This window comes from Ctenocephalides felis, unplaced genomic scaffold (genome assembly GCF_003426905.1).
Source record: "Ctenocephalides felis isolate EL2017-DRISC unplaced genomic scaffold, ASM342690v1 CF-g0.4_SCAFFOLD_01492, whole genome shotgun sequence".
Taxonomy (NCBI): Eukaryota; Metazoa; Arthropoda; class Insecta; order Siphonaptera; family Pulicidae; genus Ctenocephalides; species Ctenocephalides felis.
The window spans coordinates 50,611,069-50,733,889 of NW_020537646.1; the positions used below are offsets into that span (position 1 = coordinate 50,611,069).

At 33.5% G+C, this 122,821-nt stretch overlaps 1 protein-coding gene and 1 non-coding gene across 2 annotated transcripts; one reads left to right on the forward strand and one right to left on the reverse strand.

Annotated features, from left to right (window-relative positions):
• The first annotated feature begins 55,565 nt into the window (after positions 1-55,565).
• On the forward strand, positions 55,566-55,638 carry Trnaa-cgc. Its single transcript has one exon. It is a non-coding gene; the product is annotated as a tRNA-Ala (tRNA).
• Positions 55,639-57,306: 1,668 nt separating this feature from the next.
• On the reverse strand, positions 57,307-109,061 carry LOC113371353. The gene is made up of 6 exons (XM_026611981.1): positions 108,624-109,061; positions 94,493-96,053; positions 84,248-87,078; positions 83,750-84,148; positions 82,903-83,151; positions 57,307-57,529 (listed from the first exon to the last, which is right to left on the reverse strand). Exons 1-6 carry the CDS (start codon positions 109,059-109,061, stop codon positions 57,398-57,400), a joined length of 5,610 nt encoding a protein of 1,869 aa, XP_026467766.1. The 3' UTR covers positions 57,307-57,397.
• Positions 109,062-122,821: the final 13,760 nt, after the last annotated feature.

Below are 122,821 nucleotides of genomic sequence, written 5' to 3' on the forward strand. Positions count from 1 at the left end.
TCTTGCATACTAGATTAACGTCTTTTCTCAATAAATATGATATTTTGTTTAAGACTCAGCATGGTTTCCGAAAGAACCATTCTACTTCCTACTCAATTTATGATTTAGTTCATAACATCATTCACTCCTTCGAAGAATCCACATATTGTACTGCAATATTTTGCGATCTGTCTAAAGCTTTTGATAGTATTTTTCATCAAAGACTTCTTGACAAATTAAAAAATTGTGGTATTCGCGGACGTCCGCTTAAACTATTTGAATCTTACCTGTCGAAACTAACACAAAGCGTTTACTTAAATAACGATCACGAGCAAATAATTTCGGATAAATTGACAAGTACATTGGGTGTGCCCCAAGGATCAATTTTAGGACCTCTCTTATTTCTCATTTATATTAATGATTTACCCCATTGTACAAATCTTCGTGATTTCATTCCTTTTACGACTGACACCAGCGTTATCATCAAGGCCAAATCTCTTAATGATTTACAACATAAATTAAGTGTGGTTATGTCAGAAATAACGAAATGGTTTTGTGAAAATAATCTAGTCCTCAATAATGATAAGACCCAAATTATATCTTTTTGAACTAAAAATCGTTTATCCAATAATATTACTTCTTTAACCATCAATAATTCAGCATATAATTTTTTGCAAGTATCAAAGTTTCTTGGTATCCATATTAATAATAATTTAAAGTGGTCTGATCATATCTCTATCTCACTATCACCAACTTTATCTAGAACACAATATTCTAACTGTCCCATGCATTTTTCTGCTGGTAACATTATCTTTCATCAAGGACAATTCGAAACTTTTTGATATGGCTTTGTCCTCTTCAAACTACAACACCAGACACAAACATATTAAAGCGCGCACATATAAATTAGCCAGCTCTTTCAATACGATCGACGGTCTCGGTATTCTGCTTATGAATAAACTTCCACTCAATATCCGAAACTTAGACAGCAAAAAATTTCATGCTTCCCTAGTTAAACTTTTTAAAGAATTAGCTTTTTATGACATTACAGAATTTTTTCAATTTGATTTCAGTAACTATTTTCTTGCATAATCCTTATCCTTTATCTATGAAGTCTGACCATTTGATCGCCTGTACAATCATGTTTTTTATTGCTATTTTATTCATTTGAATATTTTACGGTTTTAAATGAGTATAACTTTCAACCTTGTGCAAGAATTTTGAGCTTGACTGTTGGTCAAATAGACCTTAATATGATGAACTTGATGATGAACATTGTATTTAATGTTCGAATGCTATTTTTCAGCTCTTTGTTTCAGAAGCGAAATTTGTGCAGCTATTACGATTATTATAAAATTACTATCCGTTTAATATTAATTATGAATAAGCTTGACAAGAGCCTGAAATAATATCTATTATTATTGATTACGGCTTGCTTATGAATAAATAAATAAATAAATGAATAGTCACGATAAAAATTGTTCGGAGTGATTGTTGAAACCGCATCATTTAACGAGGACGTAGCTCAAGTGGTTGAGCGTTCGCTTAGCATGTGAGAGGTACCGGTACTGATACCCGGCGCTTCCAAATCTTACTATTTTTTGTCTTGGTGACGATAAAAGTTATTGTGAGTAGTTGTTGAGTATAATACACGTGAAACCTTTGCTTAGCATGTTAGAGGTACCGGGATCGATGCCCGGCGCTTCCAAATCTTACTTTTTTATGTCTTGGTGATGATAAAAATTATAGTGAGTCTCTCTCTCTCTCTCATTGTTAGTTATAAAACGCGTAGAATCTTTGTAGAGCGCTCGCTTTGCATGTGAGAGGTACCGGGATCGATACCCGGCGTTTTCAAATCTTACTATTTTATGTTTTGGTGGCGATAAAAATTGATGTGAGTGGTGAAAACCCGTGAAATCTTTGAATAAAACGATGTCAGTTGCTGGGTGCGTAGCTCAAGTGGTTGAGCGCCGGGATCGATACCCGGCGTTTCCAAATCTTGCTTTTTTATGTCTTGGTGACGATAAAAATTATTGTGAGTCATTGTTAAGAATAAAACCTGTGAAATCTTTGAATAAAATCAGGTCACTTGCTGGGTGGGTTGCTCAAATGGTTGAGCGCTCGCTTAGCATATTAGAGGTGCCGGTATTGATATCCTGCGCTTCCAAATCTTACTATTTTATATCTTGGTAACTTCCAAATCTTGCTTTTTTATGTCTTCGTAATGATAGTGTGAGTGATTGTTAAGTATAAAACCCATAGAATCTTTGAATAAAATAATGTCACTTGCCGGGGGCGTAGCTCAATTGGTAGAGCGGTCGCTTTGCATGTGAGAGGTACCGGGATCTATACCCGTCGCTTCCAAATCTTACTATTTTATGTTTTGGTGGCGACAAAAATTGATGTGAGTGGTTGTTGCTTAGCTTGTGAGAAGTACCGGGATCGATACCCGGCGCTTCCAAATCTTACTTTTTCATGGCTTGGTGATGTGCTTCCAAATCCTACTTTTTTATGTTTTGGTCACGATGCAAATTATTGTGAATCATTGCTAAGTATAAAACCCGTAGAATCTTTGAATAAAATGAGGTCACTTGCATGGTACCGGGGTCGATACCCGGCGCTTCAAATCTTGGTAACGATACAAATTGTTGTAAGTGGTTGTTGATTATAAAACACGTGAAACCTTTGAATAAAATGGCGTCACTGGCCGGGAGCGTTGCTCAAGTGATTGAGCGCACGATTAGCATGTGAGAGATACCGGAATCGATATCCGGCGCTTTCAAATCTTACTATTTTTTGTCTTGATGGCGATAAAAATTATTGTGACTGGTTGTTGAGTATAAAACACGCGGAACCTTTGCTTATTATGTGAGAGGTACCGGGATCGATACCCGGCGCTTCCAAATCTTACTTTTTTATGTCTTGGTGATGATAAAAATTATTGTGAGTGATTATTAAGTATAAAACCCGTAGAATATTTGAATAAAATGAGGTCACTTGCCGGGGTCGTAGCTCAAGTGGTTGAGCGCTCGCTTAGGACGTGAAAGGTACTGGGATAGATACATCGGCGATTCCAAATCTTACTATTTTTTGTCTTCGTGGCGATAAAAATTTTTGTGAGTGGTTGTTGAGTATAAAACACGTGAAACATTTGCTTAGCATGTGAGAGGTCTTTCTTTCTCTTTGTTAAGTATAAAACCCGTAGAATCTTTGAATAAAATAATATCAATTGCTGGGGGCGTGGTAGAGCGCTTGCTTTGCATGTGAGAGGTACCGGGATCTATACCCGGCGCTTCCATATCTTACTTTTTCATGTCTTGGTCACAATGAAAATTATTGTGAGTCATTGCTAAGTAAAAAACCCGTGGTATCTTTGAATAAAATGAGGTCACTTGCAGGGTACCGTGGTCGATACCTGGCGCTTTCAATTCTTACTATTTTGTATCTTGGTATCGATACAAATTGTTGTGGTTGTTAAAAATAAAACACGTGAAACCTTTGAATAAAATGGCGTTTTTTATATGTTTTATTGACTTCTATTTAATAATATACAGTCATCCCTTATAACTAACTAATAGAATAACTAACTTAATCTATTCTTACATTTTCAATAGTAATGAAAATAATAATAAATTCTAATTTCAATAATTTTAATTAGATTAAATAATTAGCTTAATTAAATTGATGAATTGACTTAGTTTAGGTGTCTATAAATATTTTTGGCACTCAAATAAATATTTGGTTACATCTTTATATATACTCATATTTTTCATAGCTAATATTATTGTCGTATTTGTTGGAAAAACTATATTTTTTTGTTCTAGGCGTTGGTGAAGCGTTTTTCTCCGTGTTGTATATTTCTTGCATCAAAAAACGATGTGATTTGTATTCTCAGGCCCTCCTTCTTCGCAGTCGCACCCTTCGAACCTCGATAATCCATCTCGTAGCCGAAATGCTCTATTGTGTGACCTATTCGCATTCTTATGACGGTACTGATGTGCATGCGGTTTACAGTTATCTTTTGAAACCACAGTTTCGAATGAATATCTGAATTTATTTTCTGATATATTTTCCCTTTTCTTTGACTAATGTTGTCGAATATGCTTTGCCATTTTTCTCTTTGTTCTTCCATGACTATTTTATTGATATCTGCTGATAGAAGGCTGCTTATTTCGGTTCCCAAATAATATCCCTCCTTGGCCAGCTCGTCCGCCTTTTCATTTTCGGTTATTCCTGCATATCCCTTTATCCACATAAATTTTAGGTCAAATCCTTACCTTATTAGACTCATAGTTTTATCTTTTATTTCATATACTATTTTATTTGCTTTTTCGTTAGTTCTTTTTATAGCTTCTAGAGCCGATTTACAGTCAGATAGAATAACACTCTTTGTAATTTTTTCTTCTTCTATTATATTTATTGCTATTTTGATTGCCGTCATCTCGGCAGGGAAACTAGAAGCACTTTCGGGCAATTTATATTTCTGTTCTATATTGAGTCGGGGTACATACACGGCACAACCAGCACCTTCTTTCTTTGATCCATCGGTAAAAATAAGTGTGTGATTTGGATGTGTTTTATTTATTTTTTGTTTGAATATAAAGTTCATTTTGTCTCTTTGTATCAAAGGATTGTCAGTAATTTTATCTAGTATTATATTGTTTTGGTTTACCCACCTACATTCGAAAGGATAGCGGAATTGGCAATTTAGATATTGCGCTATTAACTGTTTATATTTATTTATCCATAGGTAGCTACTAACTAAGATCGGGTTTTCTTTTCTGCTCCAATATGTATTTCCCTCACATAATTCCTTTAGATTATGCAATGTTTGTAACACTTTTTCGTCGTTTCTGCTTACCTTCGATATTAAATATCTTGTTGATATTATTTCGCACCTCGATTCTAGAGGTAATTCTCCGGACTCTGCTAGTAGTGTGTTTATTGGGGAAGATTTCAGCGCACGTAATGAAATTCGTATTGCTGAGTATTGAATTTTATTCAATTTATCTATATCCCGTTTATTGAGATTTTTACTCATAAAGCTGATGGTATCTAGGTGACACCTTACCAATGCTTTATATATGTTTTGACAAATTGCCGGATCCGCCCCCCATTTTATATTGCAAGTTGTCTTCAATATATTTATATCCTTCTCACATTTTCTGCATATGTTTAATATCTGGCTCTTAAATTTGATTTTTTTGTCATATGTTATTCCAAGAATTTTATGTTCATCCATAACAGGAAACTTGTGTTTTCCCAACTGAATATCACTAATATGATCATACTTCCTATGCCTACTAATTTGCATCACTACCGATTTTTCGTGTGCCAATTCTAATCCATTGTATTTTAGCCATTCTTCGAACTGTAATACACGTCTCTATTCACACACAGGTTCTTTCGCCACTTCCTTTAGGTCATATGTATATAGGTTGAAGAGTATAGGGCTTAATCCTGATCCTTGCGGGGGCCCTATGTTGGCTAGTCTGGGCCCGTATGGGCGCCCGTTATATCTGACGAAAGTCTCTCTGTTTCTTAATAACTCCATTATTAATGACACGAATTTAGGATTGATGTTCATTTCTCTCATTTTTGTTTCCATTATGTCATGGTTTACGTTGCCATAGGCTTTTTTAATGTCTATTGATAATAACATCATGTATCCGTTTTGGGAGTGCGTTATTTGTATTTTACTGAATAATGCACTGTGATAGTCCCTTGTTCCTTTTCCTTTCCTGAATCCAAATTGAAAATTAGATAGGTTATTATTTTTTTCGATGTACCATTCTAGTCTGTTTTTCATAATTCTTTCAAAGAGTTTTAATATATTATATTCTAAACATATAGGTCTATATGAGCTTACTAGTCTTGTGTCCCGTCCTTTTTTTAGAATTGGCACAATTATGCTCTCTTTCAGGCTTATCGGTATATAGGCTCGTCCGATAAAGTCATTAAATATTTTCACTAAGTATTCTTTCCATGTGTCATTCATTTTAAATAGCATTTCGTAGTGTATTTGGTCTTTTCCTGGTTTTTGTTTCTTCTAAGCATATTGGAGTAACCAAACTATCTATCTGACTTCTAGGATTTGTTTCTCTTGTTTTGTTAACTACAATTTCGGGGGTCATATACTTTAACAGTTTATCTCCAAATTCGTTGTTTATTGATGACTCTTGATTTGAACTCTCCACTTTTTTTATTAAACTTTCTCACAGTCTGCCAATTTTTTTTATAACCCATCTCGAAATTTATACTATTGGTGAATTTAATCCAAGAGTCTATTTTTTCAGTTTCAATTTGATTTTGGTCTGAGCATTAATTTTTACGTATTTTTCATAGTTTTTAAAATTCGCTGCTTTTTTATATTCTAAGAAAGCTTTTCTACAACGACTATTTCCTCGCATTCCTCATTTCACCATACACAAGGCTTGAAATGTTACCTATTATTTTGACTAGTTCTATGAATGCTTTCTTTGGCCGCTTGATTTATATATTGTATTAGCTTATCGATATCTGGAGTCTTCTCTTCATGAATCTTGTGTGTTATTGATTCCATGTATTTGTCCCAATTTGCTTTTTTCAAATTCCATTTTTTATGAGTTGTGTTGTTTTTTCTTATTTCTTGTGAATAATTTATTTTTAACTCTATGGGAAGATGATCCGACCCCAGAGATTCATCAGACACACTCCATTCGATGTCCATTGTCATACTGGGCGAGCATATGCTTAAGTCGACTGCTCCTATTCTTTTATATGGATTTTCTATCATTATGACTGTCATCATGAACAATTCAATAATTCCATTATGCAATTCTGTCAAATATTTAGGCATGCACATTGATTCGAAATTGTCATGGAGAACGCACATTGAATATAAAAAGAAACAAATCCAACTGAAAATAAAAGATTTTTACTGGCTTTTTGGGAGGAAATCTGAAATCTCTCTCGATAACAAGGTACTTTTGTATAAAACTATCATAGTGCCCATTTGGACTTATGGAATCGAACTATGGGGTTGCTCTTGCAAATCTAACATAAACATCATTCAAAGGTGCCAGAATAAAATTCTGCGTATCCTTACTAATGCGCCTTGGTATATTTCGAATTTTTGCCTACATAAGGATTTGAAAATCTCAACAGTCAACGAAATGATCAAGATTAGAAGTTCATCTTTTAACAACAAATTAATCCAGCATACAAATCCTACAATTCAAGCGATTCAGAGACCGATAAGAAGATTGAGCAAGAAATGGCCTTCCGATCTACCAAACTCCTAGCCCAATGTCTGCAGGCATCCTGACGTAGTACGCGGCATACATCATCACGTCATCGTTCATTTATGTTATTATTTTTGTATTACTGTTTTAATTTAATTTTTATTTCAACTTTTTTCATTTTATATTCAATGTATTGCATTTTGTGTTTTTTTTGTATTTTTTTTTTTTGCTCATATCAATTTTGTAAATAAGACATTAAAGTCTTGATTAACAAAAATAAATTGTAACAAAAAAAAAAAAAAAAAAAAAAAAATATGCTTGATCCGTCGTTTAGTATCATAAGCCCTTCTACATCAAAAATTTCATATAATATAGTGCCCTTTGCATCCTGATTTCTTGACCATGCTACGAGTATGTGTTGAGCGTTAAAATCTCCCATTATTATTTTTGGATTTTCAATTTGTTCGAAAATGTCTTTCACATTGTTTATATTGACATTTGGTGCACAATATATAAAAGCCAAATTATATGTTTTTCTACCAGTTATATTTATTAAGCAAACTTGAATATATGGGTCATTATTTACTAGTGTTCTTCTTGAGTATTTTATATTTTTTTCAATTAGAAAGGCGACCCCATCGTAATTATCGATTCTATTATCAGTCTCTAAATTGTAATTTCTAAATTTGTATTTAACATTGTTTTTCAACCAAGTTTCTGACAAAGCCGCAATGTTTATTTCGTTAATATACAAATAATTTTTATGCTTCCTCTATTTGCGTTCAATGACCTGCAATTGAGTTGTAACAATTTTATTTCACCCATTTTTATTTTTATATTTATTTATTATATAATATTCACATTGCTTTCAATTTTTTTTATCGCGTCTATTTCTTTTCCTTTGTATCCTTCTCCTTCATTTATCATTTCATCTATTATATTTATTATTCTTTCATCTGTTATTTTATATGTTTCATTCGCAGTTTTCTCACCCTTTTTGATGTTTTCTACAGATTGTGCGCCATTTACTTGATTTATATTTTCACTTTTTCCATTGCTTTCCGTTTTATTCTCTTCCCGTACTTCTTCTTTGCCATCCATCTTTTCGTTATTTTTGACTATATCTTTTTCACGTACTTCTTCCATTCTTTTGCTTTGTTTCTCTCTGTCAGTTTTATTTCTTTCAGTTCCTTTTTCCGTACTTTTGCTGTTACTTTTTGAATTGTATGTCATTTTTCCTTGACCAACTGTTCTCGGTATCCCAGTATTCTTTGCTATAAGTTCCGGAAACGCATTTTTATTTTCTTTGCTATTTAAATTAAATTTAGTCCCTTTAGTATGGCTTGTTGAATAAAATTTCGTATGCTTCTTTCTGTGATATACCTTTTATAGCGGCCAATGTTTTTATGTTTTTATTTTTTTCGTACTCCGAACATAATTTGCTAGTTGCATAGTGCTCCTTTTTGCAAAATATACAGTTTGGCGATTTTTTCGAATGCAGTCCCTGATTTTGTGCGGTCCTGTGCATCGACTACACCTAGCTTTGCCTTTGCACTAATTTTTTACGTGTCCATATCTCAAGCAATTATAGCACTGAATAACTCTTGGTACATGTAATTCTACCGGGCATTTAACATAGTGTAAAGATACTTTTTCAGGTAGCTTAGTGCCTCTGAAAGTCAATACTACGTTTTTCCCTGTTTGTTTATAATTATTAGTATTAGTACTTTTTGGCATTGTGCGCTCAAAACTTCTATGGGGCTTTCTATGCTTTCTAATAATTCCTTTTCAGTTATTTCTCTATCTACGTTTCTTATTAATCCTCTTATTGAAATGTTTTGTAAAGGGATGTATGTTTATAGGTTAATGTCTTTGAATATTTGATTATTTACTAAAGTTTGCCCAATAGTGACTCTTAAATACTATTTTTATTCGATTTTTTCCAATACTTTTAATTTCTTCTACTTCTTTACCTATTTCTGGAAATTTTCCATGTATTTTCTTACCTAATGCCATTTCGTGAATTTTTCCAATGTTTTTATCTATGCTTTCTGCATACACGGTGTATGGCTTATCTTCCTTTCTATATCTGATACCATTCAAAACTTGGAAAAAAAATCCTTATTTTTTGAATTATCACTTCTTTCACTTTTTCCGGGATTTGAATAATCATTTGTGCTTTCGCTAACTTTGCTATCTACTAGATTGGAGTTTCCTATCTTTCTTATAATAGGTTGTCAAATATCTCCCTTCCGCCTTTTTGTATTAAACCAAGAGCAAAAAAGCGGAGATATTTGACAACGTAATATCTACAATATTTTGATCTATGATTTTCTCAGATTCATTGTTCACATTTTTTTCTGTACCTTTTTTGCATACCTTATGATTTATTTGTCGCAAATCTTCGGAGGCGCTTCGTTTTTGTGACTTCGTATCATCACAATCCATCTTTTCATGTTTGGAGTTTAATTTACTATCTATCTTCATCTATGTTCATTTTCGATTCTATTTTTGGGCTGGCTTTTCTCTTTCCAGCCAGCCCCTTCTCCACCATACTTCCCGCTACTCATGCGAGAATAACATTCCTTTGCACTAATTAATCAAATTATAATATTCACTTCCAACACTTACAATTTTGACAGATCACTTTTTATTTCAATTATTCTACACGATGTTCACTGTTCGAGCGCTGACGGCCAAATCAAAGTGGCGTTACATGCCATGCATGAATAAAATGGAGATACTTGCCGGGGGCGTAGCTCAAGTGGTTAATCGCTAATGCGCCGGGATCGATATCCGGCGCATTCAAATCACACTATTTTTTGTCTTAGTGGCGATAAACATTATTGTGAGTGGTTGTTGAGTATAAAACACGTAAAACCTTTTCTTATCATGTGAGAGATACCGGGATCGATACCCGGCACTTCCAAATCTTACTTGTTTATGTCTTGCTGATGATAAAAATTATTATGAGTGATTGTTAACTATAAAACCCGTAGAATATCTGAATAAAATGAAGTCACTTGCAGGGTACCGGGGTCGATACATGGCGCTTCAAAATCTTATTATTTTATATCTTGGTAACGATTCAAATTGTTGTAAGTGGTTGTTGAAAATAAAACACGTGAAACCTTTGAATAAAATGGCGTCACTTGCCGGGGGCGTTGCTCAAGTGATTGAGCGCTCGATTAGCATGTGAGAGATACCTCTCTTACTTTTATATGTCTTGTTAACGATAAAAATTATTGTGAGTGATTGTTGAGTATAAAACCCGTGAAATCTTTGAATAAAATGGCGTCACTTGCTGGGGATCGATACCCGGCGCTTCCAAAGTATTTTTTTTTTGTCTTGGTGATAGTACACATTATTGTGAATTAATATTGAATATGAAACCAATGGAATCTATAAATACAATAGTTATAATTGCAGGGGACGTAGCTCTCTTCGCATGTGAGAGGTACAGGGATCAATACACGGCGCTCCAAACTCTTACCTTTTTATGTCTTGTTGACGACAAAAATTATTGTGAGTGATTGTTGAGTAAAATATACGTGGAATCAATAAAATGAGTTTACCTGCCACGCGCGTAGCTCAAGTGGTAAAGCGCTGGATTAATATGTGAGATGTACCGGGGTCCATACCCAGCGCTCCAAACTCTTACTTTTTTATGTTTTGTTGACGATAAGAATTATTGTAATTGTTGAGTATAAAATACGTAAAATCTTTGAATGAAAAGGGGTCACTTGTCGGGGGCGTAGCTCAATTGGTTGATCGCTCGCTTCACATGTGAGAGGAACATTGATCGATACCCGGCGCTTCCAACTCCTACTTTTTTATGTCTTGTTAACGACAAAAATTATTGAGTGATTGTCGAGTATACAATACATGAAATCTTTGAACGAATCTCTGCCGAGAGCGTAGCTCAGTTGGTAGAGCGGTCGACGCGCATGTGTGGGTACCGTGATTGATACCCGGCGCTCCAAACTCTTACTTTTTTATATCTTGTTGACGATAAAAATAATTGTTACTGATTGTTGAGTATAAAATTCGTAAAATCTTTGAATGAAATGGGGTCACTTATCGGGGGTGTAGCTCATTTGGTAGAGCCTGAGCTTCGCGTGTGAGTGATACCGGGATCGATAGCCGGCGTTTCCAACTCCTACTTCTTTATGTCTTTTTATGTCGTGGAATGTATGAATAAAATATTTATAAATGCAAGGGGCGTAGCTCCACTGGTAGAGCGCTCGCTTTGCATGCTAGAGGTGCCGGGATCAATAGCCGGCGCTTCCAACTTTTACTTTTTGATGTCTTGTTGATGATAAAGATTATTGTGAGTGATTGTTGAGTATAAAACCCGTGAAATCTTTGAATAAAATGGCGTCACTGGGGATCGATACCCGGCGCTTCCAACGTATTTTTTATGTCTTGGTGATGGTACAAATTATTGTAAATTAAAATTGTGTATGAAGCCAATGAAATCTATAAATAAAATTGGTGTAATTGCAGGGGGCGTATGATAAGTGGTAGGGTGCTCTCTTTGCATGCGAGTGGTACCGGGATCGATACCCGGCGCTTCTAAAACTTAATTTTTATGTCTTGATGATGATAAAAATTGTTGTGCGTGATTGTAGAGTATAAAAGACGTGATAATGATAAGGGCGTCACTTGCGGGGTTTGTAGCTCAAGTGGTAGGGCACTCTCTTTGCATGCGAGTGGTACCGGGATCGATACCCGGCGCTTCCAACGTTCCGTTTCCGTTTTATATGTCTTGATGATAATGAAAATTATTGTGAGTCATTGTTGAGTATAAAACCAGTAAAATTTTTGAATGAAGTGGGGTCACTTGCCGGGGACGTAACTCAGATGGTAGAGCGCTCGCTTAGCGTGAGGGAGTTAACAGGATCGATACCGGGCGCTGCAAATTCTTACTTTTTCATGTCTTGATTATTATAAAAATTGTTGAAAGTGATCATTGAGTATAAATCCTGTGAAATTTTTGTACGAAATGCAGGCAGCAATACCTGGCGCTTCTAAATCTTACTGTTTTATGTCTTGTTGACTATAAAATTTGTTAAGTATAAAACCCGTGGAATCTTTGAATAAAATGAGGTCAACCGCCGGGCGCGTAGCTCAAGTGCTAAAGCACTCGCTTAAGATGCAAGAGTTATCGGGATCGATACCCAGCGCTCCAAACTCTTGCCTTAAGACGATAAATATTATTGTGAGTGATTGTTGAGTATAAACAATTGCCGGATGCGTAGCTCAATTGGTAAGACGCTCGCCTCGCTTGTGGAGGTACTGGGATCGATATCCGGTGCTCCAAACTTTTTTATGTCTTGTTAACGATAAAAACTATTGTGACTTATTGCTTACGTATAAAATACGTAAAACCTTTGAATGAAATGGGCTCACTTATCGGGGGCGTAGCTCAATTGTTAAAGCGGTCGCTTCGCATGTGAGAGGTGCCGGGTTTGATACCTGACGCTTCCAACTCTTACTTTTTGATGTCTTATTGACGATAAAAATTATTGTGAATGATTATTGAGTATAAAATACGTGAAATCTTTGAATGAATTGGGGTCAATTGTCGGGGGCGTATCTCAATTGGTAGAGCGCTCGCTTCGCGTGTTACAATTACACACCCGACGCTTTCAACTCTTACTTCTATATGTCCTGTTAATGATGAAAATTATTGTGAGTGTTAGTTGAGTATAAAACCCGTGAATTCTTTGAATGAAATGGCGTAACTTGCTGGAGATCGATACCCGGCGATTTGAAATTATTTTTTTTATTTATAGTGGTTGTTGAGTATGAAATACGTGAAACATTTGAATAAAATGGTGTCACTTGCAGGGGACGTAGCTCAAGTGGCAGAGCGATAGATTGGCTAGTGTGATTTACCGGGATCGATTACCGGCGTTTCAAATCTTATTTTTTTATGTCTTGTTGACTATGAAAATTGTTGTGAGTGATTGTTGAGTATAAAACCCGTGGAAACTTTGAATCAAATAATTTTAACTGCAACGCGCGTAGCAACTGTAAACCGCTCGCTTAACATGTGAAATGTACCGCTGTCAATACCCAGCGCTCCAATCTCTTACTTTTTTATGTCTTGTTGACGATAAAAATTATGATTATTGAGTATAAAATACGTAAAATCTTTGAATAAAATGGGGTCACTTATCGAGGCGTAGCTCAATTGGCAGAGCGATCGCTTCGCATATGAGCAGTACCGGGATTCATACCCGGCGCTTCCAACTCCTATTTTTTTATGTCTTGTTGACGATAAAAATTATTGAGTGATTGTCGAGTATACAATACATAAAATCTTTAAATGATATGGGGTTACATGTGAGAAGTACCGAAATCGATACCCGGCGCTTCCAACTCTTACTTTTATGTCTTGTTGACGATAAAAATTGTTGGGAGTGATTGTCGAGTAAAAAACACGTGAAATCTTTGGATGGAATGGGGTCACTTGCGGGGGGCGTAACTGAAGTGGTACAGTGCTCGCTTTGCATGCAAGAGTTAACGGGATCGATACCCGTCGATTCCAAATATTACTTTTTTAAGTATTGTTGTCGGTAAAAATTATTCAGAAACAATAATTGAGTACGAAAACCAACTCTTATTTTTTATGTCTTGTTGACAATAAAACTTATTGAGTGCTTGTCGAGTATACAATACATAAAATCTATGAATGATATGTGTCCACTTGCCGGGGGCGTTGCTCAATTGGTAGAGCGCTCGCTTCGCATATGAGAATTACCGGCATCGATGCCCGGCGCTTCCAACTCTTACTTTTATATGTCATGATGACGATCAAAATTGTTGGGAGTAATTGTGGAGTATAAAATACGTGAAATCTTGAAATGAAATGGGGTCACTTGCCGGGTACGTAACTCAGATGGTAGATCGCTCGCTTAGCGTGAGAGAGTTACCGGGCGCTTCAAAATATTACTTTTTTATGTCTTGATTATTATAAAAATTGTTGAAAGTGATTGTTGAGTATAAAACCCATGAAATCTTTGAACAAAATGTGTTCAATTGCAGGGGGCTTAGCTCAAGTGGTAGAGCGTTCGCTTTGGTTGTGATAGGTATCGGCTAAAACCCGTGGAATCTTTGAATAAAATAAGGTCAAATGCCTGGCGCGTAGTTCAAGTGGTATAGCTTTCGCTTAACATGTGAGAGATACCGGGATCAATACCCAGCGCTCCAAACTCTTACTTTTGTATGTCTTATTGACGATAAAAATCATTGTGAGTGATTGTTGAATATAAAAAACGTGAAATCTTTGAATAAAATGGGGTCACTTGTAGGGGGCGTAGCTCAACTGGTAGAGCGCTTGCTTCGCATGTGAGAGGTATCGGAATCGATACTTGCCGATTCCAACTCCTGCTATTTTATGTCTGGTTTTTTTTTAATACGTTTTGAATTGACTTCTATTTAATAATATACAGTCATCCCTTATAACTAACTAATAAAATAACTAACTTATTCTATTCTTACATTTTCAATATAATTTTTAATAGATTAAATAACTAACTTAATTGAATTAATAAATTAACTTAGTTTAGGTGTCTATAAATATTTTTGGTACTCAAATAAATATTTAGTTACATCTCTTTATATGCTCATATTTTTCATTGCTCTATCTATATCTCGTTTCGTAAGATTTTTTCTCATAAAGCTGATAGTATCTAGATGACACCTTATCAATGCTTTATATATGTTTCGACAGATTGCCGGATGTGCTCCCCATTTCATATTGCAAATTGTCAATATATTTATACCCCATTTTCTACATAAGTTTAATATCTTGCTCTTAAATTTGATTTTTTGTCATATGTATGGCGCAAGTGAGCCATTTAATATTAATAAATTATATTTAGAAATGAAACCGTAAATCAATGTTGTAGACTCGAAGATAATGTGAGTTCATTGATAACTCAATTTACAACAAAACTGATATTATATAAATTTTTATGTCAATTTATTAGCCCTACAATTAATCGCTGACTAAAACCGCAAGAACCATTTTTACGATCGTGAAAGCAATCTAGCTCGATCAACTGACATCTGTCAAGAACATTTTCATTTCGCCAAATTACTCCCCTACAAAAGAAAATGAAGTATCCGTAACAAATAAATAAATTCATAATTTGAAAGAGTCTTTTTTGGTTTTAATCTTTGGAGGATCCATAGTTAACTCCAAGTGATGTGGTTTAAATTCTTGTGATGTGCTTGGTTGACTTTCATGTATTATGTGAAAAGCAGTTTTGCGAATACTTTGCATCACAAAATTATCATGATTCGTGTTGTGATTCCTGCAGTAAACTGAATAGCTATTTAATGACAATTTTTGTAGGTTCAGAGAAGTATTGCCATTTAATATAGTCTGTATTTTAACGTCCTTGCTCTGCTCTATCGAAATTTCTTTAGCAGTTAACTTTGAAGGCATTTGAATGGAATTGATCCTGGAAAAGGCATGAGCAACCACATTCTGTTCACCCTTCACATATATGATCAGTGGAAAACTGTGAAATGCATTCTAGCTGCCGTCGTTGACGATCTGACGCTTTCTATAATTTTTGTTGAAAAGCATGTGTGATTGGCTTGTGGTCTGTCTTGATTACAAAGTGCCTTCCTTCTAGCAGATATTCAAAATACTTTAAGGCCGCAAAGACGGCTAGTAGCTCGCGATCATAAGTTGAATATCGCTGTTCAGTAGATGTGAGCTTTCTGGAATAGAAACCCATAGGGTGCCATGCACCATTTTCTTCCTGCTCCAGTGTTGCTCCAATGGCTGTTGTAGATGCGTCGGTTACTAAGCAGATGTTTGTTGAAACAGCTGGATAGTGGAGTAATGCAGCGTTTGCAACTGCTTTCTTTATGTCATCAAAAGCTGTAAGAGATTCTGGGTTCCAAAAAATTGGAGTTTTGTGTTTTCTTTACTGCACTTCGTAAGTAATTGTTTAAGGGTGATTGTATACTTGCTGCCTTGGGTATTGACTTACAATAATAATTTGCCATGCCCAAAAATCTTCGGAGTTCAATAACTGTCGAAGGTTTTGGATAATTAATGATTTTCTCTACTCTGTCAGGTGAAGCAGAATATCCTGCTGCACTCAGCTTGTAACCGAGGAAGTTTACTTCATCTTTACCAAAAACGCATTTTTCTAAGTTAATTTTGAGTGAATACTCCTGTAGCCTCTCAAAAACCATTTGAAGATGATGACGGTGCTCATTCATGTCAGTGGACATTACCAGGATGTCGTCTATAAAAATAAAAACAAAATTAAAATCATGGAAGATGTGATTGATAAACCTCTTGAATGTCTGGGCAGCGTTTTTGAGACCAAATAGCATGCGTAGATACTCGAAGAGTCCTCATGGTGTGATAATTGCAGTCTTTTTGATATCCTCTTTATGCATTGGTACTTGTTGGTAGGCTTTTTCTAGGTCTATTGTAGAGAATACTGCTTTCTGATGAAGAGTATTAAACACATCTTGTATTAAGGGTGGAGGATACCTGTCGGGCAGCGTGTTTGCGTTCAGCCTCCTATAATCTCCACACAGTCTGAATGTGCCATTCTTTTTGGGAACCATGTGAATAGGGCTTGCCCTTGGACTGTTAGAAGGTCTCAAAATGCCCCTATTCAGGAGATCTTGTATCTCGGACCTGGCTGCAACAGCCTTCTCTCCGAAAATCTTCCTGAATCTGGTAGCTAATGGTGGACTTGTTGTGGTTATCCTGTGGGTAAAATGATATGATTTAATATTGGTGGTTACCTGCGGCTTTGTTATTGCAATGTATTGTGCCAGTAATTCCTTGAAAGGCTCTTCCGGGTTGACAGTGGAGATGTTGACTTGCTGTGCCTTGAGTACCTTTCCATCAGAGGTAAGGCCTGTGGTCAAATCAATCAATCTTCTGCCCTTCAGGACTATTAATAGATTGTAGTTGCTTAGGAAGTCGGCTCCTATAATGGCTGTGGCTACATCGGCAACAACAAACTGCCAGTTAAAGCTTCTGCATAGATCCAGCTCCAGAGTTTTCTTGTCATATGTGGAAATTCTGCTAGAATTTGCTGCAAATAAAAATATCTATAGATGTTGGGTCTATATATAATTTATATTTATAATTAAAAGAACTGAATAACGTGTATATAAGTTTAATTTATAATAACAAAACAAGTATAAAGCATCTCACTGATATAAAGTGTATTTAGGTTAGGTTTTATATCTTCACTCTTCCAAGAGTTTATGCACAAGAGGGTGAGATTGCATTTTGTTCACATCCCTCGAGCCCACGCAAGTGTTGCACGATGCGCCGTCGCCAACTTGACAGTTTGCGACGTTCTTCACACGCAACGTGTCTATGAAGTTGGTATTGGCGTTTCTGGTTGTTACTCTCACCGCTAGGTGTCAGGAGACGCCATATATCTCTTCCTTGGCATGACCATTGGCGAACTTATGGGCTGGTAAAATGGATAAAACTGATTCTGAATCTATAAGAAATTGGATTGCAGTCTTTCTGTCTGATATATGTAGGCGGAGCTCAGAGCAAACATAGTTTATTTCACCATCATTGCAAGGTTTAACGATTTGAGCAGGCAGGGCTTTTCACACTTTGTGGCTTTCTCACCATATCTGTAGTGATAGTAGCAAACTGCTCCACGAGGAGGTGTCCTGGACCTATGTCGAGAACCACTTTTTGGTCTTGACCGATTGTGTTTTGATTCCTGCTGATCATTATTTTGCCTTTCAGTGTTTAACATTGCCCTTAGTTCCTTGAGTTCCTGGATGCATGACATAAGCAGGGTTTCATGACGGTCCAGTCTCTGTTCCACTGAAGGCTTGTATGCTGTGGACATCACATATGATGTGGGCGCACAGTGATCGACCAAAATATCGGCTACTTCCGCCAGAGCTTCCGGACCAAGATGGCTGGAAACTATCAATTGGGGCCGAATGTGGTGTGGCAGGCGCTCTGACCACAATTTCATTATGATGTCTTCACTGACCTCTCCCTTGGCCAAATTCATCATCTCTTGTAGGAGCTGTGATGGTTTCTTTTTACCTAGAGATAAGTTTTTTAACAGTTTGTCAATCTGCTTACTTCTGGATTCGGACATTCTTCTTAATATAGTCTTCTTAATGTGTTCGTATTTGTCCGTCTTTGGAGGATTACGGAGAACATCTTGAATGAGTGTTTCAAAGTCTAGGGCTTTAAGAACTGCCATGTAGGGTAGAGCGGGGCTAGTTGAGCATAGGGGCAAGTTGATCAATCGAAATATCTCGAAAACTAATCACGGTCCGCTCAGGCATTATATGGCGGAAAGATAGAGGTTTGGGAGAAATAAACATCCCGCGATCGCTAGTGGCCGCTGGACAAATAAGTGAATCTCACGGGCGATATGTTTATTTTGAGACCAAAAAGTAAAAAAGTAATTCATCACTAGTTTTCGTCTGGTTTAGTCAAATGTTATTTATTTTTAATCAGGTAAATGTTATTCTTCCATATAATTATAATACTTTTAATATGCACAGAGATTCTGGGTATAACTCTCACGGTTTTTTTATAAACTCACTTTTATTTTGAAATTCCGAGTTGAGGTTAGTTGAGCATAGTTGCTAAACTTGTTCTGTCACTAAGACAATTACCATTAACTTCCAGAAATTAATTATTATTTTTAAGATTTAAGCTAAGTCTATGAGTAATAATATAAAAAAATAATGATTTTAAACAAAAATACTGAATATAATGGTAAAATAATTCCTAAGATACGATATTGTTTTGTTGATTCTACATTTCGTTAATTATTCAAAGCAAATTACTATATGTTTTGTTTTCTCTGTCAATAAAGACTATAAATATAGACCTGGTTATTAAAAACTTATTTTATTTTATCACTAATCGATATTGAACCTATGATTTTATTATACTTTCTTAGTGCTCAACTTGCCCCACCTATTGGGTACATTGAGCATACTTGACTTTTTGCTTTTAAACAGCTGTAGCTTTTAAATTTTACTTATTACTAAAAAATAGTATTAACACTTTTGTTAAGCGATAAACAACCAATCCATTAAGCCGTATAGTAATTTATTGAGACCCTTCAGCGAGGAGCTACATCCGTTTAAGTAAAAATTTGCTCAACTAGCCCCGCCCTACCCTACTTCATATCGTCGCTCCTGATCTTGGCAGACTGAAACTCAGATTCAATGACTAAGAACCATTGGTCTGGCAAATCTCCATTGAATGGAGTAAGACGTCGATTATTAAATGCTGCTATATTATATTGCTCAGCATAACTGTCATGATCAGAAACACGTGGACTGATCGTATTTAGGTTCGCCTCCTGATCCAGATCGATCAGAGATCTGTTGAGCCCTGTTTCATCATTGATGAACGTAGATCGAGTCGACATCTTTGAAAAAAAACGGTATAATTTACCTTTGTAAATTTCTTTGTAGCTGACACGTGTTTTTCTTTCTCCGTTCAACATCACCAATTATGGGTACTAGGACGTTGTGTATGTCTCTTGCTTAACGATTTCACTTCTCACGTCGTGGTCACCAGTTATGGCATATGTGAGCCATTCAATATTAATAAATTATATTTAGAAATGAAACCGTAAATCAATGTTGTAGACTCGATGACAGTGTGAGTTTATTGATAACTCAATTTACAACGAAACTGATATTATACAAATTTTGTTGTCAATTTATTAGCCCGACAATTGATCGCTGTCTAAAACCGCGAGAACCATTTTTACGATCGTAAAAACAATAATCTAGCTACAGCTTTCTAGATGCGACATTCGCATCAGCGTAGCTCCAAGTGTGCTGTGTAGTTTAGTCATCACATTGGCGTCAATCAACTGACATCTGTCAAGAACATTTTCATTCCGCCACATATGTTATTCCTAGTAGTTTATGTTCATCCATAACTGAAAACTTGTGTTTGCCCAACTGAATGGCACCAATATGATCATACTTCCTATGCCTACTAAATTGTATCACTACCGATTTTTCGTGTGCTAATTTCAGTCCATTGTATTTTAGCCATTCTTCCAACTGTGATACACCGTTGCTCATGTGTTCCCTACATTTCTCCCAATCCTTATCTATTACATAGAGACCTATATCGTCTGCATATTACAGTGCAGATACAGGTTCTTTCACCATTTCCTTAGGTCATATGTATATAGGTTGAAAAGTATGGGGCTTAATCCTGATCCTTGCGGGAGCCCTATGTTGGCTAATCTGGGCCCGTATAGGCGTTCGTTATATCTGATAAAAGTCTCTCTGTTTCTTAATAACTCTATTATTAATGACACGAATTTAGGTTTGTTGTTCATTTCTCTCATTTTTCTTTCCATTATGTCATGGTTCACGTTATCATAGGCTTTTTTAATGTCTATTGATAATAACATCATATCCGTTTTGGGAGTGTGTTATTTGTATTTTACTGAATGATACACAGTGATAGTCCCTTATTCATTTTCCTTTCCTGAATCCATATTGAAAATTAGGTATCAAGTTATTTTTTTTCGATGTACCATTCTAGTCTGTTTCTCATAATTCTTTCGAAGAGTTTTAATATATTAGATTCTAAACATATAGGTCTATATGAGCTTACTAGTCTTGTGTCACGCCCTTTTTTTAGAATTAGCACAATTACGCTCTCTTTCAGGCATCTCGGTATATAGGCTCGTTCAATAAATTCAATAAATATTTTCATTAAGTATTCTTTCCATGTGTCATTCATTTTAAATAGCATGTCTTGTTGATGACAAAAATTATTGAATGATTTTCGAGTATACAATACATAAAATTTTTGAATGATATGAGTTCACTCTGCCGGGTACGTACCTCAGTTGATAGAGCGGGCGCCTCGCATGTGGCGGTACCGGAATTGATACCCAAACTCTTATTTATGTCTTATTGACAATAAAATTTATTGTGACTGAATGCTGAGTATAAAACACGTATAATCTTTGAATGAAAAGGGGTCACTTGTCGGGTGTGTGCCACAATTGTTAGAGCGCTCGCTTTGCATATGTTTGGTACCAGGATCGATAGCCGGCGCTTCCAACTCTTACTTTTTCATGTTTCGTTGACGATAAAAATTGTTGAGTGATTGTCGAGTATACAATACATGAAATCTTTGAATGGTATGGGGTGTATTGGCGGGTGCTTAGCCTAATTCGCAGAGCGCTCGCCTCGCATGTGGAGGCAATGGGATCGATACCCGGCGCTCAAAACTTTTACTTTTTTGTCTTGTTGACGATAAAAACTATTGCGACTGGTTGTTGAGTATAAAATACATAAAATATTTTAATGATATGGGGTCACATGTGAGAGGTACCGGGATCGATACCCGTCACTTTCAACTCTGACTTTTATATGTCTTATTGGCGATAAGAATCATTGTGAGTTATTGTTGAATATAAAACCCGTGAAATCTTTGAATGAAATGGCATGAAATGAAATGGATAAAGAGTTAAATGTGAGTTATCTGATAGACATCGGATTCGACGTGTGTGTGTACCCGCGCAGTTTAGTGATATTTTTCCGTAGGAAATTGAAATAAAATAATGTGGTTGGTAGTAGGGTTTAGGTATGGGTTGGAGATCCGATGTTGGTAGATCCACGCTCCAGATCAATAGTAATAACTCGTCCCACTCGTTTCTGGTGCCTTGGGTCGAGTAGTAGGAGTAATGTTTGATTTACTGCTTTGATAATAGCTCTCTTCAGAATAGTGGGTCCTTTCTGTAAGGTATTTGCTGAAAGAGATAGACTTCTGGTTTCCAATTAAAATCCACTTGTAATATTATACACTGTGTTTATTTCTTCTAATTAACAGACATAATCTTCACTTATGATATTCTAGGACTACTCTCAAGACGTCATCGCTTGGCTAGACTCTTGCCTAAGACATCGCTGGCTAGACTCTTGCTTAAGACATCACTTGGCTAGACTCTTGCCTAAGACATCACTGGTTTACACAGATAATTTTGACTCTATATATTATGTATTGGACGTGACAATTTCCCGGAATGGCGTGCTTCCGTGTTCATGCAAAGATATTGGACTTTAATCAACATTGAACAATAAATTTATATTTTTATTAAAAACACGTACAATCATGTTATTACAGAACACGCCACCCCTAAAGAATATTGTTAGTCCTCTAACAATTAAAAAAAAAATTACAATTTATTTGGGGTTCCTCCTCTCTAAAACAATTTATCGTGCTCGATAAATGGAAAAATAGCAATCTATGGTAAAATTGATTATAGCAAAAGAAAAAAAAAATGAAAACTATTTGCAAAATATGAAAAAGTAAAAGTAAAAAATTTTGTAGTATATCTGCAATATAATAATTAGTTAACAATTCTGATGATAATATTCGTAAAATAATTAACATCTAACCTTTTTTTAAAAAATCTTACATTGTTGTAATATTTTGCTGCATATTGTGATTTTTAATAGTTCATTAAAATTATTTTGATTTAGTTTCAACAGTTTGTTTAATTTCAAAGGATGGATTTTGATAATACAGCAAAATATTATAAACAATAATTAGTTACACATTATTAGGTTATTCTTATTTGATACAGTATGCAATCCAATACCATATAAATTCGCTCAAGTTGCATAATTTGTGTAACTGCTTTTATCAATGCATACAACATTAAAATGATTATGTAGGCAAAATTTTGACCTATTTAATTTATATTGTTTACACATAATTAAACTTTTGAAAATGTATGTGATAAAAATAATTGTTTGATCCATTACTACTATCATTAATTGGTTTCGATATATAATGAAGTTTCTACTAAGATAGTAAAATAATAAAAAAACTTTTCTATTTGCATAAGGATGTTCGCAAGGTGCAAGATCTCTCTTTTTTCACAAATTTAATATTATCATAAATTGTTTAATTTTGTATGATAATTTATTAACTTTTCGTAGAGCAAGTTATAGTAATCGCAAAAAAATCGAAAATAAAAATTTTTATATATTTTTACGTTTCAGAGGTTTCTGAACATTTTGGCATACCTTAGAAAAAATTGATGTGTGTGTGTGTGTATGTGTGTGTATGTATGTGCGGATACAAATTTTCGTCGACGATTTCGGGAACACGGATCAACCGATTTGAATAATTAAAAAAACATTCGATTTGTATTGATAAGAAGACGTGCTGATTAGTTTTTGGCGAAGGCAGGTCTAGCCGTTCCGAAGATACGGGGCAAAAGGTGCCAGAAACGGTACCTCCGTTTTTAAGAGAACGAAGCGTCCGATTTTAATAATTCAAAAATCGTTTTACTTGTATTGACAAGATGTAGAATTGATCAAATTTTCATGAAGGCAGGTCTAGCGGTTTCGGAGATCTAATGAAAAAAGCAAAAAAAAAATGCCATTCGCCGGTTAAAAATGATCATTAGACATATGCACATCAAATTATCAGATATTTTATAGAGATTTTAACAATAAGTATAATTTTTTTTACATTTCTATGGGTTCCGCACCAATCCTTATGCGTTAGACGGCGGCGCGGCACTTGCGCGCTTTGACATTTCGTCTCTATGCAGTTCAAGCAGTGCGATTGCTTTGAAAAAAAGTTCAGAATTTCCAAAATATGTCAAAATGAAGAAAACATTTTTTTCAAAAATTTTTTTTGTTTTCAAAAAAAAAATTTTTCTAAAAAAAAAATTTTTTTTTCAAATAATTTTTTTTTTCAAAAAAATTTAATTTTTTGTCAAATTTATAGTTTCTCAAAAATCTCTTTTTTTCGAAGTAATTTTTTTTCAAAAATGTTAATCGTTTTTAAAAAAATAATAATTTTTGGTACGGGAAGTTCCAGCAATTTGCCTTAAGGCACGATGCCCTAATTGCCTTAAGACAGAATTCCACTTACAGTTTATTTGTTTCGAATTTCAAATAATGATCAAAATACTCTGCGTCAGATTCATTTCAATGTTTTGAATAGGATGTTTGAAAATCGCGCGATTATTTCTAACTGAACCTGTATGAGAATCTGTATCAATCTTCGAAAATTTAAAAAAATATCTTGCACATTGTTGCCATTCTGATGCATTACATCTAGATAGAAATGGAAAATAGTGATAATTCGTCTTGTAATCTAATAATTGTGTGTGGTCACATACTTCTACATTAATACATTCCTGGGCCCTCTTGATTCTATAACTTTTATTTTCAAATTCTATTTTTACATTCTATTTGTACTATAAAAAATAATAAATATTAATTTGATATTATTATATTTAGAATGTCAGTATTAATAAAAATGAGTGGCCATTCAATTTCAAATTAATTGATATAAATTATTATTATATATATTTTTTCTATATTTTATTTCCATGTGAATTATTGATACTATGCATCAAAATACTTTTGATATAAGTGAATAAATAATTAAGGTGATAGAAATTCTATTTGTGTTATTGGTCTTATTATATCTGCTTTGAACGCTCGAAATTTAAAGTTATTCATAATTATTATCAATAAAAATAAAAATACAACTATGGAAAAAAATATGTCAAATAAAACAAAATAAATTACAATAAAATTAAAAAGCAAAATTAAAATATCAAAGTCATGGAATTTCAATTGAATAAAAATATGACGCCAATTAATACTTTACAAAGTTTTTAAATAATAATAAAATGAAGTTTTTGTAAAATACATCAAGATTCATAAAATTAACGAAGTTAATACATCATAAGCAAAATTGTATTCCGTGCCTTGTTAAAATTTGAAACCGAATGTTACGTGATATTTCTTTACTCAAATTTCAAAATAGAAATATGATAAAGCTTTTTATACTACTGATGCAAATAATCGAAATTACACTTAGTATAAACAACTATGAAAATTCAATTAGAAAAAATATCGTTATTTTACGCAATTAATATAATAAATACAAATTTACTCAATTGCTTACTAATTTTCAAAATAAAATTTATAATAATTGTAGAGAAAATTTAGGAAATATGTTACGTTCAATATAACACCAACAAATTGAATTTAATTTAAAATGAAATCATTTCGTATCAATAATTCAAACATGGACTTTATCTATTTTCCTATTTTTTTTTTTAATTTATAATTCGAAATTCTATTTTATGGGGATAGTTACATTGCTATTATTGACATTAATTTAAATTTATCCCCTTCATTTCTGTAACATTTTGTGATATGAGCAGTTGATTAAATTTAATTATTATTGAAATTTGCATTTTCAAGTTCAATTATTTTCACACCAAAATTCGAAGTTCATTTTATGTGATATTCGATCACAAATTAAAATTTCATTCTTATGTAATAATTTTAAAATCATTTATATATATATATATATATATATATATATATATATATATATACATTAGTTGAAATTTATTCTCATGCAATATTTAATATTATCGATACAATCAACGAACGTGTTTTGGTCTTAAAAAATTAAAATAACGAAATAAATTTATTTGAAAGATTTTATTGACTAGTTCCCGCGGATTCATTAGTCTTTTATAAGTCATCAAAATTATGTCAAATATATTTAAGATCTCGCGGTTTTCACTAACCTTACGAGTCTCCATTCGGGCTTTTCCTACCCTGATTAATTATTTATTTGTCAGATACCTATTGTTTCTTTGAACAATTTCATATTAGGCGATCTGAAATGAAGGATTGGTGCTATCGCCTGACAAGTGGCACAATGGCTACACTAAATCCTTTAGGCATTTCGCCCTGATACTGGCATGTAAAGCCACATTAAAAATCGCGACGTTATGAAAGATCAACAGATGTAAATTTACTCTTGATAGGACACTCAAAGTCATTAACTAGAGCCACTAACTTTTCAATATTACTTTCTGACTCTTTTATATTATTACTTGATGACTTTTTTACTAATCTTTACAATTATTTTAAGTTGAAATATTTCTGTTATGAAATTCGGACCTGGCAATGCTCGTAATTGTTTTTGTTAAAAAATGCTTAGTTAACAATATTTACTTGAACTTAACCTTGATGGTTATGTGAAGTCAACAAAATAATAGTGGTGTGAACAATAATCGAACTCTCCATTGTTACAAAAACGTTACCCAAGTACAACCAAAATCCTAATACAAAAAAATATTCAAATTGACAAAATATTATTATTTATATTCTAATTGACACAAAAAAAATTTTTGACGACTATGATCTTCTGGTCTGGATGTGTAGTTGTTGTCAAAAGAAGGATTGGTTTTTCTTACTTGGGGAGTGAGCCTTAGTCAAGAAGTCTGCGTCAATCTGCGTAGATCTGTCTACGTAGTTTATCTCGGTAATGCTGCCACCTTTAATGCCTTTAGTTCCTCATGCTCGTCCTGGTCTTGCTGCTTGCTGGATACTCCATTTTACTTTAATGACTCTGCAGCCTCTGGGTGCGAAGAAAACTTGATCCAGACTTCACCAAGCACAATTCACAAAACTAACACTTCACTACAAGGTAATCCACCGCTTGACACCATGAAATGATATAATGGGGTTGGTAGTAGGGTTTAGGTATGGGTTGGAGGTCCGATGTTGGTAGATCCACGCTCCAGATCAATAGTAATAACTCGCCCAACCCGTTCCTGGTACCTTGGGTCGAGCAGTAGGAGTAACGTTTGATTTACTGGTTTGATAATAGCTCTCTTCAGAATAGTGGGTCCTTTCAGTAAGGTATTTGCTGAAAGAGATAGACTTCTGGTTTCCAATATAAAATCCACTTGTAATATTATACACTGTGTTTATTTCTTCTAATTAACAGACATAATCTTCACTTATGATATTCTAGGACTACTCTCAAGACATCATCGCTTGGCTAGACTCTTGCCTAAGACATCACTGGCTAGACTCTTGCCTAAAACATCACTTGGCTAGACTCTTGCCTAAGACATCACTGGTATACACAGATAATTTTGACTCTATATATTATGTATTGGACGTGACAATTTCCCGGAATGACGTGCCTCCGTGTTCATGTAAAGATCTTGGACTTTAATCAACATTGAACAATAAATTTATATTTTTATTAAAAACACGTACAATCATGTTATTACAGAACAAAATATTCATTCGAGCTTTCAGCAGCAAATGGAACACCGAATGTTATCTTTAAAGCTAAATTTTGGACTTAGCAAAATTCTATTATGGAATTTCGTGATAGCAGAGGTGTCGCGTCTTATTATTGGTGTGAATTTACTCGCTTATTTCAATCTCGCGATTGCTGTTAGAAAACATATTTTAGTTAAAACCCCAGCAGATTCAGCGGATCCACTTCGATTGAAAAATAGAATATTACCTTTCGTTAAAATGTTGACAGCTACACTATCCCCATATGACAAAATTTTAGAGAAATATTCAGACTTAACACGGCAGACAGTATTAGAGTTGTGCAAACTTGTTACTCAACATCATATTGAAACTACATCGGGACACCTATAGCATATAAACCACATCGCTTTGCACCAGATAAGTTAAAAGCTGCTAAATATAAGTTCGAAGCAATAATAAAAGCAGGGACAGCATTTCATTTATGACATTTGGTTTGCGCAAGGCAGCGCGTTCGTGGATGAAATATTGGATACATGAATGTTTGGACTTTGTTATGCATACTTCAATGATATATTGTTTGCGTAATAATCGCACGGACAGCATATACAACATTTACATATTGTATTCATGAAATTGCAAGAATTTGGCGTAGTTGTCCATCCATTAAAATGTGTCTTTGGGAAACCAAAAGTAAAGTTTTTAGGATATAAAGTCTCAGCCAACGGAACTAAACCTCTGGCAGACAAGATACTGGCTATACAAAATTACGAGAAATTTTTCTTAAGAAGATTGATTGCAACAGAAAGAAAATATTCGACATACGACAGAGAACTACGTGCAATTTTCGATGCCGTAAATTTTTTTAGACACATGGTAGAGGAAGGCAATTTGTGATATATACCGATCATAAACCTATCACTTACTCGTTTATAGAAAAAGACAGCCAGTGTACGCCGAGACAGTTCCGCTTCCTTGATTTTGTTAGTCTATTTTCGACATATATCGGGTCAAGATAACGTAGTAGCAGATGCATTATCCCGTATCGAGATAATTAACAAATGTGATCTAGATTTTAAGGCGATTGCAGATGAACAGCATAAGGATATCGACGTAGAACCACTAAGAATTACATCAGACCAGGGTAGACAGTTTGAATCATGTTTATTTGAGCAGATCAACCGGTTAATGGGGTACTTGCAGAGGGCTATGGTATAGCGCTGCATGTGAGAGGTACTAGAATCGATACCCGGCGCTTCCAACTCTTACTTTTTATGTCTTATTGACGATAAAAATTGTTGTGAGTGATTGTTGAGTATAAGACCCGTAAAATCTTTGAATGAAATGGCGTTCCGTGCAGGGGATCGATACCTTACTATTATATGTCTTGTTGACGATAAAAATTATTGTGAGTAATTGTTTAGTATAAAGCCCGTAAAATCTTTGAATGTAACGGCGTCATTTGCTGGGTATCGATTTCCGGGTCTTCCAATTTTTTTATTTATAGTGGTTGTTGACTATGAAATAGTGAAACATTTGAATAAAATGGCGTTACTTGCCGGGGCGTATCTCAAGCGGTAGAACGCTCGATTGGCGTGTGAGAATTATCGTTTGCAAATCTTACTTTTCAATGTCTTGATTATTATAAAAATTGTTGTAAATGATTGTTCAGTATAAAACCCGTGAAATCTTTGAACAAAATGGGCTCACTTGCAGGGGGCGTAGCTCAAGTGGTAGAGCGGTCGCTTTGCTTGTGATTGGTCTTGTTGACTATAAAAATTGTTGAGTATAAAACCCGTGGAATCTTTGAATAAAATAAGGTCAACTGCCGGGCTTGCAGTCCAAGTAGCGCACGCATAACATGTGAGAGGTACCGGGATCAATACCCAGTGCTCCAAACTTTTACTTTTTAATGTTTTGTTGACGATAAAAATTATTGTGATTGATTTTTGAGTATAAAATACGTGAAATCTTTGAATAAAACTTCGGTACCTCTCAGACGCTAAGCGAGAGCCTTACCACTTGAGCTACACCCTCTGGAAGCGATCCCATTTCGTTCAAAGTTTTCACGGGTTTCATACTCAACAATAACTTACAACAATTTTTATCGTCAACAAGACATGAAAAAGTAAGATTCCGGTACCTCTCGCATGCAAAGCGAGCGCTCTACCACTTGAGCTACGCTCCCTGCAATAACACATTTTATTTATGGATTCCACGTACTTCATACTTAACACTGTGTCACAATTATTTTTACTCAACAATCACTTACAATCATTTTTATCGTCAACAAGACATATAAAAGAAAGGTATCGACCCCCAACAAGTGACGCCAATTCATTCGAAGAAATCACAGGTTTTATACGCAACAATCACTCACAACAATTTTTATCGTCAACAAGACATAAAAAAAGAGTTAAAGAATTCGCATCTACATGACAACCTAACATCACTGTTTTTCCCAGGATGTATCACATTTTTTCGGATACAAAATCTCAAGTCTATATTTAGGGATAGTGCATATAATAAATTATTAGCTGATTTTTCATCCATCACCAAACCATCAGGCTTGTGTCAAGAAAGCAAACACAAAACATTTCATTATATCAGAACAACTCCAAGACCTCTAGTTTCTTCTTGATCACGGCGCCTCAAGCCAGAATTACTTCACGTAGCTAAAGAAGAATGAATATGGTAAAATTAGACATTGCAAGACCCTACGATAGTTCTTGGTCTGCACCTCTACATCTGACACAAAAAAGGATTCGACAAGGCGTCCATGCGGAGATTATCGGCTTCGCAACCCGCGCACAATTCCAGACAAATATCCTGCACGCCATATTGCAGATTACGCGCATAACTTAGCTGGATGTACTATATTTTCAGTGATCGATTTAGTTAAAGCATTTTAACAGATTCCAGTCCATCCTGATGATATCGCAAAAACTGCAATAATAACATCATTTGGGCAGTTTGAGAACTATATCGTCCGCATATTACAGTGCAGATACAGGTTCTTTCACCATTTCCTTAGGTCATATGTATATAGGTTGAAAAGTATGGGGCTTAATCCTGATCCTTGCGGGAGCCCTATGTTGGCCAATCTGAGCCCGTGTAGGCGCTCGTTATATCTGATAAAAGTCTCTCTGTTTCTTAATAACTCTATTATTAATGACACAAATTTAGGATTGTTGTTCATTTCTCTCATTTTTCCTTCCATTATGTCATGGTTCACGTTATCATAGGCTTTTTTAATGTCTATTGATAATAACATCATATCCGTTTTGGGAGTGTGTTATTTGTATTTTACTGAATAATACACAGTGATAGTCCCTTATTCCTTTTCCTTTCCTGAATCCATATTGAAAATTAGGTATCAAGTTATTTTTTTTCGATGTACCATTCTAGTCTGTTTCTCATAATTCTTTCAAAGAGTTTTAATATATTAGATTCTAAACATATAGGTCTATATGAGCTTACTAGTCTTGTGTCACGCCCTTTTTTTAGAATTAGCACAATTATGCTCTCTTTCAGGCATCTCGGTATATAGGCTCGTTCAATAAATTCAATAAATATTTTCATTAAGTATTTTTTCCATGTGTCATTCATTTTAAATAGCATGTCTTGTTGATGACAAAAATTATTGAATGATTGTCGAGTATACAATACATAAAATTTTTGAATGATATGGGTTCATCTGCCGGGTGCGTACCTCAGTTGATAGAGCGGGCGCCTCGCATGTGGCGGTACCGGAATCGACACCCAAACTCTTATTTATGTCTTCTTGACAATAAAATTTATTGTGACTGAATGCTGAGTATAAAACACGTATAACCTTTGAATGAAAAAGGGTCACTTGTCGGGTGTGTGCCACAATTGTTAGAGCGCTCGCTTTGCATATGTTTGGTACCAGGATCGATAGCCGGCGCTTCCAACTCTTACTTTTTCATGTTTTGTTGACGATAAAAATTATTGAGTGATTGTCGAGTATACAATACATAAATCTTTGAATGGTATGGGGTGTATTGGCGGGTGCTTAGCTTAATTCGCAGAGCGCTCGCCTCGCATGTGGAGGCAATGGGATCGATACCCGGCGCTCAAAACTTTTACTTTTTTGTCTTGTTGACGATAAAAACTATTGCGACTGATTGTTGAGTATAAAATACATAAAATATTTTAATGATATGGGGTCACATGTGAGAGGTACCGAGATCGATACCCGTCACTTTCAACTCTGACTTTTATATGTCTTGTTGGCGATAAGAATCATTGTGAGTTATTGTTGAATATAAAACCCGTGAAATCTTTGAATGAAATGGAATGAAATGAAATGGATAAAGAGTTAAATGTGAGTTATCTGATAGACATTGGATTCGACGTGTGTGTGTACCCGCGCAGTTTAGTGGTATTTTTCCGTAGGAAATTGAAATAAAATAATGTGGTTGGTAGTAGGGTTTAGGTATGGGTTGGAGATCCGATGTTGGTAGATCCACGCTCCAGTCGAGTAGTAGGAGTAATGTTTGATTTACTGGTTTGATAATAGCTCTCTTCAGAATAGTGGGTCCTTTCTGTAAGGTATTTGCTGAAAGAGATAGACTTCTGGTTTCCAATATAAAATCCACTTGTAATATTATACACTGTGTTTATGTCTTCTAATTAACAGACATAATATTCACTTATGATATTCTAGGACTACTCTCAAGACGTCATCGCTTGGCTAGACTCTTGCCTAAGACATCACTGGCTAGACTCTTGCCTAAGACATCACTTGGCTAAACTCTTGCCTGAGACATCACTGGTTAACACAGATAATTTTGACTCTATATATTGTGACGATAATCGTAATTATCGTCGTATTAATAATTATTGTCGCCTGATGGTCGCCAACCCCAGGGTACACCACCCCTACCATTAACTATTTGTTGGTTCTTGAGGTCCAAGGAGAGATGCTCTGGAGATCCTGGGCAATTAAGAAGTAACAGCCATCTAAGGCGTATCCCATAGGCGAACGCTTTGGGATACGTTAGTGTTAGTTGTGTGTGTGTTGTGCAACAAGACAGGTCCAGCTTGAAGGTCAGATTATGTAAATTATAAGCTGTAGCTATTCTCCCCTCGTATGTCCATATAAGCACATATACCATGATATAAGAATAAGTGGTATTAGTTAGGGAACATTGACTGTATGCAAGTACAGTCAAGTTCCACAAACACATACGCGATGTATGGTTAATTATTCAATAGAGTTAGTTATAAAAGTAATCTTGGTTTCATTCGTATAGTAGCTACTCACTCAATTGTCACAATGATGAAAGCGTATTCGATCCCCAACTTACAATTTTTTTATTTTATATTTAAATAATATTTAATAAAAAAACCAAGCGAGTAGCTCCCACTGTATACGTGTTTCGGTTGTATTTTTTAAGCGTTCGTAATTTTTATAGAAGTTGATAGAAATAAATCAAATTTTAAACGTCGCGAAATTTCTTTATGCTTGTGTATTTTCGTATGTATATTGCTACATGTGTTTATCTGTAGTTTTGTTTCTTAAAAGCGCGTATCCCGATATTTTAAGATTATAAATCATTGTTTTGATTTTGAATAAGGCTTGAGTATGAAATTTTAATAGATGCTGTATTTTAATGTATTTGTTAAACATTATTATCTTTTTCGCGTTTTGTTTGGTGCGTTGTAAATAGTTTTGAATATTCAATAGTATAAAATTTATAAAATAACAAAATTGTTTCATTTTTCTAATCGATTTCAATTTAAATTCTTGCTCTATTAATTTAATTTTACGTTTTCTATCCAATTTTGTTTTACAGAATTACAAATTATTCAATTATTATGCTCGAATAGTAAGCAATAAAAAATAAATAAATAAATAAGAATTATAAATTCACATAATCGTGGATGGGATTGCAATTTTTTTCTTCATTTTATTCTTTTTATTATAAAAATCGCGTTAATATATCCACAAAAATATTTTTAGCTTTCTAAAATAATATTCAAATTGTCGAATATATTTTTTCTAGTAAGCTCAAATATGTTACACTCTAGCGCAGATACGCGTGGTCACGCAAAACACATGGCCATTTTTCGGAGAAATTTAACTTTCAGCCCCTTTTTTTTTAAGTGATTTTGACCTGACCTGTGCGCGACCCAGGCTTGGTGTTCAAGTTCAAAATTTCATACTCACACTCAGTGATTGTTAAACAGTTTGTAAATGTTCGCGCGCATAATGCATTTTTTTTATCATTTTTAATAATATTTTTAAACATAAGTACGGATATAAGTACAGATAAACACAAATAATTATAGCGGTTTTCATTTATTTTTGATTTAGTTTTCTTTTTATTCGCGGTTGTTAACAAATCCTGTAATTACCAATTTTTTCGATTTTAAAGACGAATGAGGCAAGATTACTTTTTACTTTTACGCGCTATGAATAAAATAGTTAGGTTAATATAATTAAATTAAGGTCTACCATAAATTTAAAAAAAAGTCTGTTTATTTGTGATTTTTTTTTTTAATTATTAGTTCAGAATATTATGTAGACCAAGAAAGTTGTAAAAAATATTAAGTTTTTCCTTACTTATATAAATTAAATAGTTAAGATTTGCTAAATAAGTAACGGTTTACTACAAAGAAATTTATGTTTTTCTTTTTTCTGTTAGCTGATAAATTTGTTAACTTTTTTCAACTAGATTCATAGGATAAATATTTTTACTTTTTATTTTATATAGGAAAATTTAATTTAAGTTGAAAATTAGATTATAATAATATTAATCAGTTTAAAAGTTTTTGAAAGTTATCTGAATAAGTCAAGTTTTTGTCACTTTTGTTAGTCAAGTGTAAGATTAGCAATTTATCTCGTTTTAACAAATTGCTATTATCGTTGGTTTTATTTTTAAGTAATTTTACGGGGGAGAATTAGCATAAAGACTAGCGTGCCTATGTGTAAAAGTGTAAGAATTTTGAGAAACTCACGGGGTGAGATGTTTGGCGCGTACGAGACGCGTGCAGAGAGTCGTAGTTTTTTGAGCCAGGCAGACAGTGCCGAATCGGATTTGTTAGTTTAACAAGAACTTAGTTTTTTTTTTCAAATAGTTGAAACATAGGCATGCTATTCATATCTGACCAGCTGGATTGTTGTATAATAAATTTGTATAATGTAATTGGTTTGTAGTATTAGTATAGTTTTTTTTTTTCTTACTTTATATTTTAACGTCGTGTATTTTCGTTTTTTTTGTAAGATGATGCAATAATGAATTAATTTTAATAAATTCGATAATGTTTTTTTTTTCTTTTTTTAAATATTTTCTCTCTTTCTTTTGTTATGATTACGCGTACTAATGTTGGCCTCAGTTCTGCCGGGTCACCATTGTCTGGTGCTCTATTCGCGGCTTTATCCAACCGATTCTACTAATAGTAGGATTAAGATATGATTTCTTTGCATAACGATCACAACGGCTATCGCGACCAGTCTAGTTATACATCGTATGCGGCACGGTAACGAAAGGACTAGCCAACCTTCGTTAATTAGAGCAGATTGCAGGCACAAAGTGTCTTTTAGAAGTCATATCTCTGCGGGCGCAGGGACACTGGTAAGGGTTTCACTCGGTCTTGCCAAGTACGGACCTGTACCCGACGGTTGGATAAACGCTCTAGTTGTGTGCGTCATACAGCTAGAACGGCCAGTTACATTTTTTTTCGCTGTTTTTATTTTCGAACTAGTAGTTTTTTTTTCTTCTTTACGTTTGTCTAATTCATATTAATTTTAATGTTTTATTATTCCATAATAAATTAGTTTTATATCATACGCGTAACTTCGTTAATTTTACTGTTTTTATCCTATTTATCATTATTGCTCCGTCCGCTTTGTTCGCCATTTTATTATATTCGAATCATGTTTTTTTTACATTTGTATATATCGTTGTGTCGTTTTTTTAGCCGTGCGTCGCGAAAGGTTTGGTTTGGTTTACGGAGTTTATGGCCTACGTTACAAGGCGTTGAATGTAATGAATGTATACAGGGCAAATTTTTAGTGGAGAAGATAAATGTGTTATGGTGGCCCTATTGTTTAAGTGTTATTATATAATAGTTTTATCTCTGTAAAGTATGATAATGATTAAGATTAGATGTAAACTATTATTTTCGTCGTGTTTTTTTTTCGTTTATTGATAATGTCACCGTAAATCAAACCAAACGAACGTTTGTAGTGTATTACCGCATTTATACCGTCGGCGTTTTGTTAAATGTTCGTGACGCCCTTTTATATGGACAAACTACGATTTGAATTTCATTGAAAATACTTTAATTCTGTCTCGTCAATAGTTATTGGCTCGTGTTTTTGACCGCCCAATCCTGATTAAGGGGTCCGATATGGCAAATAAAATTAATGAAATAAATTAAGAAAGGAATAAGCGAGAGAAACATGTATTGGTAGTAGAGATAGGGCAAACTTGATGTTCAGAATCAAGTATAAGTAGGAGTTAGTTTTTATAAATGAATATATAAACTGAAGGATCGTGTCGTAGCATTTACCACCCTTTTTATTTTTTTTATTTTCGATAGTCTTTTTTTTTAATTTTTTTTTGTATATGAATATACCGTAGGCAGCTCGGCCTTCGGTTGACGTAGCTTTAGTCCGAGCGGCCGGGACAAGCAGTAACGCTTGGGCATGAAACGTCCGGGCTCGCTTCATAAGAAATTAGATCAATACGACATGATTCATTTTGGTAGAGTAGAAGATTTTTTCGGCGTAGAAGTATATGATTGAGAAAAAAATCATTTACTTTTTTTAAAATATAATAATAATATTAGTTTAGACTTAAGATTCCCCTCCCCCTCCCTTAGATAGGTTGTAGAATTAAGTTTTAGAATATGTTAGGATATTTAGTTGTTATGGTGCAGGAAAGTTATATCGGGATTTTTGTTTGTGGAGAATAGGTTTGTTGCAACGGGATTATATAAATATAAGTCTGCAGACTTGTATCGGGAGCCATATCGGATGTACGTTTTTGTTTTATGCGTATATGAGAATTTTAATGTTTAAAGCTGGGCCCTGTTGTCCACGAGAGCGGACCATTGAGGTGCCCGAATCGATGGACGCGTACGGTTTCAATCGGGGAAACCGCCCTTAATCAAACCCGCAGCCGTCGAATTATTATGAGTATTATATTGAGTTATTTTGGTAATATTTTAAGAAGGTACCTTCAGTGAGACTGGAATGGCGCCATAGGTCGCACGTCGCCATTTCCCCGCGAAGGGGGCAACCTTTGAGGGCCCTTGTGCCGAGCTGGGGAACTCTGGGTGTGTCCCGCTTACACAGGTGATTGTAAGTGCCATTGTTTTTGGGTGGGCATAAGCGGTCGGTCTAGTGTTATTATGGTTGGAGCGCTGCGGGGGAAGCAAGAAGGATAACTAGATCTTAGCCCCCATCTGTGGTCTTGTGTTTGGGAGGCAATCACACCAGTAGAGGCTGAATTACTGTAAATGTCGCGCTCGTTAGTCATCTAGTGATCTAAGTAATCGAGTTTAGTTTAAAGCAAATGTAAATAAATTTTTTCTTATTGTTCATCGTCACATTAGTTATTTGTTTGTTTTTTCACGCGTTACTTTATATTGTCCATATCATCGGGCTCATCGATTCTGGCGAACTAATTTAGATTTCGGGTTACGTTTATTTCATAATAACTAATACTACAACCAAGAAAATAGGGAACAGCACACACACATAGGTTAGGTTTGTTTTCAAGATAGCGTGTTCCGAAAAAAATTGTACAAGAAAACGTTCTCTTTTTAGTAACATCTTAATCTTTCCACGTGTAATTTTTCTTTTTGTATTGTAGCATTATGTATAAATGGTAGTTTTTCTTTTGTGCCTAATTTAAATAACATCGCGATTTGAAGTTCAAATAAGTACAGTTTTTTTCAAACACGAGCTCGTGGAAAACAAAATTAATTAAGTTCAAGTTTCAAGTTGAAGGTCAAATTGACCCATATATAAATTTAGTTTTGATATTTGTTTTAAAGATTATGGTTGTCGATTTATATATGTTTTTATTGAATACTTGTGATGTTTATTATTGATTTCTTTTTGTTTGTTGTTCATCAACCTTCTTTGTTAACAAATGGGGGAATAGCTAGTTAGGAACCCAATACGTCATATATCTGGCCGAAAGCACAATTACTGAAGGCACACACCACAACTACAGTCTACGCTCAAATTCATATTAGGTAAACCAGACTCCGGACGGGCAGCCAACAATTATGAATACCGCTACGGGGACCTCAAACATCGTTGGAAAGTAGCAACAATTTTTAGAGCCGAGGGCGGCTCTGGTGTGACAGGGGGGCGTGTGACGATAATCGTAATTATCGTCGTATTAATAATTATTGTCGCCTGATGGTCGCCAACCCCAGGGTACACCACCCCTACCATTAACTATTTGTTGGTTCTTGAGGTCCAAGGAGAGATGCTCTGGAGATCCTGGGCAATTAAGAAGTAACAGCCATCTAAGGCGTATCCCATAGGCGAACGCCTTGGGATACGTTAGTGTTAGTTGTGTGTGTGTTGTGCAACAAGACAGGTTCAGCTTGAAGGTCAGATTATGTAAATTATAAGCTGTAGCTATTCTCCCCTCGTATGTCCATATAAGCACATATACCATGATATAAGAATAAGTGGTATTAGTTAGGGAACATTGACTGTATGCAAGTACAGTCAAGTTTCACAAACACATACGCGATGTATGGTTAATTATTCAATAGAGTTAGTTATAAAAGTAATCTTGGTTTCATTCGTATAGTAGCTACTAACCTCCACAGGTAATTACAGGTACTTTAGCGGGCGATTGGAGTGTTGAAGTAACCCCTTCGTAATGGGATTGCAAGGCTAGAATATAATATTTGGCAGCCATTGCATACCCCAAGAAGGGGGCTTCAACCCCCAATTGTCACAATATTATGTATTGGACGTGACATTTTCCCGGAATGGCGTGCTTCCGTGTTCATGCAAAAATCTTGGACTTTAATCAACATTGAACAATAAATTTATATTTTTATTAAAAACACGTACAATCATGTTATTACAGAACAAAATATTCATTCGAGCTTTCAGCAGCAAATGGAACACCGAATGTTATCTTTAAAGCTAAATTTTGGACTTAGCAAAATTCTATTATGGAATTTCGTGATAGCAGAGGTGTCGTGTCTTATTATTGGTGTGGATTTCCTCGCTTATTTCAATCTCGCGATTGCTGTTAGAAAACATATTTTAGTTAAAATCCCAGCAGATTCAGCGGATCCACTTCGATTGAAAAATAGAATATTACCTTTCGTTAAAATGTTGACAGCTACACTATCCCCATATGATAAAATTTTAGAGAAATATTCAGACTTAGCACGGCAGACAGCATTAGAGTTGTGCAAACTTGTTACTCAACATCATATTGAAACTACATCGGGACACCTATAGCATATAAACCACGTCGCTTTGCACCAGATAAGTTAAAAGCTGCTAAATATAAGTTCGAAGCAATAATAAAAGCAGGGACAGCACGACCGTCCAAGAGCTGTTGGTCATTGCCTTTATATATGATACGAAAATGTTCTGCGTGGCGACTTTGTGGAGACTATCGCAGATTAAATGGGCGGACTCAACCGGATAGGTACCCAGTTCGCCATATCCATGATTTTGCGCAAGCATTATGTGGTAAGGTAATATTTTCTACTGTCGATTTAGTAAAAGCTTACAATCAAATCTCTGTAGCTAAGAAAGACATCGCGAAGTCTGCAATCACTGCGTCCTTCGGGCTATTTTGTCCTTCGAGCTATTTGAATTTTCATTTATGACATTTGGTTTGCGCAATGCAGCGCGTTCATGGATGAAATATTGCGATGTTTGGACTTTGTTATGCATACTTCAATGATATATTGTTTTCGTGATAATCGCACGGACAGCATATACAACATTTACATATTGTATTCATGAAATTGCAAGAATTTGGCGTAGTAGTCAATCCATTAAAATGTGTCTTTGGGAAACCAAAAGTAAAGTTTTTAGGATATAAAGTCTCAGCCAACGGAACTAAACCTCTGGCAGACAAGATACTGGCAATACAAAATTACGAGAAATTTTTCTTAAGAAAATTGATTGCAACAGAAAGAAAATATTCGACATACGACAGAGAACAACGTGCAATTTACGATGCCGTAAATTTTTTTAGACACATGGTAGAGGAAGGCAATTTGTGATATATACCGATCATAAACCTATCACTTACGCGTTTATAGAAAAAGATAGCCAGTGTACGCCGAGACAGTTCCGCTTCCTTGATTTTGTTAGTCTATTTTCGACATATATCGGGTCAAGATAACGTAGTAGCAGATGCATTATCCCGTATCGAGATAATTAACAAATGTGATCTAGATTTTAAGGCGATTGCAGATGAACAGCATAAGGATATCGACGTAGAACTACTAAGAATTACATCAGACCAGGGTAGACAGTTTGAATCATGTTTATTTGAGCAGATCAACCGGTTAATGGGGTACTTGCAGAGGACTATGGTATAGCGCTGCATGTGAGAGGTACTAGAATCGATACCCGGCGCTTCCATCTCTTACTTTTCATGTCTTATTGACGATAAAAATTGTTGTGAGTGATTGTTGAGTATAAGACCCGTCAAATCTTTGAATGAAATGGCGTCCCTTGCAGGGGATCGATACCTTACTATTATATGTCTTGTTGACGATAAAAATTATTGTGAGTAATTGTTTAGTATAAAGCCCGTAAAATCTTTGAATGTAACGGCGTCATTCGCTGGGTATCGATTTCCGGGTCTTCCAATTTTTTTATTTATAGTGGTTGTTGATTATGAAATAGTGAAACATTTGAATAAAATGGCGTTACTTACCGGGGCGTATCTCAAGTGGTAGAACGCTCGATTGGCGTGTGAGAATTATCGTTTGCAAATCTTACTTTTTAATGTCTTGATTATTATAAAAATTGTTGTAAATGATTGTTCAGTATAAAACCCGTGAAATCTTTGAACAAAATGGGCTCACTTGCAGGGGGCGTAGCTCAAGTGGTAGAGCGGTCGCTTTGCTTGTGATTGGTCTTGTTGACTATAAAAATTGTTGAGTATAAAACCCGTGGAATCTTTGAATAAAATAAGGTCAACTGCCGGGCTTGCAGCCCAAGTAGCGCACGCATAATATGTGAGAGGTACCGGGATCAATACCCAGTGCTCCAAACTCTTACTTTTTAATGTCTTGTTGACGATAAAAATTATTGTGATTGATTTTTGAGTATAAAATACGTGAAATCTTTGAATAAAACTTCGGTACCTCTCAGACGCTAAGCGAGAGCCTTACCACTTGAGCTACACCCTCTGGAAGCGATCCCATTTCGTTCAAAGTTTTCACGGGTTTCATACTCAACAATAACTTATAACAATTTTTATCGTCAACAAGACATAAAAAAGTAAGATTCCGGTACCTCTCGCATGCAAAGCGAGCGCTCTACCACTTGAGCTACGCTCCCTGCAATAACACATATTTTATTTATGGATTCCACGTACTTCATACTTAACACTGTGTCACAATTATTTTTACTCAACAATCACTTACAATCATTTTTATCGTCAACAAGACATATAAAAGAAAGGTATCGACCCCCAACAAGTGACGCCAATTCATTCGAAGAAATCACAGGTTTTATACGCAACAATCACTCACAACAATTTTTATCGTCAACAAGACATAAAAAAGAGTTAAAGAATTCGCATCTACATGACAACCTAACATCACTGTTTTTTCTAGGATGTATCACATTTTTTCGGATACAAAATCTCAAGTCTATATTTAGGGATAGTGCATATAATGAATTATTAGCTGATTTTTCATCCATCACCAAACCATCAGGCTTGTGTCAAGAAAGCAAACACAAAACATTTCATTATATCAGAACAACTCCAAGGCCTCTAGTTTCTTCTAGATCACGGGGCCTCAAGCCAGAATTACTTCACGTAGCTAAAGAAGAATTTAAGAATATGGTAAAATTAGACATTGCAAGTTATATTGATTGCATTGATAGTTCTTGGTCTGCACCTCTACATCTGACACAAAAAAGGATTCGACAAGGCGTCCATGCGGAGATTATCGGCTTCGCAACCCGCGCACAATTCCAGACAAATATCCTGCACGCCATGTTGCAGATTACGCGCATAACTTAGCTGGATGTACTATATTTTCAGTGATCGATTTAGTTAAAGCATTTCAACAGATTCCAGTCCATCCTGATGATATCGCAATCTGGCCCGTATAGGCGCTCGTTATATCTGATAAAAGTCTCTCTGTTTCTTAATAACTCTATTATTAATGACACGGATTTAGGATTGTTGTTCATTTGTCTCATTTTTCTTTCCATTATGTCATGGTTCACGTTATCATAGGCTTTTTTAATGTCTATTGATAATAACATCATATATCCGTTTTGGGAGTGTGTTATTTGTATTTTACTGAATAATACACAGTGATAGTCCTTTATTCCTTTTCCTTTCCTGAATCCATATTGAAAATTAGGTATCATGTTATTTTTTTTCGATGTACCATTCTAGTCTGTTTATCATAATTCTTTCAAAGAGTTTTAATATATTAGATTCTATACATATAGGTCTATATGAGCTTACTAGTCTTGTGTCATGCCCTTTTTTTTAGAATTGGCACAATTATGCCCTCTTTCAGGCATCTCGGTATATAGGCTCGTTCAATAAATTCAATAAATATTTTCATTAAGTATTCTTTCCATGTGTCATTCATTTTAAATAGCATGTCTTGTTGATGACAAAAATTATTGAATGATTGTCGAGTATACAATACATAAAATTTTTGAATGATATGGGTTCATCTGCCGGGTGCGTACCTCAGTTGATAGAGCGGGCGCCTCGCATGTGGCGGTACCGGAATCGATACCCAAACTCTTATTTATGTCTTATTGACAATAAAATTTATTGTGACTGAATGCTGAGTATAAAACACGTATAATCTTTGAATGAAAAGGGGTCACTTGTCGGGTGTGTGCCACAATTGTTAGAGCGCTCGCATTGCATATGTTTGGTACCAGGATCGATAGCCGGCGCTTCCAACTCTTACTTTTTCATGTTTTGTTGACGATAAAAATTAATGAGTGATTTTCGAGTATACAATACATAAATCTTTGAATGGTATGGGGTGTATTGGCGGGTGCTTAGCTTAATTCGCAGAGCGCTCGCCTCGCATGTGGAGGCAATGGGATCGATACCCGGCGCTCAAAACTTTTACTTTTTTGTCTTGTTGACGATAAAAACTATTGCGACTGATTGTTGAGTATAAAATACATAAAATATTTTAATGATATGGGGTCACATGTGAGAGGTACCGGGATCGATACCCGTCACTTTCAACTCTGACTTTTATATGTCTTGTTGGCGATAAGAATCATTGTGAGTTATTGTTGAATATAAAACCCGTGAAATCTTTGAATGAAATGGCATGAAATGAAATGGATAAAGAGTTAAATGTGAGTTATGTGATAGACATTGGATTCGACGTGTGTGTGTACCCGCGCAGTTTAGTGGTATTTTTCCGTAGGAAATTGAAATAAAACAATGTGGTTGGTAGTAGGGTTTAGGTATGGGTTGGAGATCCGATGTTGGTAGATCCACGCTCCAGTCGAGTAGTAGGAGTAATGTTTGATTTACTGGTTTGATAATAGCTCTCTTCAGAATAGTGGGTCCTTTCTGTAAGGTATTTGCTGAAAGAGATAGACTTCTGGTTTCCAATATAAAATCCACTTGTAATATTATACACTGTGTTTATTTCCTCTAATTAACAGACATAATCTTCACTTATGATATTCTAGGACTACTCTCAAGACGTCATCGCTTGGCTAGACTCTTGCCTAAGACATCACTGGCTAGACTCTTGCCTAAGACATCACTTGGCTAGACTCTTGCCTAAGACATCACTGGTTTACACAGATAATTTTGACTCTATATATTATGTATTTGACGTGACAATTTCCCGGAATGGCGTGCTTCCGTGTTCATGCAAAAATCTTGGACTTTAATCAACATTGAGCAATAAATTTATATTTTTATTAAAAACACGTACAATAATGTTATTACAGAACAAAATATTCATTCGAGCTTTCAGCAGCAAATGGAACACCGAATGTTATCTTTAAAGCTAAATTTTGGACTTAGCAAAATTCTATTATGGAATTTCGTGATAGCAGAGGTGTCGTGTCTTATTATTGGTGTGGATTTCCTCGCTTATTTCAATCTCGCGATTGCTGTTAGAAAACATATTTTAGTTAAAACCCCAGCAGATTCAGCGGATCCACTTTGATTGAAAAATAGAATATTACCTTTCGTTAAAATGTTGACAGCTACACTATCCCCATATGATAAAATTTTAGAGAAATATTCAGACTTAACACGGCAGACAGCATTAGAGTTGTGCAAACTTGTGACTCAACATCATATTGAAACTACATCGGGACACCTATAGCATATAAACCACGTCGCTTTGCACCAGATAAGTTAAAAGCTGCTAAATATAAGTTCGAAGCAATAATAAAAGCAGGGACAGCACGACCGTCCAAGAGCTGTTGGTCATTGCCTTTATATATGATACGAAAATGTTCTGCGTGGCGACTTTGTGGAGACTATCGCAGATTAAATGGGCGGACTCAACCGGATAGGTATCCAGTTCGCCATATCCATGATTTTGCGCAAGCATTATGTGGTAAGGTAATATTTTCTACTGTCGATTTAGTAAAAGCTTACAATCAAATCTCTGTAGCTAAGAAAGACATCGCGAAGTCTGCAATCACTGCGCCCTTCGGGCTATTTTGTCCTTCGAGCTATTTGAATTTTCATTTATGACATTTGGTTTGCGCAATGCAGCGCGTTCATGGATGAAATATTGCGATGTTTGGACTTTGTTATGCATACTTCAATGATATATTGTTTGCGTAATAATCGCACGGACAGCATGTACAACATTTACATATTGTATTCATGAAATTGCAAGAATTTGACGTAGTAATCAATCCATTAAAATGTGTCTTTGGGAAACCAAAAGTAAAGTTTTTAGGATATAAAGTCTCAGCCAACGGAACTAAACCTCTGGCAGACAAGATACTGGCTATACAAAATTACGAGAAATTTTTCTTAAGAAGATTGATTGCAACAGAAAGAAAATATTCGACATACGACAGAGAACAACGTGCAATTTAAGATGCCGTAAATTTTTTTAGACACATGGTAGAGGAAGGCAATTTGTGATATATACCGATCATAAACCTATCACTTACGCGTTTATAGAAAAAGATAGCCAGTGTACGCCGAGACAGTTTCGCTTCCTTGATTTTGTTAGTCTATTTTCGACATATATCGGGTCAAGATAACGTAGTAGCAGATGCATTATCCCGTATCGAGATAATTAACAAATGTGATCTAGATTTTAAGGCGATTGCAGATGAACAGCATAAGGATATCGACGTAGAACTACTAAGAATTACATCAGACCAGGGTAGACAGTTTGAATCATGTTTATTTGAGCAGATCAACCGGTTAATGGGGTACTTGCAGAGGACTATGGTACAGCGCTGCATGTGAGAGGTACTAGAATCGATACCCGGCGCTTCCATCTCTTACTTTTCATGTCTTATTGACGATAAAAATTGTTGTGAGTGATTGTTGAGTATAAGACCCGTCAAATCTTTGAATGAAATGGCGTCCCTTGCAGGGGATCGATACCTTACTATTATATGTCTTGTTGACGATAAAAATTATTGTGAGTAATTGTTTAGTATAAAGCCCGTAAAATCTTTGAATGTAACGGCGTCATTTGCTGGGTATCGATTTCCGGGTTTTCCAATTTTTTTATTTATAGTGGTTGTTGATTATGAAATAGTGAAACATTTGAATAAAATGGCGTTACTTACCGGGGCGTATCTCAAGTGGTAGAACGCTCGATTGGCGTGTGAGAATTATCGTTTGCAAATCTTACTTTTTAATGTCATGATTATTATAAAAATTGTTGTAAATGATTGTTCAGTATAAAACCCGTGAAATCTTTGAACAAAATGGGCTCACTTGCAGGGGGCGTAGCTCAAGTGGTAGAGCGGTCGCTTTGCTTGTGATTGGTCTTGTTGACTATAAAAATTGTTGAGTATAAAACCCGTGGAATCTTTGAATAAAATAAGGTCAACTGCCAGGCTTGCAGTCCAAGTAGCGCACGCATAACATGTGAGAGGTACCGGGATCAATACCCAGTGCTCCAAACTCTTACTTTTTAATGTCTTGTTGACGATAAAAATTATTGTGATTGATTTTTGAGTATAAAATACGTGAAATCTTTGAATAAAACTTCGGTACCTCTCAGACGCTAAGCGAGAGCCTTACCACTTGAGCTCTCTGGAAGCGATCCCATTTCGTTCAAAGTTTTCACGGGTTTCATACTCAACAATAACTTATAACAATTTTTATCGTCAACAAGACATAAAAAAGTAAGATTCCGGTACCTCTCGCATGCAAAGCGAGCGCTCTACCACTTGAGCTACGCTCCCTGCAATAACACATATTTTATTTATGGATTCCACGTACTTCATACTTAACACTGTGTCACAATTATTTTTACTCAACAATCACTTACAATCATTTTTATCGTCAACAAGACATATAAAAGAAAGGTATCGACCCCCAACAAGTGACGCCAATTCATTCGAAGAAATCACAGGTTTTATACGCAACAATCACTCACAACAATTTTTATCGTCAACAAGACATAAAAAAGAGTTAAAGAATTTGCATCTACATGACAACCTAACATCACTGTTTTTTCTAGGATGTATCACATTTTTTCGGATACAAAATCTCAAGTCTATATTTAGGGATAGTGCATATAATAAATTATTAGCTGATTTTTCATCCATCACCAAACCATCAGGCTTGTGTCAAGAAAGCAAACACAAAACATTTCATTATATCAGAACAACTCCAAGACCTCTAGTTTCTTCTAGATCACGGCGCCTCAAGCCAGAATTACTTCACGTAGCTAAAGAAGAATTTAAGAATATGGTAAAATTAGACATTGCAAGACCTTACGATAGTTCTTGGTCTGCACCTCTACATCTGACACAAAAAAGGATTCGACAAGGCGTCCATGCGGAGATTATCGGCTTCGCAACCCGCGCACAATTCCAGACAAATATCCTGCACGCCATGTTGCAGATTACGCGCATAACTTAGCTGGATGTACTATATTTTCAGTGATCGATTTAGTTAAAGCATTTCAACAGATTTCAGTCCATCCTGATGATATCGCAATCTGGGCCCGTATAGGCGCTCGTTATATCTGATAAAAGTCTCTCTGTTTCTTAATAACTCTATTATTAATGACACGAATTTAGGATTGTTGTTCATTTGTCTCATTTTTCTTTCCATTATGTCATGGTTCACGTTATCATAGGCTTTTTTAATGTCTATTGATAATAACATCATATATCCGTTTTGGGAGTGTGTTATTTGTATTTTACTGAATAATACACAGTGATAGTCCTTTATTCCTTTTCCTTTCCTGAATCCATATTGAAAATTAGGTATCATGTTATTTTTTTTCGATGTACCCTTCTAGTCTGTTTCTCATAATTCTTTCAAAGAGTTTTAATATATTAGATTCTATACATATAGGTCTATATGAGCTTACTAGTCTTGTGTCATGCCCTTTTTTTAGAATTGGCACAATTATGCCCTCTTTCAGGCATCTCGGTATATAGGCTCGTTCAATAAATTCAATAAATATTTTCATTAAGTATTCTTTCCATGTGTCATTCATTTTAAATAGCATGTCTTGTTGATGACAAAAATTATTGAATGATTGTCGAGTATACAATACATAAAATTTTTGAATGATATGGGTTCATCTGCCGGGTGCGTACCTCAGTTGATAGAGCGGGCGCCTCGCATGTGGCGGTACCGGAATCGATACCCAAACTCTTATTTATGTCTTATTGACAATAAAATTTATTGTGACTGAATGCTGAGTATAAAACACGTATAATCTTTGAATGAAAAGGGGTCACTTGTCGGGTGTGTGCCACAATTGTTAGAGCGCTCGCTTTGCATATTTGGTACCAGGATCGATAGCCGGCGCTTCCAACTCTTACTTTTTCATGTTTTGTTGACGATAAAAATTAGTGAGTGATTGTCGAGTATACAATACATAAATCTTTGAATGGTATGGGGTGTATTGGCGGGTGCTTAGCTTAATTCGCAGAGCGCTCGCCTCGCATGTGGAGGCAATGGGATCGATACCCGGCGCTCAAAACTTTTACTTTTTTGTCTTGTTGACGATAAAAACTATTGCGACTGATTGTTGAGTATAAAATACATAAAATATTTTAATGATATGGGGTCACATGTGAGAGGTACCGGGATCGATACCCGTCACTTTCAACTCTGACTTTTATATGTCTTGTTGGCGATAAGAATCATTGTGAGTTATTGTTGAATATAAAACCCGTGAAATCTTTGAATGAAATGGCATGAAATGAAATGGATAAAGAGTTAAATGTGAGTTATCTGATAGACATTGGATTCGACGTGGGTGTGTACCCGCGCAGTTTAGTGATATTTTTCCGTAGGAAATTGAAATTAAACAATGTGGTTGGTAGTAGGGTTTAGGTATGGGTTGGAGATCCGATGTTGGTAGATCCACGCTCCAGTCGAGTCGTAGGAGTAATGTTTGATTTACTGGTTTGATAATAGCTCTCTTCAGAATAGTGGGTCTTTTCTGTAAGGTATTTGCTGAAAGAGATAGACTTCTGGTTTCCAATATAAAATCCACTTGTAATATTATACACTGTGTTTATTTCTTCTAATTAACAGACACAATCTTCACTTATGATATTCTAGGACTACTCTCAAGACGTCACCGCTTGGCTAGACTCTTGCCTAAGACATCACTGGCTAGACTCTTGCTTAAGACCTCACTTGGCTAGACTCTTGCCTAAGACATCACTGGTTTACACAGATAATTTTGACTCTATATATTATGTATTGGACGTGACAATTTCCCGGAATGGCGTGCTTCCGTGTTCATGCAAAGATCTTGGACTTTAATCAACATTGAACAATAAATTTATATTTTTATTAAAAACACGTACAATCATGTTATTACAGAACAAAATATTCATTCGAGCTTTCAGCAGCAAATGGAACACCGAATGTTATCTTTAAAGCTAAATTTTGGACTTAGCAAAATTCTATTATGGAATTTCGTGATAGCAGAAGTGTCGCGTCTTATTATTGGTGTGGATTTCCTCGCTTATTTCAATCTCGCGATTGCTGTTACAAAACATATTTTAGTTAAAACCCCAGCAGATTTAGCGGATCCACTTCGATTGAAAAATAGAATATTACCTTTCGTTAAAATGTTGACAGCTACACTATCCCCATATGATAAAATTTTAGAGAAATATTCAGACTTAACACGGCAGACAGCATTAGAGTTGTGCAAACTTGTTACTCAACATTATATTGAAACTACATCGGGACACCTATAGCATATAAACCACGTCGCTTTGCACCAGATAAGTTAAAAGCTGCTAAATATAAGTTCGAAGCAATAATAAAAGCAGGGACAGCACGACCGTCCAAGAGCTGTTGGTCATTGCCTTTATATATGATACGAAAATGTTCTGCGTGGCGACTTTGTGGAGACTATCGCAGATTAAATAGGCGGACTCAACCGGATAGGTACCCAGTTCGCCATATCCATGATTTTGCGCAAGCATTATGTGGTAAGGTAATATTTTCTACTGTCGATTTAGTAAAAGCTTACAATCAAATCTCTGTAGCTAAGAAAGACATCGCGAAGTCTGCAATCACTGCGCCCTTCGGGCTATTTTGTCCTTCGAGCTATTTGAATTTTCATTTATGACATTTGGTTTGCGCAATGCAGCGCGTTCATCGATGAAATATTGCGATGTTTGGACTTTGTTATGCATACTTCAATGATATATTGTTTGCGTAATAATCGCACGGACAACATATACAACATTTACATATTGTATTCATGAAATTGCAAGAATTTGGCGTAGTTGTCAATCCATTAAAATATGTCTTTGGGAAACCAAAAGTAAAGTTTTTAGGATATAATGTCTCAGCCAACGGAACTACACCTCTGGCAGACAAGATACTGGCTATACAAAATTACGAGAAATTTTTCTCAAGAAGATTGATTGCAACAGAAAGAAAATATTCGACATACGGCAGAGAACTACGTGCAATTTACGATGCCGTAAATTTTTTTAGACACATGGTAGAGGAAGGCAATTTGTGATATAAACCGATCATAAACCTATCACTTACGCGTTTATAGAAAAAGATAGCCAGTGTACGCCGAGACAGTTCCGCTTCCTTGATTTTGTTAGTCTATTTTCGAAATATATCGGGTCAAGATAACATAGTAGCAGATGCATTATCCCGTATCGAGATAATTAACAAATGTGATCTAGATTTTAAGGCGATTGCAGATGAACAGCATAAGGATATCGACGTAGAACCACTAAGAATTACATCAGACCAGGGTAGACAGTTTGAATCATGTTTATTTGAGCAGATCAACCGGTTAATGGGGTACTTGCAGAGGGCTATGGTATAGCGCTGCATGTGAGAGGTACTAGAATCGATACCCGGCGCTTCCAACTCTTACTTTTTATGTCTTATTGCCAAAAAAAATTGTTGTGAGTGATTGTTGAGTATAAGACCCGTAAAATCTTTGAATGAAATGGCGTCCCTTGCAGGGGATCGATACCTTACTATTATATGTCTTGTTGACGATAAAAATTATTGTGAGTAAGTGTTTAGTATAAAGGCCGTAAAATCTTTGAATGTAACGGCGTCATTTGCTGGGTATCGATTTTCGGGTCTTCCAATTTTTTTTATTTATAGTGGTTGTTGATTATGAAATAGTGAAACATTTGAATTAAATGGCGTTACTTGCCGGGGCGTATCTCAAGTGGTAGAACGCTCGATTGGCGTGTGAGAATTATCGTTTGCAAATCTTACTTTTTAATGTCTTGATTATTATAAAAATTGTTGTAAATGATTGTTCAGTATAAAACCCGTGAAATCTTTGAACGAAATGGGCTCCCTTGCAGGGGGCGTAGCTCAAGTGGTAGAGCGGTCGCTTTTCTTGTGATTGGTCTTGTTGACTATAAAAATTGTTGAGTATAAAACCCGTGGAATCTTTGAATAAAATAAGGTCAACTGCCGGGTTTGTAGTCCAAGTAGCGCACGCATAACATGTGAGAGGTACCGGGATCAATACCCAGTGCTCCAAACTCTTACTTTTTAATGTCTTGTTGACGATAAAAATTATTGTGATTGATTTTTGAGTATAAAATACGTGAAATCTTTGAATAAAACTCCGGTACCTCTCAGACGCTAAGCGAGAGCCTTACCACTTCAGCTACACCCTCTGGAAGCGATCCCATTTCGTTCAAAGTTTTCACGGGTTTCATACTCAACAATAACTTACAACAATTTTTATCGTCAACAAGACATAAAAGAGAAAGATTCCGGTACCTCTCGCATGCAAAGCGAGCGCTCTACCACTTGAGCTACGCTCCCTGCAATAACACATATTTTATTTATGGATTCCACGTACTTCATACTTAACACTGTGTCACAATTATTTTTACTCAACAATCACTTACAATCATTTTTATCGTCAACAAGACATATAAAAGAAAGGTATCGACCCCCAACAAGTGACGCCATTTTATTCGAAGAAATCACAGGTTTTATACGCAACAATCACTCACAACAATTTTTATCGTCAACAAGACATAAAAAAAGAGTTAAAGAATTCGCATCTACATGACAACCTAACATCATTGTTTTTTCCAGGATGTATCACATTTTTTCGGTTACAAAATCTCAAGTCTATATTTAGGGATAGTGCATATAATAAATTATTAGCTGATTTTTCATCCATCACCAAACCATCAGGCTTGTGTCAAGAAAGCAAACACAAAACATTTCTTTATATCAGAACAACTCCAAGACCTCTAGTTTCTTCTAGATCACGGCGCCTCAAGCCAGAATTACTTCGCGTAGCTAAAGAAGAATTTAAGAATATGGTAAAATTAGACATTGCAAGACCCTACGATAGTTCTTGATCTGCACCTCTACATCTGACACAAAAAAGGATTCGACAAGGCGTCCATGCGGAGATTATCGGCTTCTCAACTCGCGCACAATTCCAGACAAATATCCTGCACGCCATATTGCAGATTACGCGCATAACTTAGCTGGATGTACTATATTTTCAGTGATCGATTTAGTTAAAGCATTTCAACAGATTCCAGTCCATCCGGATGATATCGCAAAAACTGCAATAATAACACTATTTGGGCTGTTTGAATATTCTTACATGACTTTTGGCCTAAGAAATGCAGCACAGACATTCCAGCGATTCATAGATGAGGCTACACAAGGTCTGGATTTTTGTTACGCATACCTAGACAATATTCTTGTATCATCTACTTCGATAGATCACGATAGTTGGAAAGATCACGGCGTTGTTATAAACTTACCAAAATGCGTATTAGGTTCACCCAAAGTTACATTTCTTGGTTATGAAATATCTTAAGATGGAACTTTGCCACCACAAGACCGTATCAACTATCTTCAAGCATATCCGCTTCTGGCAACCTATTCAAAGCTGCGACGCTTCATAGAGATAATTAATTATTATCGAAAGTTTATCCCTCACATAGCTGAATTTCCTGCTCCGCTACACAAGCTGCTCTCAGGATCTACCAAATCTGGATCACATCTAATTTCTTGGACCCCACATCATCAACATAACTTCGAAACTTGTAAGAAAGATCTAGTGAAAGCAACATTACTAGCACACCCTGTTCGAAATGCTCAAACAGCATTACTTAGCGATGTATCTAACCATTCTATCGGTGCGGTATCACAGCAGTACATCAATGGCACTAGTGGCCAGCATATTATCGATAACTTTTGGCTGGTTACGAAGCAGTGCAACATTTTCGAAGCTTACTGCAAAGCAGACATTTCATTTGGTTTACTGACCAAAAACCTTTAATTCACGCCTTTTCCCAACTAAAAGACAAGCTGCCGCCAATACAATTAAACCATTTAAGTTTCTTGTCGTAGTTTTCAACATGTGTTCGCTATGTTAGTGAACAACAAAACATAGTAGCCGACGCTTTCTTAAGAGCAGAATCCATAACATTGCCTTTGGATCACTCCGTTATTGCTAAATCGCAAGGCAATGATGTAGAACTTGCTACGTTCCTAAAATCGGATACTGCTCTCAACCTGAAACGCATCGCTATTCCAGGAAAAAACATTATATTGTGATATTTCTCAAAATCGGTTACGTTCTTATGTTTCTGCTGAACATAGACGATACATTTTTGATACTCTGCACAATCAATCTCATCCTGGTATAAAAGCTACAACTAAACTCTCACGGATAGATTTGTTTGCCCTGGCATTCGCAAGGATTGTAGAACCTGGGATCGTAGCTGCATCTCCCGTCAAATCTCCAAAATTCAGTCAAAAGGCTTCAAACACCTATTCACCGCAAAAGACAATCAAAGTATGAGTTCAACTCCATCCAGCGTTGCAGAACATACCTCCGACCAATACAAAATACGATTTGGGCGAGTAATTCGTCCTCGCATTCAATAAAATTAACAAGCATATTGCAGCGACACTAATGTGTGTAGGGGGTAAGGCTAACAGGTATATAAAGAAAACAGCTACCTTTCTCGATCTCTTTTCTTTTCTACTGGTCGAGCAGTCAACACCTGGGGAAACTAGTGAATCCAATCAAAGAATACCGAAGAAGACTTTATACATATTATTTATTAATAAGCATTATTTTCACATATAATTGTAGTATCATAAATTGTATATGTGGAACCACCCCACAAGTGTAAAACCTGTAAAATCTTTGAATCGAATGGCGTCACTTTATGTCTTGGTGATGGTACAAATTATTATGAAATAATGTTGAGTATAAAGCCAGTGGAATTTATAAATAAACTAGCAAACCCGGCGAACTCCGTTTCATCACCAGATCGTTTCGTGAGAAAGGTGAAGAAAATTTTTTTGTTTTATGTTTGAAAAGGAAAAATTTTATTTCATCACACAACAGTAATAAATTTATTTCGATTACAAAAATGAAGTGTTTTTTTAGTTAAACTTCTCTAAGTAAATGAAAGTGAATCCATAGTAAATGCTGAATCAAAGAGTTATACGTTTCCGCAAATTATCCATTTCATTGGAGTGCTCTTTGGTAAACCACATTTTTTGTTTTTTGGTCAGACGTTAACACAAACAAAGCGGATGGTTTCCCAACTTGTGAACCCGAAACGTATAACTGCCCATGTGAAAAACAATGATTTTCTGTTAATGGTCATTGCGAACTGGAAATTACAATCGTTTGACGTCAAACGGAAGACCAATCGCAATCATTGAAATTCAAAAAACACATACATTTTCATCTTCGTACTTTTGGTTAATAATGGTTGCCTCAATCATATTCGGCATAAGTCTTTTTACCGAAAGTCGAGTGCCGTTGCAAAGTTGCGGTGAAGTCAAATTACGCAATATCATAACAACTGTACCTACTCTGAGTTGCAAGTTATGTGGTGGAAATCCTGGTAACTCCAGAGAGTTCAAAAACTCCGTTGGATAATTCACTACATCATCGGAATTTATTATGGAATCAATGGATTTGTATGTCAACAATTCGCCAGCAATTTTTGATTGATTGGTGAAATTCAGTGCGTGTACATCATTATTCTTTGCGGCAAGAATTGCTCGTTGATTTAACCAAGCATAATTCTGACAATTCTCACTAATGTTTGGGAAAATATTTTTAAGAAGAGCTAATTGAGAGTATACCAATCGGCAAACGTCGTTGGTAAGAGTAATTAATCAAAGTAGCTGTCAAACAATGTATCTACCGGCATCATCTACTTAAAATATTGGTTTGTACATGCTAAGTATTAGAGATGACGTTGCATGTGAAAAACGATTTTTTCGCTATCCTTATTTTTTTTCTTCAATTTTCTTTGCTATAAACTTTACGGAGCCCGAGACCTTTCCAACGAATGAAAAAGATCGAAATCGGTTTTTGCGTTCTGGAGTTATATCGTCAGGAAGAAAAACCCGACTTATTTTTATATAATAGATTAGGTGTAACTGCAGGGGGCGTAGCTTTAGTGGTAGATGGCGCTTCCAAATTTTGCTTTTTTATGTCTTGATGATAATAAAAATTCTTGGGATTGTTGAAACAAAATACGTGAAACCTTTGAATGAAATGGCGTCAATTACAAAGGGCATGGCTCAACTGGTAGAGCTCTCGCTTTGCATGCGTGAGGTACCGGGATCGATACCCGGCGCTTCCAAATCTTACTTTTTTACATCTTGTTGACGATAACAATTATTGAGTGATTGTCGAGTATACAATACATGTGTGGGGAATCAAGCATGCTAGACATCATGAAAAAAACAATATAACTTGTCATTTTCATTTCATAAAATTTTCCAAATCAATAAATTGTTTATATTTTCATCTTGCATCCGTATGATGCAAAGCGCTACAGAAGTCGAAAAGGTTATTATAATAATTGCGAAAATCCATATTCTTACAGAGCGCAATCTATTTACCCAAAATATTATAGAAATTAAAATATATACAATAGATCGTGGCGGAATCTTCGAAGTTTACTAAGACATCGAGATTCGGGCAATTTACCACGTGATTTATATTAAGAACCATATGCAAAGTATGAAGATGATGGAAGGTCGAATTACCTACCATCCGGTGGATCTGCCGTTGAAACTGTCATTTATTCTATTGGATGAATTACTAATTGACTAGTACCACAACACTGCTATAGTCTGCTTTCCCGCCATATATTTATAACGTGTTTCCCTGTATTTTTTTAAACTGTGAGGTCAACGCTGGGCAGGGAGTGTGTGGGGAATCAAGCAGGCTAGACATCGGAAATTTGGCGAATATTTCATAAAATTTGCTTAATCAATAAATTATTTATATTTTCATCCAATGGATTTTATATTTTTATATTCATAACTACTTCCACATATGAAATCTTTGAATGATGTGGTCGCAGTAGCCGGGGGAGTAGCTCAGTTGGTAGAGCGCTCACTTCGCATGTGAGAGGTATCGGGATCGATACCCGGCATTTTCAGCCGTAACTTTTTTTATGTCTTGTTGACGATGAAAATTTTGTGAGTGATTGTTGAGTATAAAACCCGTGAAATCTTTGAATGAAATGATGTTATTTGCTGGGGATCGATACCCGGCGTTTCCAACGTAATTCTTTATGTCTTGACGATGGTAAAAATTATTTTGAAATAACGTTGAGTATGAAGCCCGTGGAATCTATAAATAAAATAGGTGTAATTGCAGAGGGCTTAAGCGGTAGAGCGCTCGCTTTGCATGCGAGATGTACCGGGATCGTCACCCGTTGCTTTCGCACATTACTCTTTATGTATTGTGATGGTAAAAACTATTCTAAAACAATGTTGAGTATGAAAACCGGGGAATCTATAAATAAAAAGGGGGTACTTGCAGGGGGCTTAGCTCAAGTGGTAGAGCGCTGCATGTGAGTATAAAACACGTGAAATCTTTGAATAATATGGGGTCACTTGCCGGGGGCAGATCAAGTCGTAAAACGCTCGCTTAGCGTGTGAGAGGTACCAGGATCGATACCCGGCGCTTCCAACATACTTTTTATGTCTTGATGATAATAAAAATTGTTGTGAGTGATTGTTGAGTATAAAACCCGTGAAATCTTTGAATGAAATGGCTTCACTTGCTGGGGATCGACACCCGGCGCTTCCAACGTACTTTTTTATGTCTTGATGACGGTCAAAATTATTGTGAAACGTCAAAATTCGTCAAATCGTCAATATCGTTCAACAACCACCGTATTCGCCTGATTTAGCATCGATTGACTTTCAGTGAACATTTTTGATTAAAGACTTGAAAGCCGAATCGAAGAAGGAACTGATGGCTATTCCGGAAGATGGGTATAAAATTGTTCCAAAAATTGGAAAATGCATTGTCATATTTACATTGCACCCGAAAGGAATTAATTTGAGGTGTATAAATCATATTTATAAAAGCAGAAAGAAATTTCAAAAATTCAAGTAATATCTTACTCATATTTGTACACAATATATAATATCGTTTTATATCGTTTCGGATTTCTTGATATATAAAGATGTTGATTTATTCTTTTACTAATACATTGGAAGCTTTTTGCAATATGTCGGTCATCTGACCAGTTATATATAGAGCGTGAAAAACTATTACTATATCCAGCGCCACAATCCGCAAAGAAAAGCGGGCATGCTATCCGCTTCATATATTGTTTTCACTTTTTAATTAACAATAAAACATAAAAAAACACCCAAGAAGGCAGCAGGTAGAAAAAAAATATGCAAACGTAAAACATCCGGAAATTCTTAAATTCAAACTTGTTTACAATAATATATCCACAAAAATAATATAATCTTATATATTTTGTTGTATATTTATTTCTAACAAGATGTTAAAAAGATCACAATTCTATGCCAAAAATCCTGTAATTACAATCTATATAAATTTACATATGCTAACTAAAAGTGTGCTATAATAATAATATTAATATAATATAATATGATAATTTTACAAACATTCAGATAGTATATTAAAAGTTCAAAGTATTAGTACATATTTTTGGAAACCTAATAAGTTCATATATAGGAACATTATTATTTGTTTAGTACTTTCTTTATAATAACTACCAATCAAAACCTAAATAAATGTACAAGTACAAAACATAGTTGTGGGTTAATTAGTCTAAATTTATTGTATAACTATAGTACGCGAAATTATATTTCGTATTAAATTTATTGATATTATATTAACTATAATTAAAATTCATTTAACGGCAATGGTTATTATGTCCTGGTCATCATTCCATTGATCATTATATTCGCAAGGGCGTTTCTCCTTTTTCTCCATGGACCCATACCTTGCGCATGGTATTGAAGTTGAGTATACCATTGCTTCGTTCGTATACCGTCCTCGGCCTATATTATAATAAATTCTTATTAATTTATATTAAATCACATTTTAAAAAAATCTGAATCATATTTAATTAAAAAACAAAATAAAATTCTGAAAATTTTGTCTAAAACAGCTATTATTAATATACTTCAAATTTACTAGCTTTTTTTAGCATGTTGCATAATCTTTCCCTCATTCATTACGTTGTGAAATATCGGATATTCATATAGTTTTAACAATTGCCTTTTATGCTTGTATTAAATACATAATATGAATCATATAATTCGTAAACAACTGTAAATCAGATAACAAAAAAATATTTAGAAAAACAAAAATATAAATTAAGTCAATAAATTAGTAATAGCTTCCGCAGACATATCCGAAATAAAACAAATCTCGCATGGCCTTATTATATATGTAAACACAATATATGAAATGTTGGTTCAAACCCATAGTACAAGGTTTTGACCTCGGCATTTTTTGACAGTCCAGCCTGATAAATACATATATACCCCATATATGCTATATATAAATTGCTGGAACTTCCCGTACCGTAACGAAATGTTCGAGGAAAATAAATGCTTTCAAATATATTATTATAAATAAACTAGCTGATCCGGCAAAAGTTGTTTTGCTAAGTAAGGTATTTCTAAACAATTTCTAGAGAATAAAAAAAAGAATGCTTTATTTTAGGAGTGTAAGGATGTGTTGTTTGAATAGTACATACAATGAGGTATTATAAACACAATAAACCCTAAAGTCTACTTGTATAATAATGATTTATATAATTCATAATAACAATATTCATTTGTCCATATTTTGGTAATACAATCAAATTGGAAGTTTTATACACTTTCTATAAAAAGATGGTATAATTCAATTCAAGTCTTTTTTAGTCTTTAGCCATGGTCAATGTTCAGTTGGTTATTTTTGCCCCACACAGATGTAAGTTTTTAAAGTGGTTATATAAAGAAAACTGTTGAATCGCACTCAAAATTAACATTACATTTTATAAAACAATTAAATAGCGTATAGTTAAAATTTATATTAAGGTCTCGTGAACTAAACCACAGTGCTCACAACCCAAAAAACTAACAATATAAGGAAATACTTTCGTTATGGATTTTCAAAGATTACCGTTTATCTCCCGATAGCAAAGTCATAAGAATCAAGGTTATAGCTGGTTATACATCTTTTTCCCTCTACTTTCAAATATTGTTGTTGAACGATGCTAAACTTTACTGGTTTTTGAGATATTGGTGGAGGACTTTATTAACCCCGGAACTCCATATATTACTATCCATTCTTCAATAATATCATAGAAAATTTTTCCAGTTTATTCTTCAATATTAGTGGAAAATAACCAATAGTGAACTATATTTTACACTGCATTATCCAATGATTGTTGAAGTTTTTCATCTTTTTCAATTTGTGATTTAATCAAGCATAAACGATACCTGACTGTGTCTAAAATGCATGGATTTTGGCATATCGTTTGGTAGGAATTCCTTCAAAATTGTAGGTCTTCAAAATTGTAGTGAATCTTTTTTCTGCTATACTTGTTCTAGTACCTTTGAATGCAAGCATTATAATAAATTTTCAAAATATTTTATTCCAGAGAACTTGTAATTTTGTGCATTGACATTTTTACAGGTGTGTGTTCCAAAGTTATATTAACAACCAAATCTTCTTATTTAAGTATTGGTCTGTTATATCTGGGAATAAGTTATTCGACAAAATGTACCCTTTGATCAATTCCAAATTTAGGTTTTTAGTTTAAATAATCTAAATAAAATAATGATATAATCTAGAAAATGTTTTATAAATACTAATGAATATAAAATTATGCAACAAAGACTAGGCCCAATCCATACAGCCATTTTAACGTTTTACCGCGGATTGTTATATAGCTATATAATATGTACATTTCTTCTTTTAAATTTGCTTGAACATATATACATTTTCAACATGTTGTGATAAATTTCAATGTGTTTATTTTGATATTCCTTTTTTGAAACCGTGTATCCAAATTAGTGGCATCTTTGTTATCACCATAACTTCTATATAGTATGCTCGGAAAGTAATTGGAAAAAGACCCGATCAACAACAGCATTAGTATCTAAACAAGATAAGAAAAAATCTGTAAAATTTTTATTATTATTATGTGGGATATGTTTAACTATTTTAATTTATTATTTGCAAATTTGAATGCTGGAAAAATTTCTTGCTATGCATTAGAAGTGATTAGAGAAAAATGTCTAGGGTGTCCCCTTCGATGAATTCCAAATTTAGGATCTTAATTTGAATAACCTAAATGCAATAATAATGTAAATCCTAAAATGTTTTAGTAACACATTATTCACAATAAACCAATAAGTACTTTGCAGCACAGCTTTTGAAATAAATAGAATGTGTCAAAAATTAATACAAAACGCAGTGAGCAAACGAATGGTAACTTGAGAATTAACCAAAAACTTTATATAAAATCAAAATAAGCATTTTTATTAACATTTAAAAATATATATTTTTTCATTATTAATTAAATTTTAAAATTAAAAGAATAACAACACTATCTAACACTGAACATAATCTGTTTTAACTTATCAAAACCATTTGACATATGAGTAGGCGATTCATCTGTCATCATGAATAATATTGTGTGTGAAGCCATTTTAAATCAAGTGCTGTTTACCAAAAATTTTCAAATTAAAAATGTAAAGTTTCTACGCGATTTTGAATTATTATCTCACCTTTCCGACCATCTCTGGATTGGCACAAATTTTTCAAGACTAAGACTGGCCAAATCGGTTCAGCCGTTTTCGAGTTTTACCGAATCATTTGATCGAGAGCTCCATTTTTATATATATAATACTGTAACATTGTCTAATATTTATAAGAATTATATAAACTGAATTGCAAAGTTGAAAATATTTGTTTAAAGTATATTAGAACATAAGTCAGAATTACAATTAAAATCTGAATTATTTTCGATTATACAAAAAAAATTGAAAAAAAATTGAAACAAAAACAATTATTTTGTTAAAACAAGCAGAAAGTTGTTTGAATTATTCAAATCGGAAGCTCAGTTCTCTCAAAAATTGCCATTTTTGCACATTTAGCTCTGTATCTCTGAAACCGCTAGACCTGCCTTTGCCAAAAACTAATCACCACTTCCCCCCGTCATTACAAATTGAATGTTTCTTGAATTATTCAAATCCGATGCTCCGATCTCTCAAAAGCTCGATTACAATTTGCTCCGTATTTCCGATACGGCTGAACCTGCCTTTACCAAAAATTAATCAGCACATCTCCCTATCAATAGGAATCGGATGTTTTTTGAATCCGAAAACGTGAATGAAAAATTGCATCCATCCATGCATACACACACACACACTCATACACTGGGCGGTAGACTGGGGAAGTAGGAAGACTAATGCAAGAGGTAAAGCACTTTTAGAGGCATTCAATGCACTTGACGTTGTTTTACTTAATAGTGGTGATAAACCAACCTTTGAAAAGGGCAGTGCAAGCTCAATAATAGACCTTACTTTTGTTAGCAATAGCCTCGTCAGAGAAATTTGCAATTGGGAGGTATTAGGTATCTACACTGCTAGTGACCACAATGCAATCATCTGGGAAATATCAACAAATAGAAACATTAGAAGACATGCGAAAATATCTAAAGCCATTGGGTGGAAAATAAAATCTTTTAATGAAAGCGCCATGAGAGTTGCCTTAAATTGCAAACCTATAATTTCAGAACACGCAGATAAGCATACTAGAGAGCTGATGGAGAGAATAACCGAAGCCTGTGATATCAGTATGACTCTTAAACATGGCATAAATCAAAGACAATCTGTGCACTGGTAGAATGAAGAAATCAGCTCTCTTCGTAAAGAGTGCCTAAAGAAAAGAAGGATCTCTCAGCGTGGATATAGTCTCAGTAATTCTGCACAACTGGTAGTGGAATATAAACAAGCACGTAGGCAACTAAATAAAGCTATCAAAGATAGTAAAGTTAGGTGCTGGAAAGAACTTTTGGATGAAGGCGAAGAAAATCCATGCGGAAGACCTTATAAGACTGTAATGTCTCGCCTCAAAAGCCACCCAATACCTTCACCAACTTGCCCACGACCATTGAATAAAATAGTAACTACTTTGTTTCCACGACAACCTAATTTGAACTACCAGGTAACACATGTAGAACAGAATAATATTCCACTTATAACACTGCAAGAACTGATGGAAGTTTGTCATCGCGTTGGTAATAGCAAGGCACCGGGATTAGATGGAATTCCTAATATTGCCTTAAAAACATCAATTATGACATCTCCGACAATGTTTCTTAATGCATATAATACATGCCTGAAAGAAGGGGGTTTTCCACGAAAATGGAAACAGCAAAGATTAGTGCTTATTCCCAAAGGAAAAAAACCACCAGATGAACCATCATCCTACCGTCCAATATGCATGCTGGATACAGCGGGTAAAATTTTTGAAAGAATAATTCACCAAAGAATAGATGCAGTAGTTGATCCAATCCTAGCAGACAATCAGTATGGTTTTCGCAAAGGGCGATCAACTATCGATGCTATAAACTTGGTAGTTAATACCGCCAAGGAGGCAATCGCTGGAACCAGATGGAAGGGGGGGTTCAAAAAAGTACTGCCTTGTAGCTACATTGGATATAAAAAATTCTTTCAATTCTGCAAACTGGGATTGCATTATGAATGCACTCCGTGACAAGAACGTGCCAGCATACCTATGCAATATAGTCGCAAGCTACTTTACAGACAGAATTCTAATGTACCATTCACGCGATGGTACAGAAGAATATAATATAATAGGAGGTGTGCCGCAGGGCTCTGTTCAAGGCCTTTTGCTGTGGAATATTATGTATGATGGCCTTTTGAGACTAGAGATTCCAGAATGTGTAAAACTAGTAGCATATGCAGACGATGTTGCCATAGTGGTTGTCTCCAAACAAATTGATGACATCGTAAGCCTATTCGATATTACATTTAGAAAAATTAATCGGTGGATGGGAACAATGAATCTCCAATTAGCACAACAAAAAAGTGAAGCTGTTCTTATCACTAGTAGGAAAAGAATTGAGACCATCAAGCTAAAGATAGGTAATCTTGAGATCACGTCAAAACCTCACATCTGTTACCTTGGCGTAATGCTTGATGCTTGTTTGAATTTCAATCAACAGGTGGAACACGTTAGTGCTAAGGCGTCAATAGTTAAGTCGAAACTTGCTCGACTGATGCCTAATATTGGAGTTCCTAAACAAACCAGAAGGATATTACTATCGTCAGTTATTACTTCGGTGCTGACATATCGCATCTCCAAATGGGCTGATGCTCTTAAATCTCAAAAATCGAGGAGAATAGAAGGGCCCTTATATCGTCTCAGTGCTATAAGAATTGCTTGCGCATTTCGCACAATATCGGCGGAAGCAGTGTGCGTTATTTCAAGAACTGTGCCTCTCTTAGTCTTAGCAGAGGAAAGACGGACAATTTACTATGGAAGACATCAACAACTGTGTCCTGAAAAGCTGAGATTAGAAGAACGGCAGAACAGCATTAACCGATGGCAGCAACTGTGGGATGTCGCAGTAAAGGTCAGATGGACGCATCGTCTCATTCCTAACATCAAAGTCTGGCTAAGTCGCAAGCACGGCGAAGTAAATTATTATACTACGCAAATGCTATCGGGGCACGGCTGTTTTCGAGCCTACCTACACCGCTTCAAGCATGATAGCTCGCCGGATTGCCCATATTGTTTGGGCGAAATCGAAGATGCTGAGCATGTGTTCTTCGTGTGCCCGCGATTTGGTGCTCTACGGGATGACGTGGAAAAGACATTGGGACGCAGAATTACCCCAGGTAATGTTGTTGAAGTGATGCTGACAAGTGAAGCTGCTTGGAACGCCATAGACAGATTTGCGAGAGACGTTTTAATGGACCTGCGTTCTATAGAGAGAGAAAGGGCGAATAGGACTTCGCCCATTTAAAAGATAAGTATATTGTTTATGAATTATAACATTGTTTATAACAAGTTAAGAATTGTAATATTCTAGATCCTCCACCCACGAAGTAATGCCTAACGGTGGTTTCCGTGGGGACCAGAGGCAGGGGAAAAGCGGAGGTTTTAGTCGGTATTATACCAGGGCGGTATCGAGTCCGACATACCCAGACAGAAGACCGGTCCGGGATGCATAAAAGCATTTCCTTCGCTATACAAAAAAAAACACACTCATACACACACACACTCATACACACACACTCATACACACACACTCATACACACACACTCATACACACACACTCATACACACACACACACATACACACACACACATCCATTTTTTTTTAGGAATGCCAAAATGTTCAGAAACCTTCAACACGTCGAGAAATGCAAAAATTTTCAATTTCGATTTTCGGCTCATTACAATAACTTACCCTACAGGAAGTTAACAAGCCTAAATCCCCGCCTATATTCGTCCACAAGGTCGACGACGTTAAATTACTAGTCGGACTACTAAATGAAAACGTACCCAATAAATACACAAACAAAATATTAGGTAACGATAAAGTGATGCACTGCCTAATAAAAAATTTTAATACTCCTTAAAGAGAGTCATACCAAAATGCACTCATTTCAAGACAAAAGCAAGAAATCTTTTAAAGTAATTGTGAGAAACCTGCATTATAGTACAGATATCGAAGATTTAAAAACCGAACTAGAAATACTAAATCATCAGGTAGCCCGAATTTCCAATATTGAACATAGAATAACAAAAGCATTGTTGTGTGTTTTTTTTTTAATAGAACTCGAACGCAAACATAATAAGTCAGATATTTACAAAATATAGTTTTTAAAGTTAATATCGAATCAAAGAGGCCGGTTAGAGATATCCTATAAAGTATAAGATGCTAAAGGTACGGACTTACTAAATCATATTGCTTCTGGAAACCCCGTTGCGTTAAATGTGCAGAAGAACATCCATCTAAAGATTGCAAATAGAAGGATTGAAATGTTGTAGGTGTGAAGTACGTTCTATGCAAGCAAAATCATCCGACAAACTACAAAGGATGTCTAGAATATAAAGAAATCATGCATCAAATATTTCCTAAACTTCGTACAAAAACAGACGCAATTTCCAAGAGTTAACTAAAAAAACAGGCAATACCATTAATCAACAAAAATAATTCACAAAATGATATTAGCGAATTTAAATCCTTGATAAAAACTTTTTTTTTATTTATTGATTTTGTATACGGGTACAATATACATAAGCCATTTACAATATACATAAGTTTAATCTCAAATACTTATGCATATCTCATTTACAATCATTTATAATTTTATATTATTGGATTTAATATAAGTATATAGGGCACCTTATATTCTTGTATCTGTCAACAATATTATGAAATTAGTTATAATAGAGATTTTTTTACTTATTATTTTCTCCCATGACACTTGGCACTTCATAATGACGTGCTCTGCATCCGCCCTAGTCGTTTCACTCAAGCAATTAGGATCGATATCGATACCAATTCTGCTCAGATGAAGCGGAGCGTATGAATGATTGAGTCTCGATCTGCATAATGTAGCGTAAAACGGCCAACACTCAGTAAATTCGTCAAACCATAGTTTGTCTGGAATCTTTCCTCGTATCATACCGTACAATCTACCTTTGTTACGTATAGATATCTGGAAGTCCAATTGCCAAATGTTCCGTGTGTTTGCTCTGTTAAATCTTTTTTATGTCTTTATATGATATTCCGTCCGTAGCAACAATCCCTGTATTATAGCATCTTTGGCGCCGTTATCTGCCGCTTCGTTGCCAGCTATCCCAATATGGCTTCTTACTCATACAATGCGTAACTCCCATTTTTTGATATTATAGAATGTATGTCATTTAGTGTATCTATCGTTAGTAATGACGGGTCCTTTCCCATCGACAGCATGCCTTCAAGAGCAGACCTGCTATCGCTGATTATGACTGATTTCTTCACACTATGTTCATCAATGTATTTTACGAACCTATTTATAGCGTACATTTCCGCTGTATATATTGACGCATATTTGTCTAGTCTATGTTTAGTAAAGGAATTTTTCCCCTGATGGTAAAAACACGTACCTACACCATCTGAATTCTTCGAACCATTTGTATAAAATATATCAAAGTCTTTAAATGTTTTATGTATACTTCCTTTGACCTCCATCCTACATTTATTGATATTTCCGCTATAGTACACATTGGCGAAGTCGATTTGAATTATATTTGCCAGATTAGAAGAAGTATCATTGTACTTTAAATGAAATCTTGTAGTCGCTGCCCAAGTTTGTAAGAGATTACGTTTTCTACCACTTCACGATACGCAGTTACTAGTATAGGACTCTTCCTATTTCTCCAGTATGTACTGTTCAGTTTATTATCAATCTGATTCACATTCTTTAATACTAAGTTGTTAAATTTCATTCTATCTATGATGAAGTTTGAAGCCAACAATCTCCTGCAGTTATATGCATTGACTAAGTCCACATTTGCAGTAATCAGGAGATTATTTTTTGCTAAATTAATTTTGATTTCATAAACTAAGGATGTGATAAAGTCGATAGTGCCCCGATTATTACGAAAGCCTAGCATGCAACTCACAAATATCTTGTTACTTTCTGCCCACCATTCCAATCTTCTTTTGATATCGTTCGAATGTTTTTGCTATACATGAAGACAGCGATATATAGGACGATATGATTCTGCTCTTGAAGGATCTTTACCTGGGTTAAGAATTGGAATTGTAATAATATTTTTCCACTCTTGAATACCTGTTTTGGTGATCCAAACTTCATTAAGCACCCGTAGTAGCATATTCTTGCCAAAACTGGATAATTTATTCAACATAGTATAGTGAATATTTTTCGCATCCGGTATAGTGTTCGAATTCCTTTTTAGTGCCAAAAAAAATTCGTACATTGTGTAAGGCCCTTCTAGTTCTTCCTCTTTTTGTGCGCTTGGAATAATTACCTCATTTGCTGCTGAGACCGGGGTAATATTGTCAAGGGACTTATCTGATTCATCTATAGGCCTTGACCCAAATGTATTTAGATCAAGTTGATCTTGTAAAAGAATTACAGAATTAAATACACTTGTCCCGTTTTTTTTGAACGTTAAACGACATTTCGCTAAAATTCTTTTAAATTCGATGTAATTAGCCAAAACAGGAAACATTTTGTATTTTCTAATATCTTCTAACTTCTCCTTGAATCTTTCGCACTCTTCATCCCACAAAGGCGTTGACAAATATCACTCCAATCCAAATTGATATACCAAGGTGGTCCGATTCCAAAGTTTCATCTGTGACATGTCATTCACTGAGCATCACAGACGGATTGCAAATGGATAAATCTACCGCAGAAGGATTCCTGTCGTGCCTTCTTAGTAACATGGGGAATCCGTCATTTAAAACACATAATCCTCCAGAGTTTATAGCTTCGCTTAAAATTATCCCATCAGGATTATTATGAATGCTCCCAATGCTCGTATGGTGCCCATTGAAGTCACCTGCTATGAGAAAAGGCGGCGATATATTCCCGCACAATAAAGTCCAATAGGTAAGATTTGTTCTGTGTCCTGGGGCACAGTAAATCCCAAAAATAGTAAACACTGTATTATTATTGACTTTGATTTTGGCCCCACAAACTTGAATTTTTGCGTTGCTGTATATCTCGGTGTTTAGAGTTTCGGAACGTAGTCTACGGCAAATATATAATGATATACCTCCGAATCCATCTTCTCTATCATAATAGAGAATATCCGGATATATTATAATTGTATTCCTTTTTCATCCATGTTTCCGATAGTATTGCAATATCTATTTGGTTGGCTTTCATGTATGTTACCAACTGAAACTTCTTTGAATAAAGTGATCTAATGTTAATTTGAAAAAAAAATTATCATAAGGATACATGTAAAAATAAAATTGTTTTTTCTATTTTAACACTATGCTAAGTAAAATGCCAATCAAAGGATACTACAAGTAGTATACTCATATTGTATAAGGTAATGACACTCATATTTACGAGATACCAGATTCATAAATCACAATCATCTTTATCATGTCTAAGTTGTGACCTCTCCATCCTTTTCAATATCTCAACTAGTATTTTATAGTGTTCAGTATTGTTCGACATATTAATCCGTTTAATGTTTTCTATAAAGTCTTCAAGTAAATCGATGGAACTATCTTGATAAGCAATGATATTACCACTACCTTCTTCTTGTTCATGTTCAGTGTTCGTTTTAAAACGTTTACTTGGGTTATATTTGGGTCCGTGCTATATTTTCTAATTGTTACTAGTTCATTTTCAATATTATTTTTCGTTGTAAATTTTGGAATCGACCGGATATTGTTTGAAGATTTATGGATAAATCTTTTTGGTTTATTAAACTGTACATGATCAGCATACTCAATTTGCCCTTCTTCCTCTAATTCCGATAATATTTCGAGTCTATTTTTGCCCAAATGGTTATCTGATTTGCCCGCATAACAAATCTGTTTTGTGTGAAAAACAGGCAAATCTCTATTTCTGTCAGTGCTAGCATACCCTATTCTCACTACTTTAGCTTATTTATTTTGGTTTAGAATGTTTTCAGCTTCATGAAAGGCTATATTTTGCCATGCCATCATTTTTTTTATTTGTTTATTCTTTATATATACCGGGAACTCTTTGCAGGGTGGCTTTCTCTGCATAATGCGCATTCCACTTTTTGCTCATTACAATCAACTACATTATATTCGCCGGAACATTTCATGCATCTTTGATCTCCTTTACACTGTTCATCTATATGATTAAATCTGCAGCATCTATAACATATTTAACTGAATGAATTGCCACCTAGTTAGGTAACACTGTACCTCTAAACCTTATTTTAACACATTGTGATTTAAAATTCATTGCGTTAGTATTTATCGCTTTCATACGTAAGACTTCAAGGACAAGTATGTCGGATTCAATCGCGTCCAGAATTTCTTCTTCTGATAATTCAGAATCCACGTCAAATATTATGCCTTGACTGGGAAGTAAATATTTGGGACTATATGCCATAGGGTGTAGACGGCCTATATTTTTATCTATTGATTTGACGTAAATTATGTATGTTCCCTTGTCAAAATCTTCAAATCGGTATATATTATTCAAAATACTAATTTTATTTAATTTATTCATCTCATTACCTGAGACTGTAACATCATTTACATTGATATTATTAACTGCTTTATTGTCATTTTTATGCGATTCAATATTTGTTTCAATTATTTCTCCGCTTTCGCTCAATGCCTTCTTCTTTATTTCACTGTTGGTTTGTTTTGATAATCCTTTTTCTCTTCTACTTGCTCTAGTTATATGGCCATTAGCTTTCTTGACGACTTCACCAATCTTTCTAATTTTATATCCACCACTTTTGCAATTTAAACTTTCTTTCTTAAATTTATTCTCATTAGCGATCTGTTCGCATGAATTCTCACTCATTAAATCGCAAACTTCCATATATACATTTGATTTGTTTATGTAAGTGTTGCTTCGATATCAGAAACGCAGGTATCAACATTCGGATCAGACCGAACTGTTTGTTTTTTTAATTTTATTTGGCCTCGCTTACTCTGAGCATTTAGCCATCTACAACATTTTTATTTATTTACATTATAATTTTTATATTATTTTCAATCTATATATGTATCCTATTCTATATTCTTCTTATGCTTCTTCTCCTTATTTTCTTCAATTCTTGCTCTTTCAAATTTTTTATTCATTTTAATTTCTAGCTTCATTCCATTCTTTTCTTCATTCTTCTTTTAATTTCAGCTCAGTTCCAATATTTCTCTTCTTACTCCTAATACAATTCAGCTATTCGAACTCTGTGTTCCTATTTTTCTTCATTTTTATTCAAATTTTCATTTGATTTCAAATTAACTCAAATTAGTATTCTGAATACTAATGCTATACATATTTTTTTTCCTATATTCTAAGTCAATGATTTCCTATATTCTAAGTCAGGATTTGATCCGAAGATCCCTGTCGTGTAAATCGAGCACGCTACCAAGAAGGCTATGTTCGCCACATCTTCGGCTGCTACACAAGAACGTGTATAAAAACGTTAGCAGAACAAATGAGTGTTATGCTCAATTTGGTAACACACGTAGTAGGGCAGGACAGTGAATAATGGATCTTATACGTTTAGCAATATGGAAATACCAATGAAACTTCAACATTTTCTGCCAGTACATAAAATTGATATCATGCTTGTATAAGAGACGCACTTTACGTCAAATAGCATATTCAAAATTCCAAATTTTATTACATATTATACGAATCACCCTGACGTATCTGCTCACGGCGGTAGTGCAATTATTATCAAGAAATCAAACACTACACATTAGAAAGCTCCAACAAAGATTATATTCAAGCAACGAACATAGTTATTGATCTACTCCGCCACAATTTGAAAATTTTGAGAAATTCCTCAAGATCCTTGAAACAAGCTTCATTGCTGCAGAAGATTTCAACGCAAAACATACTGAGTAGGGCAGTCGTTTGAATTCACCAAGAGGTAAAGCTCTACTCAAAGCAATGCGATTCAACAACTGTTTGCATATTTCTACCGATGAGCCTACATACTGGCCTAATGACCTATCAAAAATTCCTGACATTTTAGACTGGCATAACTAAAAATATTAGATTTTCTTTCTGTCAAATTCTGCTTAGACATGAGCTCAAATCATTCACCAGTAATCATCACTTACAACAAACAAGTTTTAAAATAAAATTGTCATTTAAATCATTACAAATATATCAACTCAGACAAATTTCAAATTAACTTGTATGCAGCCGTAACTTACAATCTACCACTCAAAACAGAAAATAACCTAAACGACGCAATTTGTTATCTGACAGAAATATTAAAAGACGTTGCTGCTAAATGCTCTAAACCACCACCGTAAACAAAACCAGAAGATTGCCCTCAAAATGTAAAACTTTTAATTAAATATAAACGAAAGATGAGGAAGAAATGGCAGCAAAGTAGAGCTCCAGGAGATAAAACCTAGACATAAACGTATAAAACCTAATCAAATAACTAGAAGACTCAAAAATATGCTTAACGTACACAGGAATACTTCATTCCACAATCACATTGCAAATTTAGATGTTACAATTCATTCACTCTAGAAAGCCACGAGACACGTAAGAAAACCAACGACATACATACCTCCTAACGAAAAAGCGACAATACAGGGCCGAGTAATGATGAAGAAAAGGTCCAATTATTCGCAGAACACTTCAAGTGTGTTTTTACATCCAATTTATCATGAACAAAGAACAAATCATCAAAATTAAACGAGAACCAAATAAGAGAAGGTAAAATCGACAAATTTAACACCTCTGAAATAATTGAAGTGATCCGTAAAGTAAAATCGGGAAATCCCCATGTATCTTTTTTTTTTTTTTTTTTTTTTTTTGTTACAATTTATTTTTGTTAATCAAGACTTTAATGTCTTATTTACAAAATTGATATGAGCAAAAAAAAATACAAAAAAACACAAAATGCAATACATTGAATATAAAATGAAAAAAGTTGAAATAAAAATTAAATTAAAACAGTAATACAAAAATAATAACATAAATGAACGATGACGTGATGATGTATGCCGCGTACTACGTCAGGACGCGTGCAGACATTGGGCTAGGAGTTTGGTAGATCGGAAGGCCATTTCTTGCTCAATCTTCTTATCGGTCTCTGAATCGCTTGAATTGTAGGATTTGTATGCTGGATTAATTTGTTGTTAAAAGATGAACTTCTAATCTTTATCATTTCGTTGACTGTTGAGATTTTCAAATCCTTATGTAGGCAAAAATTCGAAATATACCAAGGCGCATTAGTAAGGATACGCAGAATTTTATTCTGGCACCTTTGAATGATGTTTATGTTAGATTTGCAAGAGCAACCCCATAGTTCGATTCCATAAGTCCAAATGGGCACTATGATAGTTTTATACAAAAGTACCTTGTTATCGAGAGAGATTTCAGATTTCCTCCCAAAAAGCCAGTAAAAATCTTTTATTTTCAGTTGGATTTGTTTCTTTTTATATTCAATGTGCGTTCTCCATGTCAATTTCGAATCAATGTGCATGCCTAAATATTTGACAGAATTGCATAATGGAATTATTGAATTGTTCATGATGATAGGTGGACTGTTGTGATGTTTTAGAGAAACAATTATGTGCTGAGATTTTTCGATATTGATTTTGATATTCCAATCTAAAAACCATTTTTCGAGACTAGATAAATAATTTTGTAACTGACAAGTTGCTGTTCTAATATCGGAATTGCATGAAATTATTGCTATGTCATCGGCGTAAGTGCATATGGTTAGAAGATCATCTGTGGGCATATCGTTTGTGAAAAGAAGATAAAGTACAGGACTTAGCACACTGCCCTGTGGTACCCCGCATTCTATATTTCTGATGCTCGAAGTCACATCTTTAATTTTGATTCTAAATTTTCTATTAAGCAAATATGAGCTTAAGATATTGAAGTAGTTTGGAAAAGTTGTTTTGATTTTATATAGGAGTCCTGAGTGCCAAACCTTATCGAAAGCCTGACTGACATCTAAGAATACGGCTACGCTGTGTTCCTTTCTATTCATGGCTTCAAGAATACGAGACACCGTTCTGTTGCATTGTTGAATTGTAGAGTGATTTTTTCTGAAGCCAAACTGATGGTGAGGAATCCAACTATCATTCGGATGATCTTCTGACAATCTCTGCAACAAAAGTCTCTCTAAAATTTTCGATAATATCGATAAAAGACTGATAGGACGGTATGAACTAGCAGTGTGATGGTTTTTGTTTGGTTTAGCGATCATAATAATTTCTGCAGTCTTCCACGCTGTGGGCCAATAATTGTATTGAAGTATGGCGTTGAAAATATTGTTATATATAAGATACCTTTTGTAGGCAATTCTTTTAACATCTTTGGAGTAATTTTATCCATACCTGGCGAAGATCTATTTTTTATCCTTTTTATTTCACATAAGACATCATTTGGTGAAAAATGTCCTAACGGTGTAGAATGTATGGGTTGATTTACGAAATTGTTAATTAAATTATTCTGGGAAATATTTCGAGCGCTAAAAATGCTACTTAGATGATCAGCAAATGCCTCCGCTTTTTCTTCGTTGCTTTTTGCCCAAATGAATCCGTTTTGGTTGGTTATTTTCAGAGGAGGGTTTTGTTGTAGGGTTTACTTTTGTTTCTGATTGGTTTCCATATGGAATTATCGTACCTATTTAACTGCAATATATACGACCTGAATGTACAATTCTTCCATTCTTTCATTTTTTTCCTCAGCGTGTTATTGAGATGATTAAGCGATGTCTTATCCGTTGGTAGATGAGAATGTTGCCAGGTTCGTCTTGCTCTTCGTTTCTGTGCAATTAGCTTCTTAATCTCTTGCGGAATTATTAGATTATCATTTCTTGGATTAATGTTCGGGGTGATCTGCTTGGTTGTTTCACGTACAATCTCAGAAAAATAATCTATATTATTTTCTATATCAATAACGCTTGTAGGCCTAGATTTTGGAAATAATTTTGAATCAAGTATGGATTTGAATTGAATCCAGTTAGAAAGATTGTTGTGTAGAATATGATTGTTGATAACTGGAGTAGGAAATGTGCTAAACGTCACAAGTATTGGAGAATGATCTGAAGAGAGATCGTAACTAGATTCAATATTGAGATTTGAAAGATCAATACCTTTCACAATAAAAAAATCTAAAAGGTCTGGAACTTTAGTAGGGTCAGAAGGCCAATAAGTTGGACTGCAAGTTGAAATAAAGGAGAGGTTATTTTGCCCTATGGCTGCATGAAGAATCTTTCCTTTGGCTGTAGTCAGTCTAGAACCCCAGGCAATATGTTTACAATTAAAGTCACCACCAATGATAAATTTATTACCTAATTGAGAGAAAAAATGAAGAAAACTGAGCACAAGAAATTTTGAATCTTGGTGGACAATAAACAGCAGAAACACAAAAATTATATAAATTTGTTTCAACAGAAATTTGAGTTGCTTGTAGAAAATCATCAGAAATATTTGGTAGAACAAAATGCTTTATATTATTTTTGATTAATATAGCCGAACCGCCGCGAGCCCTGCCACTTGGGTGATTTGAGTTATAAGTAGTGTAGTTATAAATTTTGAAGTAGTTTTTTTCAGTGAAGTGAGTTTCTGAGATTAATAAGATATCTATTAAGTTTAACTTTAAAAACATTCTACTTCATTTTTGTGAGGTATTAAACCGTTGGCATTCCATTCAGCAATTTTAATTATTTTTGCCATTGCTTTTGTTGTTGACTAACGTGGATAACATATTTATTATTATGGTGTTCTGTTGCAAAAGCTGATTGAAGATATTTTTAAATTCTAAAATGAGTGTTGCTAGAGAATCAGAATCAGGATTTGAAGGTGAATGATTAGAAGCAGAGTAATTGTTTTTTGCAATGTCTGCATAGGAAGAATTTTGAATTGTTGGATTTAAGGCCGGAGAAATGTTGTTTATTTTATTATTAGAATTAGAATTATTAGAATTTTAAAATGTTGGTTATTTGGATTTGGATTTATGACTGATTGATTTACTGGAGTTTTGTTTCTTTGTTCTTTAATTTTTTGGAAGTATGAGCAACCGCGATAATTAGCTGGATGAGCACCGTCGCAAAAATAACAACATGCCGGAGCATTCGGATCTTTGGTACAAGCATTAGTATTATGATTGTCACCGCATTTTAGGCAAGCAAATGGTCTATTGCAGTATTTTTTGGTGTGATTAAAGAGTTGACAGCGAGTGCATTGTATAATGTTGTTGGACTTTCTCGGTGGTTCGACGCGTATTATGCAGTTGAATAATTTATAAATGTTATAAATATTTTTGTTATTTCTATTTGGTTCCAGATCAACAAAAAACATATTAAGAGGTTCTTTTGTTATTCTATGTCTAATATTTAGGATATTACGTACGACATGACCCTGTTTTAATAGTTCTAATTTAATTGCATCTGTGCTTGTTGAAAAGTGTACATTTCTAAGAACAACCCTATAAGCCTTCTCTTCTTTTAATTGATATGTATGATATACGGCATTAGTTTCTTTTAGATGTCTGGATAAAGTTCGAAAATGGTCGACAGAATTACATAGAATTTTAAATGTATTGTTAGCTAAACTTCTCAGGAAATATTGATCGTGCGGAATTATTTCATTTAATTGATTAGACATATCATTAATATCGTCAACTCCGTAAATAAATATTGGAGGGGGCTTACTGACTGGAGCCGGTTTAACTGAGTTGTCATCATTAGCTGTTTCTATTGTTGAAAGGGCCGAAAATCTGTTTTGAATTTTGACATCTATTCCTAATGGTTCAAATGAAGTTTTTCTTTTTTTGAAATTGACTACTTGCCATGAATTAGGAGGTTTCTTGACATCAGAATGTGGTTGAGTGAGGCTTGTAGATACACTATTACTAGATGATATTACTTCCTGTCTTGAGTCAGAAACTGATGAAGTTAAACGCAGCGAGACCTTTTCCGATGTAAACATATTGGTCCGACCTTCTTCGCGAGGTATCTTGCTGTATTTGCTGGATCCAATAACGGTATTTCGTAGTTTTGGGATTTCTGATGGTTTACTGTCCGATTCCATATTCGCTTCTATATCTTGATTGAAATGTAAGACATTTCTTTGATTCCACAAACGCACATTAGAGTCTCGATTATGTATGGTTTTTTGTAAGCAATTATTTAATTATCTGTACACTTTTGTAAGCTTTTCATGCAATTTTAATAAACCGTAAAATTCAATCTGACATGCACTTGTTTTTCCATTCTCCCCATGTATCGGCATCATCATATTTATCCTAAAACGTTTTACTCCGAAGGGTTTCAGCTTTCTTACAATTATCTTCAATTCTATTTTGTGACTCAAAATATTTTCTTCAACCTGGAAAACGGCTAAATTAATATTAGTCCCAAAACCTGGAAATGACCCGAATCTTCCTTCAAGCTACAGACCAATAAGTCTCTTATCACTAATGTCTAAAATATTCGAAAAATTGCTGTTGAAAAGAATAAGATCATGTCTAGAAAATATAGAAGCAATACCTAAACCCCAATTTGGATTCAGAAAGAAACATTCAACCGTTGAACAAATACATCGCATTACAGACAAAATAATGGACGCACTTCAACAGAATTCCTTCTGCTAAATAAACTCCTGAAAGAAATAGTGAATGACCCTAATATGTACCAAACTGGCTCATACATTAAGACCTCAACATTATTACAGTACATAAGAAATTCCAGATTCATAGTAACAATTATAAAAAGAGACTCGTAAACCACCCAAATTCTTGCGTAAAACATCTCTCTCCTCACTCTCGGACATATAACAGCAAAATTTCGAACGCCCAACCAATGGATTGGCATCCGATTTAGAGAATCTACAAAGGACTATCAAACAATTTGCTGATATTTTATTTATGTAATTAATAAAAAAAGTTGAAGAAGTTAATTAAAAATATTTGCATAACTACTTGGAAAATAAGTGTATTAAAAATATACTCTAAGGAAACTTAAACCTTAATTTGAAAGAATGTATGAAAATTATCTATTTATCATGACTAGAGAAATTATAATGTAAACTGGTTGGTAATGGTATATTGCCTTGAGGCGAGTTACATGCACTAATCAATAGAAAATAAATTAATTTATGAGTGATTAAAAGTATTCCGAATGGATTTATTACACATAATTGAAAACAAACGATCACGTTAACTCGGAGTATTTTCTATAAGCAAATTTTATAAAATCAACAGATTTTATAATTGAACCAGTTTCCGAGGACTTTAACGATTTAGTATGTTCATTAAGACCAAGTACTCTATTGTTATACCAAGTGAATTGTCTAATTTTAATTTTACCAAAAGCCAAAAATACTACTGATTTTCTTAAACTTTGATGAATTTTTAAAATTAAACTACTTTAAATTGTCGTAAGGCCATAATATTTCAGTAAGTTCTATAATACCATGACTTCTATATCACCATAAAAAGTTCCATAAAAATCGGCTTAAATTTTTTTTTCAACAGTTAATTACAAGAAAACTGCTCGGTAGATTTTCACCTAACACTAATCAGTATCATTCCCAACTTTACCAACATATCTTTCGAACTATTTTTGTTTTTTTTTAAATTGATTCGGTAGTATGAGCTCAAATGTAAACGACAAGTTTAACACATTTTACCAAATTACAAATAAACGGCTCGGCCCATCGTCGCACAAAACTGAGAAACGATAATCCTCATCGAGATACATCAAATGGCTTTTAAATTTCTGAAATCGATTCAGGCATTTTTGAGTAAACGTCGCTGAAAGGTCTAATTTTGACAAATGCCAAAAAAACGATACTAATTTTTGCAAACTTTGACGAATTTTTAAAGTTAAACGAGAAGGTCCGCAATATTTTAGTATGATCTATAAGGGTATGGCAATTACTATAAAAAAATAATAAAAATCGTCAAAAAAAGTTTTTTTAACACTTTATCACAAAAAAGGCCCGGCCAATCACTACCAAAAACTAATCAGCACGATTCCCAACTAATATCTCTCGAACTGTTTTTGAATTTTCAAAATCAATTCAGAATTACGGGCTTAATGGTGGACGAAAACTTTTTTATTTATAAAGAAACGCCTTGGCCGATTGTCGCACAAAACTGACAAACAATAGTCCTCATCGAGATACATCGAATGGCTTTTAAATTTTTGAAATACAGCCATTTTTACATACTGTTTATGAATAACAACAGACTGAAAAAAACGTATTACTAGGAAACACTAGTGTTTCCAATTAAATAGCATTTGATACAAAATTAAAGAGTTGTACATGAATTTTTAACAGTTATATGCAGGAAAATAATTGTGCACATACAGCCCCTCAATGGCACTTACTTAGAGTAATTAAAGTTGTTTTGCAATACCGAGAACATTATAGACAAAAACGTATGATCTGCGGTATTGTATAATAGCGTATTCACAATAAAGTCGTGAACCATGCGAGTACCGAACAAAACGTTCCCGCGAATAAATTGCAGAGTTGGAAATGTTTAAATCGTAGAAACTGGCAATCAACTCTTTACACGAATACATCGCGTGATCTTGAAAGGCATAGACATTTGCTTTTTAATATTACTTAATAAACAACAGTAAATGTAAAAATATGCGAGAGAAATAATTATTTTCATTGTTAAACTAAATGGGGTATGTGAAACGGCAATTATAATCAAATGTTAAAAGCACTTAGTTCACCTGGAAATGAAATTGCACTCAAAGCAATTATACTTTTTAACAGCTTTTGTGACGATTTTACTAAACTAACTACGTCAGTTTTGTATATCGCTATTTAAATTTCCAGGAGAACATTTAAATTACTACTGCTTGACATCAGGCTGTTTGAGGCCGATATCGTACCTGAAACCTCTGTTTAAAATCCCATAACTTCAACCACTAATCCACAAGAAATTCCATCAATTAATTAATGCGTGTTTTTATGTTGGATTTTACTTTAAAAGTAAACACTTAATTATAGCAACTGTTTCAGAGAATACAAATTATGGAAAAGTTATTAACATAAGTTTATGCAATTTATTTTTCTTAATAATCTTGTTTATTTTCCGATAATATTTTCAAAAAAATGATAAAAATGTTGTTTTTAATTGTAAGTTGCAGACAGACGAAGCATTTAGATTCAAACCATCTGCATTTAGATTCAAATCATATAAGAATGATCAAATCATATACTAACCGATTGTTAGTATAAAAGTAAATTATACTTATAAACTAATGCAAGGTGATATTTTATGTCAGTTTTATTGCTTTCGCTTCGAGAGTGTTGTGCGCGGTACTAAAAATTACAATAAAATACAAGAATTCTCAATAGTTTAACTCAAATTTTGAAACAAAAGACGACACACTTATATACACAGGTAGTGAAGTGGATGTCGTACATGAAGGACAGTCGCAGCAAAAGGGTTAGAAATCTAGAATATTTTTGCAAATGAATAGAGAATATCTGCAGCATCTTTTCTGATTAAAAACCTTCTGAAAAGTCACTGTTGAAAATCGATGGCTAAATGTGAGTAGCATTTTACTTTAAGACAAGTTCGCATAAACTTCCAGATTTGTGCAAATAATCGTCCACTTTCAAAATTACGGGGAAAAAAATCTGAAATTTTGAAACAACAATCAGTTATAATAACAATTTGGTTTAATGATTTTATAATTACAATTCTAGTGTTTATGATTCAAAATATCTTGTACAATAAACAATAAAATGAGCATATTGCATTGTCTGGCTAAAATATAAATTCTCCTTCAAAACCTTGATAACAACAATTTACATTTATTGACGAAAACCAGGTTCATACACCTAATAACATATAATAGTATATGTACATAATATATTGCAAAGCAACTTCGAAAGAATCTAATTCGCGGGACTATAACATTCAAGTGTTTGGGAAGTGCAGCTGCAATGATCTTTAATATATTCGTGATCGATCAACGACCTCTGGACCGCCAGAAAGAGCGACAAGCAGTTGGTCGCAGCGGACTGCATGCAGCGCTCCCTCTCCTAGGAATTGCATTCCACCCACAATCTACAATATGACCGCAACATATTCATATATTATCGATTCGTTTCTAACACGTTCTGGGTCGCGTTTTACCATACATCGAACGACACGATTTACGATACATTGAAATGAATATTAGGCTGCTTACACACATAATAGTCATGTTAATTTCAGTGAAAGAACAGTTTTATGATTGCCGATTACGTGATTATATTCAACAATTAACTATGAAGAGGACTTTCCAATTTTGAAATGGGTGCAGCTGTTTTTGCGAAGACGTTGACAAAAAAAATTATATCTCAAATGCAAATACTTGTTTCTATTTTTGGTGTCGAACAATTCAGAATGACTTGAAACGCCCAGAAAACATAAAATTAAGTAATCGGATTTCCTGATGAAAAAAAAATTTTGAGAAGTTGAACAAAGGTTCTAATGAAAAATGATATTGAAAAATATATATGAAACTGTTAATTTATCTAATATACGTAGGGTATTTGAGCAATTATGTTGCAAAACCAAACCAATTACATCACAACAAATAACAAATGTCAAACAAACAACAATCTGACTATGCTCGGAAAATCTTTCCGCTAATTCATTATTTTAAAAAGGTGTTTTATTTGCTGTTCTTCAAAAACTTGTCATTTGTTTTTCAACCTGTAAGTGAGGCAAGTGAGCCAGTGGGCACACAGATTTGACACAATAATAGCTGCATTATTAAACCAACGCAAAATATAAATTTCATGGGTACATTTTTTCACATAACACTGTATACAACCTTGATCTGGTATTTCGTCAGAAATATTTATCCACAAATTTAGAATAAATTTTTATTAAATTTATATCTTAAAAATGTATTTTTTAACTTGATTGACACCTTTACCTTTACAGGTTTTTAAGGCTTAGTTACACCCTTTTGCCCCATCCAGATGTGAGCTTTTACAGAGGTTATATAAAACTTAACGAAAAACTAACAATAAATTTTATAGAGCAATTAAACAAACTATACTAAAAGTTATACTAAGTTCTTGTAAAATAAACAAAAGCAAGAACGAGAGATAATATGTACTTTTGTTACAAATTTACAAACATTGCCATTTATCTTCTGATAGCAACGTCAAAAGAATCAAGGTGATGAATGATTATTAATTTTTTACTATCTACTTTTAAATATTGTTGTTAAAAAATTCTTAACTTTACTTGTTTTTGAAATATTGCTGATGAACAATTATAATCAAATGTTAAAAGCACTTAGTTCACCTGGAAATAAAATTGCACTCAAAGCAATTATACTTTTTAACAGCTTTTGTGACGATTTTACTAAACTAACTACGTCAGTTTTGTACATCGATATTTAAATTTCCAGGAAAACATTTGAGTTACTACTGCTTGACATCAGGCTGTCTGAGGCCGATATCGTACCTGAAACCTCTGTTTAAAATCCCATAACATCAACCACTAATCCACAAGAAATTCCATCAATTAATTAATGCGTGTTTTTATGTTGAATTTTACTTTAAAAGTAAACACTTAATTATAGCAAAAGTTTCAGAGAATACAAATTATGAAAAAGTTATTAGCATGAGTTTATGCAATTTATTTTTCTTAATAATCCTGTTTATTTTCCGCTAATATTTTCAAAAAAATGATAAAAATGTTGTTTCTAATTGTAAGTTGCAAAAAGGCAAAGCATTTAGATTCAAACCATCTGCATTTAGATTCAAATCATATAAGAATGATCAAATCATATACTAACCGATTGTTAGTATAAAAGTAAATTATATTTATAAACTAATGCAAGGTGATATTTTATGTCAGTTTTATTGCTTTCGCTACGAGAGTGTTGTGCGCAGTACTAAAAATTACAATAAAATACAAGAATTCTCAATAGTTTAACTTAAATTTTGAAAAAAAGACGACACACTCATATACACAGGTAGTGAAGTGGATGTCGTACATGAAGGACAGTCGCAGCAAAAGGGTTAGAAATCTAGAATATTTTTGCAAATGAATAGAGAAAATCTGCAGCATCTTTTCTGATTAAAAACCTTCTGAAAAGTCACTGTTAAAAATTGATTGAAAAATTGTTTTATAATTACAATTCTAGTGTTTATGATTCAAAATTTCTTGTACAATAAAACAATAAAATGAGCATATTGCATTGTCTGGCTAAAATATAAATTCTCCTTCAAAACAATTAAACAAACTATACTAAAAGTTCTTGTAAAATAAACAAAAGCAAGAACGAGAGATAATATGTACTTTTGTTACAAATTTACAAACATTGGCATTTATCTTCTGATAGCAACGACAAAAGAATCAAGGTGATGAATGATTATTAATTTTTTACTATCTACTTTCAAATATTGTTGTTAAAAAATTCTTAACTTTACTTGTTTTTGAAATATCGCTCTACCCTACTACTAAAAGCAACAATTATAAACTCAAGTTCCACCTAAATATAATCCCAAATTTATTAATAATAATAATACCAATAATAATAATATAGTGAATAAATTTGAATATTATACCAATTTCGGAAAAGAATATCTCCTTATAAATTCTTTCATTATATTTTTGACATTAATAAATAAATATATAGAATCCAAGATATAAGCCGGTCACAAATCTCCAATTGCATTGAAATTTGCGATAAATTCGATTTGGTTTAGAGACTAAAGTTTTATTTTCTTAAACAGGCACATGTACTTTTGCATGCAAAATCTTATAGTGTATAAAACGATCGTACGTCTCAATACACTGTTCTATAGTATCATGTACTATATGTAGAATGTCGTAAAATCCGAACGTGTGAATGCCATGTATAAGATTTTATGGATGTCATTATGTTATCGAAGTTGAATAGTTTTACAATATGTAATACAGGAATAAATAATATGGCAGTATATATAATTTATATATTTATAGAACTAGTCAATTGTTCTAGTTTACGCACCATATATGTTGTTCAATGCACTATTAGGTCTGTAAGTTAAATGGATGCAATATTTGTTTAACTGTACTATCTATATTATGTTTATGCGATGTGCAACAGTATTGTATTTGTAGATTTGAAAAATGAAATAAATGTCAAAACTAGTGATGCACACCAACCATCATAAGGCAAATTGTTGCAACTTCCCGTACCCATAATTTTTTTTTCAAAGCGATTGCGCTGCGTAGCTGCGTAACCCATAGAAATTTAAACAAAAGTACTTATTATTAAAATCCCTATAAAGTATTTAATAATTTAGCGTACCTGTGTTCATTTTTCTTATTATATCTCCGAAACCGAAATCTTGGAATTCTTTGAATCATTGAAAGCAAAAGCTCCGTTTTTTCAAAACTAAATTACTATTTTTTTGCACTTTTTTCCCGTACAAACACATACATTTAAAAGACCCTAAAACTTAGAGATATAAGAAAAAAATCATTTCTGATTTTCGTTAACCTACGGGAAGTTAATTATAATACATTTTAAACAGTTTTAAGTTTGTCACGCGGGTATATTAATTGGAGCTACAAGGTTTGGCGATTCCTCCAAAATATGACTACTTGTAAGATAAGCGGGAAAAAGTTTTGTTCATCAATAAATCGTTTTCTATTAAGTATATTTAGTTATAATGCATGTATTAAATTTTACCTTAAATATGAATGTGTCTTTGCTGATTATCTCTTGTACTTCAAAATAATCATCCCAATCTTGTTCGCTGCAAACAACGCATCTGTCCAGATACAGAGGCTCTCTGAGCAAAGTGTATCGGCCACATTTCTCCTTCACAAGCAGCAGCGATGCTTCTCTTATACCAGTGTGCCGCGGAAAAGTCGGTGATGTTGCCCCTGATGGAACAGGCGAACTCTCTAATCTATCCCCTCGATAATTTTGACTTGGCTATTGAGTGGTAAAAAATTAATATTATTGACGGTCTTCAATATTTGTACACGAAAATTAATCAAAGGGAAACCTGTATATCACCAATAAAGTAAAAAAATGTTAACAGTAAATATTATTATCATTTTTTATTAAAAACTATGTAGATAGTATTGCGTGTATTTTAGATTTTATTTTTAATTTTTTTCAATTCCAATTAATCGAGTAAAAACGCTCAATCAAATTGAACAATGTAGTAGGAAAACAACATGATAGAATACGGTGTATTTATGTCTGCTTATTTATTTAATTTAAATAATTTATATGTTAACACTTATCAATAGATTTTAACTATATGCTATTTTTGAAGGTATAAATTTTTATAAAATGTCAGGAAGATGATCAAATCTATCCACATTTATTTATTGTGTATATCAGGACAACGTGATTATGAAAACATTTGAATTTTCACCAAAATTAGCTGTTCTGCACTATTTCATTCGATGAATTAAATTGCAACTATGGTTATTTTAAGACATATTTAAAAGCAACAATTTCAGATTAATATATAGCGACAAAAATATTTTATGTTAAAATATATCAAGCAAATTAGTCTCACCTTTCCATTGGTTACTAATAAAGCATTTATGTGCGTCAACTTGATGGTTCTCCCTTTTCGCCAGTTATTATCCGTCGGTTGAGTGAACAGCAATTTTCCTTCCATAGCAAATCTGGCCTCGTCGTGATTCCATTCCAAGACATCAACCGCCATTTTCCTCAGCTTGATATTAATCATATCTATTTCAGAACTGCTGCGCCTAGATCCATTATTTGGTGTTGATATTCGACGCCAAAGTTTGGTCGGTATGTCTTTCGCTTCTGCATTCATGTGATTCAAATGCAATTCAATTTTTTGCTGGGCTTGCTTTAACATTTCCCTACTTTCTTGATGAGCTGGAGTCACTTTGTACAGGCGGGCTAATAGTAATGGGTATTTTGTTACACGTTGAACTGGTACCTTTATATCATAAAGAAAAAACACAAAATAAATAAAAACATAAAACTGGAATGAAACTTGAGAGCAACAAAAAACTGTACCAATGAAATAATAACTTACCATGAGGAATGAGTTCAAATTCATTCGCCTCAATACTGTGTTTTCCATTTGAGATACTCTCAAAAATATTCTCAGCAACTCCTTATCTTTTTCAAGATTGGCTAGAAGCAAACTCGCTGCACCTTGCCTTATACAATAACTCTCAAACGCGTGAAGCATAGGCGCAGCTTCAACAAATATTTTTCCAATGTCAACTGTTAACAGATCTTCATCACCTTGTTCTATAGCAATTTCTAGTGAATCTCGTAGCCTCTCTGCTAGTTCCCTGTTATTATCTAAAAGTTCTTCGGTATTTAAAAATATAGCTGTTAATTGCTCAGATGTTAGAAGTCCTGCCACTAGCATTGGTTGATAAAATTCTTCTAACATTATCTGCAAATCTCTACCATATTTTTCTTCAGTTTCAACAATTTCAGTTATTATTTCTTTTCTTTCGGCTCGTTTTTTACCACATTTTCTGCAAACTAATGGAGCAAACATAACTCCGGATTCGGTTACTTGAGTTTCTACAGGGCCATCACAATCTTCGCATAAATGTATCGGCGCTGTTTTATCTATAACAGATCCAGGAATAACATGATGGGTTTGCCACCTACTCCTCGATGATTTACTTGTTTCTGATCCGACACCTGAATCGTTTCGCTCTATTTCTGCAGAGGTTTTCCTTGAATGCAACTTATCACTAATAGCATTGGATGGTACATGACTTAACGTTATATCTTCACTAGAGTCACTTGTATTTGATAGTTGACTTACTCTGCTGCTTAACTCTGAACTCGATCTTTTATGATTAGATTTTTTTTCATCTTGTTCTTCTATTACTATATCACCAGAATTATTAAAATTGTAAGTGTAAGAATCTTCTTGTACAACACCTCGTTCTTTAGCGTCAACCAAATATGATAATATGTCATATTTTGATGCCCCCTCAAAAATAGATCTGCCTTGATATTTCTTTTCTATATCGTCATCTATGGTACATGGAGGTGGTGACAGGGGTAAAGGTGGGGGTAATTCACCAATTTCTTCATAAATTGGATCAGCATGAATCCTAATACTTTCGTAATGATGATCATCATCATTATTAGAAGATATTTCAATTTCAGATAGCGTTGCATCAACTAACATTTGATAGAACTTATTCCGTGCATTGCTATTTTCATCTTCTGCGGTCAATTCACTGGCGGAACTTTGATAGCAATCGGACAAACCGGCAGCATCATATTCTAAGCTCTCGTAAGCCGTCGAACTCATACTGTTTCTATTGCTGTCATTCATAGATGATATGCTGTTAAGTTCGTCCTCAGCATTATCTTGGCGTGTGGCATTTCTTTCACTTTGGAACGTCTGCAGCGTTGAATCTATTAACTTAGAAATATGTTTGTCATCACTGCCCACATCCTTATTGCTGTTATCTTGATTTTCTTTAAGTCTTATTAGCGAGTTTTCTATCAACTTTGTGACTAGTTCATTTTCTAATCCTTCCGCTAAATGGCCGAATACAGGATCCTCAAGCAGTTTACTAACAAAACTGCTCCGACCTAATGCCTCAATATTTTTCTCCGTAACATCTTCCGTTCGTGTTCGCCGAATCACATCTGTTTCTTCGATTTTTCCACAGACATGTGGGACAAGATTTCTTCTGGTAGCTTCAACGGGATCCTTCATCACATTATCAATATTATGTTCTTTTATCACATTATTATTATTTGAGCATGTATTTATAATTTGATTTTCATTAATGGATTTTTCGTTGTTACTTAGCGAATTGCTATTGTTTGCATTTATTTCTTCTCTGCGTTGTTTTTGTATTTCTGCAAATGTTACTTGTGAGCATATTGTTGACGATGGACCATAATCTAAGCTTACTAATGTAGATCCACATTTGGGACTAGACATTACAATTGGAGTTGATGCGTAAGCTGGCACTTCTCGTGTATTTGCATTCACAGGCACGACTGATCTTCCACTTTTATAGTTTGAGTTCTTATTGTTGAAATAAGTTGTATTGTGGTCGATAATTAAAGAAGAACCTACACTTATAGTTACGGTATTACCCGAAATGTTTGATATTCCAGGCTGATAGTCATTAACAACAACCGATGACTGATAAATAGGCATGTCGTCATTAACGTTAACAGTTGAGTAGCAATCATCGCCATTTATCATTATGGAAGTTTTCTTTTGACCCATAGTATGCAGATCATTCTCGTTAGTATCGTGTTTAACTTGTAGCCTGTGAACTTCTGAGGAGTTTAGAATATTCGGAGAAATTTGCACTGTGCTCTTGAGACCTTCGATGTCCATTTCTGTTTTCAAAACATCTACTTTAATGTTTTTGCTTGTTTTTCTAGGTGTTCTTGATGATTCGGTCGATGTAATCAAATGGATATCACTAGGAACATTTTGGGAGCTATCGTTGGTAGATAATTCTAATTCTTCTGATTTTTTTCGTACGAATGGGTATTTTTGTCTCGGAGGTAAATAAGGTTTTTCTGAGTCATAAAACTTTTGTACTATATTTTTCATACTATTGCTAACGTCACTTGTGACAATATTTAATTTATTTTCATTTTCCTGATTTCGAATAGATGGAAGGGTGGAAGTATCAGTTGGTGGAGGAGGAGGTGCAACTTTTGGTCTAGATTCAGCAGTCGTATCTTCTGAACCTTCGGAACAAGAAAATATCACTCGGGCATCTGATCTATTAGTTTTGATTCTCAGGGCGGTGGTATCTAAAAATAGTGGTGTACTGGCTGTTGATGTTTCTATTTGTCGTTCTTGGCGATCGCTCAGACTTCTACGCAATGTAGATGCTCTTGTTGAAAAATCTATAAAATTAAATTTATTACATTTCATTCAATATAAGGATATCTTAAAATATACAACTAAAAGAGGTAGTAACTTTTCTTAGATATCACAAAAAATACACGTATAGTTCATGAAGTAATAATATGAAATTAATAAACTTAATTTTACAGTTATAACATTAACCATTTAACATCAGTTAAAATAATTCTGCTAAAGAGATGTCTTTAGCTCAAAAATGTATTTTAACTTTGACTCGTTATCTCATACGATATATTGCAGAATGAGGTACAATATTTTTGTCACATCTTGAAACATCATCGATTTTTTTAAACTACAAAATAAAACAGTAATCATCATTGATGTACAAACAATAAAATCACAAAAAACATTCTACTATGAAAATGTAAAAAATTAATTTGTTTAATCCCACTAGTCTATTTTGATTTAGTTGGTTTTTATTGACTTATCAAACATGAACATTGAAAATAGTGTTGTTGAGTTTTCTAATATGAAGAATCTATTTAATTAACTTCCCGTAAGGCAGTTATAGTAATGGGGCGAAAATCGAACATGAAAATTTTTGCATATCTTTACGTTTTGGAGGTTTCTGAACATTTTGGCATGCCTCAGAAAAATGGATGTGTATATGTGTGTGTGTTTTGTAGGTCCGTATTTTTTCGTTCGCGTTTTCGGGCGCACGGATCAACCGATTTGAATGGTTTAAAAAACATTCGATTCCGATCGATAGGAAGATATGCTGATTAGATTTTAGCAAAGACAGGTCCAGCCACTACGGAGATGAAGAGCAAAGAGTACAGAAAATAGAAATCGAGTTTTTCAGAGAACGGAGCATGCGATTTAAATGATCTGATAAACATTCAATTTTGTAATGATTGGGAAAAGTGGTGATTAGTTTTTGGCAAAGTTCCAGTAATTTGCCTTAAGGCACGATGCCTTAATGATGGCGGCCATAAAACAAACGATCTAAACTATAATAATATATAAAATATAATTTATAAATTCGTTTCATGCTTGATAGAAAGTTCTGTTTTTTTCGAACACAATTAAAAATAGATTGCAATATATTGTTTGCCTTTATTGTCAGATTTTTTATTATTACAATTGATTTATTGGAAAATTAATCAATCTTTGATATGTGTAACAATTTTTGTGACTGCTAAACTGTATGAACAGTTATCTTGATTAATGCAAAAAGAATCACACCTAGGTTTATTTAAAACAAAACCTTACAATACAAAAATTATACAAAAACGTACAATACAAAAATATATACAGATTCAAGTAAAGAAGATTGAACAAAAAATATAGTTTGTAAGATATGAGCATATGTCAATTATGTTACAGATGGCATTATATCTTTTACTTGTAAAATAACTTGTATAATATTGAGGGATCCAAATTTATATTGCAAAAGGCATTATATATTTTGTCTGTTTTAATTATAGTTTGAATTTTCTTAAAATTAAAAAGAGAATTAATTATAAGAAGTATAATTGTTGTTTTTTATCGTTTTTACTTGCTCTTTGGGGCCTACAAGCCCCAAGTACGAGGTAAAATGCAACACCAAAATTTTTCTATAAATTGATTAATTGTGAAATAATAAACAACATATGTGGAAATTGTTGCAATTGTAGAAATATATGGAAATGATTGCAAAAACTTATAAACTGAATATCACGTACTATTGAACTATATTTATTAACATCCCGTAAAATAAGTTATAATAATCGCAAAAAATCGAAAATGAAAGTGTGTGTGTGTATGTATATTTGGATACAATTTTTCGTCCACGATTTCATCGATTCCTATAGATGAGTCCATAATTTCACAAATATTCGATGCCTATAGATGAGAAGACGTGCTGATTAGTTTTTGATGAAGACGGGTCAAGCCACTTTAAAGATATGGAGCAAAAAGTGCCAAAAACGAAAATTCAGTTTTTGATAGAACGGAGTAGCCGATTTGAATAATTCAAAAAACATTTCACTTGTATTGGCGAAGAATTGATACAATTTTTGGTAAGACAAGTCTAGCGGTTTCAGAAATACAAAGAAAGAAGTAAAAAAATGATACTTGGCGGTCAAAAATTATCATCCGACATATTCACATCAAATTATCAGATATTTGATAAATGAGTGAATTTTAAAAAAATTAGTTTTTTAACTTTCCGAAGAAGTTTATGTTTTCATCAAAAAATCCGATTCCCTATTTTATGTTTTCTCGACGTTTCAAGCCATTCTGAATCGAATAAGACCAAATTTGGAAAAAGTATGTGTGTGAACAGATTTTTTGCCGTAAATCGACGTTTTCAAAAACGGCTAGAGCGATTTCAAAAATTTAAAAGCCATTCGATGTATTGCGAAAAGGACTAGCGTTTATCAATTTTGCGCGACGACCAGCCAAGCCGATTCTTTGTGAATAGCAGAAAAGTGAAAAAAATTGTCCACGTTTTAGCCCGCAGTTCTAAATCGATTTTGAAAATTCAAAAACCGTTCGAGAGATATTAGCTGGGAATCGTACTGATTAGTTTTGGGTACAGATCGGCCGGGCCGTTTTCTTGTAATAAAGCGTTAAAAAATTGTTTTCGACGATTTGTTTTTGATGGTAGACACCATAGTCTAATAGATCATACTAAAATATTAAGGCCCTTCGACAACACGTTTAACTTTAAAAATTCGTCAAAGTTTGCAAAAATTAGTATCGTTTCTTTTGGCATTTGTCAAAATTAGAACTTTCATTGACGTTTGCTCAAAAACGCCTGAACCGATTTCAGAAATTTAAAAGCCATTATATGTATGTATTATATTGATGTATCTCGATGAGAATTTTTGTTTCTCAGTTTTGTGCGACGATGGGCCGAGCCATTTCTTTGTAATTTAGGAAAAAGTGTTAAACTTTTCGTCCACATTTAAGCTCATACTACCGAATCGTATAAAATGATACTGATTAGTTTCTGGTAAAAATCTACCGAGCCGTTTTCTTGTAATTCGTTGTTGAGAATAAAATTTGAGCCGATTTTTATGAAACTTTTTTGATGATATATATCATGGTCTTACACAACTTATTGAAATATTACAGCGGTACGACAAGTAGTTCAATTTTAAAAATTCCTTAAAGTTAAACGGTTTACTTGGTATAACAATAGAGTACTTTTTCTTAATGAACATACTAAACCATTAAAGTCCTACGGAAACTGGTTCAATTATAAAAATTATTGATTTTTGAACATTTGCTTTTAGAAAATACTTAGAGTTAACGTGTTCGTTCGCTTTCAATTATGTGTAATAAATTCACTCGGAATACTTTTAATCACCCATAAATTAATTTATTTTTTATTGATTAAGTCGATTAATTACATATATCAGTAAGTTCATGTAACTTGCCTTAAGGCAAAATACCAATACCAACTAGTTACAATTTTGTTGGGTTCCGCACTGAGATAGTTAATTTTTAAAGTTTACTTATACGGTTCAAGAAATATCAAAATTTAATGAACTTTTTTTCAAAATTTTTAAAAATAGTTTTATAATTCAAATATGAATTTTAAATTCACAATTCAATTTAAAAATGTATATATTCCAAATTATAATCATTCAAATTTCAAAGTTGTTCTAACCGTAAGAAATTTGTCTTCAGATGGATTTATTCGGCACCTCTTGCTAATGTAAACTGTTTTGAGCCATAAGATCGTTCCTGTATATTTTATGAACGATAAAATATATAGTGATTATAATAGTCTATTTGAAGATGTTTAAAACAATTGTTATTAATCATTGATCAATATTTACTGATTACTGTTTTTTTTCCTCGAATCTTTAATTCTGGTAGGGAAAGTTCCAGCAATTTTCCTTAAAGCACGACGCCATACACCACTGGTTTACTCACAAAGTCTAACTTACCTACTCAGTTAATTTTGATAGTTTAGTTTTGTTCAAGAATAGAGGTATCCTGCAATGTACCTAAAGAACTTCCCGAGACTTAAGTGATAATTTTTATTTTTTTATATTTTTGCTAACCGATAATATTATTATAGCAGTAGTATTAAATTAACTTCACGTAGAGTAAGTTATAGTAATCGCAAAAAAATCGAAAATGAATATTTTTATATATTTTCGGGTTTCAGACATTTCTGAATATTTTGGCCTACCGTAGACAAAATTGTTGTATCTGTGTGTGTGTTCGGATATAATTTTTCCTCGACTATTTCGGGAACCGATTTGAATGATTCATTAAACATTCGATTTCTATTGATAAGGAGACGTGCTGATTAGTTTTTGGACAAGGTGTTTCGAAGATACAGAACGAAGCGTCCGATTACAATAATTCAGAAAAGATTTTATTTTTATTGACAATATGAAGAACTGATTAAACTTTTGGGAAGGCAGGTCTAGCGGTATAGAAGATAAAGTAAATAAAATAAAAAGAATGCTATTTGTCGGTCAATATTATTCATTAGGCATAAACACATCAAATCATTAGATATTTTCTAGAGAATTTAATAATAAGTATAAATTTTATTTATACATTTTTCTCGGTTCCAAGCCATTGTTTATCCGTTAGACTACTTTGGGTATATATGATTTTAATAATATGAACAAAATAACTAAAAAAATTTTTTTCACTTTGCCAGCTCAGTATTGTGCTCGATTCAATATTGACCGCCGGCCAAAAAGAGAGGAATCGAAACTGAATAAAGAAAGACAGCAAAACACTGTTCACTAAAAGAACAGTGAGCAATAGAGAGGAACAGGAAATCTGTAAGTCGAAGATCATAACGGTCCTTTGCAAAACATGTTCATCATTCTCACAGCGATCTAGTGTCCGGTACCGGTACAGAACCTATGTACCGGTGTATTGCGTGAAATAACTGACCATAGCCTCTTGATTCATGACGAATTCGATTCGTCTTCAATTAATGGCACATGAGTATAATAATAGCGACGAAAGCATAATATCGTTTTACTAGACCCGATAAGATTTTTAATTTCCCGAAGTTTATGTTTTCGCCAAAAAATCCGATTTGCTAATTATATGTTTTGTCTACGTTTCAAGCCATTCTGAATCAAATAACATCAAATTTGAAAAAAGTATGTGTGTGTATGAGCTGACGTTTTTTCAAAAATAGCTGGACCGATTTTAAAAAATTAAAAGCCTTTCGATGTAACGCGATAAGAACTAGCGTTTGTTAGTTTAGCGCGACGATCAGCCAAGCTGTTCCTTTGTTAATTGCAGAAAAGTGAAAAGTGTTTTGTCTACGTTTGAAAGAGATTGGTTAGGATTGGGATTAATTGAACTGATTAATTTTTGGTAAAAATTTGACGGACCTTTTTCTTGTAATGAACTGTTGAAAACAACGACGATTTTTATCAAACTTTTTCTGGCGTTAAATATCATAGTCCTATAAAACATACTGAAATATTACGGCTGTCGTAGAGTCATTTAATTTAAAAAGTTCATCAAAGTGTCAAACAAATTGTGCCAGCACTTGCTTTTGTGATGTGATAAGTCAATAGGATAAGTCATTGGATCAAACTCATTAAGAAGAATTCGCAATTAGGTTTGCAAAAATTTTGAATAATAAGCTACAGGCACGTGTATGTGCACTATAATTAATATAATTACAGATAATTTAAATGTGTTTGCGAGAAATCAATTGGAAATCATAATGATTACATTAAATTTAAAGCAAACTTTACTTTTGAAATGAACAGTTAAAAATTTTATCGAAGTGCCCTAATCTCAATTTCGGTTGATTAAGTCAATTATTACACATTTCCAGAAGTTCATGCGACTTGTCTTAAGGCAAAATGCAACTTTAAACTATTCTATTTATGCATTGTTTCTGAGTTACCAAAAAATTATTAGATGATAAAAACGTAATAAAGATAATACAATAAAACAAAGTGTATGGGCGCCTTTCCATATAAAATCGGCCTCACCTTGGTATATGAACAATTCATACACCATTGATATAAGTTTTCAAAATTATTTTCAATTCTCTAACTCACGATTTGATCATTACTAAATTATGTATAACAAAATTAGTTGGTATTGGTATATTGCCTTGAGGCAAGTTTCGTGAACTTCCCGAATTGTTGGACTTTAATAATTAGTATATTTATTAAAACCAGGTACTTCATCATTATACCAAGTAAATCGTATAATTTTGATTTTAACATATGTCAAAATAACTACTCTAAAACTTTGATAATTTTTTAAAATTAAACTACTTGTCGTAAGGCCGTAATATTTCAGTAAGTTCTATAAGACCATGATATATATCGCCAAAAAAAAGTTCCATGAAAATCAGCTTAATTTTTTTTTGCAACAGTTAATTACAAGAAAATGGCTCGGTAAATTTTCACCTAAAACTAATCAGTAGGTATCATTCCCAACTAATATCTTTCGAACAGTTTTTGATTTTTTTAAATCGATTCGGTAGTATGAGCTTAAATGTGGACAAAAAGTTTAACACTTTTTTCCAAATTACAAAGAAACGGCTCGGCCGATCGTCGCACAAAACTGATAATACTCATCGAGGTACATCAAATGGCTTTTAAATTTCTGAAATCGGTTCAGGCATTCATGAGCAAACGTCGATGAATTTCTAATTTTGACAAATGCCAAAAGGACCATACTAATTTTTGCAAACTTTGACGAATTTTTAAAGTTAAACAAGTTGTCATAGGGCCGTAAAATTTTAGTATGGTCTAGAAGACTATGGTATCTACTGTCAAAAAAATAATAATAAAAATCGCCGAAAAAAATTGTTTTAACGCCTTATTACAAGAAAACGGCCCGGCCGATCTGTACCAAAAACTAATCAGCATGATTCCCGACCAATATCTTACGAACGGTTTTTGAATTTTCAAAATCGATTCAGAATTGCGGGCTAAAACGTAGACAATTTTTTTTCACTTTTCTGCGATTTATAAAGAAACGGCTTGGCCGATCGTTGCACAAAACTGTCAAATAATAGTCCTCATCACCATACATCGAATGGCTTTTGAATTTTTGAAATCGGTCCAGCCGTATTTGAGAAAACATCGATTTACGGCAAAAAATCTGTTCACACATACACATACTCTTTCCCAATTTGGTCTCATTCGATTCAGAAAGGCTTGAAACGTCGAGAAAACATAAAATTAGCGAATCGAATTTTTTGGTGAAAACATAAACTTCCACTTCGGGAAGTTAACAAGTGAGGGAATTAATTGAACTTAATATTTGCAACTGCTTATAAAAATATTCACGTATGAAACAAAAAGTATTTTTTGTACAAAACTTTAGATTATTAACGTTTTCTAACAACTTCAATTATAATTATTTGACACATTATTTTGTGACAATTATTTCTGATATTATATCTTAAGGCTTGCGACTTTGCGATTAACAGCAATACAATTCACTTGCCTGACATCAGCGCGACAGCATCCTCTTGGCAGGAACCCACAGCATCCAAATTTGATGCTTTGTCATCTTTTTCTTTATCAATGCTGATAGAGTTTATGTCCTCACTCTCTGTAACAACGTTGTCCGCAATTGCTGGTTCTTTTAATGTGCTTTCAGAAACAAGCGCCATATTATCTTCAGCATGCGTTTCATTTTCGACCGAAAACTGTACTTTCTTCCGAGATGTTTTCGAAACTGGTGCCGACTGAGGAGTTGGTAAGTAAAAGTGGGAAGAAGAACCTTTTCTTTCAGAGGGAGACTGTTTTGTTGCAATAGGCGATATATTATCATGATCAGATGCAACGCTTAATATTGGCGAACTTACGGTGCTTGAATCTGTATCCCCATATATACTTCCTTCTCGTGGTTTCTTCAATATCGATTTGATTGCTTGCTGTAATTCCTGTTCTGGAGAAATATTTTGCGACGCGTTCGATACTCTTTCTAATAAAGTCGTATCACATCGCTGCACAAGCAAGTTTTCTAATCGATCGAATGAATCAGTATCAGTCTCATCAGAACTATCAATTTTTAAGCGGCGTGGCGGACGTGTTGGCATCTGCCCTGTTATTTTTAATATTTTTTTGGCTTCTATATCTTCATTTGATTTCTTATTCACACTATAAGATTTACTTATATCTAAATTTGATTTAGTTTTTTTATTTCGCATTTCAACCTTTTCTCTATCTACCATAATATTTGTATCGGGTTCAATTAATGATCTAGTTCTCATATTACGAATACTACTTGAACAAGCTTTTCTATATCTCATTTCGCCGGTGACTTCATCGAAAACTTCATTTTGCAATGATTCATTTTCTGATTTATTCTCGTCAAGCAAATCATATGGATTCACATTACATTCTAATATAGATCTTCTCTCTATTGGTTCTTGTGGAACACTGAAGCAGTCTCTTGTTCGACTTGCACTTCTGCTGCGATCACGTTCTAAACTTTTTCGCTCTTCGGGGCGACCTCGAGAAGGTGACGTGCTTTTAGCTCTACTTCGTGAAGCAATTTCTTTTGCTTCTGGTGAGACCAACCTCGACCGCCTCATAAAATCATATGGATCAGATGGAGAATGAAGATTCAATATAGTAGGTCGTACCTTAACGACTGGTCTCTGAGTACCTCCTCGAATAGTTCCAGCCATAACCATATTTGGTGGAGGTGGAGCCCTCACGGTGCCACCTATTGGCAAGCGTGAACCTTTGCATTTTTTGCATGTTGATGGTTTTTTTAGCATTCGTTTTGTTCCGGTAAGATAATCCGGACATGAACAAACAAGCACAGCCAATTCAGGAAAAGCAGGAACGGGTGGAGGAACCGGAGCGCCTCTCACTGTTCCATACAACCATGTCTCCGCGTATTTCATGGAGCGTGAAAGGGCGCTCATACCTGTAACAGTTCCATATATGGGATCTGCGGATGATTTTCCAGAATCACCCTTTGTCAATTTTAGTCGCTGACCCCATGTCTTCTTTGATTTATTAGGAATATCCGCACCAGCTAAGTAGACAGTCTGAAAATTAAAACAAACACCTGGTTAAATATAAAAAATTACAATAAAAAATGATATATGTGTGTAGTTAAATTGCAAGAGTGATAAAACGAAAACACTGATACATAGAGACACTTACATTTAGAAGTGTATATAATTACGACCAAAATTTGGGTCATTGGATATGAATTATAATTAAACATATTCACTTTCCGATAACTTGGCATTATCGCTGACTTGTTTTGGCGCAGTTTTAAAAGTGAAACCGTGGGTTAATTTCTGTTTATCATATTATTGTATTGTGGCATTGTCCGCAGGCACCAACTGTTGGCAAAATCGCGTGCGCATTATAATCAGAAGCGTTGAAAGTTTATTCTTGCCATTGTTATTAATGGCAATGCGACGATTTGAACGCAGAGTAATAAACATCTATGAAGTAACATTATTTGAATTAATTAGTTGTTGACAATGAATAATTGAATAAAAAAGCTTTGTTAATGAAAACGTCGTATATAAAAAATTAATGAATTATGTGAACTAAATTAATAAATAAATTTCAGTGTAATTATTCATATTTAAATTAATTTAATATTATCTTACCTATTCATTACATTCATAATGTCAATATTTCAAAGAATTGTTTAATCTACAAAATTATATTTAGTTCTTTTTGATTTAATATTTAGTAATAATAATGAAAAAATACTTTGTTGATTGACACAAAAACTATTATATGTGTAACTAAGCTTGAAGAAATCTAAAAGTTGAAAATCCAGTTTAACACAAGTACGACGCAAAAATACTAACGGTAACTTTATTATAAGAATAGGTCTAATCTGCAAACACCCACTAACTCCGAACGTTTTGTACGTGAGAAGGAACATAACTTTTCTACATTCATAAGTACTTTGACAACATTTTTTTTGTACATGATAAATTTTCTCAAGACACACGGAACATTAAACCAGGCATGTAAATTAAATTATGTTAAAATTAAAAAATTGAATTATGATCAAGATTGACGATCTCGACGAGCCTAGTACTTTTACATCTTAAATTTTTTTATCAGAAAAAAAATTGCCAAACATTTACTTATTTACAATACTAACGCAACGTGGAGAAGTGAATGATAAATTATATGCAAAGATTAATTGTATCTAATTGATGAAAATGAAAAAAAAGTTTCCCAACATTTCATAAGCGACAATAAAGTAATACTAACAATAAATCATATCGCGGTAAAAAACATAAATGCTGTTGGTAGCAAACAACAATTAATATTCGTTTAAACGTTCGCCACCTAGTAATAAATAACTCCGGGTCAGTGATTGTAACAACTCTCTCTTATTCAAAATTGTTCCTACGTTATTTTTTAATTCTTGTAGAAAACAATCAGTTTCGCAACTCGGAAGAATGCATAATGGAACAATATTTTGCAATAATATATATTTCTCTCATAGCAATATGTGCATTATTGCTATATCTATCTTGTTCTATCGCCCATAATATTATATCTAGGTTTCAGACATTCGCTGAGTAGGTTTAGGTTCTTTGGTCTGAAAACGGCGCCACATCTTGCACAACATCTGCAACGCGCAATACGTAAACGAACTAAAGTTCAGAGCGCGGACTCTTGACACGCCACGCATGACAATGTTATATAATTTAATATGTTTTTGTTATTCGATTCTTAATATCATGTTGATTGATAATACTTGTGCAAGTCAAATTTAACAAACAAATTACGAAAATAGTCGGATGGAAAAGAAATATTAACACAATGACACAGTTTATTGACGATTTCATGCATGTTTTTTATTTTTGAAATAAATACCGAAATATTTACATAATGCGTATGGATTAAATGATAAACTAGTTGAAAGTGGCATTTTGCATGAAGGCAATTTGCATGAACTTCCCGAAATGTGTAAGAATTAACTTAATCAATCAAATTAAAAATAATTAGATACATATTTTTAACTGTTTATTTCAAAAACGAAGTCATCGTTTTCAATTAAATCTAAACATTGCGATTTCAAATAGCACTCATTCACACACGATTCAACACATTTAAATTGACTGTAATGTTTGACTTATCACATCACAAAAGCAACTTTTGACACAAATTTTGACTATGATATTTTCTCAAACGTTGATGAATTTTTAACATTAAATATTTGTCGTAGGGCCGTAACATTTTTGTATGTTTTATAAGACCATGATATCTATTGCTAAAAAAAAATCATAAGAATCGACAAAAAATCAGGTAGATTTTCACCTACAACTAATCAGTATCATTCCCAACCAATATTTTTCGAACAGTTTTTGATTTTTTAAAATCGATTCAGAATTGAGAGCTAAAACGTGGACGAAAAACTTTTCACTTCTTTGCTATTTACAGATGACAGCTCAGCCGATCGTTATACAAAACTATTTAAAGATAATCTACATCAAAATGCATCGATTGGCTTTTAAATTTCTGAAATCGGTTCAGGCATTTTTAAGCAAACTTCGAAGAAAGTTCTAATTTTGACAAACGCCAAACAAACAATACTAATTTTTGCAAACTTTTACGAATTTTTAAAATTAAACGACCAGTCTTAAGGCCGTATATTTTAGTATGATCTATAAGACAATGGTATCTACCATAAAAAACTCTTTATTACAAGAAAATGGTCCAGGCTATCTTTACCAAAAACTAATCAGGTCAATTCCCAACCAATATTTTTCGAACGGGTTTTGATTTTTTAAAATCTTTTTCACTTTTCTGCTATTTACAAAAAACGGCTTGGCTGATCATCGCGCAAAATTGATAAACGCTAGTCCTAATCGAGATACATCTGTGGAAAATAGTTATATATATATATATATATATATATATATATATAAAAAAGTATAAAATTCATTGGAACGATTTATTAATTACAAAATTTTATGAAATGAAAATGACAAGTTAATTTGTTTTTCCTCTATGTCCTGCTTGCTTGATTCCCCACACATTGAATAGCTTTTAAATTTTTGAAATTTGTCTATTTTGTTGAGAAAACGCCGATTTACGGCAAAAATCTGTTCACAAACACACGCACATACACCTTTTTTTCAAATTTGGCCTTATTCGACTCAGAATGGCTTGAAACGTCAAGAAACCGTAAAATTAGCGAATCGGAACTTTTTATGAATATATAAACTTCTCCTTCGGGAAGTTAATTATCGCAATAATATTTATATGATCCGCCTGAGCCATCAAATTGAATTGACATAAATATAAAAGTTTAATTGTAATTTTGATGTAAGTGGCTAATACATTAGACAGATGTATATTTGAAAGCTTGAGCTTTCATCTATAAGCTAATCTTAAGCTTCCATCTATAATTACAGATGGTAATCAATCAAACTAGATTAAATAAAAAGATAAATGTCTAATAACATTTATGCCCGTTATTAATTCAAATTATGCAGCCGTATGAAGCATAAATAATAGTAGGGTAGGGCGGAGCACAAATGTAAAATTTGACTTTCAAAATTTGACTTTAAATTTACTGTCTAAACCAAATGAACACATAACACCTATCAAACAACCAACCATGAAACAATGTGCAGTAAAGTTCTCAAGTAATTCCTAATTATAGCAATATATGTTTATAAAATAATTGAATAAGGTTTATCTATTTAAAAATTATATCAAAGTATCATAAACTCATAATGATATGATCATAAATGAAAAGAACTCAAAACCAAAAAACTACCAACTAAACAAAATACTTTTGTTATGAATATTGATACATGTTTGGTTAGAACTACGGAAATAGCTGGTTATACACTTTCGCCTTTTACTTTAAAATAGTATTGTTAAAAAATTCTATACTTCACTTGTTTTTGAAATATTGGTGGTGGACGTTTTTATCCAGACACCTTTGAGCCCCGCACTGCCCTAAATCTGTTGGTAGTATATATTTCATATAATTTTAGAAGTTTAATGTCACAAGAAATACACTTTTTCAAATTACGTGTAATTAGCTTCTAAATTGTACATGTTTGGCGACTTTGTGATTGTAGACATGTTTGTTGAATGTTCCTTGACCGCCTCATTAATTCTTATCAATCGTTATCATTTCCCTTGTTATTAAAAAATTGAGTGCAATGTTCATACTATATTGTCATTTGTTATGCCATGGATTAAAAGTACGGTTATATTATATTTAATTTTATATTTGAATCCATATCGTTTATTTGTTTAGTAAATAGTTTAATTGATTTAAACATTTTTATACTGAATGAAAACTATATAATTATTCCCGAAATAGATTTGAAATGAACTTAAATAAAATGGTTATAAAATATTGAAGATATTTACGTTACGCAATATACACATATATATATATATATAAATATATATATATATATATATATATATATATATATGTATGCACTCAGATTTTTAACACACACTTTATTTGGTAGTTACAGACGTTTCGAGACCATGGTATTCCTCATTTTCAGTGTAATTAAATCTTTAGTGTAATTACACTTATATATATATATATATATATATATATATATATATATATATATATACACTTATATATAACACGACAGACAATGTCCTGTAGTCACGTCTACTCCACTTCACGTCACGGAATTCGGTTCGAATCTCCAGCAATACCAGAATTAAAAATATAAAATATTAAAGTAGATTAAGAATTGTTAATTTGTAAAATTAACAAGAAAAAATTGTATTAGAAGTAAGAACGAAAAAAGAAGTTTAGTTTAGAAAATGAGAAAAACATATTGAGAAACAAGAAGAAGAATGAAAATTGAATGGAATTGAAGAAAAAAAATTGATTGGAGGAGTAGGATATAAGAAAAGATAGTATATATATGACGAATGTGTAAGAAATGTATATGTAAGAATTGTAAAAAATATGATAAAAAATAATATGAATAATGTAGATGGGTAAAAATGCAGTAAAGCGAAGGCCAATAAAATTAAAAAAAAAATAAAAAAAAAGTTGTATATCAAAAATTATACACTGCAATTTGTAGAACAAAAGGTCTGGGCGTGTTTCCATACAGAATTGGCCCCACCCTGATATTCAAATGATTTTGATGCCATTTTATAGGTATTTTCGAGAAAATTGGAAATATCAAATTTCAAATCCGTAGCTCATCATTTGGCCGAGATATCAGTAAAAACATGTGAAGGTGGCCCCTTTTTTCAAACTCACTTTTTGTCGGAAATATGAGAGATATCGAAAAAATGTTAACGTCATTTTATTTATACTGATCTTGTCTATGTTGTTCATAACAAATAATGTGAAAAAATTATTTGTTAGTGCTCGAAAAGGTGAAAATGATTTTTCATTGTCCATATTGTACCAGTGCGGCTCATTGGACTACTTTTATATTAGCATCATTCGAAAGCCTGTACATTTTTCTTCTGTTATTCAAAAATTCATTTAAATGTAAGTGGAACTTTGGGTGATGGATACAAATTTCCAGTCACGTTTTCGGGCGCACGGGTCAACAGATTTAAATGGTTCAAAAAACATTCGATTCCTATAGATAGGGAGAAGAGCTGATTAGTTTTTGGCAAAGGCAGGTCCAGCCGTTTCGGGGATACGGAGCAAAGAGTGCAGAAAATAGAAATCAACTTTTTGAGTAAACGGAGCATCCGATTTAGATGATCTAAAAAACATTCAATTATTAATGATTGGGAGAAGTAATTATTAGTTTTTGGCAATGGCAGGCCCAGCCATTTCGAAGATACAGAGCTAAATGTGCAAAAAATGGCAGTTTTTGAGAGAACTAAGCGTCTAATTTAAATGATTCAAAGAACTTTCAGCTTGTTTTAACAAAATAATTGATTTTGGAAAAAAAAAGTATCATTTTTTTCTCTTTTTTTTAGTTTTTTTTTGTATATCGAAAATTTTTAACTTTGCAATTCAGTTTATATAATTCTTATAAATATTAGACAATGTTACAATATTTATAATAATCTATTTGAAAACATTCATCGAACATTTCGTTACGGTACGAGAAGTTCCAGCAATTTGCCTTAAGGCACGATGCCATACACCCCACTAGTTTTAAAGCTTATTTTGAGTACTATAAAATCCTTCTCACGCTGTCAAATAATATATATCTGTAATAATATATAGCTGAATGTGTATAGTTTTCTATGAACAATAAACCAAAAAGAAAATTAAAAAAATATTAAACCCTTTTTTATATATAGCCTAATATTGTTCCTAGGACACTTTATAAAACACCGATTTATTAAGATTTTAGTTGATATAATTTTGCTTATTACATGATTTTTGTTAAAAGGTATATTTTTGAAGATTTTAGCAAAAAACGATGAAAAACGCAAGAAAGAAACAAATTATCAGTAGCCAGTAACTTGAAACGTATTTGCTTTTTTAAAAAAACATTATTAAACATTGTTTCTTATAATTAGTTTTTTTATCGAGACCGATGAAAAGAAATGTCATCCCCCCGAGAAGTGGCAAAAGAATCTACTTTTCACTTCTAAACTTCAGAGTAAAATGAACCTAATTCCAAAATTTCAATTGGAGCTGATTCTGACACAAAACGCTTCATTGACTTGTGTAAATAAACTATATCCAATGCCAAACATATGAATTTTTGACACAATGAAACTTCTAAATAATTTTTTGAATAAGTAATTATTTTTTTTTGTATTGTGCATCTTAGCAGCTTTTCCGTAATAATAATGCAGACATTATAATTATCTTTTTTATAATCCTTGTCTTAGCCTATAAGTAAATTGAAATATTTGGCAAATGATTGTCTTCATTTGTTTTTAATGTCAAACAATGCCTCAAATATTTTCAATGTAAGCGGATAATAAGCGGATTTTTGTAATTTTTTTCCATTTATTTCTACAATCTAACTATATTTCTGTAAATCAGAAAATCCTAAAAAATTCCCTCAACAAACTTCAGAAAGATTTATGAAAATCCGAAAAATCGTTTAAGAGGATTACCTTTCATACCCCATAACAGAAGAATTTTAAATATAAGGTATATATATATATATAATATGTGTGTGTGTGTGTGTGTGAGAGAGAGAGAGAGAGTGTTTATCCTTATCAAGATCAGAAGCCAGTAAAATAGGACAATAATTCAGCGACTTTTTTCAAAAGAAACATTTTCAGTTTTTTTTACATGCGAGCGAAACTCTGATTTGTGTAGTTCTCAGAAACAATCATTTTTGACAAGTATTCCTTAAAAAACAAAGTTGATAATAGCGGAATTTAAATCTCTACTTTTTTAATTCTTGAGCGTGCATAATACCTGAAGAAATAAATGCGTTCAGTGTGAAATGATTGAAGTATGTTATTACTAACAATTACGTTATACAAGAGGAACCAACCGAGTGTCATAAGTATAATTTAAAAATTTCAGCCTAGTTTCTGTGCTTAACAATACTCTAAGCCAGTGATTCCCAAAGTGGGCGCCAGCGCCCCCTTGGGAGCGGTGATGAACTTTGCTGAATTTAGGGGGCGATGCTCAGTTGTAGGGGGCGTTTAGAGCACAAAAATAAAAAAATATTATAATAATAATATCATATATAAATAAATGATTAACATTAACACTGAATTATACCAAGATGATATTTTAGTTCAAATTATCTAAACATATATGCATATTCCAGTTCGCAAACAAATTTACCGCATTAGATGTGTCGCTATTATTGACGGGTTCTTCTATACCTGGCGGATTAGTATTTATTTGCTTAGCTTTATGGAGCAAACCATGATGTTTCTGAGAACATATCCCTCATCTATATCTAATAATAAATAATAAGTTACAGGTACTTATATTCGAACATTTATACCCCCTACACATCCCAAAGAACCTCGGGTTGAATATAAAAAGCACTGGTCAAATCTTGAGTATAGTGAAAACAATTGAACACTCAATTGTGATATTTGCAGATTAAGCAGGCGTTGTGTATTATTATTAGATAATATAATTTTATATCAAAAGCAGTTTTTTGTTCAGTAATAAATAGTGTCACTATAATTGGTAAGTATTATTGCTGTTGTAATTGAATATGCTTGATAATTAATGATATCATATATATATATATATATATATATATATATATATATATATATATATATATATATATATCATTCAATACTCTGTAAACAATATTTTCTCTACAGATAATAATGGCTGAATCAAAAAAAATGTAGACAATATAATATCGAATATTTGAAATATCACTTTATTGAGTCGCTATAAATTAAAATAATAGTTATTCCAACTCTGCTAATAAATATTTTTGACAAAATACCTGATCATGGTTATATACAGTGTTACGTTTGTAAAAAATGTGCCCATAAAATTTATATTTTGCATTTGCTGAATATTATTTCGTAAAATCCCTTTAAAATTAAAAGTAAAAAATTGGATTTGTTGTTGCCCAAGTTGTCCCATTTTATCCCGATTATGAGGTAAAAAGGACCAGATGTATTTTTTTTCAATAGAAAAAAATATTACAATGATGAATTAGCTGGGAGTTTTACTGAATATGGTCAGATATGTGGTATTTGTTGTTATATTATTGGTTTGGTTTTCACAATATAATTGAAAAACAGGGACCCAAATATTGACTATTTCCACAAAAGAATTGAGCATGTTCTATTTTTATTCATCAAATGGATGACATTATTTTGATTTTGAATTAGAATACCGTAAAAATTGTATGGTATAGGAAAGCCCATAATTACCTACGGATTGTTAAGCGATAAATTATTTCAATTCCGCATAATCATAGGCACATAACCTATTTATTATTTGTTTTATTAGCACGCAAGATTCTTATTTATTTTGTATGATTATGAATAATTTCACTATGAATATTAATATAAACTGTTTTTTTTATTTGCATACTACTGATTGCCGCAGTGTGTAAGTGCCTGGCACGGCACGACCACGGCGCAGCTAAATGCAATCGGGATGTACATAGAAAGAAAACATTGTAAATTGGCTAGACTATAAGCAATTTCAATAAATTTGCTACATGCATTTAAACGAAGAGCATATGTAAACATCATTAAGACTACTGTGATATATCGTATTGATATCCATTAGTACATTGAACACGAGTTGTTCAACATTGTTTTTTTTTTCATTCGCGAGCGTTATTCGCAGACAATAATAATATTTAGCTATTTTCTAAACCTAAGCGCAGTAAAATTAAAAACAAAAACCTTTATTTGTATTATTTCGATGTCAGTTTGTTTTCTACAGTAAAAGTACTGATCGTGGATCGCTTTCTCGATGAATATTTTCTATATTCTCTATATACAAATAGATATAACAAATCAAGAAAATAGATAACTGTTCAAAAGACTTCAATATAGAAAAAGATTTATTATCTTATTGTAACCACAATGTGTTAGGGGACAATGGGTACGGTTGTGCCACTTTTATTTGATCAGAAATAATTTTGTTAATTTGTTAGTTAGCTGGGAGAAACCATATGTAGGTTTCGGTACATCTTTCAGGGTGTCAATATACAAGTATTTACAGACTTACAGCTGGGTATCACGAATTTCGAGATGAACTTACCATGATGACTGGACGAAAAAAGTTTATAACGACAAGAAATACATGTCACAAACCGTAACGCACACTTTTCAAATCATCGTTTAAATTGAACTAAGTTATCTACGCAAAAATATTTTTTGGTTATTAACTACTAATGATCAACTTACATCAAAATAACAAACAAAGTGATCTATCTGTATACGTGAATAGTTATTATTAAAAGAAAATAAACAAACAAACTTACTTTTGACAAAAAAGAGCTTTGTATATCTTATGTTAGACATTGTATTTTATTAAATAATGTTCATTTAAACCCCGCCTACGAAGCGAACAAGCCCTGATTACAAATTTTAAATAATAATAATAATAATTTTATTTTAATAATAAAATTCATCACATAGAGATGGGATAAATATTTTGGTTGCCATCTATAAAAACCGATAGTAGAGTAAATAATTTTTTGTATAGGTATAATAAACGCAATAATATATCACTTCCTGCATACTCTATTTGTATAAAAACAGCATACGATTATACTTAGTTATATTGCTTCAGTTAAACAAAATTTTATATTAGTTTATCTCATAACAGTTGTGTTTAACATACTAAGAACCACACACAACGCCAATTCTTATTTAGTTTCCATCTATGTACTGCATGCAGTTACGAGAACATTTATGTCTTCCACGTTGAGAGTAATAATTACAATCTACGTGAAATGATTCTCAATAATTATCAACAATATCTTTTAACCAACATTTTATGTAGTAATGGAAAGCTTTAAGTATACTCAGTTGTAAAAGACAGTTCGCAAATTAATTACTTTAACTTATTACGAGGGCACGTTTTACTTAATTTCTTTCCAAAAGCTGTAATTATACGAGGAAAAGTGTTAGAGAAAGATGCTACTTTGAAGTGAAAACAGATGACCTAGGGAGAAATCGAAACGTAGGTTCGTCGTTCATGATAACAGGTCAGCGGGCTACTAGAAACACACATGATACGGCACCTACTAAGTATATATAATAAATTGACGAGTTCATTTGGCATCAAAGGTTATTGTGAGAATAATGGCCAAAGGAGTAAATGTTAATTCTTGAAGAACACATGCACGAAGCTGGAGCCCGCGTGATCAAAAAGATTGCAAGAAAATATTTGCAATAATAATATTTATACTAGCATAGTCTATGGTAAGAATCTACTAAATGAGTTTTATCCTAATTATTATCAAATATGGATAAATATAAACAAAACAATAAACCAGTGGTGCGTGGCATTTTGCCTTAAGAGAAATTGCTAGAACTTCCCGTACCGCAATTAAACATTCGCGAAATAAAAATAAACAACCATCAATAAAAATGTATCAATGAGTGACAAAAATTGTTTTAATATTTTAAAATAATTATTATAAAAGATGTAAATTTCATCGTCTTATTTCATAAATCAAATTATTAGATAAATCTAGTATATTATAGGTGCTCATATTTGGATGATGATCTTTAAATATGTTTATCTACAAGAACAAAAACAACATAAACAAAAACCGTCGACACAAGCACTATGCTTTTTGAATTACTCTAACATGATGCTCCATTCTTTCAAAAACTGCTATTTTTTGCACTTTTATCTCCGTAACTCTGAAGCCTTAAAAAAATTTGTACACATCGCATTAGGAGTCTTAAATACAACAAAATTCGAACACCCACTTTAAAGTTCTTGAAAATTGGAGGAAATTTTCTATAACTAAATATATTCTTATCAACATGCAAGGGAGAAACATGGAACTTGTTGATAAATAAAATTAATTAGAAGTATTTACATCTGAACGAAATTTACATATAACTATTAGCTATGAATTTTTACAATATAATATTCATGGATCTTCAAAGGAGAGTTTCATTTGGCATTCAATATTGCAGTTTTGTTTTTCCAAAGACATGGCAAATTCGACAAAATATATAATTTAAATATAATTGTATTAATCTTTTACTGTTGTATGGGCATTTATAAAATTAGATCATTTCACAAATAAATGTGAAATAAATTATCCATTCATTGTACAAGTCCGCCAAATTTTTAATAATTCAAAGTCCTAATATTATACCACTAACGATGTCCACGATATCAATATAACTACAATTGATAAAATATGACAAATTAGATATTTTTAACTTCGCGAAGGAGAAGTTTGTTTTCATCAAAAAATCCGATTCGCTAATTTTATGTTTTCTTGACGTTGCAAGGCATTGAATCAAATGAGCTCAAATTTTAAAAAAGTATGTGTGTGTTTTATTTTTTTTTGTATAGCGAAAGAAATGCCTTTATGCATCCCAGACTGGTGTTCTGTTTGGGTAGTTAATTATTAAATTAGTACCTCTCTCGCAAATCTGTATGTGGCGTTCCAAGCAGCATCACTAGTCAGCATCACTTCAACAACATTACATTGAGTTATGCTTCGTCTCAATGTCTCTTCCACATCATCCCGTAGAGCACCAAATCGCGGGCATACGAAGAACACAAGCTCAGCATCTTCAATTTTGCCCAAACAATATGGGTAATCCGGCGAGCTATCGTACTTGAAGCGGTGTAGGTAGGCTCGAAAACAGCCGTGCCCAGATAGCATTTGCGTAGTATAATAATTTACTTCTCCATGCTTGCGACTTAGCCAGAATGCGACGTTTAAAATGAGACGATGCGTCCATCTGCCCTCTTCTGCGACATCCCACAGTTGCTGCCATCGGTAAATGCTTTTCTGCCGTTCTCTAAATCTCAACTTGTTCTCAACTGGACTCAGTTGTTGATATCTTCTATGATAAATTGTCCATGTTTCCTCTGCTAAGACTAAGGAAGACAGAGTTCCTGAAATGACGCACACTGCTTCCTCCGATATTGTGCGAAATGCGCAAGCAATTCTTAAAGCACTCAGACGATATATAGGTCCTGCCGTTCTCCTCGATTTTTCAATTTCGACAGCATCAGCCCATATGGAGATATTATATGTCAGCACCGAAGTAACCACTGACGATAGTAATATCCTTCTGATTTGTTTAGAGCCTCCAACATTAAGCATCAGTCGAGCAAGTCTCGTCCTAACTATTGACGCATTACCACTAACGTTTTCCATCTGTTGATTGAATTTCAAACGAGCATCGAGCACTACGCCAAGGTAACAGATGTGAGGTTTTGACGTAATCTCTAGGTTTCCTATCTTCAGCTTGATGGTCTCTATTATTTTTCTACTCGTGATAAGAACAGCTTCACCTTTTTGTTGTGCTAATTGGAGGTTCATTGTTCCAATCCAGCGATTAATTTTTCTAAATGTTATATCAAATAGACTTACGATCTTATCAATTCGTTTGGAGACAACTACTATGGCAACATCGTCTGCATATGCTACTAGTTTCACACATGCTGGAATCTCAAGTCTCAAAAGGCCATCGTACATAATATTTCACAGCAAAGGACCTAGTACAGAGCCCTGCGGCACACCTCCTGTTATATTATATTCCTCTGTACCATCGCTTGAATCGTACATTAGAATTCTGTCTCTAAAGTAGCTCGCGACTATATTGCAGAGGTATACAGGCACGTTCTTATCACGGAGTGCATTCATTATGCAATCCCAGTTTGCAGAATTGAAAGCCTTTTTTATATCCAATGTAGCTACAAGACAGTACTTCTTCGCACCCCCCTTCCATCTGGTTCCAGCAATCGCTTCTTTAGCGGTATTAACTAGCAAGTTTATAGCGTCGATAATTGATCGCCCCTTGCAAAAACCATACTGATTGTGTGCTAGGATTGGGTCAACTACTTCATCTATTCTTTGGTAAATTATTCTTTCAAAAATTTCACCAGCTATATCGAGCATGCATATCGGACGGTTGGATGATGGTTCATTTGGTGTTTTTTTCCTTTGGAAGAAGCACTAATCTTTGCTGTTTTCATTTTCGTGAAAAAAACCTTCTTTCAGACATGTATTATAGGCATTAATAAACATTGTCGGAAATGACATAATTAATGTTTTTAAGGCAATATTAGAAATTCCATCTAATCCCGGTGCCTTACTATTTCAAACCCGATGACAAGCTTCCATCAGTTCTTGCAGTGTTATAGGTGGAATATTATTCAGTTCTACATGTGTTACCTGGTAGTATTTTATTCAATAGTCGTGAACAAGTTGGTGAAGGCATTGGTTGGCTTTTGAGGCAAGACATTACAATCTTATAAGGCCTTCCCCATGGGTTTTCCTGGACTTCATCCAGAAGTTCTTTTCAGCATATAACTTTACTATCTTTGATAACTTTATTTAGTTGCCGACGTGCCTAATCCACTACCAGTTGTGCATAATTTGTGAGACTATATCACCGCTAAGAGATCCTTCTTTTCTTGTGGCACTCTTTACGAAAAGAGCTGATTTCTTCAGTCCACCAGTGCACAGATTGTCTTGATTTATGCCATGCTTACGAGTCATACTGATATCACGGGGCTTCGGTTATTCTCTCCATCAGCTTTCTAGTATGCTCATCTGCGTGTTCTGAAACTATAGGTTTGCAATTTAAGGCAATTCTCACGGCGCTTTCATCAAAAGGTTTTATTTTCCATCCAATGGCTTTAGATATCTTCATATGTCTTCTAATGTTCCTATTTGTTGATATTTTCCAGGTGATTGCATTGTGGTCACTAGCAGTGTAGATACCTAGTACCTCCCAATTGTAATTTCCTCTGACGAAGCTATTGCTAACAAAAGTAAGGTCTATTATTGAGCTTGCACTGCCCTTGACAAAGGTTGGTTTATCACCGCTATTTAGTAAAACAACATCAAGTGTATTAAAAGCCTCTAAAAGTGCTTTACCTCTTGCATTAGTCTTCCTACTTCCCCAGTCTATCGCCCATGCGTTAAAGTCACCGGCTATCGCTACGGGGTAGTGTTGTTTTGCATCCTCTACAAGACGATCTAAAAATTTAACAAAACCTGGCAAAGAAAGACTAGGTGAAGCGTAACAGCTATACAAATGTATGCCGTATAATGATGCTGTTACAAATTTAGCGTTGCTATTGTTAACAGCATTCTGGAAACAAAATTTGCCACAGGACCAAATAACAGCTTTAGTGGTTCTGTCCGTTTCCCATGGCCAATCAGTTAGTTGTTTGTAAGGTTCTGATAAGAGTGCAACAACAATTTTCATATCTCTTACCGTCTGCATAAGCAAGTTGTGTGCAGCCTCACAATGATTCTTGTTTCTTGATGGTTTTAATTCGACAGTTGACCCATTCAATTCGTATTTTGCTACTTGCTCTGAGCAGATCGTGTACAATTGCCGCTGAAAGAGCTACAGTAGCAATCTGGGTACCTCTGTATGCTTTTGTCCGCACTTTTCTTGGAAATGGTTATCAACAATGTGTGTGTGTGTGCGTGTATGTAAACAGATTTTTTGCCGTAAATCGACGTTTTCTCAAAAACGGTTCGACCGATTTCAAAAATTTAAAAGCCATTCGATGTATCTCGATGAGGACTAGTGTTTCTGAGTTTTGTGCGACAAACGTCCAAGCCGTTTCTTTATAAATAGCAGAAAAGTGAAATTTTTTTCCTCCACGTTTTAGCCCGCAATTCTGAATCGATTCTGAAAATTCAAAAACCGTTCGAAAGATATTGGTTGGGAATCGTGCTGATTAGTTTTTGGTAAAGATCGGCCGGGCCGTTTTCTTGTAATAAAGTTTAAAAAAAAATCGGACGATTTTTATGATTTTTTTGACGATAGTCTTCTAGATCATACTAAAATATTATTATACCGCCCTACGACAACTTGTTAGGTTTAAAAAATCTTGACGATTTTTTAGTTTGCAAAAATTGGTATCGGTTTTTTGGCATTTGTCAAAATTAGACCTTTCATCGACGACTGCTCAAAAACGCCTGAACCGATTTCAAAAATTTAAAAGCCATTCGATGTATCTCAATGAGCACTATAGTTTGTCAGTTTTGTGAGACGATCTGCCGAGCCGTTTCTTTGTAGTTTTTTAAAAAAAAATTAATTTTAAAAAATCAAAATGATTAGTTTTAGGTGAAAATCTATCGAACCGTTTTCTTGTAATTAACTGTTGAAAAAAAAATTAAGCTGATTTTTATGAGACTTTCTTTGGCGATGTATATCATATGGTCTTATAGAACTTACTGCAATAATACGGCCTTACGACAAGTAGTTTAATTTTAAAAATTTATCAAAGTTTGAGAAAATGAATAGTTTTCTTGACGTTTGTTAAAATTAAATTTAGATGATTTACTTCGTATAACTATAGATTACTTGGTCTTAATGAACATAGTAAACCATTAACGTCCTACGAATACTGGTTCAATTATAAAAATTATTGATTTGTGAAAATTTGCTTTTAGAAAATACTCCGAGTTAATGTGTTCGTTCGTTTTCAATTATGTGTAATAAATCCTCTCGGAATACTTCTAATCGATTAATTCTAATAAATTAATTTGTTTATTATTCATTAAGTCGATTATTTACACATATCGGGAAGTTCATGTAACTTGCCTCAAGGCTAAATACCAATACCAACTAGTTAAGTAAAGCGCCCTAAAACTGCTGGGTGCCCCAACATTATGAGGCCCAATTAGCATTTATATAATTTAATATGCTTTTAAAAACATATATCTTTGAAAATAAGTTTCATAAATATTATGTATAATTTTCTTGTCCGTCAAAAACATTTACTAGAGGTCAAGTTATTTTTCACAGTAAAAAAGTGGCATTTTTGCAATATGCTTAAAGCTGTTTTATATATCAACCACGATACATAATTATACTTAAAATATAAATCGTAAAACGCATTCAAAAGAGAATAAATATTGGAGGTTATGAAAATATTTAATACATAACATTGTCAAGCGCAAATATTTGAGTGAACATTTAATAGCATACATTTTTCAATTAAGCTAGAGCGAAGCTTAAAGGTCCGCGGGTAAAAAGGTCCACCACCAAAATATTTAAAACAAATAAAATTGCGACTTTTTTAATATTGTGGGGGTGGTAATGAATAAGAAAGTATAAACTCCCATCGTATAAAAATATATAAATTTTATTCATCTAAAAATATTACTGATATGAAAATATGACAAGTCCAATTGTTTTTCTACAAAACACTAGCCTACTTGATTTCCCCACACACTCCCTGCTGTGGGAGTAGTAATGGATATCAAAAAATAAAATGAAAAATATGACAAGTCCAATTGTTTTTCTACAAAACACTAGCCTGCTTGATTTCCCCTTAATATCAATATTTGGAAGTGAAGAGAAAAATTTGTGTAAACAGTCATCGCATTTAATCAAACAACGTCGACTTCAGAAGATTTACAGAATTGTTTGAAAATCCATGACATAAATATTTCCTATCGCCGTCAGTTTTTTTGTTTGTGAGCGATGTTATTTATTTATGATACCTTAATATAAATTTTAAGTTAACGTTATTTGATTGTTTTATAAGATGTATTGTTAATTTTAAGATAGATTCAACAGACTTTTTTATATAACGTCTTCAATAACTTACATATGGATGGGGTAAAATGGACCAACTTAGTCTTTACCATGACAAAGATGTAAACAATAAAACATAGAAAATAAAATGTAAATTCAGTTAAGAAAAAAGGCTATTTCACAAATTATAAATTAAATTAATGGTTTAAATGAATGCAATTCTGCGGATGTATATTTTTGACGAAATACGGGATCAGGATTATATATAGCGATATCTTTGCAATTAATGTGCCCATTGAATTTATATTTTGCACTGCTTAAACATTGTAGCTATTATTTCGTAAAACCCCTATCAAAACGGCCCCGCCCTATCCTATATAGTTTTATTAGTTTGTGGTGTGAAAACAAATAAATGGTAAAGGTTATGAGTACGATGAAAAGTAATGAATAAATCAATTTTTGCAAAGAGCATATATTATATACATTATGATAAATTTGTAAACTATGTTGAACATATTCAATTCTTTATTCATTATTTCTTAATGTATATATTATATAGTAACTGTATCCATTCACGCTTTGCCGTGATTTAGTTTAAATTAAAAAGTTGAACAAAGATGTGTATTTGTTACATTTAGATTAATGTTACTACTATCTGTTCAACAATTTACCTAATCAACAATTTGCCTACAAATTTACCTATCAACTTTTAATGAATCTACCATTTTACCAGATTACCAATTTACCTGTCAAACTATTTACCTATCGACCTATTTATCAATACACTATTTTACCTATCAACCAAATTACCTGCTTTCCAATTTACCTGTCATTCCGTTCTAAATGTCTACCATTTACCTGTTTAACAATTTGTCTACTAATTTACCTATCAACCTGTTTATCAATCTATCATTTTACCGGCCTACAAATTTACCTGTCATCCCGTTCTACATGTCTACCAACTAACCTGTCAACCCGTTCATTTGTCTATATACTCGTCTATCTACCAGTGCTCCTCTCTACCATATTACATATCCTCCATTTTACAAATCCTCCATTTTACATATCCTCCAATTTACTTATGCACTAGCACTAGTTTACCTTTATTAATTCTCTAATTCATCTTATTTATTTACGCATTATAAAAAATTAAAGCTCAAATTGATTCTAGGTTTTAGTTATGCTTACCAACACATTTTGCGATTCATTTTTTTATTATGTGGGAGTTGTAATGATTATGATAATATATTTAATTAGAAACTCCCAACATAATAAAAAAATATAAATTTATTAACTATAAAAATATTTTCGATATCAAAAATATACATGACATGTCCGATTGTTTTTTACAAATCAAAACCAGCCTGCTTGATATCGCCACACACTCCCTGCCCAGTGTTGATCTCACAGTTTAAAAAAAAATACAGGGAAACACGTTATAAAAATGTGGTGGGAAAGCAGATTATAGCAGACCAGTGTTGTAATACTGGTCAATTACAAATTTCCATGTTTCGTCAGCAGATCCACCGTATGTGGTGATTTGACCTGCCATCAACTCCATATTCTGCATAATGTTCTCGATCTAATGGGTATTAGTTATATCAGAATAACTTAATGTTTAGAATGCATAATTTATGGGTACAGTTTCCATTTCTGCAAGCGTTGCATTCGTATCTGATGAGTTCCGATCAGAGAAAGAAGTTGGCTCTTTATCCAAATCAGGATCATTGGTTTCTTTGACATAAGAGTCCAGAATTGTGGAATCCAATAAATTATGTCAAATTTTGTTTTGATTCGTCGTTGTCACCGATAATGGGAGGTAGCATTATAAGACGATTTGTTGAGTTAACAGAGAAAGAGAGGTTGAATTGCATTCCAATGAAAAGTTCAGGCTCCAAATTATTTTTTCTGTCAGCAATAGACACTGAGGTCTGGGTATACCAAATGAGTAACCTCGGAAGTCTGATCCAGATAGTAAGTGCGTTAACTATGATGGATTGGACTGGACATACCTTATAGGTCGTCACTGAAGACCAGTGATTATGGTGCTGCGTCAAAATCAATTTTTCTTAAATCTTCGAAAAATAAAACTCCTTTATCTTCATCTCCATCGTCGTGAGTCACCAATGTGGGAGTTGTAATGATTATGATAATATATTTAATTAGAAACTCCCAACATAATAAAAAAATATAAATTTATTAACTATAAAAATATTTTCGATATCAAAAATATACATGACATGTCCGATTGTTTTTTACAAATCAAAACCAGCCTGCTTGATATCGCCACATAGAGAATAAAATCGAAATCCATAAAAAGTAAAAAACCGTCTAATTTCGTAACTTTAGCAATATTTTAACTTCATAAGAGTTAAAGTGAGTCTGCTTTTATCGATGAGAAGGAAAGTTTGCATATTGTCAGTAGCAATCAAATATACATTGATATTTATTTTCTACATTATATTTTTCTCAGAAATTCTTGAAAACTGATCATACCACAAACATAGCATATTGTGAAATTTTCATTGGAAGTTAATAGTATAGTACTGCAGAATTAAACCAAATTACGCCGATTATTAACTTATTTCGCGTGCACATCATGCAGAATTCTTTCGTTCAAGTTCGGCGTGCAATACGAGATAGATTAAGAAACGGTGTTGTTATGTATCGACTCGTTGGTATTGGGAAATTACAGTGCAGTCTAAATACCACGTTTGGCATTTAGCAGTCATGAACCTATCACTGGCGGGATTCGCGTGCAAACTATTATCATCTGCACCTCAAGTCAGCAGAATCAAAATAATATGGAATAATTTTCACAATGGAGAGAAGTGAGAAGGCAAAGCTTTGCGTTTTAGAAAATTTTTAGTATTAGAAATAAATAACAATATATGTATATATATAATATATATATATACTAGCTGACCCGGCAAACGCTGTTTTGCCATCAAAAATATTTTGCCGCATTGCAGAAGTTCTTATAATATACATGATATATTAATAATAATGTTATATTTTTATTACACAAATTTCTTTACATTTTGATAATTAATTCGAACGCATCATAGTGCTTTGTTTATTTTAATTTTATTTATGTCAAATAGTGAAATATTTTTAATCAATGAATAAATTAGATTTTAGTCTGAATCATCGCAGTACCATTATTATAGTATATATTAAATGTACCCTCATTTTTACGTTTTCTAATATTTATCAGTAGTATCAGTAGTACCAAGTAACTTTAAAACTGCATGAATCATTTCTTATAATATTTGTTCTTAAAAAAATACGTGCAAATAGCAAACTAATAGTAATTGTTCTATCACACGACTAGAATTAAAATTTGAATTTTTGACACTCAAGTAAGTAAGTGAGTCCCAAATATAATACTTATAAAAAAGTGATCAAGCATGTTTAAATGCTTCTAACCAGTATAGTTACAAGTTACAATAACGGACTTGCCATATAAATAGTCAAGAACATAGAGAAGAGTGGAGCTCAAAGGTCCGTTGGTAAAAAGGCCCACCACCAATTTTTCAGAAACAAGTGAAGTTATAAATTTTCATCGCTATTAGGAGATAAACGGACAAATTTAAAAATCTATAACAAAAGTATTTTCTTTCGTTGTCAGTTTTTTTTAGATCTGAGACCTGTTGTTGAATTTACGAGACCGTAATATCATTTTTAAATATACATTGTTTGATTGTTTCATAAGATGTATTATTAATTTCAAGATAAGTTTAGGATTCAACAGATGTTTTTATATAACCTCTACAATTACGTTCATGGGGATGGGGCAAAAAGGTACAACAGAACTTTTACTTTGGCAATAACGTAATCAGCTGATGTAATCAGATAAAGGTCATATACAGTGTTATCTTTACACCGTAAAGTGTTACCCCTCCTGTAAAACGGTTTACCTCTGAGTAAAAAGTACAAATAACAAATTTTAGAAAAATAGTAAGAAACGTATTTCCATAATCAGGAATGTTAATTTTGCTGAACGAATGTTGTTTGTTTGATAAGTGTTATAATGTTGTCATAGTTCATTTGGTTAAGATAGTATAATACACAATAAAGTCAAAATGAATCTTTGTCCCCCGCCTTACTTTATTGTTAAATATAAATCAACAGAAGCAATAATAATTAATCGGTTGAACTCTAGATCAAGTTATGCAACTGACGTAATTACAAATTATGTAAACAATTCTATTAGCGTCAGTCAATAAATAGATAAAGATTATTACATACAATTTGTAATGCCACTTCCTCGAAAAAATGCTAAAATTATATAATGATTTAATTGATATACTGCTAATTAAAAAAACGCATACAAAAATTAATGAAAAAACATTGAAAAGCATGAGAAAGACATGATATAAATACAATGAACAGCGCATTGTCAACTTATCAGAGTCACAGTGCATATTGTAACCTTAGATCAAGGAACGAACAATGACTGTTGCAATGGCCAAGAAGAAAGAATTCCCATGGTATGTATTTGATTTAACATGAATAACGCCATTTCTGCAAACGAATAATGCAATCGAGTCCGGCCGTTTTCAATGTCAAGCCGAGCGCGAGTGAATCTTCAATTTCATCACGCGGTCATGTCGCACTCTCCTTCGTTAGATCGCAAATTTTAATTGCAGGCGCAGAATGTTTTGCATTTGTATAGGGAAAGACGGTCACATTTAATGAATAAATAATAAAAATCACAAGTGGTGCATGGCATCGTGCCTTAAAAAAAATTTTGTAACCAGCCGTACCGTAATTAAACTTTAGTCAAAATTAAAATTAAAATCTGAATTATTTTCAATATACAAAAAAAATATTTGAAAAAAAATCAAAATGAAAAAAAAAATAAACAGAATTTTTTTTTCAAAAGCAATTATTTTATTGAAACAAGCAGAAAGTTCTTTGAATCATTCAAATTAGACGCTTAGTTCTCTCAAAAAGTGCCATTTTTTGTACATTTAGCTCTGTATCTTCGAAATGGCTGAACATGCATTTGCCAAAAATTAATCGGCACATCTCCCTATCAATAGGAATCGAATGTTTTTTGAACCATTCAAATCCGTTGATTCGTGCGCCTCAAAACGTAGACGAACTAGTTGGTATTGGTATTTTGCCTTGAGGCAAGTTACATGAATTTCCCGATATGTGTAAATAATCGGCTTATTTAATAAAATATAAATTAATTTATGAGTGATTGAAAGTATTCCGAGTGGATTTATCACACATAATTGAACACGAACGATCACGTTAACTTGGAGTATCTTCTAAAAGCAAATATTCAAAAATCAACAATTTTTGTAATAAACCAGTTTCCGTAGGACTTCAATGATTTAATATGTCCATTAAGATCAAGTACTCTATTGTTATATCAAGTAAATCATCTAATTTCAATTTTAACAAACGTCAAAAAAACTACTCATTTTCTCAAACTTTGATGAATTTTTAAAATTAAACTACTTGTCATAAGGCCGTAAGTAAGTAATTTCAGTAAGTTCTATAAGACCATGATATATATCGCCAAAAAAAGTTCTATAAGAATCGGCTTAAATTTTTTTTTCAATAGTTCATTACTATAACTACCTTACGGGAAGTTAATACTGATAATCAACGTTGTATAAATGATTAAAATTAAATGCAAAGTGTGAAAGTTGAAAACAATTTTTCATATTATAATTTCCAGAAAATTTAAAAAAATTATCTATTATTTAATATCTTTAAAAAAGGAAAATTTAGAAAGATTATCTATTATTGAATACCTTGGTTCTTCAAAAAAGGTAATTTTAATACCTCGAACGTTGAATAAAAATACTGTGTAAAAAATTTTGAACGTTCTAAAACAAGAATTTCAAACTATGAGTATAATTTAAAGTTTCTCCGAAGTGAATTTATAAGTAACTTATAAATGCTTAAACGTCGATGAAGGAACATGAATGTACTTCAAATTTGTGAAAAATGTTTAACAATGTGATATGCAAAAATAAAAATTAAGTCAAAAGTCTATGTTTATTTTAAAAATTTCATCGTGGAATTCGAAATTTTACAATTAAAGTTTTAAATTAATAGGTAAGATTAAAATATTTGCTTGGCATTAATTGATATCCTCATAAATACTCATATATATTCAAAATTGATTGACACTAAAATATTTGGAATTAATAGAATCAAATATTTTTTGAACCATAAAAATTGCTTCAGTTGTTTCGTCCAAACTGTAGAAAATCGGATAAAAATATAAAAATTTAATGAATCGTATCTGGCAGGATCATAACTAAATGAAAGACGCAAATGAATTTGAGCAACAATTAACCCATATATTGATGCAGTTCAATTAAAATTTTCACTTTTGTCCAATAGCAAATTTGTCAATAATGTTCGATATATGTTTTATACATATATGGTGACACAATGATATATTAAATTAAATCATAAAGCGGAATACGATGAAAGTCGCTGAAATCGAGTTGCCTCTCTAAGGTCTCAATGTTGCTATTTTTTCAAAATTTCTTGTTTCTACAACTGCCTGGATATCCCCTATATTTTCTTTCCCGAGTACGATGGTCTTATAGCAGACTCACCATCACGGGGCACCAGCGCGGGGTCAAGCGTCGCAACTGACATTCACGCCGGAGTTCTGACCTAAAACTTCACTCGCGAACTTACGCGAGATAAAACGATATCCGAAGCATGCGCTAAATGCACAAGAATAATGTTCAATATATCGCATTTGAGAAAACAAATATGGTTGTTACTAGGAATAAGCAATAAATAAACCTAAAAAGTAACAATTTTTATAATATTTTTTTAATTTTTCTAAATTTAAAGTATTATATTATAAATGCAAAATCGAACTAGTTGTGCATGGTATCGTACCTTAAGGCAAATTGCTGGAACATTCCACGCCGTAATTTCAAATTTTTAAAAGCTTCACAATATTTTGAAAACTGAAAAATATTAAATTTTTGAAAATTTTGACCAAAAATTTTGACTAAAAATTTTCGAAGGTTTTATGAATAAATCAAATCGGCCGCTCCGTTCTCTCAAAAACTGAACTGTCAGTTTAAGAACTTTTCAGACCTGCTTTGACCAAAACTAATCAGCACATCTTGCCGTCAATAGGTATCGGATGTTTTTTGAATCATTCAAATCGGTTGATTCGTGCTCTCGAAATCGTCGATGAAAAATTGTATCCGCAGACACACACGAACACAAACGCACGCACACACATATATACACACACACAAATACATCAATTTTTTCTATGATATGCCAAACTGCTAGTAACGTAAAGATTATAAAATAAATATTTTCGATTTTCTTGCTATTCCTGTAACTCACCCTAAAGAAAGTTTAAAAGAATTACTAATATAAAAATACAATAAAATTAAGATATCAGTACCATAATAATACTCAATGAATTTTATTTCAGAAAATTCTTCGTTTCTAAAGTGGATTTGCGCTGCCATCTTTTAATTCGTCTGATGTTGGAAGCAATTATAATGAATTTTAATTAAATCATGAGTCAGAAAAAAGAAATTACTAACAGCTGTATTATTTTATTGGTATAAGATTTTTATGATATCAAATAAATAATGCGTTATGTTCAGAGTTTGTACAATAAGCAAAACCGTTGAAATCCTAGCCTTCATTCAGTGGAAACTGAAAAATAAAATTAAAAACTAAAACAATTGAATTGGAGTGAAAATAAAAAATAAAAAGAGTAAATAGTACTTACTATTAGTTAATCTTAGTGTTAAATTGGAAAATTTTAATAATCCATGGTATCAGAATATGGTAATAATGCACTACGCTATCTATTATAAACATTAAACTTGTAACTACACAATATTTTCACAAAATACTAATTTAAAAAATCACAAATAGATAGTGTGTTGTTCGTAGACTAGTTGAAGATATAATGGAGAAAAGACTTTTTAAAAAAATATTTTTACCAAGATTCTACACATGTGTGGAACGAATTGGGAATCCATGCGCGACATTTTTATTGTTTTGTGAGAATTTGAAAATACTATCTAAAATTCTAAATAAAAGAGATTTGTGTCGCACCTCGTGTTAAGTTCATTCCGTTTATTTATTGTTTTATTATTTTAAATAGTTAAAAAAGATCCTTCTATAATTCTTCGTTTGAATAAATTTTGTTCGAATTGTAGTACAGTCGGGTTAGAAAAGTCCATATTGTGTTTTAAAGTATATAAAATAAAAGTAAGTATCAAAGTCAAGTTCAAGCTGAACACTAATCTACATACAAGTCATAAACTCCAACTAAAATCTTCAACTAAATGCGGTACCGTGGTAAGAGATTTTGCTTTAAATTTCATGGTTCCAGTTCCTCCCTGAGACAGGCTGATTTCAAGCAGTAGTGATATGAAAATATAAGCAGTAGTATAATGAAAAATTGATTCGGTAGTATGAGTTTAAATGTCGACAAAAAGTTTAACACTTTTTTCCAAATGACAAAAAATCGGCCTGGCAGATCGTCGCACAAAATAATAGTCCTCATCGAGATACATCTAATGGCTTTCAAATTTCTGAAATCGGTTCAGGCGATTTTGAGAAAACGTCGATGAAAGGTCTAATTTTGACAAATGCCAAAAAAACGATACCAATTTTTGCAAACTTTGACGAATTTTTAAAGTTAAACGAGTTATCGTAGGGCCGTAATATTTTAGTATGATCTAGAAGACTATTGTATCTACCGTCAAAAAAATAATAAAAATCGTCGGAATTTTTTTTTAACACTTTATTACAAGGAAACGGCTTGGGCGATCTTTACCGATTCCCAACCAATATCTTTCGAACGGTTTTTGATTTTTCACAATCGATTCAGAATTGCGGGCTAAAACATGGACAGAGAAAGGGCTCGGCCGATCGTAGCCTTATCGTCCTTATCGAATACATCGAATGGCTTTTGAAATCGGTCCAGCCGTTTTTGAGAAAACGTCGATTTGCGGCAACAAAATCTGTTCACATACACACACACACATACTTTTTTATGTCCGAATGCGTCCGAACGAACTTTATGCAATTGCAGGGTACTATTAGTGTTACGCGCGGGTGTACTGGCTCTGTTTTTTTTCAATTTTCCAATATATTCCACTTATGATTTGAAAAATATTTGCAGTATTTACAGAAAAAACATTAGGCGTTCGAATAACGCTAATTAGAAAGTGGTCCAACTAAAGCACTACCCAAAAGCATCATTGAAAAATTATTTGTGTCTTTTCACTTAATAATAATCGATTTTTTGGCATCGATTGTTCTACATAATGTGGTCTGAATCAATGTGAGTAGAATCACGTAACAATTTTTTCAATATCTTTCATGGTTACGCGAAAAAAAGTGAGTTTGAAAGAAAGAGCCACTTTGGCATATTTTCAATGATATCTCGGCCATACAAAGGTACAAAGTTTGAAATTGGTATATCGATTTTATCAAATAGACCTATAAAATGGCATATAAATTATTTAAATACCAGGGTGGGGCCGATTCTGTATGGCAATGCGCCCATACACTTCGGTCTCATTCGATTTAGAATGGCTTGGAACGTCGAGAAGAAAGAAAACATTAAATTAGCGAATCGGATTATTATTGATAGAGTCAACATTTAAACGCACAAAGCTTTTATATCAATCCGTAAACATTAGACTGAAAGGCATTAACTGAAGACCGTGCTCGGCGACTCGTCTATAAA

Bases quoted from the DNA above. Each gene is read 5' to 3' on its own strand.
- LOC113371353 (XM_026611981.1), bottom strand. From the start codon at position 109,061: ATGTACGATGGCCTTTTGAGACTTGAGATTCCAGCATGTGTGAAACTA. The intron at 87,079-94,492 runs GCAAGTGAATTG...TTAATTTTATAG, and splicing joins TGCTGTCGCGCTGATGTCAG to ATTTTTCAACAAGAGCATCT. The intron at 84,149-84,247 runs GTAAGTTATTAT...TATGATATAAAG, and splicing joins ATTTGAACTCATTCCTCATG to GTACCAGTTCAACGTGTAAC.